Genomic DNA, 127234 nt, shown 5'->3' with positions numbered 1-127234 from the left:
AAGCATGTGTTACACAGACATACATGTATGAAAAACACCCATACTCATTAAATATAAATAAAATTTAAGAGCAATAAATCTGAGTGCTTTATACAACAGTAGTTATGAGTGGTCAGGTAAGTTATCACAAGTAAGTGTGTCTACCTCTGAGATAAACTAAGAAAACAATTCATGGTAGCCATGGCAGTGCCCAGGATGAGGCAGGCTATTACTGTGAATGCAGAAGTTCAGGACCAGCTTGACCAACACAGTGTGACTCCGTGTCAAAGTAAGTAGGGCTGAGGATGTAGTTCTCTTGGTAGTGTGTTTACCTGGTATGCATAAAGCCCCGGGGTTCAATCCCCAGCACTGTATAAACAGGGTGTAGCAGTCTGCACCTATAATCCCAGCAGCTACAGGCAAGAAAATCTGAAGTTCAAGGTCATCATCAGATACACCCAGAGACTGTGTTCCAGACCTCATGGGGTTGGGTGTGGGAGAAGAGAAGTAGAAGGGCTGGATATCGTTCTAAAAAACTCCATGTAACTGTTCTCGAAGGTCATTGTCTTTTTGTTGCTACTGTTAGAAGGAAGTTTCTGTGTTACTTGGATCAAATATGGATGTCTCTATACGTAAATGTATAGAGTACGTATGTATTCCAATCTGAAAGCTTTATTTTCTATTCTCTTTTGCTTTTAGAACTATCTTAGCTAAGATGAGAAAAATTAAGATTCTTTAAAGATATATTTATTTTATGTGTCCCAGTGTTTTATCTACATGTATGTAAATGTGATTGCCCTCAGAAGCCAAAAAAAAAAAGTGGTGGCACTGGTCCACAAGAATAAGAAAAAGTGAAAGGGTCTTTTTTAAGCAGTGAGAAACAGTTTTGTGTATTTATAGTTCTGTTTGCTGAGCTCTTTGCCCAAACAATATTTTTAATACTGTTGGTCACAGTGACACGTGCGTGTCTATCTGTAGTCCTAAATTCTCTAAAGACTGAAGCAATAGATGACCACAGCCCAAGAGTTTGATGTCTGTCTTGGCAATAGAGCAAGGCCCAGAGGGTAGAGAGAGGGAGAGGGAAGAAGAGGGAAGGAGGGAGGGAAGAGAGAGATAAAGAGAGAAATCAAACATAGCATGTAAACGTCATTCTGGACATGTGTGGGGTTTTCTCATTTCAACCAATTCTTCCAACTCTCTGGAGATAACAGTGTCCTACAGCTCAATCAAAAGTGACACTGTGACACCAGTTACCAAGAGATATCATCAGACCCCACAGGTTTAGTGGCTCAGTCCCACAAGACAACCCTCATTTTTGGTGCTAGTCCCAAGCATCAGGTCCTCAGGTTACCCCTACTTCCTTCCCCCGGGGCCAAAGTCAGGTTGTCCTACAACCTCCAGTTTGATGATTTGCTAGAACTGATTATACAAACAGCAACACTCCTGGTTTATTACAGAGTCTATCTAACCCTGGAACAGCCAAATGGAAGAGCAAGATGGCCAGGACACTGTGGAGGAACTGGAGAGGCACAGGGTTTCAGTGGCCTCTCTGGACACATCACCCTCTGAGCTCCAATGTGTGTTCTCCATCCTGGAAGCTTCCATACCCTGGCATGTGGGATACTAATGGTCAGGCACGTAGACATGCTTAATTATTAACTCCATCTCCTGCCCCTCTTCCTTCCCTGGGGCCATGGGGAAAGCAAAGTTTTCAGGCCTCGGATCAAGGTTTGGTTTTTCTGGTCTTCACTTATTTCTGAGCTGTTTGGGAGCAGGTCAAGAGTCACTCATTAGAAAGATACTCTTTTGACCCAGGAATTCCAAGAGCTTTCAGAACTCTGTGGACCAGGGACAATGGACAAACATCAGCACAGGAGGCACACATGTCTGTCATCTGGAAGTTATGCGGGCTTAGAGGCTTTGTAGGACAAAGAGCATGTATATGTATGTTTCTTATACAATACATACACACTAACTGTTTATTTTGAAACAAAGCAGTCATCTAGCACTGGGGCTGGAGAGCTGGCTCAGTGCTTAAGAGTCTAGGCTCAGTTCCCAACACCGTGTAGAGGCTCAGTCTGTAACCCTAGCTCCAGAGGCTCTGAGGTCTTCTGATCTCTGAGGGTAGAGGGACCTGGGGGGGGGGGGGGGACACAGGAAACACGATGACATTCTTACACATAATAGACTAGTAAATATTTTTTTAAAAATCCTTTACAAATGTATTAATTGCCCTAATTTTCACTTTGGGATTATGCTTATTAACATGTACCCTGATTAGTCTATACTATTGTATCCCAACAGATGAACCAGGCTGTCTCTGCCTCCCAAGTGCTGAGGGGGACCCTGTCATGCCCAGCATATGCTGTCTTTTGAAGCATACCAACTCTTCCCAAATCAAACTACCCTGCTGAGCAGAGCAGCTGTGTCTCCATAATCCCAGCCTTTGGCAAGCAGAGGCAGGAGGATGAGTTCACGGTCATCTTCAGCACAATACGGAGTTTACAGCCAGCCTGAGCAACACGACACAAAACAAAACAAAACAGATGGACACAGGAAGGAGAAGAACTAAGCTGTGGAAATGAAAATAGGACATTAACACACACACTTAAGCAATAGGACAATGTCTCAAATATTTTTTCAATTTTACTTTTATTTTTATGTGTGTGTATTTACTTGGGCCATGGCACTGGATGTGGAGGTCAGAGGGCAACTTTAAAGAGTCATTCTTTTCCACCACATGGGGACCACAGTCAGGTCGTGAGGTGCTTCCCCCCACCCCCACCCCCAACTATCTCACCAGCTGTCAGCTAAGAATGTCTCAGCACACTACAAATGCTTTTGTTTTAAGAAGGAAATTCTTTTACTGGGCCTAGTGGCATACACTTTTAATCACAGCTCAGAGGCAGAGGCAGGTGGATCTCTGTGAGTTTGAGGCCAGCCTGGACTACTTAGTGGACTTCCATGCTAGTCAAGGCTACAAAAAACAACAACAAAAAAATACTTTCTTTTTAATTACGGATAATGGGTATGTGCAGGTGAGTGCAGGTACCCTCAAGGATCAGAATCCCCTGGACCTGAAGTTACAGATGATTGGGAGCTGCCCTATGTGGGTACTGGAACCAAATGAGTCCTCTGCAAGTGCAGGAAGTACTCTTAACCACTGAGCCATCTCCCCCCAGCCCCAATAAACAACTTAACAACTGAAAGGACCAGCAAGATGGCTCAGCAGGTAAAGACACCTGCTACCAAGCCTGACAAGCTGAGTTTAATCCCCTGAATCCACATGGCAGAAAGAAAACCAACTCCTGAAAATTGTCATCTGATCTCTACTTGTGTGTCACAATGTACACGTACACACACACACACACACAGAGAGAGAGAGAGAGAGAGAGAGAGAGAGAGAGAGAGAGAGAGAGAGAGAGAATGAGAATTTAAAAGTAATAAAATAACTGGAAGATAAACATTTCTAGCAGGTGGATTGTTTAGTTACATTGCCTCTCCCAACACTAGAAGATATAAGTGGTGTGTTGCTGTATTTTGTTAACAGTCTACTCTGAGAGCTCTTCAGTTTCACATTCTTTCCTGTTCCAGTTACTCAGTCCTTCCTGTCTTTCCTGACCTCATGACTCTGGAAGAATACTGCTCTTAATTTGGTAGAATGTCTCTTACTTTAGTTTTTTTCCAGTGGTGTTTGTTTGTTTGTTGGTTGGTTGGTTTTCATCATTAGATGAAGGTTGGTATATTTTTTGCAAGAATCTCAGATGTAATGACCTGTAGGTGATGTCATTGTGTTATTAATAATTATGTCATTTTCTATTGCCTATGTAACAAGTTACCACAGATTTAGCGTCTGAAAGCAACACCCATTTATTATCTCAGCTTCTGGTGGTCAGAACTAAGAGTAACTTCTGCATCTCCCTAGAAACTACAATGCTAAAGTCCGTCTGTGGGTTGGACAGCCTTCTCATCCAGGTTAGGTACCAGTCAATTCCTTGAGGTTATATGCTGAATCATTGTCTTGTTGGCTGGCAAGTGAGACTCCCTCTAAGCTACTAGAAGACATTCCCATGCAATTGTCACATGACTCCCATCTACAAAGGCAGCAGATGTCCCTGCAAACAGTCCTCACACTTTCTCTGCTTCTAGACTCAAGTTTGAAATGTTGCAGAATGATGGGGATGTGGCACATTCCTGTAACCCCACCACCTGGAAGGAAGCCTGAAGTTAAGGACTGATGCAAACTTGAGTCCAGCGCAGAGTACAAACTGAGACCACAATGTGAGACCCTATTTCAAAGAAAGGAAGAGGATGGGGAAAGAAAGGGGGAGGGAGAGAGGGATCAAGGGAGGGAGGGAGGGAAGGAAAATGGTTCTCTCCTCTAGAGTTGTTTCCACTGGTGGTGGTAAGCCATCCAGCGTCAGTGCTGGGAACTGAACTTGAGTCCCTACAAGAGCAGTACAAGCTCTCAACCCCTGAGCCGTCTCTGCCCCAAGGTTTTATTTATTTATTTATTTTAAAGAAATAAACCTGTTAGTCATAAAATGAAAAAAAAAAACAAAAACAAAAAAAAAAAAAAAAAACAAGTTTGTAGTGGAAAAATCCAGAAAGCAACATTTCAATGAATGGTCAATGTTATTATCATCATTATCGAGGTTGGTAAAAGTCTGGTTGCCCACTCCTTCCCACCTTGTATAAGGATGGTGGGTGGCTCACAACCATCTGTAATCCCAATTCAATTAGATCTGACATCCTTGGGCACCAGGCATGTACATGATACATATATAATATACATTCAGGCAAACATGCACATTAAACAAAATCACTTTATTCTAATTAAATCACAAAAACATCACACAGCTGGTTGGAAGAAGCCACTTAAAGCACCTGCCCGGTCCCAAACTATCCACCTCAGTGAACTTCAGTCTAATTATAATGGCCATTCTGAAGAGAAGGGGCTTTGCTTAGGCCTTTACACTTTTTAAAAAAGATGTATTTATTATATATATATGAGTACACTGTAGCTGTATACAGTTACAGTACTGTATGTCCTCAGACATACCAGAAGCGGGACATCAGATCCTATTACAGATGGTTATGAGCCACCATGTGGTTGCTGGGAATTGAACTGAGGACCCCTAGAAGAGCAGTCGGTGCTCTTAACTGCTGAGCCAGTACTCTAGCTCGGGGCTTTACACTTTACTACTTGTAGCTGCCCGCAGCCACAAGTCAACTGGGTTCACCTGAAAGGGGGGGCTGGGAATGAAAGGGGACGGAGGTCGAGAAGAGATGAAGCCAAGACAAAGTGCTCTGATCAAGGCTCAAAGCTTTAAGGTTCAGCTCTCAATTTAAAGGGGAAGACCCAACCCACAACCCCTCCTGGTTTCAGCCGGAGATGGGTGGGATAATCCATAATCCGTTCCAGGTCACGGCCAGAGATGTCTCAAGGCAAGCCCAGGGGCAGTTCTGCTTCTGTGTTCTGGGCAGCCAGGGTGGGTAACTCCACCTAGATCCTATCACTTGGTCTTGTGGTAAACAAGGTCTCTCAGGCCTGCCCTTGGTGGGGGGAAGGGCACAACTACTAACTACATTTTTTTTTTATTTAATCTTGCATAATTAAGTTTTTTGAGGGAGATATTTATGTCTATGCAAATGTTCTGTTTCTCTACAATATGTCTCTTTTCTTGCATGATCTCACTGTATGTTTGTTTTTCTATGTGCTAATTGTATGTTCTGCTCTGTCTTGGAGTCTTGCTGTATCTCGGGCTTGCCTTTCGTCTGTCGTCTGCCTCCCAAATGCTGAGATTACAAGTATGTGTCTCTACACCTGGCTTAAATTACCACAAGCTTAATTAATGGCCCAAGCCAACACAAATGTATTATCTTGTCATTCTGGAAACAAAACTCCAAAATAGTATTTACTTGGCTAAAATTACCATGTTAGTAAGAGGTTTACGGTGACCTCCAGCCTCTGTGCATGCTCTACTAACAGAGTTTATCCTGGCGCCTGGCAGGAGGCTATCTTAGTCTACACAACAGCTAGTCCTAGCCAGAGAGATAGTCAGACTCCATCTCAAACCGAGCAAACAATAACAAAAGATCTTAGGAAGGCCCCGCTGTTCCCAGAGACATCGAGGATAATCCTTTCTTCAGCAGCCTTCCTATCTGCATCTTGACGGGCCGCAGCAGCAGGTGCTCCTGTCTCTCTGACTCTGATCTACATAGCTTGCTCTAAAGCTCTAGTAGGCCCACCTGGATAATAACAGAGTCAACTCCCCATTTTAAGAAATTTAATGTATTAACACGTACAAAATGTCCTATGCAAGCCTGTTTTCGAGACAGGGTTTCTCTGTGTAGCCCTGGCTGTCCTGGAACTCACTCTGTAGACTAGGCTGGCCTCGAACTCAGAAATCCCCCTGCCTCTGCCTCTGCCTCTGCCTCCCAAGTGCTGGGATTAAAGGCGTGCGCCGCCACCGCCCGGCCGATCTGGCTTTTCTTAATCAGCCGCCATGTTCCCGGCTAGCCTAGGCCTGCGGCCACGAGCGGAAGTGGCGTATCACCGCTGCTTAGCCCAGGCCGTCTGCTCAGGTGGCCAGAGACACTGCCCTGCCACCCACGAGAATTAATTCAGTAAAACCTGTAGTCCTCAGACACCGACCCTGCCACCCACGAGACGCCAGCGTGGGAGATGGCTCTGCCAATCTTCCACGCTCTCTCACAAAGCTGGGCTGTGCCCAGACCATCCCGCCATCCATACGGGCCTTGTAGGAAATGAGACTCTAATGCTTAAATATTAATCAAAGGCTTTATATATTTGGTAATGCTCAATAACAATATGCCCACATAATTATAGATGTTTCCCAATTAAATAACCTAGATATAAGTTGTTACCCAGGACTGTACATGAGTGGTCATCCATGGTGCCTCTCTCTCTCTCTCTCTCTCTCTCTCTCTCTCTCTCTCTCTCTCTCTCTCTCTCTCTCTCTCTCTCTCTTCCTCCTCATCTTCCTCTCCTTACTCCTCCCACCTTAGCGCCTCTTACAACTGATGACTCCAACATGAAGCTATTTTGTTCTGTTTTAAGATGGAGTCCCTGCTACGCAGCCCAAGCTTGCAATGTGTCTTCATGCCCTGTATAGAAAACGATGTGGTTGGTGGTGTAGATTAAACTAGGGATTCCTACGTGGTAAGCTAGTACTCTACTCTGAGAATAAGCTCCAGGCTCTTTTCCTTGTTTTTCTTTAAATAGGGTCTCTAGCCCTAGTAGGGATGACCTTGACTTTCTAGTCATCTGTTTTCACCTTCCAAGTGCTCGGATACTAGGCATGTGCCAGCATGCCCCGTGTATGTGGTGCTGGGGACCAGACTCTGGGCTTCATACACACAAGGCAAATGCAACTCTACCATGTTTGGTGTATTTTGTTTGGAGACAGGTTCTCACTCTAGTCCAATCTACACTGGAACTCACGATGGCCCCGATCAAATTCACAGTAACCCTCCTGCCTTGTACACTAGCCATGACCATGCCTGGTGCTTTTTAAAAAAACTGTATTTGTACATTTATCTAAATCCTTAATAAAAGTAAATGTCATTAATTCCCCCTGGCAGGACACTGGTTTCAATTCTGTCCTCCAGCAACAGAGAAAACTGTCGACCCATCTGTCAGTTCCTCTCTCCTTCATGTTTGTAGCAGAGGCACAGATTTTTACCCAACTGTAAAAGCAATGATTCTAATCCACCCCACTGTGCTCCTCTGCTGCATAAAGAGTGGTGGTTTATAAACCCCTACACACACCCCTGGCTGGGAATTACATCTTTAGAGCCACATAAAAAAAGTGAAACAATCTAAGCCAGGCATAGTCACGCATGCAGGTGGCTGGATTGACCCGGGGAGCTAGCACAAGAGGTTCACGTAAACTGAAGATCTTGAAGTCAGACTAGGTAACATAATAAGATCCTATCTCAAAAGAAAACTATTTAAAAAAAAAATAAATGTTTTCACCATACTCTTAGCTATAATACATTTTTATTTTTTTATTCACTTATTCATTAAGTAAGAGTTTATTGAATACCTGACTTTGGAAAGCACTGTCGTAAATATTGGTGACAAACAGTAAGATGTGATTAAATCATAATTTAAAATACAGAAAAGCTGCTTTCAGTAGCTTAATCTCAGGATCATCGGAGTAGCTAAAGTAACTTTTCTATGAACAATTTTAAAAGAGAAGTTTTCCCCCTGATGTTTCAACTGACTAGAAATAAGGTACTTTGGTGTAAAGCACTGTATGCAGACAGGTGATGGACAGTGGGAGTCAAGGACCAGGAGGACCCAAGGCCAGCCTAGAGCACAGGAGACCCTGTCTCAAAAACAACAGGAGCGGCTTCCTGCTTTCCTTCTGTTCCTTTGCCCCTTCCCCCCCCCTTTCCCATCCCCCTCCCCTGTCTCTCCACGTGCTCATGTCTGGCCTCTACTTCTCTACTCCTCTCTCTCTCTCTCTCTCTCTCTCTCTCTCTCTCTCTCTCTCTCTGTCTCTCTCTCTGTCTGTCTCTCTGTCTCTGTCTCTCTCTGTCTGTGTCTCTGTCTCTCTCTCTCTCTCTCTCTCTCTCTCTCTCTCTCTCTCTCTGCCTCTACTACCCTCTTAACTCCCTTCCCCATGCCCTGAATAAACTTTATTCTATACTAAAAAACAAAAAACCTAATAGGGGTTAATGAGATGTATCAGTAGGTAACGGGGCTTGCTGTGCAGGCCTGGATACCTGAAACCAATAGCTAGAAGTTCACAAATGTAGGAGAGAAAAATAAAATAAATCAATCTTTTAAAAAAGTGTTCAAAGATAGCCTGGACTATGTAGTGTGTTCCTGCACACACAAAAGGAAGTTATTTAATGCTTTCTATTTTAGTACTGAACCTTACACTGGCTGCATTAGAAATCACTCTGGGACTAGAGAGATGGCTCAGCCCTTGCTGTTGTTGCAGAGGACCCAGTTCAATCCCCATCACCCACATGGCAGCTTACAACTCACACAACTCCAGTTCTGTGAACCAGTACTGTCTTCTGAACTCAGAAAGCATTAGGTATGTACACATACATGCAGACAAAACACATAAAATAAACTTTTTAAAGTCATAGGATTCTCAATGTCCACTTTCATTCTTTGAAACTTGTTTTAAATTTTATGAGTATAGGTATTTTGCCTGCATGTACGGATGGATGTGTACCAGATGAATGTCTGGTATCCTTGGAGGCTCAAGTGTCAGATCTGCCAGAATGGGAGTTACAAACAGTTGTGAGCTGTTATGTGGGTACTGGGAACGGAACCCGAGTCCTCAGCTCCACTGAGCAACTCTCCAGCCCCAGCTCTCATTCTTTTTGAAAGATCAGACTCTTGTGGGTGAATTTGTGGTTTGGTTCTGTAATCCAAGGTTCTCAGGAAATGAGGCAAGGAGGTTCTAAATGCCAGGCCAGGCTTGGCGAGACCTGTTAGAGAAAAGTCAATCTAGAAGGGCTGGCAATATAGCTCAGAGGTAGAACACTCTGGGTGTTCCCTCACGTGGATGTGGATGAGGCACTAAAATACCCCAAAAGAGGACCAAAGGAGAAGGGAAACTAAAGTGGAGTTCCTCCTGCCTGTGTCACGTCTGCACTCAGGTGGGTGAGAAAGAAGTGTCACAACTTCAAGGAAAGCATGGGCTACATCGTGAGGCCCTGTCTCAAAGGCAGCCAACAGGTTCATAAATGTGGAATTCCTAGAACTGCTTAATGCTGAACGCGATACTAGGGGTATCGCTATACTTGGTGGGTCATGCCTCTGCTACCAGCATCTTGAAGGCAGAGGCAACAGTATTGCTGCAGTTCTCTTGGCCACACAGTGGCTTTCAGGTCTCAAAAGACTGTCTCAAAAATAAAAAGGAGCAATGGCTACTAACTCTATAGATGTTATCCCAGCATTCGTATTTCACAGGTAGTAGCAATCGAGTGCCATGACAGTTAACCTTCTTTTGGAGACAGGTTTTCTTGTATCCCAGACTGGCCTTGAACTTGCTATGTAGCCAAGGATGACCTTGAACATTTTTTAAAAGCATTTTATTTATTTTTTTGTTTGTTTGGTTTTTTTTTTTTTTGTTTTTTGTTTTTTAAGACAGTGTTTCTCTGTGTAGCCCTGGCTGTCCTGGAACTCACTCTGTAGACCAGGCTGGCCTCAAACTCAGAAATCCGCCTGCCTCTGCCTCCCGAGCGCTGGGATTAAAGGCGCGCGCCACCACCGCCCGGCCATTTTAGTTATTTTGTTATGAGTGTTCTGCCTGCATTTATGTCTGTAGGCCATGTGTATGCCTAGTGCACATGGAGGTCAGAAAAGGGCACTTGGATCCCTGGGATTGAAGTTACAGATGGTTATGAGCCACCATGGCATGCTGGGAATCAAACTTAGGCCCTCTGGAAGAGTAGCCCATGCTCTTAACCATTGGGCCATCTCTTCAGCCAGACCTTGACCTTCTGATCCTCCTGCCTCTGACTCTGAGGACCTGGAATTATAGGTGCTGTACTACCATGCCTGGATGATGCTTACTTAAGATTAAGGATGGATTCCAGAGCCTTGCCCATGCTCAGTAAACACAATGCCGACTGGACTGAATTACCTCTCTAGACCCTACTTGGTTACATTAGATGTGCTTAGATTTGTAAAGCACACTTTCATGAGGACACTTCCAAAGGAGCACCAGCTAAGGTGTGTGTATGGAGGGGGACCCTCCTTCAATGTGGATGGCTCCACCAAGTGTCTGAGGGCCAGAGGAATAAAGGAGAGGAGCAGAGAAGCCATTCCCAGATGTAGGACTGGAAAAGAAATCAAAACTGAATTTTCCTAACAAAATGATAGTAGCTTATCAACGATAGAGCTGGCCTTCCCATTTAGAGAACATCCTGCAGCTTTCTCCGCAAGCACAAGAATGATGGATCTATCAGTGTTGCCGCACAGTAAGCAGTGCTAGATCTCACCATGTCTTCAGAGTAGTCACAGCTTAGTGATTTCCCCCAACTTTGTCAGAGTTGAAAAACTGTAATTTTGCCGGGCAGTTGGTGGCGCACGCCTTTAATCCCAGGACTCAAGAGGCAGAGGCAGGCGGGTTTCTGAGTTCGAGGCCAGCCTGGTCTACAGAGTGAGTTCCAGGACAGCCAGGACTACACAGAGAGACCCTGTCTCAAAAAAAAAAAAAAAAAAAAAAAAAAAAAAAAAAAAAAAGAAAAACATTTATTTTAACAGACAGAAAATACATGGGGTGAGCATCTCAGAAATAGACTAAATGCTGCACAGACTTAGATTTACGTCAAAATCCTGCTGATATGCAAAGGCGGTTTTTGAGAAGGTGTCAAGTGTCCTAGGCAGGCCTCAAGCTTGCTATGGACTTTAGGAAAGTTGGGAATATGTACCACCATGCCCAGTTTTAAGCAGTGCTAGAGTTTAAACCCAGGGTTTCCTACCTGCTAACAAGCACCCCATTAGCTGAGCTACATTTTGGACCTTAGAACAGTTTTCACATTTGCTTTATTTCTACACAGAACATGTTTCATATATGGAAATGTGTTTTCCTACTTTAGGATCTCAAGAGTATAATGTTTTTCTATTCTTTCTTACCTCTTTTTAATTGTTTTTCCCTTTGAGACAGGGTTTCTCTGCGTAACCCTGGATGTCCTGGAACTTGCTCTGTAGAACAGGGTGGCTTTGAACTCACAGACATCCTTCTACCTCTGAAGAACTGAGACTAGAGGTATGAGCTACCACACCCCTTGTGATCTTAAAACAAGTCTCCCAGTCCTACATGTAATTTTTCTTTTAATGTGCTTGCATTTGGTACACATGTGTATACACATGTGTGCAGGTGTTCGGGAGTACATGTGTGTATAAGCATGCATATAGAGGCCTGAGGTTGATGTCAGGGTTCTTTTGCCTTTTTCAGTAAGGCCAGTTTCTCAATGAAACCCATACCTGGCTGATATGGCTAGTCTTGCTAGGTAGTTTGCCCTTGGGATCCTGTCTCTAGCCTTCCAAGGCTGGTTACAGGTGGCTACCATACTTACCCAGCATTTATGTGGATTCTGGAGATCTGAACTGGGGTCCTCATCCTTTTGTGGAAGTCTTAGTCATCTTTCAGTCTCAATCCTACATTTTTTAAAAAACTGAATGAATAGGGTGTGGAGGCACTTGTCTATAATCTGAGTATACAGGAGCTGAGGCAGGAGAATTGCTAAGAACTCAAGGTTAGCTTGAGCTACATGTGAACCTTCTTCAAAAATAGAACAGGAGAAAAGACTAAAGGAGAAAGAGGAGGAAGAAGAGGGGAAGGAGGAGGGAGGCAAAAGGAGAAAAAGAGGAGAGAGAGAGCACACAGAAAAGAAAGAGGAGGAGGAGGAAGAGGAGGAGAAGGAGAAGGAGGAGAAAAAGAAGAAGAAGAAGAAGAAGGAGGAGGAGGAGGAGGAGGAGGAGGAGGAGGAGGAGGAGGAGGAGGAGGAGGAGGAGGAGGAGGAGGAGAAATAATAACAATCTTGCCAAGCAGTGGTGGTGCACGCCTTTAATCCCAGCACTTGGGAGGCAGAGGCAGGTGGATTTCTGAGTTCGAAGCCAGCCTGGTCTACAGAGGAGTGAGTTCCAGGACAGCCAGGGCTATATAGAGAAACCCTGTCTCAAAAAGCAAAATAAATGAATTAATAAATAAAATAAAAAAAGAAAGAAGGAAGGGAGGGAAGGAGGGAAGAAGGGAGGGAGGGAGGGAGGGAGGGAGGGAGAAAGGAAGGAAGGAAGGAAGAATCCTAACCAGGTGTGCTGTGTGATACGCCTGTTATCCTAGCATTTGTAAAATGGAAATAGTAGAGTCAGAAGTTCAAGGTTGTCTTTGGCTACAGAGCAAGTTCAAAGCCAGTCTGGGCTATATGAAGCCCTGTCTCAAAACAACAACAACAAAAAACCCAATAACCAAAACAAAACTAAAGCCAGACCAAGTTCAGTATGGAATGTCTTTAATCCCAGAACTCCAGGCAAAGGCAAGCAAGTTTCTTATGAGTTTAAGGCCAGCCTGGTCTGATCTCTATGTCACACAAACAAACAAACAGACATAGCAAAATAACAACAGCCGGCAGTGGTGGTGCACGCCTTTAGTCCCAGCACTTGGGAGGCAGAGGCAGGTGGATTTCTGAGTTCAAGGCCAGCCTGGTCTACAGAGGAGCGAGTTCCAGGACAGCCAGGGCTACACAGAGAAACCCTGTCTCAAAAAAAAAAAAAAAAAAAAAAAACCAAAAAAACAAAAACAAAACAAAAACAACAACAACAACAACAAAAACAAAAAACAAAAAAACCAAGAAAAACAAAAAGCAAAATAACAAAACAAAACCCCAAAAATGTGTAAAGAAAAAAATTTTAATCCACACTGTAGAAATCTTTGAAATTTGAAACATAGTAAGAAGGAATATTACTCAATATAATTAAAAGTTTTAGAATAGAAAACCTGCAAAAATATAACTTACAAGTCAAAATATTCATAATCTAAAAATGTATTAAAATTTTGTGTGTGTGTGTGTGCATATGTGTACATGGTGTTCAAATTCAGGTTCTCATGCTTACTCAGCAAGTGTTCCTTCCCACTGAGTCACCAACCCAGCCCTTCAAAACAAGTTTGTAGGGTTTTTACTTGTTTGCATTTTAGTCAAGGTCTTGCAATATAATAGCCTCCTGCCTGATCTGAGTGTTGAGATTACAGACCTGTTTCTCCCATAATTCCTGGCCAATGTTATAATTTGAGGGGGTTTTTTTGTTTGTTTGTTTTGTTTTTCTGTTTTGTTTTGAATTCTGATTTTTAAGATGGGTTTCTCTGTGTAGCCCTGGCTGTTCCTAGAACTCACTCTGTAGGCCAGGCTGGCCTTGAACTCACAGAAATCCACCTGCCTCTGCCTCCCCAGTGCTGGGATTAAAGGTGTGCACCACCACTACTTAGCAAAAGTATTTTGTTTTTATGACTTATATTTATGTGTTTTGGTATTTTGCCTGCATATACTCTGTGTGAAAGTGTTAGACACCCTAGAATTGGAGTTACAGACAGTTATGAGCTGTTATGTGGGTACTAAGAATTGAACCTGGGTCCTTTGGAAGAGCAGCCAGTGCTCTTAACTGCTTAGTCATCAATCCAGCTCCTTGAAAGTATTTTTATGAGCATATATAACTACACATAATTTACTCTGGATTGCTAATGCTTACAATTTTCTATCAATTTTGGTTATCTATAAATTTAAAGAAATCAAAGATAGTGTCCAAATGAACCAAGAAATTGTGTGGTATGACAAAATTGCATTGTGTAACTTACTAGTTAATACTGCAACAACTGGCAGTGGTGGTGCATGCCTTTAATCCCAGCACTTGGGAGGCAGAGGCAGGTGGATTTCTGAGTTCGAGGCCAGCCTGGTCTACAGAGTGAGTTCCAGGACAGCCAGGACTACACAGAGAAACCCTGTCTCAAAAAAACAAAAAAAAACAAAAAAACAAACAAACAAACAAAAACAAAAACCCACAACAACTATATGAGAGTCACTGAGCAGCTGGCAAGCTGAAGTGAGTCATCAGATTGGTATTACAGTGATTGAATGGGGAAAGTTAATATGGTATGGTAACTGGTCCAGAAGACAAACATGTCTGTTTTGTTTTGTTTTTCTGGAGCTAGGAATTGAACCCAGAGCCTTGACTGTCAAGACAAGTGCTTTACCAGGAAAAAAAAATATATATATAAAGTGCAACATAGTTAATCAAAATTAAGAACATCACTGATTTAGTCAAACCTACTTAGCAACCAAGAAATTGTAATGATAATGACTTTATCATTTGGATTGGAAAGAAAAGGGTGACCAACATCTTTGTGTGGTAGTTTGATGAGGAATCAGGAGGGGTCTAAGGACTAACCATGGGCCTTAGATAATGAAGGATAGGGAGCGGATGTGTGCATCCTTTTGCCAGCTCTGTGTACACAAACTAGCCTGTATCAGACTAGCAGAGGCCACTTAATTTTGTGTAACCATGTTGAATCAGAAGGCATGAAGAGCTCTCAATGAGGGAGGAATGACCTCTTCCCAGACAGAAGAGCCTATTTAATAAAATTTCTTGCCCAGTCCCTTATCCAGCAATTTAATGCCTAGGAGAAATTACCTTATTCTGGGGGTAAGCATTTTGCTCGTTCTATTCAACACAGCACCAGGCATGAAGAGCAAAGTTAACATCACTGGTCCCATTTAAGAACACACCAGATACTTCCTGGAATATAACTCGGGGTAGGCACAGTCCTTATCTAGTGGCCTTAATTTAAAATTTAAGCTATTAGTGATAACAGCAGGCTGTTGTGTTAGAAGCAGTAAAAGCTTCTAGGGATCTTTTCATGGTTCTAGCACAAAAGTTTTCTACCACATTACAGATGTTTCTCCTTTTGTCTCTTAGGATGGCTTCTTTTGCACATGTACTTACAAGGTTACAACAGAAACATGAGTGGAAGAATGAAGTCCAGTCAGAAAGTTTACAGTGGGATAAGATATGGACTCTTAGCTGTGTGGGTGGTTTTGCTGCTTTTTGAGATAGTTTCGTTACATATCCCGGGCTAGCTGTGAACTTATTACGTAGCTCGTGCAGGCCTCCAACTCCTACACTCCTCCTTCATGTCTTAACCTCCTGAGTGCTGGCATTACAAGAGTGTGCTCTGACACCTGGCACCAAATAATTAGAGGGCACTAGAGATGCATCAGAAGTTAAGAGTGGTTGCTCTTCCAGAGGGCCCGGGTTCAATTCCAACATCCACAACAACCTGTAACTCCAGTCGCAGGGGATTTGAGGCCCTTTTCTGGCTGCCTTGGGCATTTTACGAACATGGCACATATACATATACACACAGGCAAAAAACTCATATACATAACATTTAAAAAAAAAGATTAGATATCTCCTTTGGCACCCAATGATTTACACATAATGTCAGATTCCCTAAAATCATGCTGTCATGCTGTCTGTCCTACTATCTGATTATGCCATGGGACTCATTCTATTTTTACCAAAGAGTAATGTATTTTGTAAGCCAAACCTAAGTTAAGCACATATGTAGAAAAGGCATATTTTAGACAGATGCTGTATGTATGTATGTATGCATGTATGCATGCATGTATGTATGTATGTATATTTTAGACAGATGCTGTATGTATGTATGCATGCATGTATGTATGTATGTATGTATGCATGTATGTATGTATGTATGTATATTTTAGACAGATGCTGTATGTATGCATGTATGTATGTATGTATGTATGCATGCATGCATGTATATATGTATGTATGTATGTATGCATGTATGCATGTATGCATGTATGTATGTATGCATGCATGTATGTATGTATGCATGTATGTATGTATGTATGCATGTATGTATGCATGTATGCATGTATGTATGTATGTATGTATGCATGCATGTATGTATGGCATGTATGTATGTATGCATGTATGTATGTATGTATGCATGCATGTATGTATGTATGTATGTATGCATGCATGTATGTATGCATGCATGTATGTATGCATGTATGTATGCATGTATGCATGTATGTATGCATGTATGTATGTATGTATGCATGTATGTATGTATGTATGTATGCATGTATGTATGTATGGCATGTATGTATGTATGCATGCATGTATGTATGTATGTATGCATGTATGCATGTATGTATGTATGCATGCATGCATGTATGTATGTATGGCATGTATGTATGTATGCATGTATGCATGTATGTATGTATGTATGGATGTATGTATGTATGCATGTATGTATGCATGTATGTATGTATGTATGCATGTATGTATGTATGTATGCATGCATGCATGTATGTATGCATGCATGTATGTATGTATGCATGTATGTATGCATGCATGTATGTATGTATGTATGTATGCATGCATGCATGCATGTATGTATGTATGCATGCACGCATGCAGAAGCTCACCTCAATCTCTCAAGTGTTGTGATTACAGATGTGTACCACCACTACTGGGCCATGATCATTTAAATAATATATGAGACGGCAACGTGAGTGGAAAATATGAGGTAAGCACATTAGAGGGAAGTGACCAGAGACACTGCTGGTGAGCCCAGTAAGACGCCTCTCCCATCCACAGAGAACAAAGGCTTGAAAAGACGCCTCTCCCATCCACAGAGAACAAAGGCTTGAAAAGAGATGGTCCAAATATAATAAGTACAAATACCTGGCCAATAATGAAGGGTGTGGATCACAGAGGACACACTCTAGTCACCGAAAATAATAAACCCAATTCCCAAGGAAACAATCCTGTCCAGGGATACTTATCAATTAACTGACCATTCTCTTAGATTTGCAGATGCAAAACAAGTCCTACCCCATAAAAAGGCGTGGCTATGTACTTCTTGCTAAGCAAACAAAAAATGTCCACTTTCTGCTTTATGGGCATTATAGCTTGGGAAGCTATAGGAAATGACTTGCTCTATTATTACTTATCTATGCAATGACACACCTCAGATAAACAACTTTCTCCTAGCATTGGGGGGGGGGGCGGGGCGGGGCGGGGAAAGGCTTAAAATTAATTTTATTATTAGCCAGACATGGTGGTGCACCATGTCACAGCACTAGGGTGATAGAGGGAGGCAGATCTCTGAGTTCAAGACCAACTTGATCTATACAATGAGTTCTATGTCAGCCAGGGTTACACAGAGCCCTGGCTAAAAAAACAAACCCAAAACAAAACATATTTATTTGAGTATGTGTGTACAGGTGTCATGGTCTGCACATGGAGGTCAGGACAACTTTCAGAAGTCAGTTCTCTCCTTCCACCATGAGTCTCAGTCTCTCTCTCTCTCTCTTTCCTCTCTCTCTCTCTCTTTCTCTCTCTCTCTCATATACACACACAGAGAGAAAGAGAGAGAGAGAGAGAGAGAGAGAGAGAGAGAGAGAGAGAGAGACAGACAGACAGACAGACAGACAGACAGACAGACGGTGCGCACGGGAAGGTGCTTTTCCCTTTGGCAAAAAGTAGATTGATGAAAGTAGTCAGACCTGTTCCTTTTAGGTTTCAACACTATCCCAGAACTTCAGAAACAGATGCTTCTGCTCTTTAGCAGTGAGGTAAGTTCACTCTGCCAGTAGGATCACAGGGCAGCTCTAAAGTCTTGGAAAAGTCTCACCAGGCTCAGTAGCTCTAACTTGTCCCCATGACATCCGGCTTTACTTTTATTGTTCACAGAATAATATTCATCTCAGCATTAAGGTAACTTTCCATCTTCTGGCAGGGGGCTTATTTTGCTAAATAGTACAAGAGGGGCTAGGGAAAGTTCAATCACTGAAGTGCTTGCTTTACAAATATGAGGAACTGAGTCCAAGCCTCAGAACTCACATAAAAAAGCTAGTAGCAACACACACACACACACACACACTGCAGTTACGCCCAATAAAATGGTAATAGAGCAGCTTCACTCTTATATACAAACTATAGTGTTCTTCACTCTTATATACAAACTATAGTGTTAAGCATTTTTTTGAGGAGTGTCACTTCAATTGAAATTCATGTTGACCTATAGTATCCCAGATCACATAAGACATCTACCAGAGAACCTTCTAAAAAGCAGCTGACTTGAGCCAGGTGTGGTATATGGTTCCAGCATTTGGGAGGCAAAATTGGAAAGACTGGACCTTTGAGGGCAGCCTGGGCTACAAAGGAAGACTTTGGGGGGGGGAAAAAATCAAAACAAACAAAATTTTTTTCTTTAGATGTATTTAAAAGATTAAGACTGGAGAGATGGCTCAGTGTTAAGAGTGTTTTCTATACAATCATGGGACCCTGAATGTCCATAAGCTAAGCGCTGTGGAGGTGGAGACAAAGGACTGATGGGACTTGCTGGATGGCAGCCTTGATACTCTTCTGCTTTGGGAAGAGACTCTGCCACAAAGGAACAAGGTAAAGTGTATTAGAGGATGCCTTGTAGTGTGTATTTTTAAAAAATGAACCCATGCTAAATCCAGCTATGTTCCATCATCGGTGGTCTCTGTCTAATCTTAGCCCAGTGCATAGCTGGAGACAGTGACCAGGTGTTTCTCCTAGCCAATGCCTCTCCCACAAACACTGGCTCTGCTTCTCCAGAGATCCAAGCTAGCTCTCTTGCCAGCCCACCACACTGCGGCCAGCTATGGGCGTGTTCTCCCCAGCCTGTGTTCCTCTGTGGTTACCTCTCCCCTGGAGCTGTCCTTTGCCCAATCTTCCTGTTCCAAAGCCTGGCCGAATTCCACCCCAGCTATGTTCTTTCCCTCCTGCCCACCTAAGTTGCCGCAAATGAAAAATACCAGACAATCTTAGTTTAAAACTAACAGAAGACACAACTGCTGCGCGGGGAATCTATCGTCCTAGACTCATCAACTATTCTATGTTGAAAATCTTCCCGTAGTGAAGTCACCACCCTGTCTAACCGATCTCATATACATCCTGCCTCAATGTAAAAAGAGGCATTTGTGGGAGAGGCATTGGCTGGGCCAGGAACAGACAGAGACCACTGATGATGGCACATAGCCAGATTTATTGTGGGTTCATTTTTTAAAACTACACACTACAATGCCTGATGTCTCCTCTGGCCTCTTTGAACAAAGGTGTGCATACATCCCCCAAACACACACGTGTGTGTGTGTGTGTGTGTGTGTGTGTGTATGCTAGTATCATAAAAGTAGAAGAGGAAGTAGTTTGGGGGGGGGTCAATAGGAGTGTAAGAGGACAACACAAGGTAATAGGAAGTATGATCAAAGGACATTATATACAGTATGAAAACATCACAGTGAAACTCATTATATATAACTAATACATGCTAACAAAATACTTTTTAAAAGCCAAGAGTGGCCTCAACCTTATCCTATACTTGTCTAGGGATTTGCAGGTTTTATACTGGACACAAGAGCAATGAATTTAGTATATAGTAAGAAAATATTTATAGGAGCTAAATTGCAAAGATTTCATTTTATAATCTATATTGCTTTCATCTACTTAAGTACCTGCTAAGTGTGGTACATGTTAAATGCCTATGGGAAGAACTAACTGTCCACAGTGACTATTCTTCCTTTCCTTATAGTGGTGTTCCAGGATGGCGCTGAACACAGGACTGTCCCACCTTTTCCTTAAGTGTCAGATGTTTGCCACACCTGCTCCAAGTTGACATCTTACACTTTTTAAAGTTAATGTATCTGTGTACTTATGTGTGTATAAGCACATGCCTTGTCATGTGTGTAGAGGGCAGAGGACAATTTATAGGAGTCAGTTCTCTTCTTCCAAAATGTGGATTGCAGAACTTGGTGGCAGGCACCTACTAGCTCAGTTGTATCACTGGCCCATTTTAACCTTTACAAAAAAATGATTGGAAAAGAATTATGTATGTGTTTGCCTGTGTTGTACAGCTATGTACCATGTGCGTGGCTGGTGCATGAGGCCAGAAGAAGGCATCAGATGTCCTGGAACTGGAGTTATAGAATTTTAATCTGCCACATGGGTGCTGGTAACCAAACTCAGGTCCTCGAAAGGAGCAGGAAGTGCTATTAAACACTGAGACATTTCTCCAGATTTCCTCTATGCCTACTCCCATGTAAACATTTAAAAAACACACAGTAGTGCTTTGGTTGTTAAACTTGCTATAGTTTTTTAATTGACAGCTTAACTGGTAGTGAGGTGATTCTGGCTCTAACAGGCTAACAATCTGTTATCAAATGCTGGTATTGACATAAATACATATATACTTAGCAGTTTCATCTACTTCAATACCTAGTATATGGTTTTCTTGTTCTGAAGGCCCTGTTTAGTTTTGCTCTCAGGAACTGATGGCACAAACCTGTAATCCCAGCACTTAAGAGAAAGAGGAAGAAGAATCAATAGCTAAGTTCATCCTTGGCTTCATAGTGACTTTGAAGCCACTCCAAGATACATGAGATCTTGTCACAAAATAAAACAAATAGGAGCCAGGCAGTGGTGGCGCACGCCTTTGATCCCAGCACTTGGGAGGCAGAGGCAGGTGAATTTCTGAGTTCAAGGCCAGCCTGGTCTACAGAGTGAGTTTCAGGACAGCCAGGGCTATACAGAGAAACTGTCTTGAAAAACCAAAAACCAAAACCAAACAAACAAAAAACAAACAACCCAAAGCAAAACAAACAAAACAAAAAAACCAAAGAGGAAAAATACACATACACACATACACACACACACACACACACACACACACACACACACACACCAAGTAAATTATACAACTGTTAAAATTTTCATCAAAATAACAAAGAATATCTATGTAATAAATTAATTTTCATAGACTGTGATAGTAGCATTATTGATTGGATTACCACAGGAGAATTCATTAAATTTCTTAGCACCTGGGAGAGGAAGGCATTTTTTTTTTTTTTTAGGACAATATAAACAAAGTAGAAGTCATATACAGCATGATTATCACTCAGCCTAGGAACTAAGTCCCTGACACATTTAGATGGTGACTTTCCATTCAGGATCAAGGACTCACATTAGCAGGCTTTCACTGAAGCCTCCCGAAGCAGCCAATAACATATGAGTCTGCTTTTACAATGGAGCCATCAGTTACTGAGCAGACTGAACACCAGCTCTCTGGAACTAGCCAAAAGTTTTACAAACTTTCTGATTTAACTGTGGGGTTATTATAAGGTGGCAGTTATTAAATTTTCTATCCTCAGCTTACAAATGAAGAAACAATGTTTAAAAAGGTCACTTGTCTCTATTTACATACTTCCCAGAGTCCTCTATGGAGCACAGCATGCAGTTTCCCTCTTCTGATGGAGATTTTATTTTACTCTTAGAAGCAAAACTCCGGAAATCTGACTTAAGTTCGGGTAGCATAGCCAGACCCTTTACACCACTACACTGTTGCCATTAGTATTCAGTGTATTCTTAGTTCCTGGAGGACATTCCAAAGATGCTGGATCAGCTTAGCCATATCCAGGTCCTTTCTACTGAGTATCTACTGCACTGAAGACTACTGTGTGAAACACAGAGCTGGGAGTTCTGTCCTCTCAAGGCCAGCAGTGCTGAGTGCTGAAGCATACTGGAGGCACAGGAACTCTGTACTGAACTCAAACCCTTAAGGTAAAGAATTTATACTTTCTGGCAGCTAGGAGTTTTAGGCAAAGTACTTTTATGTATGCTGTGGTTTGAACCTAAGGCCACATATATGTTCTATCACTGAGCTACGCCCTTAGCCCTTAGCCAAGTACTTTAAAATACATATCTTCAAGACATATCACTAAAGACAAGTATTTCTGGAAAAGTTAAGATGACAAACTTTGTACAATTGTTTTGGGTGTGGGGAATGGAACCTGGGGCCTCACACACACTAAATACACTGTCCACCACTCAGCCAGTCCTGTACCACTTCTAAAGTACTGATGGCACACTATTACTCAAACCATATTTTTTTTTATGTCAGGAAAATGGCATCCTATAGTCAGGGCTTCTAGTGCAAAGAGAAAGAAATGAGAATTACAAAAGAAAAGAATTTTGGAGAAAGTAAAACAAAACCCAGTGCTGAGGCTGTGATGCCATGGCGAGCATGTGCCCGGCCTGTTTAGGCCCGGGTTCAATCCTCAAAACTGCAGGTAAAACAAAACACAAATCTTTAGCCTACTTTTGGATCATCTCCTAAGTTAATAATAAAATGTTTAATTTTTTCTTAAGTTTTATGTACATGGGTACTCTGCCTGCACGTACCACTTGTATGCCTGGTACCCAGAGACCAGAAGATCCCCTGGAACTGAAGTCACAGGCAGTTGTGAGCCACTATGCTGGTGGTAGGAATCAAACCCAGATTCTCTGGAAGAGCAACCAAAGCTCTTAACAGCTGAGCCGTCTTTCCAGTACTATATTTCTATTAACTTACTTTAATAGAAAACTTAAAATTCTTTTTTTTTTTTTTTGAGACTTCCCTCTACCCTCACACTCCAGACAAGGCTTCCCTGTGTAGCCCTGGCTGTCCTGGAACTCACTCTGTAGACCAGACTGGCTTCAAACTCACAGGGATCCACCTACCTCCACCTCCAGAGTGCTGGGATTAAAGGGACATTCTACCACACCCATCTTGTGTCAGGGTCTTAACTCTGTAGCCCAGGCCGGCTAGATTTCTATGTGTAGAATTTGTAGAATTCAGTTTCCTCCTTCTACCATGTAGGTTCCAGGGCTCAAACTCAAGTTAGTTAGAGTTGGCAGCAAGCACCTTTACCCATTTTGAGCCATCCTGCTGGTCCATAAATCTTCAACATAAACTTGGGACTGAATGGAAGATCTGTGTTGTTTCCTTAAGCTTCAGAAGTTGAATCTTTAGCCTCACATATGCTTGGCAACTACTCTACCAATGAGCTATGTCCCTAGCCCTGAATGATCTATGAAAAAAAATTCCCACATTAAGGATCAGTGTCTTTAACATGAAAGAACAAATGATAGTTTTATTAAACTACTTAATGCTTGCACACAATTACATAAATTTTAAACTGCCAAGATATTTGATAAGTGCAATACCATTTTCAAATAAGCATAGTATAACTTTAAATATTACATCATTCAGACTCATGTTGGAAAACATTAATTTATAAGGGGTTACATCATTGTCCATTTACTGTTTGCAGCAAAACAAGGACCCTGGTAGATGTCTTAGCATATGGATGGCTCCTCTACTGCCTGAGCGCCCTCTGTGACCGCTTTGACACACTTGGCCATTGTCTGCGAGGCTCTGCTAATTGAATCTGTAAGACATTAAGAACATGCATTTTGTTAGTACAACTTCCTTTGTTGTTTCTGAAACAATGTCTCAGACTTCAGGCCAGACCAGAAGTCAATAGTATACCAAGTTAGCCTCAAACTTGGGGTGATCCTCTTACCTCAGAGTCCCAATTGTTGAGATTACATGGAGGAGCCACTAATGCCAACTTTTTGTTAATATGACTTTAGAACACACACTGAAAATCTTAATGTACACATTCAAAAACAAAAGACTGCAAGGTTGTAATGCAATTGTAGGTAAGCAATAAATTTTGAACAGAAGCTCTTCAAAAAAATTTATTTATTTTATGCATATGAGTATACTGTCATTTCTCTCTTCAAACACACCAGAGGAGGGCACCAGATCCTGCTACAGATGGCTGTGAACCACCATGTGGTTGCTGGGAATTGAACTCGACCTCTGGAAGAGCAGACAGTGCTTTTAACTGCTGGGCCATCTCTCCAGCCCTGAACATAAGCTCTTTACTGGCCAAGTTTTTTAGTTAGGGTCTTATGTATCTTGTGTCTATGAAGCTAAGGATGACCTTGAACTTTGACCCGTCTGCCTCAACCTCCTATTTACCACCACTACTTTCTGGTTATATGCTTTTAATCTCTAGAAGTAATTAAATAATCATATGATATGATACTAGATAACATGCCAGCATGAAAAATTAAATGATAGGAAATGCTTAAAAATCTAAGAAAAACATAGACAGCACAGTCAGTTTATCAGCTAGATGGTGTAGCTCGCACTCATAATCCTCCAGCACTTCAGAAGCTGAGGCAGGCTTGCTGTGTGTCTGAGGTCAACCTGGGCTACAAGAGATGGAAGCATTTTCAAAACAAACAAACAAACAAACAAACAAACAAACAACCCATCAGAGGCTGGCAAGATGGTATGGCTGGTATGGGCCAGATAAGCTGAGTTTGATCTGTATCCCAATATAAAAGCTTAATGTATAGGCACACATTAGTATTCGAAACCCTCTATAGGACGGGCACCGGGAACTAAGAGAATCACTTTGTAGCTTGGGTTAGCTAGCCTGGAATACAATACATCCAAGAGTAGTAGTAGGGCTTTTCTGCATCTGTAGCCCTCAGGAAGCTGAGGCAGAAGGTAGTTAAATTGGAGGCCATTGTGGGCTACATAAGAAAACCTTCTCTTAAAAAAAGAGCCAGACAACGAATGGTGCCACATGCCTTTTTTTGATCCCAGCATTGCTAGCACAGAAGCAGAGGCATGCAGATCTCTGAGTTTAAGGTCAGCCTGGTCTACAAAGTTAGTTCCAGGATAGCCAGGGCTTCATAGAGAAACCTTGTCTCAAAAAGAGAAAACAAAATAAAAAGCTAAATTTTTTTTTGTATGTGCTGCGTATTCAAGACAGGGTCTTGCTCTGTGGCAGTTTAGCTTTGAACTCCTAATCCCCTGTCACCCAAATACTGAGACTTCAGGATTAACCCCACCATGACCAGAAAAAACTGCCCATCTTTGACTACATAGAAATCTTCCTGCCTCTACCACTCAAAAGCTAGAAGTCACAGCAATGTTTCACTGTGATGTTGTGCTTGGTTGTATATTGTACAATGATCCCAACTTGCATTTATTTTAAAAACTGCTTAGAAATATATCATTGGTGTGTGTGTGTGTGGGGGGGGGTATGCACATGTCCAGTGTTTGTGTGGAGGTCAGAGGACAACTTTTGGGAGTTGGTTCAGGTTTACATGACAAGCTCCTTTACATAATAAGCCATCCTGCTGGATCTGATCCTAACACTTCTATCATCTCACTGAAATAATCTACTAGTGTATACTAACTTAAAGATGTATAAAACAGAGTCTGAGAGATGGCTCAAAAGTTAAAGATTATTTGCTGCTCTTAAAGGACTTGGATCAAGTTCCCAACACCTACACAGAGGCTACAACTGTCTAGAACTCTAGTCTGGGGGATCCAAAACCCTCTTCTCATCTCCTCAGGCATTAGATACACAAATGGTACAGAGACATGCAAGTAGGCAAAAACCTATACACATTTTTAAAAAGGTACGATTAAACATAATTCTAGGACTATGAGAATGCTGCACTATCGTGCAGGAAGCCCGAGGTTGGGTCTCCAGTACCATACAAATTTTGGTGGTTCAGGTTTGTAGTCTCAGCACTTGTCAGTGTGAGAAGGAAGATTACAAATTCAAGGTCATCCTCTGCTTTGATACAATGAGTTTAAGGTTACCTTGGCTACATGAAACCCAGTTTGAAAATAAACAAACAAGGTAGGGGGCTAAAGAGATGGCTCAGAGGTTAAGAGCATTGACTGCTCTTCCAGACGTCCTGAGTTCAATTCCCAGCAACCACATGGTGGCTCACAACCATCTGTAATGGGATCCGAGTCCCTCTTCTGGTCTACTCTGGTGTACTCACATACATAAAATAAACAAAATCTTTAAAACAATAAAAAATAGAAAAATAAATCTATGCTCCTATGTACTTTTAGGTAAGAAATTATTTGCATATCAACTGTCTCATATCTTTATCAACTGTTGTCAAAGCTATAGAAAATGAATGGTGGTCCACATTTCTTAAAAGCTTTCCAACAATTTATACCAGAAGCACCGTTTAGTATATTAAAACATATTCAAATATTTTGAATATTCTATCAATAATTTTCAAAAGACCTTGAGTTTTTTTAAGTACTTTAAATTTCTATTCAGTGATTTTTCCATATAATATTAAATATTTTACGTTTAAAATCTGTTAAACCTTTTGGGTATTCAAACTTTGCTTCCATGTCAGAAACACAAAACGCTAGAGAACTAAGGGTACAGTGCCCATGCTTAACATGTACAAAATGAGCCTTGAGACCCAGATCTACCCCTACATTACATTAGTTTTGATGTTTAATTTCAGATCAGAGGCTACTGAGGTGGTGGCTCAGTGGATAAAGGTGTTTGTCACCAAGCTTTGATTGACTTTGATTTCCACAAACTGTCCTGACCTCCACACTCTTCATGGTGAGTGTATGCCTGCCCACGCACAAATAAATAAAACATCAAGTTCTTTAGGTTAATAGCAAATATTTCCAACCAAAAAAAGGTATAAAGCTAAAGGGCATCGTTGTCTGACTCTGTGACTAGGTGGCCGTCTAACTTACCTGTCATATAGAAGTCTTTTATAGTTAGCTGAGGCGGGACAAGTGGGTCAGCAAGAAGTTCCTGGTTTACTAGCTGAAAAAAAGAGAGACCAGAATCATACTGAAAACCAGTACTATCGTGCCAAGATATATCGCATTAGGAAAACTGCACACAGGCAAGTCTTTACCTTGGCAAGCTCACTTGCTTGCTGAAAGTAATTAGTTTCTTCAACATCATCATATCGAACCAGATTAGGAGAGACCTCTTCAAGACGGTTCCTCACTTGATCCAGAGTATCATATGGAAGAGTGATACCTGCAATCTACAACAGATCAGATCCACCATGACAAACAACTTTACTACTTAAGAAGTTTCAGAATTGGGGCAGGCCAGAATGACTCAACACATCAAGCATCAAGCCTGAAGATCTGGGTCAATCGCTGGGACCCACACAGTGCAGAGAGAGAATAGATTCCCTCCGAGCCCTTTAAACCTCCAAATATTGCTGTAGCATGCATAACCCACGACCTAATATAATATAATAAATGTTATTTAGCAGACTGAGATGGTCTGGCCTTTAATCTTAGCACTTGGAAGACAGAGGTAAGCAGATCTCTGAATTTGAGGCCAGCTTGGTCTATAGAAAAAGTTCTAGGCTACAAAGAGAAACCTTGTCTTGAGGAAAAAATACCAGGGCTGGGTTCTAGGAGATACATCAGACTGTGCTCAATCTCCAGCACCAAAAAAGGTAACAAGACAGTTCATAATGGCAACTATGATGGAATGACGCAGTAGTGCTACAAAGGAAAAAGACTCTTAGCATCTGTTAGCAGGCATTGCTTTTTCCATTTTCCTTTCTTCTTAGAAATTATTTGTGGCCAGGCAGTGGTGGTGCACGCCTTTAATCCCAGCACTCGGGAGGCAGAGGCAGGTGGATGTCTGAGTTCGAGGCCAGCCTGGTCTACAGAGTGAGTTCCAGGACAGCCAGGACTACACAAAGAAACCCTGTCTCGAAAAACCAAAAAAAAAAAAAAAAAAAAAAAAAAAAAAAAAAAAAAAAAAAAAACAACCAACAAAAAAAAAAAAAAAGAAGGAAAAAACAAAACAAAAAAATATTTGTGTATATGTTTTGCCTGTGTGCATAATTATATACCATGTGCATGCTATATCTCAAAGAAGTCCAGAGACGTGTGTCGAATCTCTTAAAACTGGAATTACAGAAAATTGCAAGCCACTATGTGCATACTGGGAATTGAACCCAGGTCCTCTGGAAGAGCAGTCTGTTCTCTTAACTACTGAGTCATCTCTCCAATCCAGACAGATTTCTCAAGGAAGCATCATGCATGGAATATAAATGTCAAAAATTTTACATTAGAGATGTCACCATATTAATAATTTATCATACAGAGCAGTATGTCACTCTGTAGTCGAGAGAACACTTAGCAAGTACAAGACTGTAGAGACGATGCTAGGCTAACTACCAATGCTCTAGCTTGTTCATCTACAATAAAAGCACCAACTTCAATTCTTCATTTTCTAAAAACTTTATCTCCTACACAACCAGGTTATGCAAACTCTCCCTCATTTTAGAGAAAAGTTTTCCTTGATTTTGAAAATCACTTTAAGCAGCTAACATGCCCATTACCCCTTAAGCAGCATCACTAATGCCTTCATGAATGAAAATGTAGCTCAGCAGTACAGCCCCTGCCTAGTACCTGCCGCGGCCCTGGGTTCTGTCTCCAGCACTATAAGCTGTAGACAGGAATGTACTGAACTCAGGACTTCATGCATGCTAAGCAAGCCCTCTCCCAACTGAGTCACATCCCCAGCTGCTTAATGAATATTAAGCAACGAAAAAAAAAAAAAAAGACTTCAAAGAAATGCTTCAAAAATGATACCTCAGAGAGAGCTCTTATGATTTTCCAGTCTTCTCTTGCCAAGCCAGGAGGCGTCACTGCTACTTTGGTTTGTTGAGCTCTGCCCTCAGTATTGACATAAGTAGCAGACTTTTCTGTGTAAGCAGCCCCTGGGAGAATAACATCAGCTATGGGAGCACCAACATCACCATGATGTCCTGAGGAAAAACGTCAACCACATTTTAGTAAAAACTGGACTAATAAATCCAAAGTAGTGGTACACATATGAAATCACGGTGTGTGGGGTCAAGGCAGGAGAACCTTGAGGTCAGTATGAGTTACAGTTAAGACTCTGTCTCAAAAACTACCACCACTATATCAACAAACCAACCCAACATACACTAGTACTATTATATGTGAAGACAGTATACCTCCTGTTAATTGCCATTTTATCTTTATTTACCTTTTTATGTATTGATAACTTCATGCAACCTATGCAATTTACACTGAACTACCTCTTTTTTTTTTTTTTTGAAACAGGATTTCTTCATGTAGTCCTGGCTGTCCTGGAACTCACTCTGTAGACTTGGCTGGCCTGAACTCAGAGATCTACCTGCTTCTGCCTCCTGAGAGTTTGGGGTTAAAGGTGTGTGCCACCTCTGTGCTACCACTGCACAGCCTGAACCCACACTCTTAGTCTCACTTTATAAACTATGAAAGTGGCTGGGCATGGTAGTGTATGCCTTTTCATAGAAACCCCGTCTTGACAAACCAAATGAAGGCAAAACCTATTAAGACAATAAATTATACTAGCTGGATGTGGTGGTGCATGCCTGTAATGTCACTCAGGAGGTAGGAGCAGGAAGATCAGAAGTTCAGGTCATATTGGCTCCACAGTGAAGTTTAAGGTCAGACTAGACTATAAGAGATTCTGCCTCAAGAGATTAAAAAAAAAAAAAAAAAAAAAAGGATAATATGCACATCAAACTGACTACCCTAGAAAGCACTAAAACAGGAGTTTAGTTCACCCATTTTTTTTCTGTTTCAACTAACAATATAAACTAAATCTGACTGTCTCCAATCCTGTGTACTCGGATTAAAGGTGTATGCCACCAACACCCAGCATAAAATCTTATATAATGATTTTATTTTTATTTGTCCTAGGTTTCTTTGGGACTTGACAGGTTTTTCTTCTGCAAGATAGGCTACATTTTAAAGAAAATTGATTTATAGTCAAAACATACACTGATTTCAGCTGTTTTTATTTATTCTATTTAGGACTACACTGTAACTGTCTTCATACACACCAGAAGAGGGCATCAGATCCCATTACAGATGGTTGTGAGCCACCATGTAGTTGCTAGGAATTGAACTCAGGACCTCTGGAAGAGTAGTCAGTGCTCTTAACTGCTGAGCCATCTCTGTACCCCGTGATTTTATTTTAAAAAATTATTTTATGTGCATGTCTGTTTGCCTGCATGTATGTTTGTGCACCACATGTGTGCTGGTGCCTACAGAGGCCAGAAGAAATCGTTAGATCCCCTGGATCTGGAATTATAGAAGATTGTGAGCTACCATGTAGATGCTGAGATTCAAACCTGGGTCCTATGAAATAGTATTAAGTGTTCTTAACTGCTGCACCATCTCTCTAGTCCTTGTATAACAATTTTAATGGCAATAAAACATCTATTATAAATTAATTATAACCATGTATACAATAAAATGAAAGCTTGTGTTGCAGTTTTAATTATCTAGGAATATATAATGTACTATTTACTCTAGGGAAATTGAATTACATTTACAAGAGGGAGTTCAAAAGAATGAATCAAATACAAAAATTCAGAGTGTTACGCTACCTGTAACCTACTCATTTGTTTCTTCATCTTTTGACTAAGGTCTAGTATAATATAACTTAGTTAAGCCAGACATGGTGTACAGCTGGAGTCCCCAGGACAAGAAGGCAGAACACAAGGATAATGAGTTCAGGTTCAGCCTAGGCTACATATTAAGATCTTTCTCTCAACAACCAAGGGCTGGAGATATAGCTTAGCTTAGATATAGCATGTGTGAAAACACACATGCACAAGCCCTGTGTTAAAGCCTCTATACAAAACCAGGAACATGGTGGTGGCACATGTCTTTAATCCCAGCATTTGGGAGGCAGGAGTGGGAGGCAGAAACAGGAAAATCTCCGAGCTCAGGCCAGATGGTCTACAGAGTAAGTTCCTGAACAGCCAGAGCTACACAGAGAAACCATGTCTAGAAAAGGCAAACAAAAACAAGCCTCTATACAGCAGCAAGAACATGTCCCGTCCTATAATTCAGAATCCAAGTGATTACACTTTACAGTTTAGTCAGACATGATGGAAGGTGGAGGCAGGAGGATGAGTAGTTCAAGGTCATCCTCAGCTATGTATTCAATTAGCACTCAATCTGAGCTCCATGAGACCTTACTTAAAAAACAAATTACAAAGCCTATCTTGCAGGATTCAGGTTCTTCTAACAACAGCATCCTTAGTGTTGTCACCATCATAATAACACTTTCCTGAGTCATCATGCTGAGTATTTTGACAGAGGCTCAGCTTGTTCTGGATGGCCTCAAACCTGCATTCCTCCTACTTCAGCTTCCCAGGACAGGACTGACAAGTGTGCATCAGACTCCCCACTCAGACGGAAAGTGACTATTGTTCACCTATAATAGGTTTTAACAACTGCCTCAAACTCCTGTTTTCCTGTTTCATCCTCATCCTAATCCTAATCCTGGGCTAGGATCATAGGTATATGCTAGTCCTCTGGTTAACAAACAGATTTTGTTTGTTTTGATTTTTAAAATAAGGTTTATTATTTAAAAAATTGCAAATAGAAAAAGTCATATTTAAGTTGCAGACCCAAAGTATATACACTTCAGTGAACTTCTATACAGTCAGAACAGTTATTCAAAACAGAAGCTAAGTGTATCAAATAGCTTTTAGTATACACCATGTATGAGTCTCTTTTGTCTTTAGTGCCAAAGTGCTACCTACCTTGATAAACAATGAAACAATCCTTTGGCAAGTCCTGTCGTGTAATACAACCTCCATCTGCTCCCAGAAGAAACAGCACTTTGGGAGGGTTCTTCCTAATTGCTTCTACTCCAGGTTTATAGCCAAGGTCCAAAGCAGCTACCTGACTTGCAATCCTGTAAAACAATGATAAATTTTCAAATACATAACAGCATTTAGGTATAAGCAATTTGAGTAATTACATAGGAATAATTTGTAGCTTCTTTTATATTCAACTCTTACCACTGAAATATAGGATGCATAGCATAGCATAGTCTGTCTGTCTGTCTGTCTGTCTGTCTTTCTTTCTTTCTTTCTTTCTCTCTTTCTCTCTCTCTTTCTTTCTTTTTTTGAGACAGGGTTTCTCTGTGTAGCCCTGGCTGTCCTAGAACTCACTTTGTAGACCAGCCTGGCTTCAAACTCACAGAGATCCTCCTGCTTTCTGATGGCTGGAATTGAAGTCCTGAGCTACCATGCCTGGCTTTCTTTTTCTTTTCCTGTGGTTTTGAAGACTGAACTCGACCATTATGGGTGCTAGGCAAGCACTGTGACAGTGAGCTGCTCCTCCTCCTCCTCCTGAGACTGTTTTTCATGAATTAATAAGCAATGAAGTAATTATGAAAACCAACTGCAAATGGCTTAAATTCACAGAATTTAAGACATAAAACGTACAGTAAATCAAACATGTGTTTTAGAACAAAGCCACAGGAGCTAGGGATGGTAGCACACTACCATAATCCCAGCAAAGGCAGGAGGACCATCAGGGTGATGTTCAGGCTGAGGCCAGTCTGACCTACGGAGTGCATTCAAAATAAGTCATGGAACATAGCAAGATCCTATATTTAAAAAGGAAATCAAAGTAAAAGGGGGGACTGAAGAGATAGCTCAGTGGTTAAGAGCACTGACTGCTCTTCTAGAGGTCCTGAGTTCAGTTCCCAGTGACCACATGGTGGGTCACAACCATCTATAATGGGATCTGATGCCCTCTTTCTGGTGTGTGTCTAAAGACAGCTATGGTGTACTTGTATATATAAAATAAATCTTAAAAAAAAAAAAAGTGGGCTGGAGAGATGGCTCAGCGGTTAAGAACACCAACTGCTCTTCCAGAGGTCCTGAGTTCAATTCCCAGCAAACACATGGTGGCTCACAGCCATCTGTAACGGGGTCTGGTGCCCTCTTCTGGTGTGTCTGAAGACAGCAATGGTGGTGTACTCACATGCATTTAAAAAAAAAAAGAATAAACCTCATTAAAAAGAAAAAAGTAAAAGGGAAAAATTAAAAACTATTGTTAAAACAGTAATTCAAGGAGGAAATGATGCTTGTAATTCCAGCTATATAAGGGTTAGAGCTAGGAGAAAGGCTGCAAGTATGAGGTCAGCTGGCAGGGCAACATAGCAAGTTCAAAGCTTCCCAAAAACAGGGACCTGCCTCAAAAAAAACAAAAAACAAAAACAAAAAACAAAAAAAAAACCCAACACCCCCCCCCCAAATAAAACAACAACGAAAGAAAGAAAGAAAGAAAGACAGAAAGAAAGAGAGAAAGAAAGAAAGAGAGAAAGGAAGGAAGGAAGGAAGGAAGAAAAAAGAGGGAGGAAGGGAGAAAGACAGAGAGGAGGAAGGAAAAGCCTGGAAGGGAAAACCATTACTAAACAGACTAGCGTATACCCTTATGGAATTGTTTCCTACAACTGTTCCATGTTACAGTAAAGATAATCTAAGGATGAAGTTCAAAATAACAACCCTCCTAAAACTAGCAGCAGAAACACGCAGAACAGCTCTTGAAATATCTGCCTTGTTTAGCCCAGCCGTTCTACTTTTATAACCTAAGGACAAGGTAACCTAAAGTTCAGTTATCTGGGTTATCACTGCTTGCTTACTTAGCTTAATTTTGGAGCTAAGAATGGATGCCAGAGTCTTGCACCTGGATAGGTACGTACTCTACACCACCAAGCTGCACCCGAGTTACTCACAGAAGTATTTTAAAGTCATCAAAAACTACCATCAGTGTACATGTTAAAAATGAAACATTATAAATTTTTTTTTATAAAGGACAACATTTAATTAGGACTGGGCTTACAGTCTTAGAGATTCAGTTCATTATCATCATGGTGGCAAGCATGCCGGCACACAGGCAGACATGGTGTAGAGAAGGAGCTAAGAGTTCCACATCTGGATCAGCAGTTAGCAGAAAGAGAGAGGGGTGGGGAGACAGAAGAGGAGAGAGGGAGGGAAACTGGGCCTGACTTGAGTGTTTGAAATTCCTCTCCCTCCACTATAAATTTTTTTAAAAAGATTTTATTTATTTTATATATATGACAAGTACACTGTAGCTGTCTTCAGACATGCCAGAAAAGGGCATCAGATCCCATTACAAATGGTTGTGAGCTACCATGTGGTTGCTGGGAATTGAATTCAGGACCTTTGGAAGAGCAGTCAGAAATTATTATAGTAAATAACTACTAATGTCTTTTGGTTTTTCTTTTTCTTATTGGTTTTTATTCATTTGTCCTTATTTTCAAGTTTTTCTTCAGTTTTTTTTTTTTTTTTTTTTTGGGTCTGTTTTTTGTTTTTGTGAGAAAACATGAAGTTGGGTGAACAGGGAGGTGGAGGTAGGGAGAGAACTCGTAGGGTGTGGTGAGGGAAGATAATATGATCAAAATATACTGTATGAAAAAAATTTTTAAGGAAAGAAGTTCATGAAAGATTTCCAGTTATAGCTGAAAATTCTTATCTGGCAATTACTCACAGTATATTAACCATAGAACTAGAAACAATTACACAGGGAAGAACGCCTAGAAGAAAAGGAACTAATAAAATAGCAATAGCAATTATCTTCAGATCATGAAATAACCACTCATTTTCATACTTTGTTCTCTTTTCAGTTTTCCTAAAATAAATTAGCATAATTGGAATGTTTACACAAAAATCTCTTAAGCTAAATTCCCATTTAATCAAAGCCAGGGAACACACTGTAATTTTTAAATTGAGGACAAAAAATATGATACAGAGTTTTTTTAATACAAAGTATCACATATCCCATGCTGGTCAACTTCACTGTGCAGTGGAAAATGACTTTAACTTCTGACCCCCTCCTCTCCCCCAGCCTCTACCCCAGCTGGAACTATGTCCAGTTTTATGTGGTACTGGGGAACAAATCCAGGACTTCATGCATGCCAGGCAAATCTCTAGAAAATAAGTCTAAATCACCTTTTGATTACCATATATATAAATAAGTGCCATTTTGTTCACTGTCCACTCTGCCCTCATCTATCCCTGCTCCATACTTTTTGTTTGTTTGTTTGTTTTTTGAGACAAGGTTTCTCTGTATAGCCTTGGCTGTCCTGGAACTCACTCTGTAGACCAGGCTGGCCTCGAACTCAGAAATCCGCCTGCCTCTGCTTCCCAAGTGCTGGGATTAAAGGGCTCCATACATTTTTACTGTTACTTAAAACATTTTACATATGCCTTCAATGGGAATGTTTCTAAATGCTGTTTGTACGCATAAACATGACAAGTCAGGAATGAACACACACACACACACACACACACACACACACACACACACACACACTTACTTGAATTTTCTAGTACATAAAACGAGTAACAAACCTGTGCAGAATATTCATAACTTTCCACTCTGCAACAACACCATTTGTTACCCGAATCTTTTGTACAATGTTGGATACAGCTGCAAGAATTGCTGCTCCATCATCTCTCTGGAGTGCAGAACTGCCTAAAACCACCATTGGTTTTTTAGCTTCCTTTAAGACCTATTTAAAAAAAAAAAAAGACTGTTGATCTTAAAGCACTGCATGATATTTGCATCTATTGACATGCAAGCTTGGGAATCTAACATGAAGAATCATTAATTTACTTAACAGCATCTTAATTAATAAAAACATCTTGCAAATGTTACTGTGAAAAAGCTTAATATCACATAAAACAGATTTTATACAAGTAAGCATTGGGGATGAATAACCTAGCCAAGTATTCTTTGGCTGGAATAAGTATGGGCAGTTCTCACACAACCTGGGAAATGTCCCTAGAGATACTCAAATGTTACTGAAGATCCAGGTGTGGTGATACATGCCTGTAATCCTAGCACATGGAAAGAAGTAAATGATTAGGTTTCAGGCCAGCCTGATCTACATAATGACTTCTAAACCATCTAGGGCTAGCAAGACACTATCTCCAAACAAACAAAAAGAATAAAAAATTTAAAACATGACAAAAAAAACCGTGTTGAAGTGTCATCGCCTACTACTTCCTATATTCAGAGACCCAGAGAGAAGAGAAAGCAGGGAGAGCAGCAGAGCATTCCTAAAGCAGTAAAGAATTTGTTTTATGACACAATAAGGGAGTGAGTCTCAAGTACATAGGAAACTATAGGCTTGGTGGAAGACTGGAAAGTAAAACTGAAAAACAAACAACTCACACCCTCGTATAAAAACAACAAATTAAAAGAGCTAGAGAGATGGCTTAGAGGCTCTTGTAGAGCAGGAATTCAGGTCCCTTACCCACGTGGCAGCTCACAACCATCTATTAACTCTAATTCCAGGGTACACAATGCCCTCTTCTGACTTCTACAGACATCAGGACTGGTAAGTGATAGATATACATGCAGGCAGGCAAAAAAACCTCATACATACAAAATAAAAATAAATCTAAAAGAAAGAGTAACAATTAAAAATTGGAGCTGGAGAGATGGCTCAGCAGTTAAGAGCACTGGCTGCTTTTCCAGAGGTCCTGGGGTCAATTCCCAGCAACCACATGGTGGCTCACAACTGTCTTTAACTCTAGTTCCCTCACACAGACACACACCCAGGCAAAACACCAATGCACATAAAAATAAATAAATCTTTAAAATAATAGTAACAGTTTAAAACCAGCAACAGTAGATATGTGTAACTTAAAAGCACCTTGCAGAATGAATGCCTCCCTGAAGCAATGTCTTGCAGAGTTTTAGGAGAGTCTCCTAGATGGTCGTATCTGTACGTGAGGTCCACTGGACTACCTATGAGGGCCACTTTTAAGTCATTATGAAGCCAGCTGAAACAAAAACAATTTTAGAGCCAAATAAGTTAAGCATAGCCTTTGGTCTTAACAATTCTAAGTCCTACCTCTATTTATAATCACAAAATGTCAAAAGCACAAAAGCATTCACAGACTATTTAATGTTAACACACATAATTAAATGTGTACCTTTCAAAATAAGAGTGTTGTAAAAATGTATAAATAATTCAGAGAATAAATTTGTTGTGTGGCAATCCTAAGTACAATTGTAATGTAAACAAAATTTATTTTAGAACAATTGACCTGTAGTCTCAATATCCACAAAAATAAACTGCCATTTACTTATTCTTTATAGCAGAGTACTATGGAGCTACCTCCTTCAAAATCTCTATTGGAGATGTGTGTGTGTGTGTGTGTGTGTGTGTGTGTGTGTGTGTGTGTGTGTGTGTTTTTCAAGACAGGGTTTCTCTGTGTAGTCCTGCCTGTCCTGGAACTCACTCTGTAGACCAGGCTGGCCTTGAACTCAGAGATTTGCCTGCCGCTAGAGTGCTGGAATTAAAAGTGTGCACTATTACCGCCTTGCTATCCTTCAAAACTATTTGTGAGTGTGGTAACTGTGAATCTGAAGCAGTGCTAATTTTACCTGTCATCCTGAAGTAGTAACTCCCTTTCACTCTCAACCATTTTTCAGATGAATAATAATCTAGATAGACAATACAGCTGCTCTATTGGAAATGTCTACAACACAAATGAAAAAGATCGTAGATGTGGGACGTGTTCTACAAAATGACTAGCCTGTGCTCTATAAAAAAAAAAAAAAAGTAAATTGGGGTGGGGATGTGTACATCTTTAGGGCCAACCAAAGACCTGGGATGAAGGAGGCTCCAGGAGTCTATGGAGTGACTCTAGCTGAGACTCCTAGCAGCAGGGGATATGAAGCATGAAGTAGCCACCTCCTGTAGCCAGGCAGGAACCCTAGGGAAATGATGAGAACACCAACCTATTCACAAAACTTTCTACCCAAATTTTATCCTGTCTACAAGAAATGCAGAGAAGGGGCTGGAGAGATGGCTCAGTGGTTAAGAGCACTGACTGCTTTCCAGAGGTCCTGAGTTCAATTCCCAGCAACCACATGGTGGCTCACAACCATCTATAATGAGATTTGGTGTCCCTTTCTGGTATATAGGCATAAATGCAGACAGAATATTATATACATAATAAATCTTTTTTTCATAATAAATAAATCTTTAAAAAAATTAAGATTGTTTCCTGAGTTTAAAAAGTAGGTGGCCAGTTTTTTTTTTTTTTTTTTTTTTTTTTTTAAAAAGGAAAGAAAAGAAATGCAGAGAAAGGGGATGAAGGAGAAACTGAGGGAATGGCTTGCAGACAGGAGTATGTTGTCCTCTGAGAGGCTCCAATCAGCAGCTGACACAGACAGATGAAGAAACCCATAGCCAAACACTGGATGGAGCTTGGGGACTCTTATGGAAGAACAGGAGGAATGATTTTCTGCAAGGAATGGAATTGGAACTTCCCACAGGAAGACCAGGAGAGTCAACTAACCTGGACCCTTGGGGCTCTCAGGGTCTAAGCCACCAACCAAATAACGTACACAGGCTGGACATAGGCATCCTGGCTCATATGTAGCAGATATGCAGTTTGGCCTTCATGTGGGTCCTGAACAGCTGGAACAGGGTCTATCCCAAAAGCCGTTGTCTGTACATGGGATACGTTCTATTAGCTGGGCTGCCTTGTCTGGCCTCAGTGAGAGAGGAAGTGCCTAGCCTCAAAGAGACTTGAAGTGCCAGAAAAGGGGGTGGGAGAGTAGGGAGAAGGGAGATACCCATGCAAGCCCCCACCGGCTCAGAGGAGAAGGGGAGGGGAGTATGGAAGAAGGACTGTGGGAGGGGATGATCGGGAGGAAGCAGTGAGAAGGATGTAAAGTAAGTAAAAAAAGAAAGGTAAAAATGGGGCCTGAAATGTTGTGACATTAATTGTAATGTGACTGTAAATAGATGCTGGACAAGAACAAAACTGTTATAAAAGATGGGATAAGGATACAACTCAGTTGGAGGGGCTTATGTTGAATGCAAGAAAAGTTCTGAATTTAATCCCTAGTATCAAAAACCAAACAAAACACAGGGGGTAGGACTGGCAAAACTGCTCTGCAGGTTAAGGCACTTGCTACCACGCCTAACAAGCTTGGTTCCATTCCTGAGACTCAAAGGTGAAAGGAGGGAAGCAGCTCCTAAAAGCTGTCCTCTGACTAGCAGATGCACACTGTGCTATAGCACACTCATGCACATAGACATACATAAACAATCACGCCCATAATTCATGAAGAGAGGTGGAAGCTGAAGGACCAGTTTGAAAGTTCAAGGGCAGTGGTGACTATATCATAAGATCTTGTTTTTACAAAAGTACAGGACAAGGTGCCACAGCCTGTAATGCCTATATAATGCCTATGATGCCAGCAGCGGAGATAAAGGCAGGAAGATCAGGAGCCCAAGGTGTACCCTGACTATGTGGTGAGGCTAGAGACTAGCCTGGTCACGTGAGACCCGCACTCATTAACAAGGAAGCCAAGTGGGGTGGTACATGCCTTTAGTCTCAGCTTTCAAGACGCAGAGGCAGACTGATCTCTTGTCAGTTCTAGACCAGCCTGGTCTACACAGTGAGTTTCAGGCCAGCCAAGGCTATGTAATGAGACCAACTCAAAAATAAAATAAAATAAAATAAAATAAAATAAAATATATAAACAAAGTACATTGATAGAGAGGTAGGGTAGGGTAGAATGAATCTGTTAGGAATTTTCCTCTCCTCTAGTCACTACAACTAGCACTTATTAGGAATTAGTTGAAATATCACTTCCATATATAAAACAAAAACAATCACATATTTTTAAGGTCTTATTAAATAAGGATTAAATTAAATTACCTCTTTCTAATTCTAGCATTAAACAGCGGTGCCTCAAAACGTGGATTTGTACCAACTAGAAGAACAACATCTGCTTCTTCCACACCGGCAATTGTGGTATTGAGAAGATAATTGGAACGTAAATCTGTGCTAAAAATATAAAATATAACTCAAGTTTAAGAAGAAAAACAATAACATAAAACCCTGCAAGTAAACTTAATACATGCTATAATACATACATAAAGTTAACACATGCAAGAGTCCACAGACTAGTATCTGATCATAAATCCCAGTGCACTTTCATGAACAAGTTTTTTTGTTTTTTATTTTTTGTTTGTTTGTTTGTTTTCGAGACAGGGTTTCTCTGTGCAGCCCTGGCTGTCCTGGAACTCACTCTGTAGACCAGGCTGGCCTCCAATTGAGAAATCCGCCTGCCTCTGCCTCCCAAGTGCTGGGATTAAAGGCGTGCGCCACCACCACCCGGCACGAACAAGTTTTTATAGTGTGTCTAACTGCTGCCCTGTTTACTGCACAAGTTAGCCTTGAACTTGAGCAGTCGTCCTTGCGATTACCACACACACCACAATGCCAGGCAAGTGTGTCCAACCGAAACTAAACTTACAACATGTATTAAGGACTATATTCTTCTGTAAGTTTTAGTTTTTGGTTTCATTTACTGAAGTCTTTTATTAGCATGTGTTAATCACACATGTTGGGCTAGAATCCCACTTTCATCCGTGTATAATTTGATCATGTTCACCTCTCATTACCCTCGGATCTCCCCTTCCGCCCCTGCTAACCTACCTCTGCTCAGACAGGCTCTTTCTACTTTCATGCTGTTTGGTTTGATTTAGATGTGAAAGTGCACTGGTATATTAGAGAACCCAGTGTATCAAGAAACTGAACAGTGATGACACAGATGTGGCTGTTTTCTGTAAAAAACAATAGCTGAGAACAGTAGCATCATCTTCAATCCAAGCACTTACGAGGTAAAGACCAGATTTTCTGCTACACAGAATTCAAGGCCAGCCTGGGCTACGTGAGACTCAAAAATCAAAATGAAATCCAAAACAGCAGCCTGGAACACAGCTTAGGTTTCTCACCCAGCTCCTTCAGTGGGGAAGATCTCTTCAGTGCATAAATTGTCAGAGTCAACTTTATTAAGCAAATCTTTCAGCGCTACTAAGGCTTCAGCATCCACCAAGCCACCTGCAATTGCTGCCACAGCCTTGCCTTCAAAACTCTGTAACTGGAAACAGAGAAAAGGGCATTACTAAGACACCTACAGTCAGCAAAGATCATGATTGTTCAGAAAATATAACACGTCATTCTCAAGTACCAAAAATATCAGGATGCATAGGCATCTTTCCTGGATTAGTACAGCTACCACTCCACATCAAAGAAGGTTTTTATAGCAAATAGAAAACACACACACACACACACACACACACACACACACACACACACACACACACACAGGAAACAAGGCAGAGATCAACAAATTGTGGGGACCCCAGCCACAACAGACAAACAGACACATCTATCTATACCATGGTTCTTGCATCTATAGCTCAAGGAAAACCATGGAAAAACAGAAAGATTCTAAGACCAGAGTATAGACGCCTGTTGTGAAACAGCATCTCCTAGAAAGGCCGTATAAACAAGGTCAGAATATCAATACCAACTGGCATTTTAACATGGAAGGGAGAAAACTTCACAGGGTCTCACCTCTAGACAAAGAACTACAGACAACTGACTGCTGGGAGAAAAAGAATTAGCTTCTTTCAGGAATGAACCCCCTTATAGGTTGTCCAGTACAGAGCAGTCAGCCTTGAAATCAATATATACACAAACAACAAAAATGGACTCAGTAGGTTCTATTTGTGTGTGAACACAAATATATATATGTATATGTACATATATATATATATATATATATATATATATTCATTTTTTTAGTGAAACAGTTTTTTTAATTAAAAAAAAAAAGAGAGGCTATCAACTTGAGACTGTGAAGGGAATGAGAGGAATTCAGGGATGGGTAACTAGGAGGGCCTAGAGGAAGAAGTGATTTAATTCCATTTCAATTAAAAAATGAAAAAAATATAAAACATGAATTTAAAAAGACATTGTTGTCAAAAATATTAGCAAGTAACAAAATTTTAACCTCTTCTTTTTCTGGTGAATTAATTAGCAGATGATTATTGAAATAACTTATGCACTCTCAAATACTCATACAATCAAGGAATTTAATATATTTTGGGTTTGAATGCAATGAACCACTTAATTATATTTCCTTCTAATAATTGATTCTTAGTAGATTATGTGCTTTATATGCTTTTCCTTGACAAACTCTTTTTTTTTTAATTAATTTATTTATGCATATAAGTACACTGTAGCTGTCTTCAGACACACCAGAAGAAGGCATCAGATCCATTACAGATGGTTGTGAGCCACCATGTGGTTGCTGGGAATTGATCTCAGGACCTCTGGAAGAGCAGACAGTGCTATAAACCACTGAGCCATCTCTCCAGCCCCCTTGACAAACTCTTATATTTTTGGTTGTGAGCCTAGCCTTTAACGGCTGAGCCATCTCTCCAGCCCCCTTGACAAACTCTTATATTTTTGGTTGTGAGCCTAGCCTTTAACGGCTGAGCCATCTCTCCAGCCCTGACAAACTCTTAAAGCCAAACTATACATATTCCAAATTTTTCCTATACTTTAAGAATAACTATATACTTGATCAAATTTATCAATAAAACATATCAAGCAATATGCAAAGCAGAAAAAAAGTAATGCGCACCTGACTAAAGAGCTTAACATTGCTCATTCAGCCTAACCATGAGATGCAGCAGTGGTGCATGGGGCCAAGGAGAGTGACTCCAGCTTGGCCTGAAGCTGTGTATTTTACTTTAGGGACAAAGCAGCTTCGATATAACCTCTGGAGATGAAAATCATGGAGTTATAGTTTCTTTAAATTTGACCTCTTCTAAAGTATCTCCCATTCCCTCTAGGCTTTCGCTCTTGTTTTTTGTTTTGTTTTGCTTTTCGAGACAAGGTTTCTCTGTGTAGTCCTGGAACTCACTCTGTAGACCAGGCTGGCCTGGAACTCAGAAATCCACCTGCCTCTGCCTCCCAAGTGCTGGGATCAAAGGCGTGCGCCACCACTGCCTGGCAGGCTTTTGCTCTTTGTTTACAGTGTCTTTCATCAGGGACCTTTACTCTATTCTTTTCCCTTTTATTGGCTACTGGTAATTAAACCCAGGGCTTTGCACATGCCAAGCACACTCAATACAAGTGAGTTACACCCTGGCCCCTCCACCTTTGTTCTGGCAAGCTCATATTTACTCTTAGGCTTTGCTCCAGAATCACTGTCTTTACGAAAGCATCCTAATACCATAATTTTGGTTAGGTGTCCAACACCCCTATGTGTTTTCTCTCATATCAGTCTTGATAGAACAATAATTATGCCTCTTTCTCTCACATAACAAGGTGGAAGCCAGAGCTCACGTGTCAGTAATTTATGGTTAAATTCTAGGATGTATCTAGCATATCTGAGATACAGCTCTCAAAAATATCAAACAGAGGGTTGGGGAGATAATGGCTCAGTAGATAAGAGCACAGTGGTCCTGAGTTCAATTCCCAGCAACCACATGATGGCTTACAACCATCTATAATGGAATCTGATGCCCTCTTCTTGTCATGCAGGCATACCAGCAAATAAAGCACTCACATACATAAATAGATTTTAAAAATGTCAAATAGAGACAAATTATAATCTTGGCAAGAAAGGAGAAAAGAATGAGTAAAGTGGCACATGCCTTTAATCCCAGCATTCAGAGGCAGATCTCTGTGAGTTTAAGGCCAGCCTGGTTTACATGACAAGTTCTAGGTCAGCCAGGGCTACACAGATAAACCCTGTTTAAAACAAACAAACCAAGCAAACAAAAAACGAAGAAAGAAAGAGAGAGAGAGATGCCTCTCTTCATGGCAAAGCTGTTTTGTGAAAACTACACAGTTTAATCTACATATCAATTTTTACCATTCCAGCCACACGAGAGAGTGCATCTTCCCAGGAGGTATAAGTTAAAAGCCCCTTTTCATTTCTGACCATTGGTTCAGTAAGTCTTTGACGTTTTAGTCCATCGTAGGCAAATCTAGACAAAAGAAATCATACGATATATAGAATATTGCTAAGGAGTAACTATAATTTTCAAGTTTAAAAACTGTAACAAATGTTATTTAAACAGAAGATTACTTTAAGTGTCAAAATTATAAATACCTAACACAGGGATGGTGGCAATAGATAGATCTGCCTTACTATACACCTTTAATCCCACTACTCAGGAGGCAGAGGCAGGAGGATTTCTGAATTTAAGGCTAGTCTACAGAGTGAGTTCCAGAACAGCCAGGCCTACACAGGAAGATGTTGTCTTGAAAAAAAAATTTTCCCTTTTCTCCCCAAGTACTGGAGATGAAAACCAGGGCCTGGAACATAGTAGGCAAGCACTACAGCTTAGCTCTATGTCCAGCCCCTTTACATTTTTATTCTGAGACAAGGTCTAAGTCTCCCAGGTTGTTCGTAAATTTCGGATCCTCCTGTTTCGGCCTCCAAGTAGCTTAGATCATAAGCTTGTGACACCATGCCCTACATTTATAACTACTCAAATTGATTTTTTTCTCATTGTCTTTGTAAAAACTCAGATTTTTCAATAGTTTATATCACTTTGCAACATAAAAATGTCCATTAAAAATGACCATGAGCGCTAGAGAGATGGAGCACTTGTCTTGCAGAAGAAACGAGTTCAGTTCCCAGCACCCACATGTCGGCTCACAACCATTTATAACACTGTAGCACACACAGATATCTATAAAAGCAAAACATTCATATACATAAAATAAATCTCAAGAAATGATCACAGATTTTTTAAATCAATTGGAAAAAATTAAAGACAATACCTGGTTTTATCAGAGATCCATTCTTCATTAATATCTTCATGCATTCGTGGCAAAATCCTCATTACCTCTCCAGTTCTTGTGCTAACTACAATGTTACTTCCCACTGCATCCATTACATCAATGGACTCTGTCTTTCTGAGAAAATAAACATACATTTAGTATGCTGATTCTGAGAGTAAGAAGAGTTTCTGTTGCTTAGTTACTTCCATAGCAATTTTTCTTTTTTTCTTTTTTCTTTCTTTTTTTTTTTTTTTTTGGTTTTTTCGAGACAGGGTTTCTCCGTATAGCCCTGGCTGTCCTGGAACTCACTCTGTAGACCAGGCTGGCCTCGAACTCAGAAATCCACCTGCCTCTGCCTCCCAAGTGCTGGGATTAAAGGCGTGAGCCACCACCGCCCGGCGCAATTTTTCTTTTTTGGTATTTTGAGGTAAGTCTCATAAGATCATGCTTGCCTCAGACCCTCTAGGAAACATATGACTTTGAAAAGATCCTCCAACTTCTGTATCCCAAGTGTTGGGATTACAAATACTACCAGATTTGCCTTTCCTTCTAAATCTCTAAAAATAGTGGAAGTCAGAATAGCAATAAATATAAGTACCTCCATATTTTAATCACATTACTCGATAGGTCAATTAGAAGGGAATACAATTAATTAGTCCTGGGATGCTGGTAGTCAGATACTGACAAATCAACCATTCCAGAAAGCAGAAACAAAGCCTAACAAAACTGACAAAAATAAAAATAGAAATCTTCCCAAATACCTTTTTATCACTTATACACTAAAATGTAAGAAGCTTTAATATATTAAAAACTACTCTGTGAGGCAGGAGAGATGGTTCAGTGGTTAAGAACACTTGTTACTCCTACAGAGAACCTGCATTTGGTTCCCAGCACCCACATGGTGGCTCACCACTATCCAACTCTAATTTCAAAGGATTCAATGCCCTCTTCTGGCTTCTTCAGGCACCTGCATACACATAGAGTTTATACATAACTTAGACCCATATATATATGTATATGTATACACACACACACACATATACACATAAAATAAAATAAATCTAAACAACTGTTTTGTGGGACTGGAGAGATGGTTTAGAAGATAAAGTACAAGCATGAAGACCAGAATTCAGATTCCTAGCACCCACCTAGAAATCAGGAGTACATGACAGTCTAGCATTCTAGAGGCAGAGAAAGGGGTTGAGAGTGGAGGATGCATGGTTACATAGGGACCTATGCTGGCTAGTCAGAGTATGAGATAGCAATTGGCAAGCTTCAGGCTCAGCAGGAATACATTCTGAGTCAACTGAGTGAAGGGAGAGTTAGGCGGTCTCCACGCATATGCACACACACAAACACACCTGGCTACCCTAAAAATCCGTAATGCTTGGGTATGGGTGGCACACAATGTAATCCCAACACTTGGAAGGCAGAGGCAGATGGATTTCTGTAAGTTCAAAGCTACCCTGGTCCAGATAACAAGTTCCAGGACACAGCCTCAGAAAACAAAAAAAGTCTGTAATGGTTTGGCTTGATGCTGCTCCTGTTTCTCCTCATTAAAGACTAAAGACTATTAAAGTATGTATGCACATACTCAAAATCTTAGAAAGAAACTATAATTTATAGAGGTTTGTCCTACCTTTCAACTTAAGTACTTATTTTCCATTAAAACATTTTATGGGGCTGGGTCAAATCACTCAGTCAGTCCATACAGGCTACACAAGCATAAGGATCCAATGCCTAGAACCCACATAAAAAGCTGCATGTGGCAGTGATGCCTGCAACCTCAGCATCACAGAGTCAGGGACTGGAGGATCACTAGGGCTCCCTGGCTACCCAAATCAGTGAGGTCCAGGTTCAGTAAAAGAAGCTGTCTCAAACAAATGAGGTGATAAGAAATTAAAACCACTTAATATCCATATCTGAAACACCCCCCCCCAAGCAAGCATAAAAATGTAGATCAAAACCAATTAAAATTTAGGAAGAAAATGACACAGAGATTGTATTTTTTTTTTTTTTTTAAAAAGGAGTGAACTAAAATTTAAAAACAAGGCCAGGAGGGTGGCTCAGAGGGTAAAAGCCTTGCTGAGCAAGGCTGATGACCTGAGTTTGATCTTTGAAAGCCATATCAAGAGCCAGATGAAGTGCAAATTTCTAATCCCAGCACTCCTACAGTGTAATGGCAGGCAGAAACAGAACAAGAGGTTGTGGGCTGGCCAGTCTGGGGTATACATATAATGAAGAAGTAAGAAACCTGCCTTAACAAGGTAAAAGGTAAAAACCGATTCCCAAAAGTTGTTCTTCACATGTGCACACTGACATGCACCCACTTGTGTATGAACACACAACCACAGGCACACACCAAATAAAAATTAAAAACAAATAGTCAGGGATGGGAGCATGGCTCAATCTGTAAAGCCCTGGCCTACTAAGTACAAAAACCTGAGTTCTAGCCTCATCAAGATGTAAAAATGCTTGTACTCCCAGTGCTGGAGAAGCAAAGGATCAAAAGCCAGCCAGTCTAACCTAACTGGTAAGTTATGGACCAATAAGAGACTGTGCTTCAAAGAAAGTAGCCAGTGATCCAGGGGACGACACTAAAGGTTGTTTTCTGGCCTCCAAATATACCTGCATACACATTCAGGGGCACCTGCACCACACTGTCATATACACACAAAATAAAATCTTTTAAAAACAAGTTGATCAAAACCACAGAGATAAATACCTTGTTTCCCAGGGCCGGGCAGTAAAAGCATAAGGCTTAGAGGTTAGAGCCCCTACAGGACAGATATCAATGACATTCCCAGACAGTTCAGACATGAACATTTTTTCAATGTATGTGCCAACTTGCATGTCATTTCCCCTGCCCGTTGTTCCCAAGTCATCTACTCCTGCAATCTCACTTGCAAACCTAAAAAAATAAAATTTGTTATCAAATAGATGAGCTCAGCAAAAAGTATTTCTTTCCTTTTCATAATCACAAAAACAATGACTATCAAAACATTAAAGAGGCATTAGTATATTTTCAATGATTAGTCAGCAAATAAAAATGAACTTTTCTCTGAAACTGAAGTGTAACACACAAATGGAAAATCATACAAATCACATGTATACAATTCAATAAATGATCACACAATTGATACCTTACTAAAAGTTTTAAATTCAACTAAAATTGGCATTAACTGAAAGCAAATAGAAGTCACGTTATCAGAACATATGAAAAAAAACAAAAAACAAAAAACAACCCATAAAACAAAAAAACCCATAAAACCAAGCAAACAAAATCTACCTTTTTTCTCACTAAATAATGGCTAGCATTTCCAGTGTTGTTATTCGATTAAACTATATGAATATTAAGTTAGCACTGTTAGGTTTCAAACCCAGGACAAATGGCTAACTGAGGAGCCTATTTAACATATCAAAATGGACCTGGCCACCAGGTTCTGCCTGCATCTCTCAGGCACACCCAACACACCAGGCCCCTTCCCCTAAACATCTTTAGCCAAGAGGCTGGGATGCCCTTCAGGCATTTTGCTATGTGGGTCCTTTGGGGCTCTTTTCATCTGCCATTTACCCTTGTGGCCTCTTGGTCAGAATCTCCCTTTCCCAACCCTCTCACAGCCCTGGTTCATGGTCACTTTCACTCTGCACTCTCCCAGGTATGTCTGCCTCTGACTGTGCATCCTTTTCATCTAAAGTAAACTTTCTCTTCCATCATTCCAGGGACTAGTTATGTCTTCCTTTTTTATTTCTTTTTTCATTCAAGTACCCAGTGGTATTCCAAAAGGGAAACATTACCTGATGCACCGGGTACACTGTATGCATCTAGTCATGATGGTCTTTACCAGGGGCCCAATGTTCTTGTCCTCCACTGCACGCTTCCCCTCTAGAAATCGGCTCCTATCACTTCCAAACATCATGGACTGGTCCTTAAGTAGATTACGAGACAGTCAATCTAATGCTGCTAATGAAATTAAAATGAGTCAATCAAAACATTTACAGAATTATTACTCTAGATACCTGCAGATCACATTCACCTCCCTGGTCACAAATAGGACAATCCAATGGGTGATTTGCTAATAAGAACTCCATCACACCTTCTCTGTATGAAAAATCAAATATATAAAGTGACATAAGAAGCTACCACTAAAAATGGTGACCTATAGACTAACTCAATAACCTTCATAGATACTTTTTCACTGTTAGCATAACTCTTGCATTTACTTCCAGATATGCTTTCATATTAGTATTCAGGTAGTAGTAAACAGTTTGAATTTGTTCATAAGGCTTTAAATATTGATCCTAGGAAATTATGACTTTCATGGATTGTTTATTCACTTACATTTATTTTGAGACAGGGTCTCATGAAGCCCAGCTGATATTCAACTCGAAATGTGGCCAAGGATTCTATGTCCTTGTATTCTTATTTTCTACTCTACACCTTGCAAGTGATTAGGTCACAAGCATATGCCATCACAGTCAACTTTTTTTTTTTTTTTTTTTTTTTTAAAGCAACCACTCAATTCCTGAAATTATAGGCATGTGTTATTATGTTACTCTTTTTAAAATCATAACTTTTGGGCTGGAGAGTTGACTCAGTGGTTATAGAGCACTAGAGACCTGGTTTTATTCCCAGCACCTGTACGGCAGCTCACTACTGTCTGTAACTCCTGTGCCCGGAGATCCAAAACCCTCACAAAGACTTACATTCAGGAAAAACACCAACACATATAAAATAAAAATAAGTTAAATCATTTTTAATTTGAAATGAAAACAGGGCTGGAATTATATAGCACTATGGCAAGTTTAATCCACAAGACTCAAACACACACTGAGCACTAGAGCAAACACTAATATGCCATCCACAAACGCTCAGCTCAACACTGTTCTCAACACTGCTGACACTCCAGGCAGTACCTCAGCACCTGAGCTGACCTCCTCTACTGCGCACTCATTTCTGCTGCTCGTAACAAGTGTGATGGGAACTGAACTCTCTCCAATGTGGGTGACATAATCACCTCCTGACAAATCTGCAGCCGTAACAACAAAGTACCTGGCTTTCTTAGACTTTTCCGAGTTTGTCAGGATATTCCAGCCCTTCATAACAGGCATAGCACAAGCAGCAACGACCTAGAATTTCAAAGGAGAAATCCATACTTATATTTATTTGTAGTTATAAGCATCCCTACACATAAAATATTGAATAAACCATTAAAAAACAAACCAGGACCATGGGATAGACAATGATTTGCAGAACAGCCTGAGACCTGAGTCAAAGATTAAAAAAACAAAACAGAGCAAAGCAAAACAAAAACAAATATTATCTTTAAAATCAATTTTTGTTTTCAGATAGGTATAGTGGTACGCGCCTGTAATCTCAGCACTCAGAAGGCAGAGGCTGTAAATCTGAGGCCAACCTAGTCTAGCCAGGGTTTTATTTATAGTACGACCTTTTCTAAAAACAACCACCAAAATTTTTTTTCATATTTTTAAAAACTATTAATAGGATAATTGACCATTCATATTAATCTTAAAAACAAATAAAACATTACTGTGGTTTGTCCCTCAAAAGGTCATGTACTAGAAGGTTGCTCCCTAATCTACAGAGGTTTGTGAAGTAGTGCCTAATTGGAGGCACCTGGGATATGTGAGAGTGGCACTGGCCTCTCAGTGACTAGGTCTTGGAGATTAATTCCCACAAGAAGTAGGTTACTGCCAAAAAAGAAAAAAAGAAAAAGAAAAAGGTGGCTCTAACCAGGCTCTTGCTTTTCCTTTTCTCATATAACAATCAGCTGCTTACCATGGTTGCTTGATTTTGGGACTCCAAAACTGTAAGCTACATAAACCTCTTTACTTCATAAAGTATCCAGACTTGGGTATTTTGTTATAGCATCCCCAAAGAAGCTAAGATTTATTAGCCCTTAAGGACTGTCTATTATATTAGTTAAAGCGATTTTTTTTTTATTCTGCTCTGAATTTTTTTTTTTTTTTTTTTTTTTTTTTGACAGGGTTTCTCTACTTGGCTGTTCTGGAGCTCTCTGTGTAGACGAGGCTAGCCTCAAACTCCCGCAAACCCAAGAGATTCACCTACCTCTGTTTCCTAAGAGCTAGGATTAAAAGTATACACCACTATGCCTGGGTTTTACTTTAAAACTTTAAGACAAGGTCTCACTACATAGTCCTGGCTGACCTGGAACTTGCTCTGTAGACCAGGCCAATCACTGACTCAGAGGTCTGCCTCCATCTGCTCCTGTATGTTGGTATTAGAGGTGTGTGCTACTACATCCAACCTTATCACCATTTTTGTGCTTTCAAAAACCAGGAATGGGCAGACAAAATGGTTCAGTATGTAAAGGTACTTACCAAGTCAACCCTGGAGCCTACATAAAGGAGGAGAGAAGTGATCTCACGAAGTTGTCCTCTGATCGCCACATGTTTTATGACACATGCATACACATCATGCACACACACATGATAAAAAATAAAAAAATAAAAAGGTACAGTGGTCAATGCCTATATTAGCACTCAGGAGGCTAGTGGGTAAAGGCTAGATCTGATACCAAGCTTAGATCTGAGTTTGCTATCCCGGACCAACTGGGTGGAAGAAGAGAAACTCACTTCTCTGACCTCCACACATGCAGTTACTAGTATATATGTAAATGCTGTGTGCACCAGTGTTCACATATACACATGAATGTATACAGACAAGCACATAAATACATACACTCTGTATGCCTCCCAAGTGCTGGGATTAAAGGCATATGCCACCACCTAGCTTTTTTTTTTTTTTAATTTAAAATTTTTTAGAGTTTAAATATCTAGCCAGTGCTATATAGTAAATGCTACATTTAAGGTCAGCCCAGAATAAAATGAAGTCAAGGGCCACAGAGATGGCTCAGTGAGCTGAACCTCATGATCTGAGAGTTCAATCCCCAGGACTTACATGGAAGAAAGAAAGAACCACACCCCTGTAAACTATCACTCTAACCTCCACATGTGCACAATGGCACATACACCTCATCTCCTAGTAATAAAATAAATATACATCATTTAAATTAAGAATTTTAAAACCAGCTGGGCAGTGGTGGCGCACGCCTTTAATCCCAGTACTTGGGAGGCAGATGCAGGGGGATTTCTGAGTTCAAGGCCAGCCTGGTCTACAGAGTGAGTTCCAGGACAGCCAGGCTTACACAGAGAAACCCTGTCTCGAAAACAAATAAACAAACAAACAAAACAAAAACAAAAAACAAAAACAAAAACAAAACAAAACAAAAGTTGATCCCCAAAACCCATATCAAAGAGCTGGGCATGAGGCTGGAGAGATGGCTCAGTGGTTAAGAGCACTGACTACTCTTCCAGAGGTCCCAGCAACCACATGGTAGCTCACAACCATCTGTAATAGGATCCTATGCCTTCTTCTGGTGTGTCTGAAGAGAAGGACCGTGACTCATATATATAAAATACATCTTTAAAAAGGGGGAAAAAAAATCTGGGCATGGTGGTACATGCTTATAATCTCAGCACTGGAGAGGCAAAGACAGAGGTGAATATCCCTAGTTTGCCCAGCCTAGCATAAGCAGAAAGACCTGTCTCTAAAAAACAAAATGGAGAATCCCTGAGGAATGATGCTTGAGGTTGTTCTCTGCCCTCCACAAACAGGAGCATGTACACACTCATACAGAAACCTTTGTTCATTTGTAGGCATTGCTGAGCTACAGCTAGATACACTAAAATGCAATTACATAACCTAAAGTGAACTTCTTCTCTACAATTCTTTGTTAAGTGAAAACGGTACAGCATAAGCACTTTTAGTATACATTACACACTCACCATGCATCTTACGATTGTATCTTAAGACGCTGAAAGCTTAAGAAACCATCTTGAATTCCTAGACTAGCTCAGACTCCACCCAGTGCAGAAGAAACCCTCCTGCAGACTGCCTATAGGAGACAATCTTCTCTCAGCTGCTTTCAGATCAGGAACTCCTGGCTCTTCCAGCACCAAATCTGCCTGCATGATGCAAGGCTTCCCACCATGATGGTAATGAACTAAACCTCTGAAACTGTAAGCCAGCCCAGTTAAGTTTTTGCCTTTATAATAGTTGCCTTGGTTATGGTATCTCTTAATAGCAATAAAACCCAAACTAAGACAACCTACATACAAAAAATATTGGATTTAAGCAGTACTGATTTTAGATAAAGTTTGCTGCAAGGTTTAAAGTCTTCTCCTTCCCACAGCATGATATGGAATTCCAGGTATCACGTACCTTTGGAGCTTTCTCAATCTCTACCAGGCACATCCTGCAATTTCCAGCAACAGACAATCTTTCATGGTAACAGAATCGAGGAATTTGCATGCCAACCTTCTCACAAGCCTAGAAGACAAAGATTTTGCTTTAGAATAATTTCCCTTGGATCTTGTTCTTACTGAAACACAATGGATGGAGACATCTTTTATTATTTTATCACCAATACCCACTTGTCTTAACCCACTCCTATCTAAGTTCCTCAAGAACTCTTGCTCCATTCCAAAGCTGGCTGCTCTGAAGCTGCTATAACAAATTAGGTAAGTCCTCACAGTCTGTGGTGAAGTCTTTCCCCAGTATCTGCTTTGTCCACAGTCCACAAAAGCTTCCCTGTCAACCTGTGCCAGTGGCTTCATTCCTGAACTTCTTTCTCTTTTGAGTCACAGACTCACCTCACATCTTATAGCTGGCTATGATTTAGTTTTACCTCTGACATCTTTACCACTCTCTAGCTATCCAAAATACTTTCCATTATACCTTGAATTTTTTTTTTCTAACATTCAGTGCTTTAATGTCTACCACAATCTAGAAATGAAAAAACAAACAAAAAACCATTTAGGTCTGTGATAACCCATAGTCAGAATAAAGTATCATCTGTCTATGACCAAATTTGTTATTTCTGGAGAAACTTAGAGAGATGATATACTACCCTTCGCTTACCTGCCTTGCAGGACACATTTCTACATTTAAACTAAACAGTATGAAGGAAATAATTTTTTAAAATAAAAATCAGAGAACACACAGAGAGTTATAAAAGTAATTACCTGCAGGACAGTGGTTCCTGGTTCCACCATGACAGACTGACCATCAACAAATACTTCAATCAAGTTACTTGCTGCTGTGCCAGTTGTTCGAACTGGTCATCAAAACAATAAGGTGAAAAATAAATTAACTGAGTTGAATTCATTGCAGCAAAGCCTAATGAATTAACTAAATATAAAAATTATCATTTTTTACTAGTCTTCTCTTTCTAGATGCAAATTTTGATTTTCGTTTTTGTTTGTTTTTTCCAGTCAGGGTTTCTCTCTGTAGACCTGGCTGTCCTGAAAAGACCAGACTAGGCTGGCCTTTAACTATAATCCACCTGTCACTGCATTCTGAGTGCTGAGATTAAAGGCGTGGGCCATCACAGCCTGGCTAAGATATGAATTTTTCAAGCACTAAATAAGCATCTAAGCTTTTTAAACTCAATTATATCAAACATTTTGTCAGGTTTGGTTTGGGGTTTATAAAGACACTCAAAAATACTCATGGAGCTGGAGATGACTCAGCAGTTAAGAGCACTGACTGCTCTTCCAGAGGTCCTGAGTTCAATTCCCAGCATGGTGGCTCACAACGATCTGTAATAGGATCTGATGCCCTCTTCTGGTGTGTCTGAAAACAACTACAATGTATTCTAATATACATAAAATAAATAAATCTTAAAAAATAAACATACAACAAAAACTTACCATATCCTTTAGGCGACTTAGAAAGGCCTATCAAGGCCCTTTTTACAGGTATCCTTAACATGATGGCTAAAAAAAAAATTAAAAAAAGATTAATTTTGTAGAAGGGAAAGAACTACCTACATATAAAATTTCTAGTACTGTCTTATGGTTTCACATACATTATTCTAAGAGAATATTCAGAAGTCCCACTGTTTTCCCTCAAGTTGTACACATAATATGCAGACCCCTGAGACACTAGTTTATACAACATCAAATAGCTAAGAAGTAGTTAGTATGTGGTAGACTTTGGGTCCTTGCATAGGTAAGGACCATCTGAGCTATGTCTCCAGCACTAAGCTTGGGCTCTGTACTACAAAGTAAAGGGCAGTTTTGATATAGCCAGAAGAAAGCGGTAAGAGCTTGGAATACAGCTCAGCTGGTACAAGAGTGCTTGCCTAGCATTGAGGAAGTCCTGGGTTCTAACACCAGCACAGCATAACACAGATTTTATGCGTGGAATCCCTGAATTTGAGAGGTATAGGCAGAAGGATCAGAAGTTTAAGGACATCTGCTACATCAAGTTTGAAGTCAGACAGAGATACAGGAAACATTATCTCAAAAGAAAAAGAATTAAGAATAAAGTAAAATAAGTTGCAAGAATAACTCTTTGTCATTACTAGCTATCTAAAATAAATAAAATATCTTTCTGCTTTCATTTCCTACCAGTACATTGGGGATTTTATTCTGTTGAGACAAGGTCTTATTAGTAATCTTGGCTAGTCTTAAAGCAATTCTCCTGCCTCTGCTTCCTGGGTGCTACCACAACTATTTCCAGTATGCACTCTCTCATGATATATATTTTATATATGACCCTAAGATATTCTGAGGTAGCTCAGAAGTCAAAAGCCTTTGATGCATCTTGAGGAGCTTCGTTCTCTCACAGTCCCACAATCTGCTTGTATTATGCTTCTATCCTAAATGTACTATGAACTCTTGGCATCTTCCTACTGTCAGTACCAATTCCCAAAACCTAGTGAAAACAGGCTTTAAAACAATGGTCCTACCTTGCTTTAGGTGATTTAGAGGCCTAATCTCAGTTACCTGGGACACCAAAGCAGCAGGATCCCATGTGCACAGACTGCCCAGACCTTGAGTGAACTCAATACTAACCTGAATAACGTGGTGAGACCCTGACTCAAAAATGGAAAGGTAACTGGAAAGGCTCAGCAGTCTAAGAGCACTTGTTGTTCTTGTGCAGAAAACCTGGGTTCAGTTCCCAGGGCCCAAATGATGGCTCACAACCATCCATAATTGCAGTTACTGATGTCCTCTTTTGATGTCTGCAAGTACCAACTCACACACACAGCACACACACATACAGGCAGTCAAAACACTTATATACAAAAAGAGAATAAGCTGGGCACGATGGAACACACCTTTAATCACAGTGCCTGTGAAGCAGAGGTAGGCAGATCTCTGAGTTTAAGGCCAGCTTGGTCTACAGAGTAAGTTCTAGCAGCCAGAGCTACTTGGAGAAACCCTGTCTCAAAACAAACAAACAAACAAACACCCAAAAACGAGAAAATAAAATATATTATTTTAAAGTTTTTTTTTTTAATTGAAAGAAAGCGAGGGATGGAAATGTGCTCAATGGTAACAAGTGTGAGACAGATTCAATAACCAAGACTGAAAAGAAAATGTAAATGAAGGGCTGGAGAGATGGCTCAGAGGTTAAGAGTAATGTATTAGCTCCAAGCTGTCTGTAACTCTAGTTCTAGGGTATCTGACATCCTCTTCTGGCCTCTGTGGATACCAGGCACATATATTATACATAGACATGCGTACAAGTAATAAATAAATAAATAGGTATAAAAATTAAAAAATAAAACAGTGATTCTCATTTGTCCCCCAGGGACCCAGGAAGATTACTAGTTATTAATGTCATCACATCACAATGGGATGGGTATGCTAGCATGTAGTGGGTAGAGAACAGGGTGCTATTAAATACCCTACAATGTATAGGACAGTTCTTTATAATAAAGAATTAGCCAAACAAAGTATTAACAGTGTTAAAACTGAGAAACCTTAGTTTTGTACCTGTAACCCTAGCAGGTTAGAGGATAAGTTCTAGGTCAGCCAGACTATATACCAAGATTCTATCTCAAAAATAAACAAATAAGTAAATAAATAAGGAAAGAAAGAAAGAAAGAAAGAAAGAAAGAAAGAAAGAAAGAAAGAAAGGCTGGATAATTTACACAAATATGATTACTTAAGCCACTGAGAACTTAAAGGTTCTCAACTTTCCTAATTCTGCAACCCTTTAATATAGTTTCTCACGTTGTGGTAAATCCCACAACCATAAAATTATTTTCATTGCTACTCCATAACTATTTTTGTTACTGTTATGAATCATAATGCAAGTATTTTGGAGATAAAGCTTGCCAATGGGTTTTCCTCCCGAATGTTGTGAACCACTAAATTTTAAGTACTGGACTTTCTGTTTGCTCAGTTAATAATATGCACTAAGAGGCTGGATGGTAGTGGTATACTCCTTTAATCTTGGCACTTGGGAGGCAGAGGCAGGAGTATCTCTTGTGAGTTAAAGGTCAGCCTGATCTACAGACTGAGTTCCAGGGCAGAGAAACTGTTTCAAAAAAAAACAAAGAGTAATAGTAATAACAACAACAACAACAACGAGAAGCGTCTGTCTTAGTAAAGGATTCTATTGCTTTGATAAAACACCACAACAAAAGCAAGCTGAGGAAAAAGGGTAATTTGGCTTACACTTCTGCATTGTCATCTATCACTGAAGGAAGTCAGGGCTGAAACCAATTGAGACAGGAACCTGGAGGCTGCCAGGCTGATCCAAAAGCCATGGAGGGTTGCTGCTTACTGGCTTGCTCCCCACGACTTGCTTATTAGCCTGCTTTCTTATAGAACCTGGGACCACCAGCTCCACCCACAATGGGCTGGCCCTCTTAAATCAATTGCTAATTAAGAAAATGCCTATAGGCTTGCCTGCAGCCTTATTTAATGGACGAATTTTCTTAATTCAGGTTCCCTCCTCTCAGATGATTTTAGCTGGTGTTAAATTGACATAAAACCATGCAGCACAGTCTCTAAAATTATAATCCTTTTCCACAAATTGCTGTTATTACAAATATGAAATTTTTCTGTTTGTTTTTACCTTTTAAAAATAGTAAAAAAAAAAAAAAACATGTAATAAGAATGTATCAACATTAAAAAAACAGTACAAATGTTTCAATAGCGGTAGCAGTACTAATAGAAAATGGTCCAAAAAACAGATTTTTTTTTCCTTTTTAATTAAAAAAAAAAAAAAAAAAAAGAGGTTGGGGTTGGAGAGATGGCTCAGTGGTTAAGAGGACTGACTCTTAACCACTACTTCTACTCTTCTAGAGTAAAGAGTTCAATTCCCAGCAACCACATGGTGGCTTACAACCATCTATAATGGGATTTGATACCCTCCTCTGGTGTGTCTGAGGAGAGCAACAGTGTACTCACATATATAAAATAAATAAACCTTAAAAAAAATGTGTTTGTTATGTGTTTTGTCTGCATGTATGTCTATTCACCATGTGCATGCCTGATACCCAAGGAAGCCAGGAGAGGTTATCAGATCCCTTGGAACTGGAGTCACAGACAGTTGCTGAGCTGTCATGTAATTTTAGGGAATCAGATCTGAGTCCTCTGAAAGAACAGTCCTTAACCACCCAGCCATTTTTCCAGCCCCAAAGGTATAGACTAGGCTGGTCTTGAATTCATGATCTTCCTGCCTGTACTTCTTGAACATATCCTACTGGCATGTGCTACTACAACTGGCTTTTAGCTATGTAAAGACCAAGCTGGTCTGAAACTCAACAAGAGATCCACCTACAGGCCTCTACCTCTCAAGTGCTGAAATTAAAGGCACGAACTACTACTACTTCAGAATCCTAAACATTAAAGTCTGAAGTTATTATAGATGATATATAATTAAAGATTTCATTAAATCACAATTTATTTTACTTAATGAATTCTTTAATAATGGTAATCTACAATTTACAATACTGAATTTGCAGTTATCAATCTGTTATCTACTAGGTATTGGTTCTTTACCTATAGAGCAAATCTACACTGTTTCCTAGGGTGTTATTATTAGGTCAATAATTGCCAATAATAAAAACAAAGAAAACATTTTCAATAAAAACTAACGTCAACTTAATTAGTAATGGCTACTGACAATCAGTTGTAGAGTGTTTTTCGTTTGTGGCCCTTTTCCTTACTAAAAACACACCATGAATATATTTTATTATTCTACTTACTAAACTTGGGCTGAGCAGGTAGCTTTAGTGCCAGACCACTTCCTTTAGGCTGCACTGGGCTGTATCCATAGTACAAACAACAAACACAAACAAGCCCACAATACTAAGTCGAAGGTCAATTATCAATTTTGGTGCCTACTAGACTCTAAGTTCCTTGACAAATTTTGGTTATTTCTCTTTTCTGAAGACTAGCAAGTCCCCAAATAGTTTTGCCACCAAATTCCAGAATAAATGAATTTGAGCAGTACCTACCCACTTTTAAAAAGTACTGATGAGGCTAAGCACAGCAGCCCATGTCTGTGGTTCTGGCACTGGGGAACCTAAAGAATGAGAATCATGAATTTGAGGCCAGCCTGAGCTACATACATGAGACTTCATCCCATTAAGAACAGCCTGCACTACATAAAGAATTTGAGGATAGCCTGGCTTTGTTAGTGTTTGTTTGTTTGTTTACTTTGTTTTGTTTTTTTGAGATGGATCTCATTTACCTCGGACTGGCCTCAAACTTGCTATGAAGTCAAGGATCAACTTGGACTCCTAAACTTCAGGCTTCCACTTCCCAAGCAAGGAGCAGAATGATCAACATGCACCACCATGACCAGACTGGTGTCTGTTTTGTTGTTGTTGCTATTACTCCTTGAGTGTCACCGTACTCATACAAGGGGTGGGGCAGGTGAATGTGGAAGTCAGTTCTCTCTTTCCATCAATGTGGGTCCTGGAGATCTAACTCAGGATGTCAGGATTGGCAAGCATCAGTACCAACTAAGCTATCTCACGAGCTCTAATATTTATTTCAGAGACAGCATCTATCAAATAGGAACAAAAATAACCAGTCAAGACAGGGATGTAGCTCAGTTAGTAGGATCCTTACCTAAGTACGCACAAAGTCCTCGGTTCAATCCTCCTGTCTCAGCCTCCCCAGTCTGGGATTATAGACAAATACCATCACATCCTGGCATATCTCTAATATCTTAGCTGTGTCTTATAAAAATAACTTTCTAAAAGGTGCTGACGCTCTCTGGATTAGAATACTAGCTTTAATGACGAAAAACTCAGAGGGGGGTGGGAATTCCCAAAAATTTGTTTTATCTTAAAGACAAGAATCTCTAAAACTTGAAAACACCACAGCTTCCTGATTTGCAGTGGGACTCCGAGCTAACTTTTTAAGATTCATTTTTAGCTTATGTGTGAATGTGCTTGTCTGTGTGTGGATATGTGCACTTATAAGTGCCGGTGCTTACAGTCCAAAAGGGAGTGGAGAATTCCCTGTTAAAGTTACATGGCAGTTGGGACTCTTCTGACTGGAATGGTGGGAACCGAACTCGGATGCTCTCTGCAAGGCTCTCTTAACAGCTTGGGTATCTCTCCAGCTCCGACTGAGCTAACTTTTAGTTTTGGTCAGTTCTCCCCGTCAGTGGAATAAATAAAATACTATCCAACATGATCAACGAACTAGACAAAACAAACAGTAGTGTGGACAGTTTCAAGACAGTAACTAAACACTGGGAGATGAACCAGTCTCCTCCTGACAGGGCCATCTCCTGTTTTCCCCTGCAGAGAGAGTAGCTCGCGAGCCCGAACTCCCGAAGGTCTCCCGATCATCTTGCTTAAGCTCCATCAGACCAAAAACTAAGGCTAGTAACTCTCACCTGCCGGTTCTCCCTGGTTCCGGAGATGGCGGGGCAAGAGGTGGTACCCAGTCAAGGACAAGAGGAGAATGACTTGTCTGACCTAAAGGATGCAGTTCTGCCAAGAAAGAAAACACCACTCGAAGCACTTCAACTTTCCCACTTAAACGCGTCCTCACCTTTCCTCTGGAGCTCACCAAGCTGTTCCGCTTACTTGTCCGGGTCTCTTTGACCCCTCAAAACCCGGCCGCTAAGTCAATATGGCGGCCACGGCTAATTCCGTCAGCCCGACCTGACGGACGGAAACCCAAGAGGGACTATAAACCCAGAATCGACAACTTTCCCTCTTTGGACCTGTTCGGCAATTTCCGTCAGCCCGAGAGCGAGCCGGGAGGAAACGGAGAGGACGACTTGGACCTGCAGTTCCGCCGGAAGTAGCCGAGGCCTTGCGACTGAGCGCTTTCGTTCAACTCCGGCTCCTCAAGGGGCGTTTCCCTTAACTTTGGGATCCTTGAAGGTAGGCATTTTAAAATGCCTCTTTTATTAATTTCCTTCCAAACACAAGGAAAGGCCCGCGGACGACCTGTGGGCCGTTTAATTCACAAGTCGCAGTTTTACGTGGAGGAACGAGACTAGGAACGTACTTTGACCTTTAACCTCTAGCCGGTGCAGTGGAGGGAAACGCCTCCGTCTCTATATAAGGACTTTTCCGGCCGGCTCGGGCCCTTTTTTCCCTCAGCGCTGGCCGCGTGCTTCTGGCGCTCTAGTCCTCCTCTCTTGCTCGGCTCCCGGTTACAGCCGACTCCATGGGTTTCGGAGACCTGAAAACCCCTGCCGGCCTCCAGGTGCTCAACGATTACCTGGCGGACAAGAGCTACATTGAGGGGTGAGCCGGGGGCCCGGGGCCACGTGGCGCGGGCTCGGCGGGAGGGGAGCGTGTCGCCGGAAACTAGGGGAAGCCCAGTCAGGTCTCCCGAGGCTCGGATGCCTCTGGAGCAGGACCTCCCGGGAGGAGCTGCAAGCGCAATAATTGAAATAATGCTTGCTCTCCGTGTGGCTACGTTCAGCCGATCCTTCCGTGTCTTTTGACTAGTTAGTGAATTTAAACCCGTGGCAACCCTGGTGGGATGATGGTAGCCTCTGAGTTATCCTAAGATGATTCCTAACTTGCACAGATTCAAACATATTCTGTGCACTTTCCGATTAGAAGCAACTTAGGTTAGCCCTGTAATAGTTTACTACTAGTTTGAGGGATATGGGCTCGGTCATTTACCAGCTAGTGTTTGTGTCTTTTCTTTTAAAGGTGTGTGCACTTGTTTTTGTGTCACTGGCAGGTATGTGCCATCACAAGCAGATGTGGCAGTATTTGAAGCAGTCTCTGGGCCACCACCCGCTGACCTGTGTCATGCCCTGCGTTGGTATAATCACATCAAGTCTTACGAAAAAGAAAAGGCCAGGTAAAGGTATCTTTATGCTACCTGGATTTTTACATGAAAAAGTAGGACCTGGGTTACAGTTGCTTTAGCTTTGTTGCCCTAGTATAAGCAAAAAAAATTTTTTGTGACCTTAAAAGGCTGAGAGACTGAAGTCCTCCATTTTCTCACAGAACAGGTAGAGCATGGACAACTGCAGTTCAACTTTTTCCCACACCTCCCTGATAAATGTGCTTCGGCCTGGGGGGGTGTCCACCGCTGGGGTGTGAGGGTAGCTTGCACATTTGGTCCCTATCCATTCTTCTGAAACTACCAGCGATGGTGGAAGTTTGTGGAAGTGGATTCCAGTTCACTAAGAATGGAAGTGAGCATACTTAATGAAATCTCAAACAGATGTTCATTCTGAAAGCATAAACTGGAGTGGGTACTGACGTCTCTGTCTCCCGTGGTTGAAGAGGAAGGTTGTTTACCTGGGGTTGTGCTGAAGGTTAAATAACCAGATGAGATTGGGAGTTGCTGGGAAAGGAAGAGTGTGTTTTGCACAGAAAGGGCTTTGACACCGACCTAATGTGGTAGAATGTTTGTTTTCAAGCCTGCCGGGAGTGAAGAAATCTTTGGGCAAGTATGGCCCTACCAGTGTGGAAGACACCACAGGAAGTGGAGCTGCAGATGCTAAAGATGATGATGACATTGATCTCTTTGGATCTGACGACGAGGAGGTATGACTTCATCTTTATATGAGCATATTGATAAGGCAGTATGTCTTTACAGCGTGAATACAGATGCTGTAGCCACTGCCTGATGTGGATTCTGGCGTGGCTTTATTGTCTGCCTTTAAAAATTTATCACTGGGTACATGATGAATAAAATCAAATCACCATCTTTCGGCTGAGCTCCTGATGGATTTGCTTTTTTCTGATAAATCTGGTCGTTTCTGTGATGACCTTGTCACTATATTTAAGCAGAAGATGACCAACTTTGTGAAATGTTTTTTTTCTCTGTACAGGAAAGTGAAGAAGCAAAGAGGCTACGAGAAGAACGCCTTGCACAATATGAATCAAAGAAAGCTAAAAGTGGGTAATTTTCTGGTGGTTTATCTTCATTGTTAGTAATGACATGAGTGGTCTTGTCCAGCACTTGGCCCTAAAGTTGTTTTCCTCCAGTTAAATTGAATGGGTTAATATTTTTAAAACTTCCACAGCTACTGGTCTGCAGCTGTTCTATGGTAGCAGTTGTAGCATTCCTCTGTGGGAAAGAAACTGTTTCACAATTTAATGCCTCTTTCTTAGCCACATAGAAAGAGGAATATGCGTGACAGACACAAGGTGAATTGTGTATGTTTTTGGGAAGAAGATGGCCTGTTTTGAAACAAATTGAGATTTGACTTATGGTGTTTAGGTGTAATGCATTTCTTAATCTTTTTTAGAGCCTGCAGTTGTTGCAAAGTCTTCCATCTTACTAGACGTGAAGCCTTGGGACGATGAGACAGACATGACAAAACTAGAGGAGTGTGTCCGAAGCATTCAAGCAGACGGCTTGGTGTGGGGCTCCTGTAAGTGTTTTGGGGTTTGTGTGTTTTCAATGTTTTCCCATCAGTAAGAATTTCCTAACTCATTTACCTCTTGACATTCTTTTTTAGCTAAATTGGTTCCAGTGGGATATGGGATTAAAAAGCTTCAGATACAGTGTGTGGTTGAAGATGATAAGGTCGGGACAGATATGCTGGAGGAGCAGATCACTGCTTTCGAGGACTACGTGCAGTCCATGGACGTGGCTGCTTTCAACAAGATTTAAGGCATCCTCGAGTCAGTGCCCTTGAATAAAAGCTGGAAAGATACCCTTGGCTCTTCATTTTGCTATGAAAAGTGGTTTGGTTTTGTTTTGAAGGAAAGGATTCAGTGGCTATGTAACTTATTTGTGGTGAAAACTTGGGCTGGAAAGATAAATAGCTCAGCATTTCAAACCACTCAGGCCAAGGTTGATGGCCAGACCAACCTGAAGTTGTCTTCACTGAAGTAGCCAATACTGTGTCATGTCATAGATATAATTAAAAAGGAAATAAAACACTGATGTGTTACTAAAGATTTAGCAGTTACAGTATAATTTTGTGCCCATTAGTGATAGAATTCTGTGGCTGTTAGCCATACATAATACTGTTGGAGCTTGGGCCACTAGGATGACTCTTATGGCCACTGAGGGTGCTTATCGTTTGGTTCAGTCCCTAGAGCCTAGGTTGCAAGTTGAGTGAAACTCTGGAAGGAAGGTGCTTCTGACCACCACATGTGTACCACCTGTACATGAAATGTTTTTGGAAATATAATCTGAAGTTAGCTCTGTCCTGAGAGGAACAGTGTAGGTTCATAATGTGGTTAAGTGTGGAGTTTTTTTTTCCTTTGAATCTGGAGCTAGAGCTGCAGGAAAGTTCTGAGATAGGCAGTATGCTAAAAGCTACTCTGGAAACTTGTGGAGACTATACTGCTCCAGAAGTACACCATAGGATACATTACAGCAGTGTCAGCTTTGTATACATAGAATATCTAAATATATTTACCATGATTTTTACAGCTTGGGCATTTCATCTTTAAAGCTTTATTGTGTTTTGTGAGAGGTGGTGATGGTGTATACTTTTAATCTCAGCATTCAGGAGGTAGAAGCCTGCAGACCTTAGAGTTCGAGGCCGACCTGCCTACAAGAGAGTCCTGGATAGTCTATACAAAGAGACCTTGTCTTAAAAACAAAGCTTTCTGTATTTTATAGATAGGAATCTAGAAGATTAACCCAGTTACTTCAGGCTCTCAGTACTCTTGCTCAGTCTGGTTGAGTACCATCCGTGAGAGAAGGTTTACATTGTAAATACGTATTTAATCAGATACATATGCTCAATAAAACATGTTTTATTGAGAATGTACTTCAACAGACTCAGCCTAACATAGTGAAGATTTTTTTTTTTCAGCTATGTTAGGATCATGAGGGCCAGCAGAGGGCAGTGTCAGAAGCATGAGGGCTGCGGTGGAACGGTGAGAGCCTGCTGAAGAGCATGTCAGAACCATGAGAGCCAGCAGAGAAAGGGCCCTGTCAGAACCATGAGGGCCAGCAGAGAAAGGGCCCTGTCAGAACCATGAGAGCCAGCAGAGAAAGGGCCCTGTCAGAACCATGAGGGCCAGCAGAGAAAGGGCCCTGTCAGAACCATGAGGGCCAGCAGAGAAAGGGCCCTGTCAGAACCATGAGGGCCAGCAGAGAAAGGGCCCTGTCAGAACCATGAGGGCCAGCAGAGAAAGGGCCCTGTCAGAACCATGAGGGCCAGCAGAGAAAGGGCCCTGTCAGAACCCTGAGGGCCAGCAGAGAAAGGGCCCTGTCAGAACCATGAGAGCCTGCTGGGGGTCCTGACAGAAGCATGAGAGCCAGCAGAGAAAGGGCCCTGTCAGAACCGTGAGAGCCAGCAGAGAAAGGGCCCTGTCAGAACCATGAGAGCCAGCAGAGAAAGGGCCCTGTCAGAACCATGAGAGCCAGCAGAGAAAGGGCCCTGTCAGAACCATGAGAGCCAGCAGAGAAAGGGCCCTGTCAGAACCATGAGAGCCAGCAGAGAAAGGGCCCTGTCAGAACCATGAGGGCCAGCAGAGAAAGGGCCCTGTCAGAACCATGAGGGCCAGCAGAGAAAGGGCCCTGTCAGAACCATGAGGGCCAGCAGAGAAAGGGCCCTGTCAGAACCATGAGGGCCAGCAGAGAAAGGGCCCTGTCAGAACCATGAGGGCCAGCAGAGAAAGGGCCCTGTCAGAACCATGAGGGCCAGCAGAGAAAGGGCCCTGTCAGAACCATGAGGGCCAGCAGAGAAAGGGCCCTGTCAGAACCATGAGGGCCAGCAGAGAAAGGGCCCTGTCAGAACCATGAGAGCCAGCAGAGAAAGGGCCCTGTCAGAACCATGAGTGCCTGCAAAGAAAGCCCTGTCAGAACCATGAGAGCCAGCAGAGAAAGGGCCCTGTCAGAACCATGAGAGCCAGCAGAGAAAGGGCCCTGTCAGAACCATGAGGGCCAGCAGAGAAAGGGCCCTGTCAGAACCATGAGGGCCAGCAGAGAAAGGGCCCTGTCAGAACCATGAGGGCCAGCAGAGAAAGGGCCCTGTCAGAACCATGAGGGCCAGCAGAGAAAGGGCCCTGTCAGAACCATGAGGGCCAGCAGAGAAAGGGCCCTGTCAGAACCATGAGGGCCAGCAGAGAAAGGGCCCTGTCAGAACCATGAGAGCCTGCTGGGGGTCCTGACAGAAGCATGAGAGCCAGCAGAGAAAGGGCCCTGTCAGAACCGTGAGAGCCAGCAGAGAAAGGGCCCTGTCAGAACCATGAGAGCCAGCAGAGAAAGCCCTGTCAGAACCATGAGAGCCAGCAGAGAAAGGGCCCTGTCAGAACCATGAGAGCCAGCAGAGAAAGGGCCCTGTCAGAACCATGAGAGCCAGCAGAGAAAGGGCCCTGTCAGAACCATGAGAGCCAGCAGAGAAAGGGCCCTGTCAGAACCATGAGAGCCAGCAGAGAAAGGGCCCTGTCAGAACCATGAGAGCCAGCAGAGAAAGGGCCCTGTCAGAACCATGAGAGCCAGCAGAGAAAGGGCCCTGTCAGAACCATGAGTGCCTGCAAAGAAAGCCCTGTCAGAACCATGAGAGCCAGCAGAGAAAGGGCCCTGTCAGAACCATGAGAGCCAGCAGAGAAAGGGCCCTGTCAGAACCATGAGGGCCAGCAGAGAAAGGGCCCTGTCAGAACCATGAGGGCCAGCAGAGAAAGGGCCCTGTCAGAACCATGAGGGCCAGCAGAGAAAGGGCCCTGTCAGAACCATGAGGGCCAGCAGAGAAAGGGCCCTGTCAGAACCATGAGGGCCAGCAGAGAAAGGGCCCTGTCAGAACCATGAGGGCCAGCAGAGAAAGGGCCCTGTCAGAACCATGAGGGCCAGCAGAGAAAGGGCCCTGTCAGAACCATGAGGGCCAGCAGAGAAAGGGCCCTGTCAGAACCATGAGGGCCAGCAGAGAAAGGGCCCTGTCAGAACCATGAGGGCCAGCAGAGAAAGGGCCCTGTCAGAACCATGAGTGCCTGCAAAGAAAGCCCTGTCAGAACCATGAGAGCCAGCAGAGAAAGGGCCCTGTCAGAACCATGAGAGCCAGCAGAGAAAGGGCCCTGTCAGAACCATGAGGGCCAGCAGAGAAAGGGCCCTGTCAGAACCATGAGGGCCAGCAGAGAAAGGGCCCTGTCAGAACCATGAGGGCCAGCAGAGAAAGGGCCCTGTCAGAACCATGAGAGCCAGCAGAGAAAGGGCCCTGTCAGAACCATGAGCGCCTGCTGGGGGTCCTGACAGAAGCATGAGAGCCAGCAGAGAAAGGGCCCTGTCAGAACCGTGAGAGCCAGCAGAGAAAGGGCCCTGTCAGAACCATGAGTGCCTGCAAAGAAAGCCCTGTCAGAACCATGAGAGCCAGCAGAGAAAGGGCCCTGTCAGAACCATGAGAGCCAGCAGAGAAAGGGCCCTGTCAGAACCATGAGAGCCAGCAGAGAAAGGGCCCTGTCAGAACCATGAGAGCCAGCAGAGAAAGGGCCCTGTCAGAACCATGAGAGCCAGCAGAGAAAGGGCCCTGTCAGAACCATGAGAGCCAACAGAGAAAGGGCCCTGTCAGAACCATGAGAGCCAGCAGAGAAAGGGCCCTGTCAGAACCATGAGAGCCTGCAAAGAAAGCCCTGTCAGAACCATGAGAGCCAGCAGAGAAAGGGCCCTGTCAGAACCATGAGGGCCAGCAGAGAAAGGGCCCTGTCAGAACCATGAGAGCCAGCAGAGAAAGGGCCCTGTCAGAACCATGAGAGCCAGCAGAGAAAGGGCCCTGTCAGAACCATGAGAGCCAGCAGAGAAAGGGCCCTGTCAGAACCATGAGGGCCAGCAGAGAAAGGGCCCTGTCAGAACCATGAGGGCCAGCAGAGAAAGGGCCCTGTCAGAACCATGAGAGCCAGCAGAGGGCAGCACTTGGTATTCTAGGGCTCCATAGTGCTTGGGGATTCTGTAGAACACTGACAAAAGTACATTTTATTCATGTTATACTGGTGTTCCTGTAAATGAACAGAAGATAGAATTATGCTGGCAATGCATGCTCCCTGAGGAGCATCTATACCATCTGGGAATATGTTTATAGTAATCTACACACTTGTACTTAGGCAGACTTTTCCATAACCATGATGTTCTAGAGGACTAAAAACAAACAAAATGTTAGACATGTTTTATAAAGGGGCAAGAGGTCTGGCCCCTCCATTTGATTCTGAGCCAGACTAGTCTTGTTTTGACCCATACAGTGGAAGCAATGCTGTGTGTGTGCGGGACACTCATAACCTGTAAGGGAACGGTGGATGTGACTTGGGCAGAGCGCGTGCTGCTTGCAATCTGATGACCCTGGACAGGGTCGCAGAACAATTATGAGAGGAAGGACATTAAGATCTAATGATTAACTAGTCCAAGTATTGTAAGCTGAGGCCATTTGCATCGTTATCTACCTGAAGCTCCATGAATAGGAAACAGGATCAAGTCACCCCTGCCTTGTTTATATTCCAGAAACTCAGAAGTGAGCTATACTAACAGTAAATGCTGTTTTAAGCAATTTATTAAACAGTTAAAAGGAATGGAAGCTTTCAATCCATATCCAACTAATACTTTATAAATTATTAAAATTTTGAATATACATGTATTTATGCGGTTAAAATACATGTATATTCAATTTGTTTATGGAGGCTTGAGGCCAGCTTAGGCTATATAGTGAGACCCTACCCCTAACAAAAGGACTTTTTGGTTTGGGGAATTTTTTTGGGGGGGGGTGTTGTTTTTTCTGTTTTTGTTCGTTTTGTAACTGAAAAGGTGATAAGGGAGCTGGGAAGCTAGTCCAGCTTAGCCAAAGTGCATTCAAGGAAAACCTGAGTTCAGCTCCTGGAACACACGATAGAAAAAGCCTGGCATGCTGCCCTGCACTGGCAATCTCAGTGTTGAGGTGGAGCTAGGCAGATCTCTAGTGCTTGCTGGCTAGCTATTTTAGCCTTATTGGTGAGCTCTAGGCAACTGAAAGACCAGGTCTCAAAAAAAAAAAAAAAAAAAAAAAAAAAAAAAAAAAAAAAAAAAAAAAAAAAAAAAAAGTAGATGTCTCCAAGAGAAACACGGGTTTTAGTTACAGTTTTCATACATGTTCACCTACAAAACACATGAACATGCATGCACACACACACAAAATGACTGAAAAGCAAACCAAAAAGAAACCAGCCTGCTATTTTTTAATAGAGATAATTAATATAATGTGGTATACACTATAAAAATTACTTAATCTGATACATACATTGCAGTACATTAATAGACACAGGCTAAAACAGCAGGAGAAACCTTTAGGCTGTAAGTATCAGAACCGCCACCAGAGGGCAGCCAGTAAGATACATGATTTAAATTGCAAGGAAGAAATCCTACCTTTTATACCCACGCAAAAATGTAACTGAACAAAAACCATGATCAGTTTAGACCAGAACAAAACCTAATCTGAAAGGATTTGTTATGAGGCTCAAATGAAAACTTTGCACTGATTTTTTGGGAACACAATACTCATTGGGCGGTTTCTAGGAGAGACAGACTCTTGGTTTCACCGCTCCTGAATTGTTCGCTGACTGTACCAGAGCAGCTGGCTTCCCACAGTGAACGCTTTAGTACCTCGGCAACAGAGGCCCTGAAGCGAGCTTGGAACTTCTTGCTTATTAGAACGTAAAGGATGGGGTTCAAGCAGCTATTGAGGAAGGCCAAGCCAGTAGAGAGAGGGATGCCACCCTGCAGCACGTTCTGGAAAGAGCTGTTGTGATGGATACTCAGTTCCCAAATGCTGAACAGGTGAAACGGAGTCCAGCAAACCATGAAGGCAATGACCACAGACAGGATCATCCAGAGATGCTTACTGGATATCAGAATGTTTCGCTTCTTCATCTTGAAGATGAGGCACAGGTAGCAGGAGCTCATTGTCAGTAAAGGGAAGAGGTAGCCAAAGAGGAACTTCACCCAGGTCAGAACATGGTGTCTCATCAAGGTGAGCTCATGCTCCTGGAAATTGTTATAACAAATAATGTGGTTGTTGACCTCCACGGTGTCCCGGAAGTACAAGGTAGGACCTCCAAGCAGAGAAGCCAACAGCCAGACAAATAGAACAACAACCAGTGAGCTCTTTAGGGTCCGGTACCGATGAGACAAGCCAGGGTGGATCAAGTGGATGTAGCGGTCCAGGCTAATTACTGTCAAGAAGAAAACACTGGAAAACATGTTCAGTTGGGCAATGAAGGAGTTAACCTTGCAGAGCCATAGGCCAAAGGGCCAGTGGAAACTCAAGGCCACATAGGAAATGTACAGGGGCAGGAAAAGAACAAAGATAAAGTCAGCGATGGCCAGATTAAGGAACCAAAGAGTGGTAACTGTCTTTTTCCACTTGAATCCCATGAACCAAATGACAATGGCATTTCCTGGAATTCCCAGAACAAATGCTAGGGCATATAAGAGCAAGGAGATCCAGTGGACAAGTCCCAAGTACTCCTTCTCCTCCATTTCAGACTCCGGGGAGTAATATTCTAAGGCATAGGAATAGTTGTCCAATTCTTCAAATAACATTTCCTTTGAGACTTCCATGATGATCTCTCAGGGGAAGAATAAGGAAATCTGTAAAAGCAAATTTTAAAGGAAAAAGAAAAGCTCAAGAATTACGCTTGGTGAGTAAGGAACATAAATTCAGAAGTACTACATTTTATGGCTTTTGGGGAAGGGTTTGTGTTTATACTACAGATGTCCAAGTCCCAGGTCCACAGATTATACTCACTCAAAGCTTTTGAGTGCTCGTTTGTGATTCAGTAATTGTTCAGTGAAGAATGGTCTGCTCTACCAGTCACGCCCCCCTGTCCTTACTACTTATGGTCCATGACGGTGCAATAAAAGAACCCTGACATTCAGCAAGCGTTTATTAGGCTCCTGGTATGCGTTCTTTTACATCAGATGCAAAGGGAAACAGATTGATACTTGCACAGTGGTGAGTTCCAGATTTGTGATCGTAGCCCTGGCTTCTTAAGTTCTAGCTTGAGAACAACTACTTCCTGGATCCTTCTTTTTCCAAGACATGAGTAGGCACTGGAGATTTTGACCAACGCTTTTAGGCCCATAATGTACCTTTTTTTTTAGGTGCTGTTGGGAATTAAGTTAGGGGCCTTGACAATGCCAAGCATATTCTTACTCTAATAGCCCTAAGGATGATGGGAATGCTAATCCAGCATTCAGTTATAGCCATGTAGATAAATGGCTTTTCATTTAGAAGCCACCTTTACTTTTGTTGTATTTTTTGACTTTGAGTTTCTGTGTTTGTCTTTATTCTACTTTATTCTACTTGGGATAGCCTATCACTAAGTAGGGCTTGTAGACGGCTTGTTTCTCACTCTATAGTCTAGGCTGCCTTACACCTCACAGCAATCCCCTTGCTTCAGCCTTCCAAATTGTCTGACAAATTTTGTCTGACAAAAATTAATTAGTTTTACACTGGATCAAATTTCTGTGTTAAGTGTTCAATCTCAGGTTTTTATGGGGGTGTTGGTTTGTTTGCTTGGATACCTTAGAGGCTGGTCTTCAACTCACTATGTAGCCTAGGCTGACTTCAAAAGCAGCAATCCTCTTATCTCAGCATCCTTAGTGGTGGGATTAGGGGCATGCTCCATCAGGTCTGGCTTCTGTAGATCCAGGGATGGACCCTGGAGCCTTGTGAATGTTAGGCAAGTGCCCTTCCTATCTTCTCCTTCCTCTCCAGTCCTTCCCTCTTCTTCTCCTTCTTGTTCCTTCCTAAGCTGTGTTTGTGTTTTGCCAGGCTTCCTTCATCCTGAAGATCCTTCTTTCTCACCTCACATGTTAGCAACCAGTCATTACTAAATGAGACTCTCTCTCTCTCTCTCTCTCTCTCTCTCTCTCTCTCTCTCTCTCTCTCTGTCCCTCTCTCTCAAATGTTAGATTCTAGCAGACAAAGATGTAGTTAAAAAAAAAATAACTGTAAATTACATTTTCTTAGTGTGTTTGTCTGCATGCCACGGCATGAATACAGAGGTCACATGACAACTTTGAGGAGGAGGAGATCTCTCCTTCCACCATGTGAGTCCCAGGGATCAAACTCAATTCACCAGGCTTGGCAGTAGATTGCTTTACCTGCTGAGCCATCTTAATGAACCTTTTCAGGGTTGTTTTTGGCTTTTTTTTGTTGTTGTTGTTAAGTAAAAAAATTAACTTTAACAAAATTACATATTGTGTTAAACGATGGTGAGGACTGTAGGAGCCAAGGGAGGGGGACACAGGAGGGGCTGGAAGTGGTGGTAATGTTCTTTGTGTTTATTTGGTTTAGTTTTTGTTTGTTTTATTTTGTTTTGTTTATTTTTTGTTTTTACAAGATAGGGTTTCTTTATGTAACAGTCCTGGCTATACTGGAACTCAATTTGTAAACCAGGCAGGCTGGCCTGGAACTCACAGCGATCCACCTGCCTCTGCCTCCCAAGAGCTGGTATTAAAAGTCATGCTTAAATTTTAATAATTGAGACAGGGAGGGACTGTTGAAAAATTAACTGGAGATAGAAGCAGTTCAAAGGGATGACGGCAAACACAAACACTAAGACTCTCAGCCTGTCAAGAACAAGTTGAAGGTGGGCTGGCAAGATGCCTCTTGTTTGCTAATGCACTTGCTGCCATGCCTAAGGACCTGAAATCGAATTCCAGCACCCACATGGTAGAAGGAGAGAATCTTCCAAAAGTTGTCCTTAAATCCTCAAGTGTTCCATGGTGCATGCTCTCATGTAGGTAGGTAGGTAGATAGATAGATAGATAGATAGATAGATAGATAGATAGATGTAATTAAAAAATTTTAAGGCTATGATTTTAAAAGCTGGGCAATACTAATAGAGGAAAAGGAGCTAGCAAGATACATCAGTGGGAGGATGAAGACATTGCTCAGTGGTTAAGATCACTGGCTGTTCTAAAGGATTCCAATTCCATTCTAGTACCCACATCATGGCTCTCAAGCGTGTGTACTTTTAGCCTCATGGTATCTGCTGCCCTCTTCTGGCCTCTGCGGGTACTGCATGCATGTGGTGCTGAGCTAATACTTGCAAGCAAAACAATAATGCACATAAAAAATATTTTTAAAAAACGTATTTAAAAAAAATGGATCAATGGGTAAAGGTGATTGGTGCCAAGCCTGAAGAAAGCCCTGAGTCCGAGGCCAGAACCTAGTAGTAGAAGGAGAGAAGAAAACCGATTTCTGAAATTGTCCTATATATACATGCCATACAAGCCAAATAAAATAGAAATAAAATAAAAATAAATAAAAATAGAAATAAAATAAAAATAAAAATAAATAAATAAAATAAAAATAAAATAAAAATAAATAAAATAAATAAAATAAAATAAATAAATAAATAAAATAAAAATAAATAAAATAAAAATAAAATAAAAATAAAAATAAATAAATAAAAATAAATAAATAAAAATAAAAATAAAAATAGAAATGCTTTTTTAAAAAAGAAAGAATGAAGTTCAATGAGGTCATAAGCATGACATTAGATTGTGTAGGCAGTTGAAGAATTATTTCACATATATATATGTATATATATATATATATATATATATATATATATATATATATATATGGATATTTTGCCTGCATGTGTACCATGTATGTGCCTGCAGAGGGCAAAAGGGAGCACTGGATCCCCCTGGGACTGGAGTTACATACAGCTATGAACCACCATATGAGGTGCTAGGAATCCAACCCAGGTTCTCTGGAAGAAAAGCCAGTGTTTTTAATCGCTGAGCTGTATCTGCAGCCCCACTGAGGAAGGATTTTTAAGCAAAAATTTTCTGATTTATAATACACAAAAATCCCTGTTTCTGCAATGGCAAAAGCCTACTGGTAGAAGCAAGGAAATGACAACAATGATCCTGGGTGAAGGCAGCCGGCAATTTCAGTTGTGTGCATGGGTCACGGCACGTTAGGCAGAATTATGACTTTGGCCCTGTTTGGAAGTTAGGTGTGGTGTAGGGTGATTCGATTGAGTGTCAGGTTGAGGATGGTTGTGATGATGAATCATGGCTGTCAACCTGCCCGGATCTGGAATCAGTAAACAGCTACTGCTGTGTGCTACTCTAAGGGGCTCTCTTTCCTTCCTTTTATTTATTTATTTATTTATTTTTACCAGACAGGGTCTCATTTATGTATCTTTGGCTGTCCTAGAATGCACTGTGTAGACCAGCCTGGCATCAAGCTCACAAGGTGCTGGGATTAAAGGCATGTGCCACTCTGCCTGGCATTTTCCTAATAGATTATATGAAGTGAGAGGAGCCACCTAAATGTGGGTAGCAAATCCCAGTGGCAAGCTAGATAAGAGGAGATGATATGGTGGAAGAAGGAAGTGTCACTTTTGCCTGAGTATCTTGGCTCTCTAGGGCAAGTTCATCTGCCCTGTTACTGAGGGGTATTACCATTGTTTGCTGATATTAGAACCAGCATTCTCAAGCTTCCAACATGGACAGGACCAGAGGGCTCCAGGAGTCCTCCCAGCCTTTGGTTCCAGGCTGGGTCTGTTGAGGTACTCAGGCTCCTGGTCAGAACAAGTATTGCTGATTTCTCACCCTCTCCCGCAAAAGAAAGTCATTGTTGGGTTCCTCTGACTGCACTGAGCAAACTAACCTGATAAAGTGCTTTAATATGTATTAATTCTCTTGGTTCTGTTTCTCTAGGGAGTCTCAATACATCTGTCCTTCCTCTATTTGGTCCTCTGTTCTCCTAAATAGTTTCATGCTTCCCTTTTTAAAAAAAAAAAAAAGATTTATTTTATTTTGCCTTCAAGCATAAATATGTGTGCCACATATATGCCTGGTGCCACAGATCTCCGGGAACAAGACACTTGTGAGCTGCCATATGGGTTCTTCTAGAGGATCGTCCAGTGCTCTCAGTAGCTGAGACATTTCTCTAGTCCCTCATGCCTATTTATTTTGAAACAAGGTCTCACTCTGTAGCCCTGGATGTCCTGAAACTCACTCCATAGACCAGGCTGATGTGAACTCACAAAGATCCTCCTGCCTCTGTGGTCTAAGTGCTGGGATTAAAGGCATGTGCTACCATTCCCAGCACATACATGATTTTAAACATTGTTAAAGGTGTTTTTATTGTATGTGTGTGGGTGTTTTACCTGCATGTACATGTTATGAACCATATGTGTTCCTCATGCCCTGGAGGTCAGAAGAGGGAGTTAGATTTCCTGGAACTGAAGCCACAAATGGTTGTGAGCTATCCTGTGGGTGCTGGGGACCCAGGTTGGTTTGTTTGTTTGTTTGTTTTTGTTTTGTTTTTTTTTTTTTTTTTTACAAGAGCTACAAGTGCCCTTAAATACTGAACCATCTCTCCAGCCCAGTCCCACAGACATTTTTTATCTGTTTTGTTCTTTTTTTTTTTTTTTCAAGACAGGGTTTCTCTGTATAGCCCAGGCTATCCTGGAACTTACTCTGTAGACCAGGCTGGCCTTGAACTCAGAAATCTGCCTGCCTCTGCCTCCCAAGTGCTGGGATCAAAGGTGTGTGCCACCACCGCCCATCCTGTTTTGTTCTGTTAAGACAGAATTTCTCTTTATAGCCCCTGGAACATACTTTGTAGACCAGGGCTAACCTTGAACTCACATACCTAAAATTCTTATACTATATGTACCGGTACACACCTTTAAACCCAGCACTCTGGAGGCAGAGGCAGGCAGATCTCTATGAGTTCAAGGCCAGTCCATAAAACTTAACAAGACACACACAACACACACACACACACACACCCATGTTCTAAGAAATAAAACAAAAAAACTTATGTCATACATTCCACTACGCTGAGTAATACTTATCTACACATTTTTGTTAAGTAAAAGAAAAAAAGAGAAATCATATGAAAGAAGACATAAAAATGTCCCTTAGTCTAAGTAGAGCTATATCAAGACAAATATAAACACAAATATGCGCATAGGCACATGCCTGTATTTACGCACGTATACGCATGTGTGTACTTTTTGAGAGGCGAAGGGAGGTATGAATGAGTCTCGGGGTGAATGAGGCAGTAAAAAAAGTTACACTGGGCAGGAACAGGAAAAGAAGATGGGTGGGTGGTAAGCAGATGTTAGGTCTTCAAACTCACACTTGAAGGAAATGTTATCATTTATTAAGCAGGCAGGTCAAGCGTCTAAGCTTGCGTCTTAGCTTTGCACTGAGATGTAGGTTTTCCCAATTTGGAAGAGTATAATAATGCCAAAATGAGGTTGTCAGGCCTGACTGAAAATAGGAAATAGCTACTCTTTTAGTCTAAAACCATTTGTGCTGCTGGAAGGTCAGTAAATAATTCTGACTGTAATAAAAGCTAATAAAGATATTTATAATCATAGAACATTTGACTTGACACTAAAATAGCTGCCAAGCTGCAGCACAGACAGGGATAGGGCCACTGGAATCTGTTAGAAACGTGTGGAAAATGCTTGGGACAGAGCCAAGCTGCAGAAACGGTCTTTGACAGCCGCGGTTTGGTTGCCTGAGAATGTGAAGGGGCATATTCAGGGATCCAGTTGCCGTGAGGGCCCAAGCGATCACATTCCTTGATTACATTTATTCACACACTTAAACATCTGTCCAGTTCTGGAGCAGACAGGAATTTACTGAATTAAACACCCTGGCTTCTGATCTAGTCAGGATTGAGTAGATAGTAAAGCTTGAAACTCTTTTTCTGAATAAACTATAGGGTTTTTGTCAGAAAGTCTAGTGACAAGTAGTCTATAAAACCCAGAGGCCTTCAGGGAGAGGACATCTGTTCAGAATGTGGCAGTAGACAAAGCGACAAAGCATGGTCACAGACGGAGGGAAACGTTGGCTTTAGTGGCCACATCTCAGCACTCAGGAGGATCAGGACTTCGAGAGTTTGAGGACAGCCTATGCTACCATGAGACCTTGTGTTATCTCAAAAAACAATGCTGCCTTCTAGCAGAATCGAGGGGTTGAGTTCAAGTTTTGTAACACTGAGGAACATGGGTTTTCCCAAACCATGGAAGAGATGTATTCTTAACAGACCTTGAAGGGAACGTGGACTGTAACCTACTTTGACAAGAGAAGATTCAACACTGTTGACTTTTGTGCATACTGACTGGAGAAAAAGAAGATCAACATCAGACTGTTCATTCTATTAAAACCAAGGGCCTTCAGCCAGGCATGGAAATGCATGCACGTAATCCCCGCACTCAGGAGGCAAGTGGATCTCTGTGAGTTAGATGAAGGCCAACCTGGTCTATGTAGATAAAGAGATCTAGGCCAGCCAAGGTGACATAGTTAGGCTCTACCTTTAAGAGAAAAGAAAGGAAAGAGGAGAGGAGAGGAGAGGAGAGGAGAGGAGAGGAGAGGAGAGGAGAGGAGAGGAGAGAAAAGAATAGAAAAAAAAGAAAAAGAGGGCTGGAGAGATGGCTCAGCAGTTAAGAGCACTGTCTGCTCTTCCAGAGGTCCTGAGTTCAATTCTCAGCAACCACATGGTGGCTCACAACCATCTGTAAAGGGATCCAATGCACTCTTCTGGTGTGTCTGAAGACATTGACAGTGTACTCATATATATGAAAGCAAGAAAGCAAGAAAGCAAGAAAGCAAGAAAGCAAGAAAGCAAGAAAGCAAGAAAGCAAGAAAGCAAGAAAGAAAGAAAGAAAGAAAGAAAAAAGAGAGAAAAGCAAAAAAAGGCATTTAAAACCATGGGCCTTTGAAAGAATGTGTGTCTTGCCTATGATTGAATAATAGGAAGAAACGGAAAGAGAAACAATAAACAATCTATTAACAGGACAGAAAGTTGGATGAAAGCCATAGATCCATGACCCAAGAGTCAATCATCAACAAACGTTTGTTGCCATAAAGATAAGACCTTGTTTCCTGTAATCTAGGCTGACCTCAAACTCTGAATTCCTGATCTTCCTCCACCTTCTCAGTGCTGGGATTGCACACATGAGCTACTACACTCAGAAAGAGCACTATTTTCATGGGATTTCTTTTTAGTTAAAGAAAGCATTTGGAGAAAGTGAGCATGTGTGTATGTGCTCAGTTGTGCTCATGTGGCTACACGTGTGTGTGTGTGTGTGTGTGTGTGTGTGTGTGTTCAGGGTGGGGGTGGGGGTGACTTATGTCATTGCTCAGTGTTCTCCACTAATTATCAGACGTGAACTATATACCACACCCAGAATGTACTCAAGATGTTTGGCACCAGTAGAGTATTCTGCTGCCCTTTGCATGAACAGTCTCTTGGAAGGGTCAAGGCATACCAAGGTTTTACGAAATACCCTGTTTATTTACCCAAGGGAAACAAAAGACACATTTGTGTTTTTACCAGTGCTTAGGATAGAATCTAGGGCCTCCATCATGGGACGGGAGCTTAAAATGAAGCTGAAGAATATGTATACTATAATCCTGAAGCTCCAGAGGTTGGGGTTAGAGGGGTGGGGATCTCAATGAGTTCAAGGCCTACCTGGGTATATAGTGAATTCCAGGCCAGGTAGGCTTAGTAAATCTTGACATTGTTAAATCTTGACAAAGGAAGGGAGGGAGGAAGGGAAGAGAGAGAAAGAGAGAGAAAACAAGAAAAAGAATGGAAGATGGACGTTGGTATTAGACTGATAGCCCCTGTTGGTCTGTACCTTTTCAATTATAGTCTTTCTGTAATTACATACCTTCTCCTTTAATAGAGAAGTGTCTGGCTTTCTTCACACTTATCATGTCATTTATTGCCTAATGCCAGGCACATAAGATAAACGAAAATACTCTTTGGTGTATTCCAAGGAGTGGACTTGTTTTGGTCTGGCTGGAAACAGGACAGAAGCTAAGGGAGTGTTCAGGGAAGGTCTTTGAATGTTCCGCTTAAGGGTTTGGATTTTCCTCCACTGCCGGTTGGGAGCAAGTAAAAATGTTTTCAGCAGGGAATGACATACCAAATCTTTGTTTTTGTCAGAAATCATCTGGTAGTAGTTTGGGAAATGAGTTAGGGGAAAAACAAATATTTGAATGAAAGTAGGGAGACAGAAACCACACTTGACATCTGAAAGTGGAATAGGCCTTAGCAGGCCTTAGAGTCTGGCTGAGGAAGACACACCTGAAAGATGTGAGCTCAGTAACTCAAGAGCTGAGCTGAACAAAACAAAACCTTCACAATAATATTTCTATTGAGCTGGCTCTGAGAAAAATCTATCTTGGATTGAAGTGCTAGATAGTTTGAGGAATTTAAATGTTATTTAGTTTTTGAGGCAGTGACACTGGGAGAATTAAAAAGGTTTTCTTTTTTCATTAAAATGAACAAACAAAAAACCAAACCAACCAAACAGACAAACAAACAAACAAACAAACAAAAAAAAAAAAACCCGGAAACAAACAAAAAAGCAAAGGAAATCAAACAGAAATGAAATGATATCTGCTCTCTCTGTGCTGAGATCAGAGTCTGCTCATGAAAGGACGTGCAAACTGATCCTCCTGTTTGTCTCCCATACTTCTCTAGGACAGTTTGGGAAAGAGAAGGCGGCACACATTCAAGAATGTCACCAGCTACTTATGGACCAGTTGCTTTTGAGCCCCACCCAGAAATTAGTCCCCTCACTTGTAAGTCTTGTGACTTTGTTCAGTGTTGGGTCGGGGGGGGGGGGGGCAATTTCTCAGGCTTCATTTCTTTGTGGGCATTAAATCAACTAGCACACGGGTGTACTTTAAACAGCAGGGGGTACAGTAGGCTCAGGACTCCCTCTGCACTTCAAACCCCAGTCCCGCTGCTTCCTGACTGGGACATGTTGAATAAACCACCTGCTTCTCTGTGAAGCCAGCTTTCTTCCCCTTCGTAGCCTGAAGCATAAAGTAGCTGTGATGGGGTCAGAGAGAAGGCTGAGCAGTTAGAAGCACTGATGGCCTTCATGAGCAACACCCCCCCCCCCCAATCCTTAAGATGTGTGTATGCATAAACACAGAAATAAAATAATACAGACTCATCAAAGTTGCTGTGGAGAAATCTTCAAAAAGTGACTCCTTCAGTTCTTGATTCAAAGCATGCTCAGTAATTGCAAAGACAAATCCTCACAAGCTTAGGACAAAGCAACAGAAATATAGTGAAGTGTGTGGGGGTTCTTTTATTGTTGTTTTTGAGACAGGGCCTCACTATATAGTTGTGGCTGGTCTCGAACTCGTTATGTACACCAGTCTAGCCTTGACCTCACAGAAATCCACCTATGTCTGCCTCCCCAGTGCCAGAATTAAAGATAAAGATGTACACCCCCACAGCCAGTTACAGTGGAAATTTATTTGATCTAAAAAGGTTTTACATATTCCATGTTTTTCTCTGCTTTCTATTTTCCTCATGGGGGCAGGAGGAAGGCCAAGGGACAAGCCCTGGCTAAGGCAGGTCTCAAACTTGCAGACTTCTTTCTGGTTTCATAGTTTGAAAATGTTGACTTGGTATGGAGCTTAAAGTGTTATCTTTTACAGCCTAAGTTGGGGAGTTCTGTGTTTAGCCCCAAAATGTCAATATTTAGTTTCACAAAGAATGGTAAGAAGACAGACTCTGGGCAGTGTCCTCTTGCTTTTTAAGAGATCTTTTTTTTTTTTTTTTTTTTTCTTTTTCAGATTTATTTTATTTTATGTGCATGAATCAGGTGAGCAAGGCCCTGGGTTTGATTCCAATCCAAAAAAGTCAGGGAAGGGGAGAGAGAGAGAGAAAAAAAAAAAAAAAGAAAACAAAATTTAAAAAGGAAAAAATGCTAAACAGAACTAGCTTGTCTAGGTCTGGAATCTTACACTGTGATTTGAAATCTGCAGATCAAGACAGGAGGCTTCCAAGAAGCTGGGGCACAAAATGAGAATGTGTCTGTGTGTGCTACTATAGCCCCACTTTTTATTTCAACATTACTTGGCATGTTTTGATTATCAGCCACGCACTGTCAGTGATATCTATAGCAGTCCAGGGGAAATGCCAGATTTTGGGTGGAAACGGAATTGGCAGCCCCTATATTCTTTTCTTTTAATTTACACCAAGACACTTCCTGTCTTAAAGCAAGCCAGGACTGGTCTCTTAAAGGAAGAGAAACAATAACAAGGGAATCTGCAGAACAGACTGAGACAGAAGTCATTCACCCTGCAGGGTAGTAAAAAAGTGATCTTGATAAAGCCTGTAGAAGAAAAGAATGTTTTGGTAGCAACAACAATTCTGTCCCACCCAGCCATGGACAATGCAGGAGGAGAGCTGATGGCAGTTTAGACTCCTTCTCCCATTCATACAAAATTATATCTAGACATATCTTTGGTTTTTTTTTTTTTTTTTTCCCCATCCTACTAAATAGTAGGTATAAAAGAAAAAGCACAAACTGAAGAAATCTGTCCATTGTTTACAACCAACCTGTGGTAGTGTAGAGACACACCATCATTAAACATCTTTTTGTTTTGTTTTGTTTTGTTTTGAGACAGGGTTTCTCTGTGTAGTCCTGGCTGTCCTGGAACTCTGTAGACCAGGCTGGCCTCGAACTCAGAAATCCACCTGCCTCTGCCTCCCAAGTGCTGGGACTAAAGGCGTGCGCCACCACCGCCCGGTTCATCAAACATCTTTAATAAACATCAATATGAATAGTCCATGGTAATGAAAAGAAAGGTAGCCACCGAGATTCCTTTTTTGAAAACAGGTCTTGGGCTGGAGAGATGGCTCAGTGGTTAAGAGCACTGACTGTTCTTCCAGAGGTCCTGAGTTCAAATCCCAGCAACCACATGGTGGCTCACAACCGTCTGTAATGGGATTTGATGCCCTCTTCTGGTGTATCTGAAGACAGGGAAGGTGGTACATTAAATAAATAAATAAATAAATAAATCTTAAAGAAAAGGAAAGAGAAGAAAAGAGGTCTTGGGCCAGGCGGTGGAGATACAAGGGCTTTAATCCCACCACACAGGAGGCAGAGACAGAGGCAGGTGGATCTCTCTGAGTTTGTGAGTTGACCCTGTAAGTTACGACACTTGACACTACTTCTGACAACCTGAGTTCAATCCCAGGATCCACATGGTGGGAGAACTAACATCTGTAAAACTAGGATAATTTGGGTTTTCAGGGCAAGAAGTCTGCTCAAAATTGAAACAGTTAAGAGCCTACCAACCAACAAACCAATCAGTACTGCACTGATCAAGCTCTCCAAAAGTTCAGACAGCTCAGTGCTACTAAACTGGACATTCTAGAAGGCACTAGTAAATGCACTAAAGGGACGCTCACCCCCTTTTTTCAAGGCAAGAATCTGTGATAAGAAATAACAATTTGGAGCTTTTCTTCTCTCTTTCATAGTAGGAAAGTGAAGATTGGAAAAATTAAAGAATTTACAAGAAACAGAGCTGGTAAGCTGACGTAGCTAAAACTGTTCTGCATGTTGAAAACAGCCTTTGTTTTAACCTCTAGGCTTCTGGGCTTACAAGGATTTGCCACGCACCCAGTTTCTTCAGAGCTGAGGCTCCAGCTAATTCTGAACTTTTATGATTCTGCTCATTGGCTTTCTTTCCCAGCTAGCTGAGAAGTAAAATGATGGATGAGCTTTGAGAACAGTACACTGGGCTCTCATGATATTGCTTTAGTAAAAGATGAATCACGAGGAGTCAATAATTCTGTTTTGTAAAAGTTTCCATAAACAAGCCATCTTTCAAAAAAGACCTCCTTCGTGTTATAAATAATGTAAGGACAGCACACCTTGTCTGTCTTGCAGAAAGAATCCTGTATGTTTGTTTGTAGACAGGACCTCTCCATAGAGCTCAGACTGGCCTCACATTCTTTTGCCAGCTTAGTCTTCCTAGTGCTGTGATTATAGGCATGAATGCCATATCCAGACCCAGAAAGGCTGTGATTTACAATACATTCTTTCTCTTGACTTTTTTTTTTTTTTTTTTTTTTTGCCTTTGCATAACTGAGTATTTTCAACACATTGAACCCATCAGTTGTCAGGCCCTCTCCCCCCCACCTGTCTCAACACACTCACTGCATTTTTTCACAGATTAAAACATTCTAAATGTCAAAATTTGAATAACAATTCCCTGTTTTCTGAACTGAATTTTGTAGTTTAATGTTATTAGGCACCTTTGAATTTGTCTTTGTAAAGAGGGGAAGTTTCTGGAAGCTGAAAAGTTTTACCCAATCATGGTAAAATAGTCTGCATAATGTCAAGTGTGCAAAATTGGTATTCGGTTTTTCATTTTAGTGAATTATGCTGATGGTGTTGTTATCTCCTAAAATTGTGTTCTACTTGGTCATTTTGTAGGGGGAGTAAATTCTTATTTATTAAAAAACACTGGTGCCGGGCGGTGGTGGCGCACGCCTTTAATCCCAGCACTTGGGAGGCAGAGGCAGGCGGATTTCTGAGTTCGAGGCCAGCCTGGTCTACAGAGTGAGTTCCAGGACAGCCAGGGCTACACAGAGAAACCCTGTCTCAAAAAACAAAACAAAACAAAAAAACAAAAATCAAACAAACAAACAAACAAACAAACAAACAAAAAAAACCACACTGGTACTTGTTTTTTTTTTGTTTTGAGTTTGATCCCTGGAGCCACAACAGTGGAAGCAGAAACGTTACTACTGCAAGCTAAACATCATGGCACCCAATCCATGGGTGTACACAAAAAAGGAACAAACTAAAAACAAACGTGAAACCCTTGGTCTTTCTGCTTTGTTCAAGCATAGAAATATCAGGTTGCCTTTTTTTTTTTTTTTTTTTCTTTTTGCCTCCCAAGAATATTTTGTTCAAATATTTCAGGTTGTAAGTGAAGCTGACTTACGCAACGATTTCAACCCTCTGGGATTTTAGTCCCATTTGAAGCTATGCAGTACCACCCAAATGAGTCACGTTTCATAAAATGTAACATCTGTGAAAGAATGTTAAAAACATGACAGTGCCCAAAACAGCTGTGGAACTCTGGAAGAAATAAAATGAATCTCTCCACTTACAGCTAGTTCTCCATCGCTCAGTTTGTAAGGGACCACCACACACTTGTACATGCAATTTATGTACATTTTTCTTAATCGGATTTTTAGTTTGTTTTGTTTCTTTGTTTGTTTTAATCTGGAAAAAAAAGACCGGTGATACAGCCCAGTGGGTAGTGTTTTTTTTTTTTTTTTTTTGGTATGCACAGAGCTGGCCAGGATCTCAGAGATGCTTGTCGCGGAGAGGGCTTTACGACAATCATATGTGACATTTGTTCACGTATGTCTCTACACTGAGGAGAACCAAAGTGTAGTAGTGCACGCCTTTATCCCAGCAATTCGGGAAACAGAAACAGGCCGATCTCTGAGTTCTAGGCCAGCCTGGTCTACCGAGTAAGTTCCAGGAAATCCAGGGCTACACAGAGAGAAACCCTGTGTCGGAAAACCAAACCATACCACACATACCACACCACACCACACCACACCACACCACACCACACCACACCACACCACACCACACCACACCACACCACACCACACCACACCACACCACACCACACCACACCACACCACACCACACCAAACCAATCACAACACACCAAACCCACCTGACATCCAACTGTGCTCGGCTAGGGCAGCCCCACCCAACTGCTTTGCTGCAGCCAAAGCGCTATGTTGCCGCTTTGCGGCCAAAGCGCCACTTTGCGGCTTTTCTGCTTTCTCAGACACCTGACCTCACTGCTGTACGGCTTTGTCTTCTGCCACCAGCAAAAAAAAAAAAAAAAAAAAAGGTGCCTTTCAAACTCAATACAAACTTTTATTTTCAATGCTAGAGATGGAATCCAGAGCCCAATCCAACATCCAACTCGAATGCTTTCCAAACCCACCTCCTCTTCGTTACATCTTTTAAAGCCAGTCTTGGTTTGAAGAAGGAGCTGACTAGACCAGGCTAGCCTGGAATTCCCGTATTCCAACTGTGTTGCACCTCACGCTATGGTGAACAGCTGAAACTAAAAACTGAACTATTTGATAACCAATGCTTCAGTCATCCAGCCAGCCAGAAAACCTTGGTGCTTCCGGGTCACACATACAGGCTCCATCCGTCGAGGTGTGGCGGCATCTTGGAACTTGTCTTAACGCCGCGTGCATTACTTGCAGCCTTAAAGATAAATCCGTAATCCTGTAAGTAAGGTTTTCTCTGATCACTGTTTAACCATGGGACTCACTGTAGACAGTCTGCACTGTGTGTGTGTATTTGCGTGTGTGCGCGTGCGCGCGCGCGCGCGCGCGCGCGGGTGTGTGTGTGTGTGTGTGCACGCGCGCGGTGTATATGTGGTTATGTGTTTATCCATGATTCTATGTGTGGTCCATGACATAGTTTTTTTCCTTCTATCATCTGGAACTTGAAGATAGACAGAAGTCATCAGGCTTGGTCTGATACCTCTTGAATAATTTTGTCTGGGCCCTTGACTTTATTTTGTTCGAGAAAATACTGGCATATCAAATTACAGGGGGAAAGTTGACTTATAAGTTTCAGGACTTCTCTACCATTCTCTGAGCTGTGTGCGGAGAACTGGTAGTGGATTTTATATCCCATCCTACAAAGCTGTTGTCTTAGTCAGGGTTTCTATTCCTGCACAAACATCATGGGGAGGAAAGGGTTTATTCAGCTTACACTTCCACACTGCTGTTTATCACCAAAGTAAGTCAGGACTGGAACTCAAGCAGGTCAGGAAGCAGGAGCTGATGCTGAAGCTGGAGATGAAGCTTCTTTCTCTGTGATAACTCCAGCTTGTGTCAAGTTGACACACAAAGCAGCCAGTACAATTGACCCCTTGTCCACTTGACACGCAAACACATTACTGTTAAGCCTCAACCCTTACTTCCTTATTCATCCCCAAGATCTAAATATCTTTAAAAGTCCCACAGTCTTTGCATATTCTTACATATTAAAATTTCAATCTCTTTAAAATATCCAATCTCTTTTAAAATTCAAAGTCTTTTTTATAATTAAAAGTCTCTTAACTGTGGGCTCCACTAAAGTACTTTCTTCCTTCAAGAGGGAAAAATAACAGGGCACAGTCACAATCAAAAACAAAATCAAACTCCAACCATCCAATGTCTGGGATCCACTCACACTCTACTGGGCTCTGTCAAGGGATTGGGTCATTTCTCCATTCCTGCCCATTGTAGCACACAGCTCATGTACTTCAAGGCCCCAGCTGCTTGTACTCCACTGCTGCTACTGTTCTTGGTGGTTATCTCAAGGTATCGGCATCTCCAAAACTCTGCTGTCTTCCATTGCAACTAGACTTCACCAATAGCCTTTCATAGGTTCTCTTCATGGTGCCAAGCCTCAACTCCTTTGCATGACCCCTTTAGTCTTGGGCCATCAATTGCAACTGGCTTTCAAAAAACACTTCCCAGAAGATTTCACCTCAATGATGCTGGTCTCTTCTTAATCACCACTAATTTCTTAGTTCTAGCTAACCAGCATCAATTTTCCCAGTAACACAAAGGATTTGCTTTAGTAATTCTGGAATCTTGTTAATCACATCTGATTCTTCAGCCCCAGCTAACCAAAACCACAGAATCTTCACAATCAAAACAACATGGCCCTGATAAGAGTCTTTAATCTTCCCTTTGAAATTTTACAAGCCAGGCCTCTATCTTCTGCACTGTTCTCAACATTATCTTCCAAACTCCTATAAAACATCTCACAGAGCTCTTAACACCCAATGGCTCTTTTAGCCTAAAGTTCTACAGTCCTTCTACAGTCCTCCCCAAAACATGGTCAGGTTGTCACAGTAATACCCCACTCCTGGTACCAATCTGTCTTAGTCAGAGTTTCTATTCCTGCACAAGCATCATGACCAAGAAGCAAGTTGGGGAGGAAAGGGTTTATTCAGCTTACACTTCCACACTGCTGTTCATCACCAAAGGAAGTCAGGACTGGAACTCAAGCAGGTCAGGAAGCAGGAGCTTATGCAGAGGCCATGGAGGGATGCTGCTTACTGGCTTGCTTCTCCTGCTTTGCTCAGCTTGCTTTCTTATAGAACCCAGGACTACCAGCCCAGGGATGACACCACCCACAATGGTCCCTCCCCCTTGATCACTAATTGAGAAAAATGCCTTACAGCTGGATCTCATGGAGGCATTTCCTCAACTGAAGCTTCTTTCTCCGTGATAACTCTAGGTTGTGTCAAGTTGACACACAAAACCAGCAAAAGTACAGCTGTAATGGACTGTTACTTTCACCTAGTCTCAGCTGAACCTTCGTGCAGTTGCCAGATGTCCCAGCCCCTCAAGGTGACAGATGAGTCCACTGCCTTATGCAGCCTCATTCTGGTGCCACCTCCCTAGGAGACAGCTGGATACAACCTACCTGACTTACCAACTGACCCCCAAGTCCCTTATAGAGTGCAGACTCCCCATTCTCTGTCAGGGAACCTCAAAGGCACTCATGCTGCCAGCCCTAAGCCCCCAAGTAGAACTCCCCATGGAACCCTGCTGGGCTAACACCCTGTGCCCCTCAACCTGTAGGTCCACGGACCCCTACCCTGCTCTCCTTGTTTCCCTACCACTGTGTGTGCCTTTGGTCTCGGCATTTTCCCCTTCGAATTGGCTTCGGAGGCCCCGTGTTCTCTGGGATTTGTAATTACCCCGTGATCTGTTGTCCCTTGTGCTTTGTTCTCCAGCCTCCTCCCTTCTCACCTGACCCCACACACTTAGACCTCACTCTCTTTCTCTTTAGAAATAAACTGGATAAAAGACAAACATAACCAGATGTAGGTGATCAGCTTTAAATAATATTTTAAAGCTAAAATGCTTTAGTTTGTGAGGGAGGAAGCCATACGTATTTAGTAGAAATTGTACCTCATATTTTAGATTCTGGCCTTTTTCTAAGCTAGCAATGTGACACAAACACTTCAGATCCTGGGCAGCGCAAGCTGCAGCTCTTAGTCAGCCATGCAATCATGAGGAAAAAAAAAGCGGTACTCTGCGCACACAGTGTTGCTAAGCAACCGTGTTCAGTAAGTGAGGTGTATTCAATTTGTTTTCAATTAAGATATTTTCAGTTTACAATGTGTTTATTGAGGTGTAATTCCATCATAAATCAAGGATTATCTGCATAAACAAGTTCCTTCTGTGAAGGACACACAGTCACAGGTTGGACACTTTACCGTCAGGCCAAGCTACAGCAAGCAAGGTCCAGAGAAAGGCTCACTGAAACATCTAAGACCACCTCCCTAGGAGGCCTATCAGAGCAGAACAGGGGCCTCTCTCCCTGAAACAACCAAATCAGAGGAAGATATGCAGCAGGCAGGATGTGACCATGAGTGCTCACCCTCCCCCACCCTTGACCTCCTCGGTGCCCCACAGTGGGGGAGGGGGCTCTTCAGCTAAGGTTCTGTCCCTCTGCCTTTAGAGGCTACCCAGAGCCTCAGCTGCTGTTGCCAGCCCTGTCCACCCCCAAGTGTCGCTGTTGCCATTATCAAAGTAAATCCTCCCAAAGGAAGCAAGGCAACCCCCTCCACTGGATGCCAAAGAGGCCCTAGACTTACAAAGGAAAGAAACAGGGGCCTTACAGCTTATGCTGGGAAAGCCAGTGAACTACATTAGATTTCCAGGTTTTAATCCCAGCCGCGGTGAAGCTAAGGGTTAAGGATGTGCAGAAAATGATTCTCGTAGCAAGGACACAAAAAGACGTTGTCCTCTGTGACCACTGAGCAGGGAGGCCTATTGGGAGTAGACAGGATCTTGCTATGTAGCCCAGGTTAGTCTCAGATTTTGGCCATTCCCCCTTTTCTCTGCCTCCTGGGTGTCTGGTGTATAGGTTTGAGCTACTATGCTCACCAAATGGATACTCACTTCCCACCTTCTTTTCAGTAGAGGGGACTGAACCCGGGCTTCACGTATCCTAGGACTACATCTTAACCAGCACGAGCATAACCTCGCAACAGGAAGCCAAACAATCACCATAGAAGAAACAGCTGAAGCAGCTTTCCTTAGCTTCTGCAGCCCTTTGCATCCCTTAGGCTAATAAGGGCACCTTACAGAGGGAGGCAGCTGGCTGAGAGCAGGGACAATAGGAACTCAAAATGGAGGCTGCGGTTGACAACAGGACTTTTTTTTTTTTATTTTTATTTTTTTTTTATTTTTTTTTTTAAATCACCTTAAGTATAGGAGGCAACCAATCAAAGCAAGGGCAAAAAACTTTAACCATCTAGAAAGACAAGTCATTCTAAGGATTTTACTCAGAAACAAAACAAAACACACACAAAAAAGGATTTTACTCAGAGACAAAAAAGAAAGAAAGAAAGAAAGAAAAATAAAAGGAAAAAAGGAAAAACAAAAGGATACAGTTCTCTCTAGTTCCTAGTATGTACACAGTTCTGGGTTTGACCCTCAACAGACCAAAACAAGGTCTCTCTCTCTCTCTCTCTCTCTCTCTCTCTCTCTCTCTCTCTCTGTCTCTGTCTCTGTCTGTGTGTGTGTGTGTGTGTGTGTTGGGACAGTGGGACAACACCTCTTAGAAAGAACCTATGAGCTTTGGGTATTAGCTCTGTTGCCCCATTTCCTGCTACAGGCCAAAGACCAAATCCAAGAACTGTGGCTTCAGGTGGATTAAACAGTCTAAATGAAAGCAAAGCCTATTAAAGTGTATGTGGGACTGGTAGAGGTGGGGGTCAGGTGACTTCAAAATCAAATTGGAAAGAATTCATATTTACAAAAGAATGGCATTCTTAAATGCCACCTTGGAATCACAGCCCTGTAATTAAAATGTTTTGAACATTTTAAATTGTACTTCCATACTGTTTTTTTTTTTTTTTAAAGGAGAATTGTTTTCTTGCTCTTGGATCCCGCTGTCACAATTCCCTGTGCTCTGTCACATCTTGGGGTGTGGGCGTCCAATTTTCCTAATAGGCTTATGGTAATGTACTGTGAACAAACGAAAATCTAGCATGTCGTGAAGATGGCATTAAATTGTAAATTAACAGCTTACTGACATTTGAAGGTACTAATACTTGATATCATCTTTAAAAAAAAATCTTCAGTTTTTACATTGGAAAGTTACTGTTATTTCAAAAAGAATCACAGCTACATGGTTTACATTTTCAGCACAGAAACTGGGAATGGCTCACAGGAGGTAGAGGCGGGTGTAGCTCTGTGAGTTCCAGGCCTGCCAGGGCTACACAGTGAGACCCTGCCTCAAAATAAATTAATACATCAATTTAAATTTTTAAAATTAATTCAATAAAATTTTAAAATTCGTTGCAGTATAATAAGAATTTGGGCGGTGGTAGCAGGGGGATCTCTTAAGTTCGAGGCCAGCCTGGTCCACAAAGCAAGTTCTAGGACAGCCAGGGCTACACAGAGAAACCTTGTCTCAAAAATCCAGAACCAAAGAATTGTGGAGTTTAACCAGGTATGGTGGTGCACACCTTTAATCCCAACACTGGGGAAGCAGAGGAGGAAGGTCTTTGAGGTCAGCCTGGTCAAAATAGGGAGTTCCACGACAGACAGCCAGGGCTACATATAGAGACTTTCTCTCAAAAAACAAACAAAACAACAACAACAACAACAACAACAAAAAACCCAACAACAACAATAACAACAACAACAAAAAGAATTATGGAGCTAACAAGGAAGTATTTGTCACGGAAACCTGAAGGCCTGAATTTGATCTCTGAAACCCTGTGGGAGGAAGGAAGCAGTCTTCTAAAAGCTACCCTTTGACTTCCTTAGTCATAATAATAAAAATAATTATAATCAAATTTTCAAAAAGAATTATGTACAAATTGAAATGTAGATTTCTATCACATTTGGTAAAATCTTAGCAGAAAACTGGTATAAAAGAATTAGCACAGGAGGGCTCCATGTTTAGACCCATGCACACTAAGTAGGCCATTGCCCATCATGAAATCCTGTACAGAGGTCTGTCTAAAGGAAGAACCCTCACAGCAGGTCAGATGCAGTCTGACTCGACCCTTATGAAGGACAGAGGATTGAAAACGTGTGTGGGTGCATGTGTGTAAGACGTGCATATGTATGTGCGCCATGAGGCTTGTGTGGCAGTGAGACAACTTTCCACGATGTTTCAGGGCTCAAACACAGGTCAGGCATGATAGTCATTGACTTTAATGTATTTTTAGCTATAATTTTTAAAAGTCTTGGAAGAAGGGGGGGGCAAAAAAATATGAAGAATAATTCTAATTTTGGTATGCTTGGATTCTACCCTGTTTTGTTCCTTTAGATCCAAGAAGATTCAGTGGTGGTTTCCTGATCACTCCCTGTTGCACCTTGAGAAAGGCTAAGCCTCCTGGTTCCAGGAAACTGAGTCACCATCAACCTTCTTCCGGTAGCCACTTCTATTTTTAATCCTTCAGTACTAATTCAATTGAGTCCAGGGACACAAGGACTTTAACGTAGGGAGTGGGGTGCTTGGGAGCAAACTGATGTGTTAATTCATTATTTCAGGGTTTAATACTGGCTGGGCTGTAGCTTAGCCTGAGGGAGGTCAGCTGGGCCCTCCTACTGCTGAGCCTTCAAATGGGAACTGAGCCTGACCTTTGCACACACTGCTGAGTGCCTCTCGGTATACAGCATGCAGGAGCATATACGGGTCTCTTGTGTGGCAGAAAAAGGCATGGCAGAGCATAACCCATAAATAACAAGGCCCACGGTACACTCTTATTCCAAGAGAAGACCCAGGCAAACAGAACCAGACAGGGACATACCATTCTTCAGCTTCTGAACTCTGTTCTTTAGAGAATGAAGGGACCAATTGATTTAAGAGGTAATTGTAATTGATAATGAAATTTCAGAAACACAGGGAGAAGAAAGAAATCAACAGAAGCTGTTAAAAATTACTTTGAGAAATCACCTCGCTCCAGTCAAAATAGCTATCATTAACCATCTAACAACAAATGTTGGAGAGAAAGCAGAGAGAAAGGACAACTTACTTATTCACCAAATTCACTGTTGGTGGGGATGCAAATTAATACAGACATTATGGAAATCAGTTTGGAGATTGCTCATATAGGTGGATGGATGATAGGTAGGTAGGTAGGTAGGTAGGTAGATAAAACCACTGTATGAGCCTGCTATTTTTCTCCTGGGCATATACCCAGAGAACTCCATACCTTATTATAGAAATATTTGAATAACCATGTTTATTGCTGCTTTATTGACAAAGAATTGGAAGCAACATGGTTGTCTATCAACAAAAGAATGGACAATTTCATATTCAGCTCTAAAGAAAATTGAAATTACAAAATTTGCAGAAAATGGTTGGACTTAGAATGTCTGATATTACATATATATTATAAGCATGCATGTATGTATGTAAGTATGTATGTATGTATAATATGCAGAAAAGAGAACAAGGAAGGCTAAATATTAGGGGATGAGGAAGGGCTAAATGCTGGTAATGGATTGTGTCATGAAAAAGGATATGAAGGTAATTTGTTTCCAGTTCTGACTCTGTCATGGAAGTTTTTGGTTTTGGTGGTCTATAAGTACATGAAATATATTTGATAATAAAAGTATAAAGTCCTTAGCTGGGCCATGGTGCGCACGCCTTTAATCTCAGCACCTGGGTTGCAGAGGCAGGCAGATCTCTGAGGTCAAGGCCAGCCTGGTCTATAGAGTGGGTTCTAGGACAGCCAAGGCTGCATAGAGAAACCCTGAAAGATGAAGAAAGAAAGGAAGGAAGGAAAGAAGGAAGGAAGGAAGGGAGGGAGGGAGGAAGGAGGGAGGGATAAAACAATTCCATGTGATGTGCTATAACATCTGTTCTGAGTCCTTGTTCTCACTGTATAGAACTTCATTGAGTCATACAGACTTTATATCTGGCTAAATTTGCTGTGAGATGTTTTTATTTATTTAAAAGTGTCTTTTTTTTTTTAAATAATTGCACTGTTTGTTTTCAGAAGGGATAAACAGTAGGAATGTGGCAAACACATCAAATTGATGCAGGAAAAATTTTCTGCCCTTTAATCTTAAAAAAACAAAACAAAACAAACAAACAAAAAAAACCCAACAGCTGGTTTTTAGTTCTGAGTTCCATCCACTTCTGCTTCCTCTTCAGTGAACTTTTCACAGCAGTATATGGCCTGCTGGGTTTACTAGTACTTAAAAATCCATATTTGAGTTGCTAACTACATCGATGCTGAGAAAATTGTCCCCAAACACTTAACGAGACCAGAAATATGAAGTATGAGGAGTCTCTCTTATTTGCCAGCTGGTCTAAAAGCTGCCTTGTAAATAAATCTTCTGTAGGTTGAGGAAAGCAAACACCCAAAGTGCTTACCTGTTAATGTTCTGTGTGGAGCCAAGCTGTCGTGATGTTTGAATATAACCTTCAACTCCAGACTGAAGTGAAGGGGGTTTCCAGTCACTTAAGCTGCACACTCTTTTCTATCCACCTCAAACCACTTTCCTTTGACTTTTGAAATGATGCTGTGGAAAAAAAAATGGACTTTGAGGGTAGTTTTTTTTTTTTTTTTTCCCAAGATTTACTTATTTTATGTGCATGGCCATTTGTCTTCATGTCTGTCTGTGCAATGCATGTATTGCAGTGCTTACAGAGGCTAGACGAAGGGGTTGGATCTCCCAGAACAGATGGTTGTGAGCCCTCATGTGGATGCTGGGCATCAAACCCTGGTCCTCTGGAAGAATATCCAGTTCTTAACTCCTAGCCATCTTTCCAGCCCCGAGTGTGGTTTTTTTTTCTTTCTTTTTTCTTTTCCTAAAAGACAGATCCTCATGTATTCCAGAAAGGGAACCAGCAGTGAGTCTAGGGAATGCATTGGTTATTTCCCGGAGCCACCTTTGTAGCATTGCCTGCCTTGTTGTTGTTTAGTTGGGAATCGCCACTGCTTGCTGCCCTACTGCTATCAGGAAACCCAGGGACTTGAAGCATCCTCTCTTTTATCGGGAGAGGTTTTTGCTTATGAAAAGTCAGGTAATAGTGGCAGCAATGGAATAAAAGCCAGAAAATGTCAAAGGGGAGTTGTTTAATGCACCAGAAACTGTAGGGTTGATTAGGAGAGATTTTTCAAAATTACATTTGGAGGTAGAGGGTCTCTCCTTCCACCTTGTAGACTATGGGATTGAACTCAAGTTGTTAAGCTTGGTGGTGAATGCCGTTACCCTCCAAACTATCTCACCAGACTGAGATTTTTTTTTTTAAATTGAGGGTTAGTCTATTCTGTTAGTGAAGAGATGGATGGAATCCTATTCATGTATGTTAAATTTTCTTTTACATGTGGAGTGAGAGAACTTCATTTACTCCAAGGAAATTAGAAAATTGATTTTGAGCCCTTATCACCCATTGTCTGTAGCCCTGGTCATATGTACTTTTGCTAGAGCAGGCCTCAGTTCAGAAGCTTAAGAGATAAGTACTGTGGAGACTGAAAGAAAGCAAACTTGAATGCTATTGGCTTCCTGGTGAAGACCTACCTTGACTTTTGTATGTTCCATGAACCCAACCACGTGATATTTGAAATTGAGCGTCATTAAGCTATTAAAAGGTCAGCTTTAAAGCCGGGCGGTGGTGGCGCACGCCTTTAGTCCCAGCACTTGGGAGGCAGAGGCAGGCAGATTTCTGAGTTTGAGGCCAGCCTGGTCTACAGAGTGAGTTCCAGGACAGCCAGGACTACACAGAGAAACCCTGTCTCGAAAAACCAAACCAAACCAAACCAAACCAAACCAAACCAAACCAAACCAAACCAAACCAAACCAAACCAAACCAAACCAAAACAAAACAAAACAAAAAAAGAGGTCAGCTTTAGGGGCTGGAAAGATGGCTCAGTGGTTAAGAGCACTGACTGCTCCTCCAGAAGTCCTGAGTTCAATTCCCAGCAACCACATGGTGGTTCACAACCATCTGTAATGGGATCTGATGCCCTCTTCTGGTGTGTCTGAAGAGAGCAATGGTGTGTGTACTCATATACATAAAATGAATAAATAAATATTTTTTTTTTTTTTAAAAATGGTCACAAGCAGGGCATGACAGTCAGGCAGAGATGAGTAGATGTATATGAGTTCAAGGCCAGCCTGGTCTACATACCAAGTTCTGGCCAGCCATGGCTACATATCAAGACCCTATCTCAAAACAAAAAAATAAAATAAAAAGTCAGAAGCTCACGATTTTGTATTTGTTGTTTAGAACCAAACCTAGAAAAATTACAAGATGTCATTTTTATGATGGGAGTTAGGTGGAGGGTAGAGGCACTTTTCAGACCTTTTCCCTTTGTCCTAGATTCTAGAGTCTTCTAGGGCCTAGAAGGCGGTGTACTCTCGGCTTGCCCCAAGGAGTCTCCTGATTGTGCAGTGATAAGCATGCACAACAGTCTTGGCATATTTCTCTTCTGATTTGATGGATTCATGTGTTGCTGGGGGGTGGGGTGGGGGGGTAATTGTTAGTGCTGTAGGCTATTCAGTGTCTCTTCCTGGGAATACCTGTATTGTGTCATCACACAGAAGCTCAGTTTTATCCATAAAAGGAGATTTTTAAGGAGAATTTCAAGAAGTTTCGGTTACTTAACACAGTTTTTGTTTTGCGACAGAACAGGAAGCAACCAGTAGCTAAGACTGAAAAAAGCAGTAAGAGAAAAGACATGGATTAAGGATTATACTGTATGTCAAGCATAATTTACATACAATACGCAGTGAAACCCAGGATGTATATTTTATCTCTATGTACTAGTTACCACCTAAAACAAGAGTGTTGAGATATGCTTGTGTAGTTTTTAAATTAGCACAAGATACAATGAATTAAATTGCTATGATAAATAACAAAATGAAACAAAACAACAACAAAATCTTATTTCTTTTATTTATTTATTTTGGTTTTTCGAGACAGTGTTTCTTTGTGTAGCCCTGGCTGTTCTGGAACTCACCCTGTAGACCAGGCTGGCCTTGAACTCAGAAATCCACCTGCCTCTGCCTCCCAAGTGCTGGGACTAAAGGCGTGCGCCACCACTGCCTGGCAACAAAAAATGTATCTTTAATAAGCTCTATAGTTAGTTATGTTTGAAGTGCGCCTTTTATGTTTTCTCTGTCTACTATCTAGGCTGGCCTCAAATGATTGTCTTGATCTCTCATGCTACTATATCCTGCTTTGAATATCCCCTTTGACTTGTTTAACTGTACTAGAGAACTCTCTTCTTTGAATATTGATCATGCAGTGGCCATCCTATAGGCTGTGTGGGACACTGGTTAGGTTGGTAAGTCTGTATACTGGAGATCTGTTAGGGAGAAACTTTTAGGGGCCATTGAGATGGCTTAGCAAGTAGTTAAGGGTGTTTGTCTCTAAGCTCATGACCAGAGTTTTATTCTCTGAATCGAGGTGGTGGAGAGAGAGAACTGAATCCAGAGTTGTCCTCTGCCATCTACGTGTACACTGTGACACACACACACACACACACACACACACACACACCAAATGGATAAATGTGTTTGTAAATAGAAAGAAAGCTTCTTCTAAAGACTTACCTGTCAGGGTGTAGACATCTCCTTGCTGGAAGAGATGCTTACAGAACTGATTGAATAGGAGGGAGGAAGGAGCAGCAATAGTTTCTACCAGACAGAAGGGTTTCAGAGCAGTTTCACTACTTTCAAAATCTGCTAGAATATGTTAAAGGAACTTCTTAAGGGAATAGGTGTATGCTTTCATTCCTTTAGGGACAACTGGGCTCAGGGACAATATAACACCTCTATCATATTATTTTCTGAGGATCCCCCACACCATAAAAGTAATTTCTTTTCCATTGATGCTTGAAAGTTTACTTTTAGATAATTAGAATATATTATATTTTTTTAAAATGTGTATTTGGGGGCTGGAGAGATGGCTTAGTGGTTAAGATGGCTCAGCTCATTGATTGCTTTTCCTAAGGTCCTGAGTTCAATTCCCAGTAACCATACAGTGAGTCACAACCATCCAAAATGTGAGCTGATGCCCTCTTTTGGCATGCAGGTGTACATGCGATAGAACACTCGTATACAATAAATAAATAAATAAATAAATAAATAAATAAATAAATAAATATTTTTTTTAAAAGTGCATTTGTAGTAATATAATGCAATGATTTTAAGTGGGATTTTCTTCTTCCTACCCCATGTCCTACTAGGAAAAAATGGGGTTAGCAACTTGGTTTGCATCTTTTTTATATGATCAAGGATGTCCTTACTTTTTCCTTTTCTTGCCTGATGTTAAAACGGCAGCATACTTGTTCTAAATTCCTAAGTACTGATGATAGTTTCACAAATAGGGTTTTGGGAGAATATAGGTGGTGGTCATGTTAATTTTTTGTTTGTGATCAAACCAAATCATGTTGTAGTTGTTTGCAAAAAAAAAAAAAAAAAAAAAAGAAAAAGAAAAAAGAAAAAAAAAGAAAAAAGAAAAACAGTCTAAGGGGCATTTTCTCACAAAGAATTTGATTGTGAATAGGGGACTGATCTTGTAATTCTTTCCCGTTATTCAGGGTGCTACCTACTTCATATGTAAGGACCCTTTCTTGGGCCCCCTGCTTCATGGTAGGCACAGCTAGACATGAGATTTCAGGTCTTTTATTTGATTGCACTGTGAGGCTGGAAGCATACAATGCTTCCCATGATGGAAATGGATTCACAGACACAGATTTAGGCCCTAGGGGTTTGCATGGAGAAGCCAAGCAGCCCTGCCTTACAGGGTCATTTTTATTCCAGTCAAACCAAGAATTCTTCAAGGCCAGCTAGGACAAAGCCTTGTCTAAATTCTTGCTTTTAATTTTTATTATTCCCTAGAGTAGGAACTGAGCCTGGAGGATGGCAGGGGGTGGGGGTGGGGATGGGGGGGGGTGCGGCTAGAAGACAGCCTCTACATCTTTCTCTCTAAGACACACAAGGCTCTAATTCCCTTCGGAAATGTGGGGAGCAGCTTCTATTTTCTCTCTAATTTGAATAAGCCTTCACAATAAGCCAAATGCCAATTCAAATGAGATCTAGATAAAAGGATTTAAATTGATTTTCTTACCTACTGTCTGTCTGACTCTCTTGCCTGGGGAGTGGTAGGAAGGGAGGGTGAAGTTTTGGCGTGGAGGTGGGGGGGGGGGGGACCGGCAAACAAACACTTACCCCTGAAAAGTGCCGGTGTTGGATCAGGGTGGGAAGCTGGAAGGCGAGCCGGCGAGCCCACGTCTTCTGGGCTCTGTGCTCAGTCAGGATCCTTCAGGTTTAATGATTTCTCTGGAAGAACTGGTTGCAGCTGCCCTGAGTAGAGGAAGAAGTATTTCCTCTCTTCGTAAGCAAGGGAGGCAAATCTTCTAACTCAACTGCCTTGGGAAAGAAAATGTGTTTTGCCTGAAGCTAAATAAATCTGTTAGACTCCAGTTAGGTGACAGTATCCTTGGCCTTGTTTCAAAGTCAGGCCCTTCCCAACTACCTACTCAAATGATGCTACTTTTCTCATTAAACACTCATAATTATAAATATGATGTCAGTGTATCTGGATTTTTCCAAAACATAACGTTTTAGGAAAGTAAAAGGACTCAAATGCAGCACATCTCAGCCTCTGCTGTAGCTGGTTTCGCTGGTTTAGCATTTCTCATTGGGAAAATTGGCAGCCTGGGGACATGTCACAGCCGCTGCATTCTGTTTACCCTGTAGTTTTTACAATTTGAATTTACTCCCAACATTAAAAAAAAATCAAGACAGCTTTAATGGCCACTTAGATTATTGATTCCTCATGAAACGAATTAGCTTGTCTGGGTACACCAGGATAGAGTCCCTGGAGGATGCAGTAGGTGGCGGCTAAGTTGTGACAGCTCTCATTTTAGACAAGACATTGCCCTCCGGCACGTCTCACTCCTACCCTGCTCACTCTTAGATAGCAGTTAGCGGTCTCCACCCTGCATCCTTCCCTGACACTCTTCCTGTTGAATTCTTCAGAGTAAGAAAACAACGGAGTTTAGCACAAACAAGCCTGTAATTTCAGTTCTTGAGGCAAGATGATCCGGAATTGGAGGCCCATCTTGACTTATAAAAACAGGAAAGGCATATCCCTTACGTTACCCTCGTAAAACCTGAATACATTGTAAAGAATGATGAAGTTCACAAAACCAACCTAAGGAGCTTAGCTACGGAGCAATCACGTGTCAGAGAAGTGTCGGAAGCAGTCCACCTAGATACCCTGGGTGCATTGTACTGAAAGCATTGACTAGATACATAAAGCCCTTCTGCTCTTGTCACATGTCAGCACTCTTATTGTTTAAATTCTACACTATTGATGTGATCACTATGAGCTTTAATTTTACATCTATCTATCTATCTATCTATCTATCTATCTATCTATCTATCTTGGTGAAGTTTTGTTGAAACCGCCTGTGTAGCCCAGGCTGGCTTTGAGTTTGCAGTGATCCTCCTGTGCATGGCCCTGTGTATTCGTGTTTGCATGTGGGGGTGCATATGTGCATGAGAGTGCATGTGAGGCCCAGGGTTGATGTCAGGTGCTTTTCTTGATTGCCTTTTCCCTTTTATTTTGAGGCAAGGTCTCTATGCCTCCTTGGCTACTCTGGCTAGCTAGCTGCTTGCTCCAGGAATCAGCATTCTCTGGCTCTGGTACATGATGGGCACAGATGGTCTCCCACACCCTCCTGGCTTAATGTGGGTGCTGCGTCCTACTATGTGCCCAGCAAATGCTTGACTCACTGAGCTATTTATTTATTAATTTTGGTTTTTGAGACAGGGTCTCTCTATATAGTAGCCTTGGCTGGCTTGGAGCTCACTCTGTAGACAAGGGTGGCTTGAACTCATAGATTAGTTGACCTCTGCCTACCAACTGCTGGGATTAAAGGTTTGCAGCACCATGCCCAGCCTCCATTTTATTTTAAAATCAGGTCTCTCCCTGAATCTGGAGTTTACACAGATTCAGCTAGTTATAGGGATTCTCTCTGTCTTCCCAGTGCTGGTGATATGGAAAGGTAAGGTGTCGTTAAGTTTGATAGAGGGCTTTCAACTCAGGTGGGCTTTAGTTCAGGAGCCAGAGTGGTTTATTATAGATTCATAGGGGGAAGATTAAGAAAAGGCAGAGCTCACCATAGCAGGGGCAGGTCCCTGGGAATGGGAAACCATTTGGGCTTAGTCTGCGGCTTTTAAAAGGACTTAGGCCAGTAATGGTTGAGTGAGGTGTGGAGAGGGGTCGGGCTAGTCTGTCCAGCTGGCCTACTGGACCAGTGGACTCCTCAGAATCCCTCACAGGCTCACACGGAGCCTCACTTGGAGAAACAAGGGACCAGAACTCTCCTCTGGCTTCCTTGGTTTCCTATAAAGACATTTTCAGAACTGGCATTTTGGGGTCCTGCTTCTGCCAGGCTAATTTTATACTGCTCCCATTGTTACTGGTTATAGATGCTCTATGCTGGATCTGGCTGCTTACTGGGTGTCAGGGTTCCAAACTGAGGTCCTCATACCTGGACACAAGTATTTTACTGACTGAGCCATCTCTCTAGCTCTGATTTTTTTTGTTTGTTCGTTTTTAAATTTAAAATAGCAAGAAGAGGCAGGGGTGCAGGTTGAGTTCAGGACTGGGGGCAGGAGCTACTAATTTTTCTTTGTTAATTATCAATTTTGGTCCATAGATAAACATTTTATTTTCTCTTAATTTGGACTTTTGTTTGTTTATTTGATTTTTCCAGACAGGGTTTCTCCGTGTAGCCTGGCTGTCCTGGAACTCACTCTGTAGACCAGGCCAGCCTTGAACTCAGAAATCCACCTGTCTCTGCCTGTAGAGTGGCAGGATTAAAGGCGTGTGCTACCACTGCCCAGTTATTTGGACTTTTTTCTAGGAGTAAAAACTAAAGTCTAAATTAAAACATAAAATAGGACCAGCAAGATGGCTCAGGGGTTAAGGCACCTCCTGTTAAACATGATGATAACCACTAGCCCTGGAGTGTTGTCCTCTGATCTCCCCCACACACCATAAAGAAATAAGTGTAATTTTTTAAATTAAAAAACAAAAACCAAAAAACTAGTGGCCAATTGCCAGCACTGAATTACAACAAAACAAAACAACAAAGTAATAATAGCAATTCATGATTTAGTGGTTGCCTAAACTGTACCTTTTGCAGATATTTCAGTTTTCTTAAAATCTAGTTATTGATTTCAGGAAAATTATTTGCATAAAATATTACTGTGATGCTGTAACCAAGGGATTCATGGGTAAATCATTAGTTAGAAAGTAGGGTGGATGAATTCAGTGGCAGAGCGATTGCCTAGCATATTCACCCTGCAGCAGTAGAAGAAAAGGAAAACTTGATACATAGAAACATTTTTAAAGAGCCAGAAGAATCAAAAGGTTGAGGCCAGCCGGCACTGCATTGTGAAACACTGTTTCAAAAAAAAAAAAAGAAAAAAGAAAAGAAAAAAAAGAAAAGAAAAAAAAAAAGAAAAGAAAAGAAACAAAAAGACAAAAAATAAACAAGCCAGGCATGATAGCACACACCTGACTCTTATTCTAGCCCTTGGGAGGCTAAGGTAGGTGGCTCTCTGCAAGTGTGTGGCCAGCTTGGTCTGCATACTTAGTTCTATGTCTGCGAAGACCACAGAATTAGACAAAACTAAACAACAACAACAGCAAATTTCTTAAGAAATACTAGGTTCTTCTCCCTTTCTCTTTGTACTAAAGGTGTATGTTATTTGTTTTAATTTTTTTCCTATCATAATCACATATATCTGAAGTTATTTTACATGTGGGAGTGTTTTGCCTACATGCATGTGTGTGACCACATGTGAGCCTGCAGAGGACAGAAGGAGGCATCGGACCCTCTGGAACTGAGTGAGAGATGGTTGTGAGTCACTGTGAGGGTGCTGGCAATCGAGTCTGGGTTTTCCACAAGAGTGATAAAGGTTCTTAACCACTAAACCAACTCTCAAGCGCCCCCCCCCCCCATTGTGTTTTATTCTAAGAAGTGATAATAAATGACTTGCTCCAGTTGTCAGTGGGACACACGGACTATCAAAGTGACACAAGGAATGAGACTTGGCCTTTGCTGTCCAAAAGTGTTGCTTACAGTCGGGATGTAGCTCCGGTTGGGGAATGCCTGCCTGGCATAGAGGAGTCCCCTGGGTCTGTTCCCTATCACCACATAAGGTACATGTGCCTGTCAGCCCCAATACTTGGCAATAGGCTCTTTCTCCGCTGGAGAAATGAGCCAATTCAAGCCAGATTAGATTATATTAAATACAGGTTTATTGGAAAGCTGCTCTCCGGTGAGTTCACTGGCCCTGAGGAAGGAGATGGGAAGGGAGACAGAGGGGAGGGGGAAGAGAAAGAACTCTAGCAGAGAGAGAAGGAGTGAGCAGTGAGCGGGGAGACCAAACTGTCAGGATTATATAGGGAAGACCCTTTAGGGGAAAGGGCAGTCCAGCTTCCATCTGGAAAGTTCAGGGTTGGGAGCAGGGTATGCCAGGTAGGGACAGAGGGATGCTGGGAGAACCTGGAGGCCAGATCTGCTTTAGTATGTAAAATACTCACCTCAGTTCTTTGTCTTGGGCTCTGAAACCAAAGCCTTGGGACACAGAGGCAGGAGGATCAAAAGTTCAATAATAGGGTCTAGGGAGATGGCTCAGAGGTTAAGAACAAGTGCTGCTCTTTCAGAGGACCAGCATTTGGTTCCCAGCAATCACCTGTAACTCCAGGGGAGCAGATGCCCTCTACTGGCCTTCAAGGACACATGCAGGTGTGGTCTCTTGAAGAGGTGAGGTGCACATTCACATAAACAACAAAATAACCCCTTTTCCAAAAAGAAGTTCAAGGTTATCCCATGCTATGTAAACAATTTAAGGCCATGCTGGGAGCATCCCAGAACTTGGAGGTAGAGGCAGGTGGATCTCTATGAATTCAAGCCCCGCCTGGTCTTTTACAGTGAGTTCTAGGCCAACTAGAGCTACATAGTGGACCCTGTCTCAAAACACAAGAACAAAACAGCCCCTATCCCCAATGAACAAAGAACTAAAAAATAAAAAATGAAAAAAAAAATAGATTAGCAGGAAAAGAAGATCTATGTCCAGCACACACAAACTTAACAGAAAAGAATTGAAAATTCATACTTCACTGTAACAATGGACAATGGATGGCAGAGAAGTGAGGGCTGAGGAAGGGAGTGCGGGATCTGGGGGCTGTTACCCTAGTGACTATGAAACACATGGTACATAAGGCTTATTAAGTAAAGTTTGCTTTAAAGATGCAGTGTGGTCTTCAGACTCTGCCAATGAGGTGCCAATTAAGAGTGGTTCATCTTCTCTGAGTTTGAGGCCCGTCTGTTCTACAAACTGAGTTTCAGGACAGCCAGGACTACACAGAAACTTTGTTTTGATAAATAAACCCACAAAGTGGCTCACCCAGCACCTATGAGGCAGAGACGGGTGGAACTCTTGTGAGTTCAAGGCCAGCCTAGCTCCAGGACAGCCAGAACTACACAGAGACCTATCTCAAAAACAAAACAAAACAAAAAACCCACAAAACAAAACCAACATCTCTACCTATACCTATACCTATACCTATACCTATACCTATACCTATACCTATACCTATACCTATATATGTATGTCCTGGAGGGAAAGAAGGGAGAGGCCTTGACAAAAGGAAGCATGAGTTACCTTTGCAAAGGGAAATTTTATGCCTTGTGTTTAGAGAGAGAATGAAGAATTCTCATGTTTGCTCTGTCTTATCATAAACTAAAAAACAAAAATAAAAACAAAAAGTGCACAAAAAGTGCACTCCCCCCACCCCCACAACTAATATATTCTAATACCCTTTGTGATCTCAGCAAGATGTATCCAGGTCTGCTGCCCTTATTTTATTGTGCTGAAACTCTCTGTAATGATTTCAATTGTTCTCTCTCTCTCTCTCTCTCTCTCTCTCTCTCTCTCTCTCTCTCTCACACACACACACACACGATGTTGTGGAGGCCAGGAATCTGTATGACAACGAGAACCTAGATTGAATCATCACACTGCAAAGAGACAACTACAGACATCGTACTAAACAATCAAAACAATCAAAACAACTCCAAGCTTATCCACTTAACCTTTTTGTTTGTTTATTTGTTTTGTTTTGGTTGCTGTGGGTTCATAGCTCAGGCTAACCTGGAACTTATCCTACAGCTGAACTCAGGGTACCCTCCGACTTCAGCCTCCCAAGTGATGGGACTACAGTTGTGAGCTTTCATGCCCGTTGTCTTAAGGCATTTACAAATGTATAATTGGTAGTTGCGTGGTCGCATTGTTGGGAAATAGCTGTGCAGAACTGTTTGACCTTGTAGACCTGAGACTCTAGGTGCAGCCAGAGCAGTTTTCCAGATCAAAAAACTGTATTGGTGTGTGTGAGGGGTGGGCAGTGCAGAAGGACAGGGAGAACATTCATCATGCAACAGCCTGTGTGTTGAAGTCACAGGAAGTCTTAAAGGAGTCGACTCCCTTCTTCCCTGTAGGTTCCAGGGATCAGACTCCAGCCATCAGTCCTGTGCAGCAAGAACTTTTCCCTGCTGAGCCATCTTGCTAGCCCTCCCACCTGCTGCCACCTGATTTTGAGACTGGCTTGCACTATGTAGCACTGGAATCAAAGCACCTCACACCCGGTACTAGTGTCTTTCAGGGCCATGCACACCCCTTTTCTCCACTGAAAGCAGCTTGAAAACATCCAAGAGTGGTTGGTAGCACTTTTCTGTGTCGCCAGCACTCAGGAAGCTGAAAAAAGGTGGTAAGTTGGAGGCCATTGTGAGCTACATAAGAAAACCTGAGAGAGAGAGAGAGAGAGAGAGAGAGAGAGAGAGAGAGAGAGAGAGAGCGCGCCAGCCAGCCAGGGAGTGGTGAAATGCTTTTGATTCCAGCACTGGGAAGGCAGAGACAGGTGAATCTCTGAGTTTGAGGCCAGCCTAGTTTACAGAGAGAGTTCCAGGATAACCAAAGCTACACAGAGAAACCCTGCCAGGAAGGAAGAAGGAAGAAGGAAGGAAGGAAGGAAGGAAGGAAGGAAGGAAGGAAGGAAGGAAGGAAAAGGGGAGAGAGCTGGGCCAAGTTTGCTATTCAACACAGGGAATTTGATGAGTTCTGTAAAACAAGAAGAATTTCTAATCTGTAGTAGAGGTGCATGCCCTTAATCCCCGCACCTGACACCTTCTATCTCAGCACTCAGGAGGCAGAGGCAGGAAAATATCTGTGAATTTAAGGCCAGCCTGGTCTACAGAGTGAGTTCCAGGACAGCCAGGGCTATTGCAGAGATGAAAAAAAGAAAAGGAGATGGAGGAGGAGGAAGAGGAAGAAGAAAGAAAAAATAGTTGAAAAGATGGTTCAGTGGGTAAGAGAGCTTGCTATGTAAATATGAGAGGACCTGAGTTCAGATCCCAGTACCCAGGTAAAAAGCCTAGCACAGCCTTGCGCACCTGTATCTTCAGCTCTGAGACAGAGTCAAGAGCAGCCATGGAGTTTACTGGCTACCAATCCAGCTCCAGGTTCAATGAGAGACCATGACTCTTGGGAATAGGTAGTGAATGAGAGAGGACACCTGCTGTCTTCTGTTGTCTAAAAGTGTGCACACAGGAGTACATACCTGTGTATACAACACAAACCCAGAAAACACACACACACACACACACACACACACACACACGAAAGAAAAAAAGAAAGGATAAAATAAAAAGTTACTTATTACTTTAGGCTGGCTTGCACTCACTGTATAGTGAACTCAGGCAGTCATCTTACCTCAGCCTTCCAGGTCCTGGGGTTATAAGCTTGAGCTACTGTGCTTGTGAGACTTAGTCTTTTTGGTGAACCAGGCTGGCCTCTCAAAGTTAGCACTTTTCTGCCTTAGCCTCCTGACTCAATTTTCAACGTTGTCTGCTGGGGTGGAGAGAGAGAGCACAGTGATTAGGATTGTATGCTGCTCTTGTAGGGCTCATGTCCAGTTCCCAGCACCAATGACAGTAAGTAGCTCCAGGGGGACCTGACACCTCTGACTGCCATGGGCACCTGCACTTATGTGTCTGTAGGCACACACAGACATATGCATAAATAAAAACAAAAGTAAACCTACACTTTTTTTTTCATGCTCACTGTAGAATACTTAGATTGAAAAAAATAATAAAATGAAGATTCAAATCATTCTTACCCCTCACTCTACCATTTAAGAGAACCCCATCTTGACATTCTGACATAATACTATGTTTTTAAAATATCTGTGTGAGATTTTTATTTGTTTGTTTGTTTGGTTTTTTTTTTTTGTTTGTTTGTTTTCAGAGACAGGGTTTCTCTGTGTAGTCCTGGCTGTCCTGGAACTCACTCTGTAGACCAGGCTGGCCTTGAACTCAGAAATCCACCTGCCTCTGCCTCCCAAGTGCTGGGATTAAAGGTGTGCGCCACCACTGCCTGGCTTGGTGTGAGATTAATGTGACCGTGGAGTAGAGCTAGTCATCTCACTTACACCATGAACGTTTTTTTTCAGTGTCATTACCTATTATTAAAAAATATGCTTTTTTGCCGGGAGTTGTGGTTTAGTGAAAAAAAAAAAAAAAAAAAAAAAGGCTTTTTAATGACTACATAATACCACGCTCTACTGATGTTATTCAAGGGGTTTTTAAAAGTGGCAACTTTATTGCCACCCCTGTAACACAAAAGTTTCATGCTGTCAGACTACTTTTCAAGCAATTACTGGTCCATCTTCTACAGAAATAAAGTACTACCGAGCTGTATCCTAAAAGATAAAGCACACTTTAAGAAATATTAAAGTAAAATACAAAATCCTAGCACAGGCTACAATTTAGGCAAAAATGGAAACAGAATCTGATATTATCTGTCAACAAACAACTTTAGAAAGCTTTTCCATGAAATTCAATAATGATACGATGTGGTACCTACTGCACTTGCAGCTCTGTAATTACAGTAACGAGACACTTAATACAATAAGACTATATTTTTAAAATGTGATTTGGTGTTACCTTGCCATTGAACTGTTTATTACTTCCATTTCAGTTTTATGAGATCCAGAAAGCACAGGGAGAAGGAGAAACTTTGTTGACTTACACAGTGCATGGGAATGCAAAGAGAAAACTTTTTTTTTGAATTCTCTAGAGGTTAGCAGCAGAATTACATGTTGATGGCTTCAGCTGGGGTCCGAGAGCCCTCAATGATCCATGCAAATTTATAGCATTTAGAGCATTAAAAAAAAAAAAAAAAAAAAAAAAAAAAAAAAGAGCAGACTTGATGTTTGATTTCCTCTCCTGACATCCTATCTTTCAGAAAGCTGTAGTAAGACTCACCAGGGAAATACAAATCAAAACCACAATGAGATATTACCTTACTTCGTCAGGAACGACCCAGTCCAGCCAGCACTCCTCTAGTCTCAGTCAGAGTGCTTCAGTGCACATGCCAACACACACACACATGCATGCACACACACAACCTCCAAAAAGACCAAGGCTAGTAGAACAGGAAGAAAAGGGAAGGAATTGTTACATACTATTGGTAGAAATGTAAACATACAGTCATTGAAAACTGTGTGGAGGTTCTGCTGAAAATTAAAAAACAAAAATGGAATTACCATATAACCCAACAACCCCACCACTGGCTGTACATCCGAAGGAGAGGCGGTCTATGTGTCAGAGAGACATCTACATTGTTCTGTTGCAGCAGTGTTCCCTAGGCAAGCGATGCAAACAGCAGATGTGTTTACCCACTGATAAAGATAAGAAACTGTGGTACGTGCACAGAGTAGATACCATTCAGTCATAAGAAAAGATGAAACCTTGTTGTTTGTGACAATACAGATGGACCTGGAGATGGATATGTCAAGTGAGATAAACCAGGCGCAGAAACTTGAGCACTAAGTCATCTCAGGCGTATGTGGAATCTAAGAAAGTGGGTGTTGTAGCGACTGAGTGAGCGTAGAATGGAGGCTGGGAGAGCCTCAGGGAGGGAGGCATGGGGGGGAGATTCATCAGCTGGTGCTAAGTTATAGTTGTGTAACTTGAGAGTTCTGGTGGGCTACTGTCAAAGAACAGGACCATCTAAAATGCTGGTGGCAACATAACTATGAAAAAGCTAGAAGAAAGGATTTCGAGTGTGTTTTTACCATAAGGAAATGATAAATGTTTGGGGATATGGTTGTGTTTAGATCTCATTTTAAACATTACCCAGCATTGAGATGACATACAGTACCTTATAAATATGTGCATTTTTGTGTCTTGGTTTAAAAGCTTTTACAAAGAAAAGATTGTTAGTGATTGTTCATATAGATCAGATTTGGGGGAGGATAAAGGTAGTTGTTTATGGGCTTTTAGAGTTTCTCCTCCCAAATAAAAGTAAACACAAATCAGAATTTTAAATTAAAAAAAAATTAGAAGTTAATTATATATCGCTATTGGAAATTTACCTGAAATGAAACAAAACAACCCTCCCCAACCCTAATTATGGCACTAGTGCGTGCAAGGATGACAGATGCAAAGAGTGTGGTACACTTGGCCACAAATGGAAAAGCCTCCTGAGAGAGGCAGAGTCAGATTTCTTGTCACATTGCACTGTGATAAAGGGCACAGCCCTAGAGAAGGCGCCAGCCACATTCCAGGAGAGGCCTTCCCTCTCCAGACCAGATGCTCAACTTTCCACTTGTGATATGATCAGAGCCCCAGGGGAAGCCTCATGGAGGTGCTGAGAAACAGGGCTCTCGGTGACCCGGGTTCTAAGCTAGCTTTCTTATGTGCAATGGCTGAGTGACCTGAAGCATTTTTCTGAAACTCTTCAACTCTGGTTTCCATTGTTGTTGTTGTTATTTCAGGGTTCATGTAGCCTCGTCTGGCCTATGTAGCTGAGGATTGCTTTCAAGTCCTGTAGCAAGGATGCCAAGGAGGCACCTTCCGCCTAATTTTCAGCTTTGCTCTATTTGTCCATCTGTTTGTTCGATGTGGCGGATGGGTATGATGATATTAGTTACGCAGCACACTGTGTACAGCAGTGGTGCTGTGAGGTTTTCTCCATGTGTAGAAAGCACACAGAGTAAGGGCCTAGGCAGTGTCCAAGCTGTAACCATTACTTTCCAAGTTAACCACTCCGATCCTCATTATTCTTCCCATTGATGAGGTGCTGCTATACCCATTCATCTTGTGGCAGGGACTTCATTTTCCATTACAGAAATCCATTCCCACCTTCCTTGCTATTAAGTCCCACATTTTTGTTTAGTGCAGAAATGTAACTAGAGAAGACATCATATTCCTAAGCTTCCACGAGAGCTCAAAATGGCCACTAAGGTGTACGTAGAAAATACTAGCTGGGGCTTCCAGAAAAACTGCCTCAGCTTTGGAGATCTGCCTTAAAAGATGATGACAAAGCTGTAGCCTAGAGAACATAAGGGAAGGTTGGGACAAGTGGGGTTGAGGAGAAGTTATTTTTAAAAAATACAGAATCTTAAGTATCCAACCTTGAAGTTCTTTGTCGTTGAGACAGAGTTTCATGATATAGAGTAGGCTGGCCTTGAACTCACTGCTGTCCTGCTCAGCCTCCTACGTGCTGAGATTTATAGGCATATATCATTATGTCTGAGCTCAGACCTGAAATTCTTGAGGCAACGAAGTGCAGCGCCAGCAGCAGCTTTTCCCCTGGGAGCTCCTTGTCTGCCGAGAGCTATAGCCCTCATGTGCTTAGGTCACTCTTATTTTGAGTTTGTTGTTCTGTGTTGTCAAACCAAAGAGAAACTTGATACACTGCACTTCTTTAAGTTCCTTGAAAATAGCTAACACTTAATCATGCGCGATGACACGGCAATGGAGTCTCACTGGGTAATGTGGGCTTGGTTTTGAAAGTACAAACAAACAGACAAAAAAATTGGCTGGAAAACTCTACCTTATAGAGCTGCTGTAAAGATGGCGTGGAAAGAAAGCAATAGGTTGGTACCACAGTGATTTAGTTCGTAGCCTCTGATATTGCACAGCCATCCCAAAGGGAAGCAAGGTGGAGGAAATGATGTTTGTTCTTGGACTAGAAAGCGGGCAATCTCTTTTAGAGTTCATCAGAATGAGCTTGTTTGAGGAATCTGTCACTTAGATGTCAGCTTGACAGTGATGGAGAAGCCCAGGCATAAAGGAAAGCCCATGGATATCACAAAGCTAGCTAGAAGCTCAGAAGTAGCCTTCTTAAGTAGAGTGAGAGGTAATGTTTGCAAACTCTTGATTCTCTTTCTGGAATTGAAGGTAGTCGTGCACTTGTGCTCTGTACCACCCAGGGGCATGATGTCCAGTCCAGTCAGTGAAGTGCACCCATGCTTGCTGCTCAGAGTGTGGTCCCCCCCCCCCACCGGTCTCCTGGGAGGTGGTGGTGTGGATCCAGCCAGCACATCACAGCAGAGTAGGCACGAACTCACCAGCTCTGTGTAAATGTGAATGTTTTTGAATGTGGAAACTTCTGCAAGGACTTTTCCCTTAACCAAATAACGATGGATAACTGCACCTTTAAGATAGACCCAGGAAGGACCACAATGAACCTAGGGTCACTATGTAGTTACTGAGAATTTTTTTTTTTTTTATTAACCTACTGTTTTATCATCACATTATTTTTAGTCAAGCCCATAAAGAACATTACAAGGGAAGGGATGGTTCTTCAGCAATGTATACTTGTCTCATTTTAAGTTTATTCTCTCTTGACTGAGGAGATGACCCTCTGAACATTACTGGCACCATCCCAAAAGTGCCACTGTCACAGTACCTCGCTGTCACGGCACCTCGCTGTGTAGCCTCAGTGATCTCATTGATGTGTAAGACATACAAAGAAGAGTGATCACTTTGTTCCATAATTCTCCCTACTTGGCCAACCCTTGCCTTAATTTATCTGGAATGACAGTCATTCATAGATATATCATGTATTTGAAATATGTTGTTGGCAACTATATTCTAAAAATAGAGTTCTTTGTGTGTGTGTGTATGTGTGTATGTGGCAGTAAAGAACATGGTAATACAACTCTGTTCTGTGTGTAAGAGACACACCTATATCAGGAGATTCTGACACACGTGTACAGTGGCGTCTCTGCAGATGACAAAGGAATGTATGCACTACTAGGATTCACTAAGATATATTTTGAAAAAAAAAAAAGTGGATTCAGGACTGTGTTAAAAGTGAGTTCCAAGCCGGGCGGTGGTGGCACACACCTTTAATCCCAGCACTTGGGAGGCAGAGGCAGGCGGATTTCTGAGTTCGAGGCCAGCCTAGTCTACAGAGTGAGCTCCAGGACAGCCAGAGCTACACAGAGAAACCCTGTCTCGAAAAAACCAAAAAAAAAAAAAAAAAAAAAAAAAAAAAAAAGGTGAGTTCCAGGCCATCCATACTGTCTCAAAACAAAGAGCTCTCTCTCTCTCTCTCTCTCTCTCTCTCTCTCTCTCTCTCTCTCTCTCTCTCTGTGTGTGTGTGTGTGTGTGTGTGTGTGTGTGTGTGTGTACATAAAAAGGAATTAAAAGGAAGGGCTTAATTCTTGCTTGAGTTTAATCCTCAGAACCCATTATTTGAAAATCAACAAGACAAAGCATGGTGGTGGATCTAAAACAGGAAGGTGGGGACGGTGTCTGTGGAGTAGTTGACTACCAGTCCAGCCTAATTGGTGAACTCCAGGTCAAAGAGAGACCCTGTGCCAAGGGATGTGGTTAATATTCCTGAGGATGACACCCAAGGTTGTCCTCTGACCTCTACTGCACCTACATCATGTATGTGCAGGCAATACACATATGTAAGTAACAGATTAGAACAGCTGGGGGTCAGTGGAGTTTAAGACCACCCTCAGCTCCATAGGGAATTTAGGGATATCCTGGGATACATGAGATCCTCTCTCTCAAAAAAAAAGTGTCTATAGATAACAAAAAGATACAGGAAAAGAAAAAAGATGTACATTAATATGTAATTTTTGATTTTGTACCTTAGTTGTTTTGCATTACTAAAAAAAATGATTGAATCAAATGAAAAGAATAATCTTTAGAAACTGAAAGCAAATTGAAGCCAATGAGCCTAACAATATACCATGTTTGTAGCCTTACTTTAAAATACATTATTTTGCCTACATATCCTATGGGACAAGAAGAATTGTGAAGAAATTTAAAACTGCAGCTGGTAGTTACTGTTAGCAAGAATATCAGCATTCTTATTTTGAAGCTTATTATAACTCTATTGAAAACTAAAATGAAATCTAAGTTCACACCAGTATGAATGTGAATGAAGATATTATGTTCCATGTAAGAGCAAAAAGATAATGTAGAAAAATCAAGGAAGTTAATCCAACACATCGTAATCTTAAATTTGAATTAGAAAAACAAAATGAACTCAGAATTACTTTTCTTTCTTAAAAATATATCTTCCAGCTTTCTTGTGCAAGGCACTGGGAAGCAACAAAGAGCCAGCAGTGGTAGGCATCAGTAACACCCAGATGCCCAGGTCATCCAGCAATGGAGACTTATGACTATCCCTGATTTTATGAAGCTAAGGCAGGTGGGTTTCTGGGATTTCTAGCTCAACCTGAGCTGTGTAGTGATTTACTGACCAACCAGGACAACAAAGAAGCCACCCCCCCCCCAAACAATAACAACAACATAGAAAGAGGGAGAAGGGGGTGGGGGGGTTGAAGGAGAAAGAAGTTATCCTGTCATCCTGCCAAGCCTCTTTCTGGGTGGCCTGTGAAGAGGTGTTCTGGTCGGGGATCAAGATAGATAATGACTATACTCTTATTGTTTTTTGAGACAGGGTTTCTCTGTGTAGCCCTGGCTGTCCTGGAACTCACTCTGTAGACCAGGCTGGCCTCGAACTCAGAAATCCACCTGTCTCTGCCTCCCAAGTGCTGGGATTAAAGGCGTGCTCCACCACCGCCTGGCCTATACTCTTAAGCATATTGAAAATCTATGAGTTTATGGTGATGTTTAAGGACAAACTCATGGACCACCATTTAGGGGTGCCAGAGTGTCATTATTCATTTATTCTCATCACCCTGAGAATTAGGAAAGAATTATGTCTTTTTTTTTCCTTGTCGTTTTTTATTTTTCCATGTACGCCCTGTGTTGTAAGATGGCCAAATAATTGCTTTACATTAAAAAAAAAAATACAAATCTGCCCAAATAATTGTAGAAAAAGTGATAGTGAGTGAGGGCATGCAGTCCTGAGGGCATGTGGAGCCAGCTGGTGTGGAGCAGCGACATGAGGGGGACTTCCTAGTCAGGCTGGTAACCGCTCGCCTGTCTTAGACTCAGAAGTGGACAGTATCAATCTCAAAGCATCAACTCTGATCAAGTCATTAACATTTTCTGTGGGGTGCAGGGGATGGAGGAAATTGGGAGAGACAATGAGCTGTGTACAAAATGTGGAACCTTCCAGAAGAAAAATGCTTCTCCAACACATCTAGGGAATGAGCCTGAGACTAGTAAAAAGTACGATAAACTGAGTGATGGTGGCACATGCCTTTAATCCCAGCACTCAGTGGGCTGAGACTGGCAGATCTCTGAGTTCAAGGCCAGCCTGGTCTATAGAATAAGTTCTGGGACAGACAGCGGTACACAGAGAATTCCACCTCTCTCCACCAATAAATAAACAAATAGACAAATAAATAAATAGAAAATAGATTGTTTTCTCATATAATGTATCCTGATTATAGTCTCCCTTTCCCTTCCCAGTTTCTCACATCTCCTCTCCTCTGCATCCACTCCCTTTCTGTGTCTCATTAGAAAAGAACAGGCTTCTGAGAGATAACAACCAAATATGACGAAGTAAAATATAAAAAGATGAAGCAAAAACTATCATAACCAAGTTGAACATGGCAACCCAGCAGGAGGAAAAGAGTCCCAAGAGCAGATACAAGAGTCAGACACCCACCCATCTCACAGTCAAGAGTCCTGTTAACATATTAAACTAATAGCTGTAACACATACACAGAGGACCTAGTACAGTCTCATGTAAACTCCGTGCTTGCTGCTTCAGTCTCTGTGAACGCACATGTGCCTTGCTTAGCCAGAGGGGGGAGAGGACCTTGGGAGGACAGGGAGAACTTTCACAGGCTGGAGAGTAACCCTGGTAGTAACTGGAGGGCACTTTAGGCCAGATGGCTCAGTGGATAAAGCAAAGCCCAACAGCCTGGGTTCAGTCCCCAGAAACTGCACTGAGGAGAAAACCAACTCCCACAAGTTGTCCTTTGCCCTCCGCACTCAATCTGCGGCATGTGTGCACATACAAAACCATATACCCACAAAATAAATATGTGCATAAAAATTTAGAAGTGGAGGGGTTAAGAAAACGTAGCTTGTTGGCTTTTTTTTTTTTTTTTTTTTTTTTAATTGAAAGCGATTCTTAAGAGAGGGAAAATAGATGCCTTTACCCCTCCCCCCCCTTTTAAAAAATTCAGTATTTATTCAGAAGTGCTGTAATCTCTCTTTCCTTCTGGAAAGACAGGCAGCATTTCTGAGACTCTTTGCTTCTTCTTTCCAGGCCCTAGGATGAGTAAACTCCATTCCAGTATCTAGTCAGGGTACAGTGAATGTTTGGTGAGTATAGATAAACTATGGCCGGTTTTGCCTATTGACATGAAGGCAAAGTTTGTTACCACAACAGATTTTGGCCGATCTGATTTAGGGATAGCTTTAATACAGGATGAAAATAGTAGATTTTTTGGGGGAGGTTGTTTTTTAAAATATTTTGTTTACTTTATGTATATGAGCACATTGTAGTTGTCCTCAGAAACACCAGAAAGAGGGCATAGGATCCCATTACAGATGATTGTGAGCCACCATGTGGTTTCTGGGAATTGAACTCAGGACCTCTGGAAGAACAATCAGTGCTCTTAACTACTGAGAAACCTTTCCAGCCCAAAAATAGTAGATTCTTTTTATTTTTATTTATTTATTTATTTTGGTTTTTTAGACAGGGTTTCTCTGAGTAGCCCTGGCTGTCCTGGAACTCACTCTGTAGACCAGGCTGGCCTCGAACTCAGAAATCCACATGCCTCTGCCTCCCAAGTGCTGGGATTAAAGGCGTTTGCCACCAGTGCCCGGCAAAATAGTAGATTCTTAAAGTAGTTTTCAGTCAGCAAGACAATATAGCAACACCTGTCCTGGACCAGAGTGAAGTTCACGTGGCAGTGTGTGTGAGTCCTCCCATGAGCCACAGATATGCTGGTTTCTCTGTTTCCCTTCCCATTTTCTCAGGAAGGACAGTGAAAAGCAGATACCTAGGTATCCTAGGTATCGTAATGATACCCAGCTCTTCCCTTCTAGTCCCAATGATTTTCCCTCTGTCAAAAGGTCCTAAAATCAGAGCAGAAGGAGCCACCATGGAAGTGCTTGCAGCATGAAGCATGTGGAACTTTTTAGTGCTGGGCGTGCAGTGGAGGAGAGTGGCTGGCTGGTAGCTTTGACCTAAGCCCTGGGAAAGCCAGTTGCCAGCTTGATAAAATTTAAGGACTCCTTCCCCATCTTCAGGCAGGATCTGGAACTTTTTTCTCTGATTAAACTTGGAGTGTTTGGCACCCCAGCTTCCCACTTAGCAGCTCTCCCTGTTCCCTCTGTGGGACCCCTACTGTGCAGGAATGTGATTAATTTGTCCAGTGCTGAAACTAGCTAATGCTTCTTAGAGCCGGGATTTGTCTTATAGCTACATTCCTAGGAATGGAAAAACAAAGCTTTCTGGCTCCTGCACTGCAGGTGCTGTGGTGTATGTTACCCAGGTAGCAATAAGCTGTCCACCCTTCCAGCGGGTTATAGCAGGGATCCCTGCCTGATGGTCTGAGTTTGGTTCAACCTGGGGTTTGAGATTGCTCGAATATGACTTGGAAGGATGGTGGGTGCCAGGGGTTGGACTTCTCCAATAAGAGCCCCTAGGAAGAAAATCTTTTTTTTTCTTCCTAATTTTACTATTTTATACACATATATTTTAAACAGGATCCCATATTACCTAGGCTGGCCTCAAGCTCACTATGTAGCCAGGGATGGCCACGAACTTCTGAGCTTCCTGTATGTTCTCTGCAGTGGCAGGGATCGCAAGGTGTCGGCCTCTATACCTAGTGTATTCAGGGTGTGGAATTCAGTGTAGGAATGAACTGAGGGTTTTGTGAATGCTAGCCAAACACTCTATCATTGAGCTACATCCCCCCCCCGTCCTATTATTTTTATGTTTGCTATTCACTTTTAAAATTGATATATAGGGCAATAGGTTTCTTTTGTCTATTTTATGTGTATGAGTGTAATGCCTGTAAATCGGTGCACCATATGCTTGCTTGGTGTTCGGAGATGTCAGAAAAAGACCTAGGGCTGGAGTCACCAACCGCTGTGAGCCATCTTCTGGGAGCTGGGGACTGAATCCAAATCCTTTGCAGAGTAGCAAATGTTCTTGGCTGCTGAGCCATCTCTCCAGCCCCCTCTTTTTGGCATTTTAATAGCGTTTACTTTTGGTCTGTTTCTCTCTTCCCATCTCCCGGTCCCCTTTCCTTCACCTTCATTCTGTCACCCTCCCTCCCCCACTCAATTAAAGCCTTTCTCCTCTCCTGGGGCCCTTGCTAGCTTTCTGACCTTTACCCACACTCACTCCCACACAAATACACATATATAATAATTAGAAGCTAAGATTCTCATATTGGAAAGGATGTGTGGCATTTGTCTTTCTGAGTCACTGTTACCACACTTAATTAACATCTCCCAACTCCATACGTTTTCTTGTACAGTTCATAGTTTTGTTTTCTTTATGGCTGAATAAAATTCCACTGTATATATGCACCAGGTTTTTTTATTACCTATTTTTCTGATGATGGACATCTGGGTGGATTCCTTGCTGCTGTGAACAGACCAGCAGTACACACAGATATGCAAGTGTCTGTGTGGTAGAAAGTAGCCATTTTAAAGATTCTTATGGGCTCGGCTGAAGGCAGTGGGATGGCAAGTGTCAGATGAGAGTGGGCGAGTGCTGAGGACACACGGATGGATGGTGAGGACACACGGACATGTTACTCAACTGGCTCTTCCTGCTGGCACCCTGGCTGCACTGAGGAGGAGAAGGGGCTGCAGTAAATGTAACATTAAAAACAGACTTGTTCCATCGTTAACCTCCCTGAGATGAGAAGAGGATTCAGAATCACTGCGGAAGCATCCAGGTCTTTCACCCCTGACTGTCTAGCTCCTCAGCAGCCTCTTGGTTCCTCAGTTCCTCAGTGACTGTGATTTGGGATGTAGGCACTTTTGTAGCATTATTTTGCTGCCATCTTCCAAAGATGTAGGGAGCTGATACATGTGGCAGATTTGGATGAATATTTAGAGCCTGGAATTGGTGTCTTATAACCAATATTTCATAACCTTCCCCAAAGAGTCTTTCTGTCTTATACAAAACTGCCTCCCATTCTAAGGTCACCTGCCTCTTCTGAAGCTAGTCATCTTGGCCAGCCTTGCCTCAGCCTTGCTTTGATAGGGGCTTAAAGTCTCAGTGCCATTTATCAACCCATGATCACAAATAGGCAGCTATATGTCCTAGCCTCCCAGGCTCCCCGAGGGATATTTTGAAGCAGGTTCTATCCGATTGTCAGATGGTCCCCAGCAGGACTGAGCCATCTTCCCTCCCAGCAGTAATCCCCTCAGCAACACAGCGTTTATGAACTTCTCTTCCCTGGCTCTTACTTCACCCACCCCCTCGCTTTGGTTTCCTGGCAACGCCTGTGCCTCTCATACTACCTGCCTGCATGCACAGTTCCCCAGGGGCTGCTTTTCAAACACACCTAAACCTCGACCCCTAATCTCTGCCTTTCCCGTGTTGCTGCTAATTTCAACAGTCTGTACCTTCATCAGTCCTCTCAAGGCACAGTTGAAGTCTCGTTAATATCTCTGAAAAACAATGGACTGTTTACTCTGCAGGGCAGTTTAGGGAAACAAAGAAATGGTGTTTCAAATTCTGAGTTGAAACTCATCTCCCCCAACCCCTCCTCACCAGCATCTTTTTTTCCGTGGCAATAGTGAAGAAACTCGCTGTTCTTTGATGTGACTCGTGCCCCTATCCTGCTCAGGAGCTCTCGGAATGCACAGGTGACTACACTGCCCTTGGTTTTCAGTATGTTTACGCGCATCCAGACGCATATTTTTCTGCTTTGATGTTGTTGGAATGGGGAATGGACAGGGCGCCTTAGGGAGAAAAAGCAGAAAGGGTATCAGGCTATACTCAGCGCTGGCTTCTGAGACTCTGACACTAAATGCATCTGCTGTTAGGCACATAGAAATTTGCTTCAAGGATGCGTTGGAGGCTCTGACCAGAGGAATTGAGGAAAGGTTGGATTTCCCACTCCAGGAATGAGAATGAAAGCTAGGTCATCCTTTTAGGTGACATCTACTTTGCTGATCTTTAGCCTCTGGGCTTATGTGGCTTAATAATGTGAATTTGCCATGTCTATAGTTACTACCCACATTCCCTACTGTATGGGCCTTTGGACTAGCATGTATTCATAGGTTAATGCCACAGAAAGAGGCATTTCCCCTGGAAAACAAACATGCTGTCAGACCCTGGGTGAGACTGAGGGCTCCATTCATTAGATGCTGAGAGTGGTCGATGCTTGAAAGTGAGAACAGCGCAGAGAAAAGGTGTTTCTCACTCACTCAGGATGATTCAAAGAGGTAACGCTTCTAAGACAAGCCCATTGGGGAGATTTGGGGACTCAGTTCTTTAGGAAAACAAAACTTGATAGTTGCTTTATGATCCTGTAGTCTTTTAAGAACCTTAAGTTTCGATGGTGTGGTGGCACACACCTTGAATCCCAGTGCTTGGGAAGCAGAGGCAGAGGAATCTCTGTGTTCAAAGCCAGCCTGGTCTACAGAGTGAGTTCCAGGGCAGCCAGGCCTATACAGAGAAAACCTGTCTAGAAGAAAACAAAACAAAACAAAGCAAAAGATTCCGTGACACTCAGAGGAATCATGCTTGTTGATTATGTTCACTAACTCCCAGGGTCTGAACTGAGGGTCTCGGACACGCAGGGCAACCCCAGTGACACTCACTCCTCTCTCAAGTCCTTTACTGAATATGCATCAACTCCTTAAAGCAGAATGTGCAATTCTTCTTTTCCATTTGCTTGGTTTTTAGTTACAGCGTTTTACTTTATGGTCGAGCTTAGAGTATTCTAAGCTCACTATGTGCCCCAGGCTGGTTTGGAATTCACTGTCCTCTTGCCTCAGTCTCTCAAGTGCTGGGTTTATAGGTGTGTACCACTGAACCTGGCTACAGTAGTGTGAACGTTTCTGGAGAAAGATATGTAGTCTTACCAGATTCTCAGTGGGGGTTGTGATTTTTACCTAAGGTTTAAAATCTATCACGTATTTGAAGTACAGCCCTGCCTCTGTAGCCAGCCCGAGGGTCCTGGCGGCCACGTTGGCATACAATACTTTACTGGGTTTGTCTTCACTTGGGCTGGGCTCCAGTTCTAGCTCTGCTGGAAAGAAGCCTCAGGACCCTGACCTAGGACTCCATCTCAGCCCATTTCCCCTCCCAGAAATTGAGCTCTTAGCTCACCTGTTCTGGGAGGGTTAGAAAGAATGTTGATGACCTTGGAGTTCTCTTTAACTTCACAATGATGTATCCATCTGGAGAATGAATACTCAAGCTGGCTTGGTTACAGAAGCAGCGCTAACTTGGAGACTGAAGAAACAGATTCAAGGCTGAGTGCTCAAACGCGAACTTGAGAACCGGGCTGTGGGATCAGGACACCGAGAGAGCTGTGCACGGACTTCTATTTTCAGGAGGCCATTTGCTGAATTGGGTAGCTGCCACAGCAGTTGTTAGCCTCGCTCATTCCCACCACCAATTCTGTCAGGAAGCCATGGAGAGTAGAAACGGGGCCTCCTCTGCCATCAGTTTCCAAACCATTCACAGCTGTCATGGCCTGCCCTGCCTCTTGGCTGAGGGACAAGTGCCTGAGCGCTGCTGGTGCCTCTATATAAAACTCCTGCGAATGCCTTCCTATTTATTTATTTGTTTATTTATTTCTATATAAAACTCTTGTGAATGCCTTCTTATTTATTTATTTATTTCTATATAAAACTCTTGTGAGTGCCTTCCTATTTATTTATTTATTTATTTATTGGAAATAGGTTTTCACACTATAGTCTGGTGTGATCTGGAATACACTACGTAGTCCAATCTGACCTTGTGGTAATCTCCTGTTTCTTGTCTCCTGAATGTTTGGATACAGGTATTGATGTGTTTATAAAAAGATAAAAAGATATAGAATATGTTCTATAGATGTGGTGAGGTATGGGGGAAGGGGATGTGTCAGCGGGTCCATGGGGAGGCATCCCTTTCCCCTGAGGGACCGGCCACACACCGGTATGGTATAGTATAGAATAGAGTTTATTCAGGGAATGGGGAGGGGAGTTAAGAGGGTAGTAGAGGCAGAGAAAGGCAGAGAGTAAAGAAGCCAGCCATGAACATGTGAAGGGGGGAGGGGAGAAGAGGGAGGGGACAGAGGGATCAAGAGAGCAAGAGAGAAAGAAGGGGGCAAGCAACCCCCTTTATAGTGGGCCAGGCCTACCTGGCTGTTGCCAGATAACTGTGGGGGTGGAGTTTAGACAAAATACTAACAGGTATGAGATACCATGCCTAAATTTTGTGACCATTTTTAAAGCTGAAACACTGAAGAAGGGAAGGGGAGGGGAAAACAGAGCTTCTGTCTCATTATCTGATGTCAGAAACCATCACATCCAGAGTGTAAGAGAGATAACCTGTAAGATTCTAAGAATGTATTTTTTTCTTCCTCTCTAATAAAGAGGGCAAACCAAGAAGAGATTAAGAGGGTTTCTATTGCTTGGCGGTGGTGGCACACACCTTTAATCCCAGCACTTGGGAGGCAGAGGCAGGCGGATTTCTGAGTTCGAGGCCAGCCTGGTCTACAGAGTGAGTTCCAGGACAGCCAGGGCTACACAGAGAAACCCTGTCTCGAAAAACAAAACAAAACAAAACAAAACAACAACAACAACAAAAAGAGGGTTTCTATTTGTCTACTGTAGTTGCTAGAGTAATTTTTGTCATGTTATTACTAATTTCTATCCTTTCTTTCTTTTCTTTTCTTTCTTTCTTTTTTTTTTTTTTTTTGACAGGGCTTCTCTGTATAGCCCTGGCTGTCCCGCAACTCACTCTGTAGCCCAGGCTGCCCTCGAACTCGTGATCCTCCTGTCTCTGCCTGCTTCAGCAAATCCTACCAGTATGCGTATCATTTTCAGATGATAAAAGTAATGCATGAAGCCAAGGGTAGGAGGTGGATACATCCCAGCACACAGGAAGACAATAAGATTGCTGCAAGTTCAATACTGGCCTGGACTAGATAGTGACTAGTAGGCTAACCAGGGTTAGTTACATAGACCTCATATATATGAATGTAAATATTTTTAATTTAAATATATATAACATATTTTATATGTATATTCTATTTATATATAAACACGAGCGCGCGTGTGTGTGTGTGTGTGTGTGTATTAGAAGACAGCTCCTAACTTCAGAAAAAAAAAAAAACTACAAAAAAGTCTGTAGAGTAAAATTGAAAGTAGTGACAGCTATCAATTTTCTGGGTACTTGTGTTTGTTCAGTCTTTAGTTTGGGCAAGTGAGGTTTTGTGAGTGTGTATGTGTGTGCACACGTGTGTGTATACACACCATCCTTTCCTGGCCTGGAACTTTTCTGTAGACCAGGCTGACCTCAAACTCAGAAATTCACCTGCCTCTGCCTCCTGGGTGCTGGGACTATAAGGTGTGTACACTGCAGGCACCCAGTTATTTTTTAACTTTTGTTTTGTTCTGTTTTGATTGTTTTTTGAGATTCGTTTTCTCTGTGTAGCCTTGGTTATCCTGGAACTTGCTTTGTAAACCAGACTGGACTTGAACTCAAAGATCCTCCTGTCCCTGTCTCTGCTGTTATTAAAGGTGTGAACCACCACAGCCTGGCCCTTAATTTTTAAATACGTGTATGCATATTACATTCGTTTGTAATCACAACACCTGCCTGAAGTCAGGCAGAATGGTACAGGATGAAATTTGGGGCAAGCACAAGGTCTTCAGGCTTACTGATTTCTAAGATGTAGTAACTTCACAGAGGTTAGTGAATGGAAGCTATGAAAATACTGTCTTTTAAAGCCCTGAAGTCCTCAACAGTGTGTTTTAGAACTCCAGGGAGGGGCTGTTTTAGAATCACAATATAGTATTAGTATAAGACATCTCTAATCTCAGTTTCCAAATAAGGTGTGATGTATTTATTAGTTACATCCAATAGGCAGTTCTGAACAATGGGGATACCACGATGAATACCAAGATGAATCTCCCAGCGCTGCCCAGTCATGGAGCAGGTAAGTTTTTAGGATACAACAAAACTTTACATTTATCATGGTGCTGTTCTCAGCAACACAACCACTCTCTTTCCTCTACAAAATATACAGTAAAAAATATTTATTTTCAGGGAAGGGGGATCTGGAGAAATAGCTCAGTGGTTAAGAGCACTAGCTGCTCTTCCAGAGGACCTGGGTTCAGTTCCCAGCACCCACATGGCAGCTTACAACTCTCTAAGTCCTATTCCAGAAGAGGATCCAACACCCTCAAACAGACATACATGCAGTCAAACACCAGGGTACACTAGAAAAAAAATTATGTGTGTGTGTGTATGTGTGTGTGTATGTTTTGCCTTTGTGTATGTCTATACAGGCAATGCTGTAGAGGCCAGAAGAAGGCATCAGGTCCCCTGGGACTTGGGTTAGAGGCAGTTGTGACCCATCATGTCGATGCTGGGAATGGAACCTAGGTTGTCTGGAAGAGCAACCCGTGTTTTCAATCTCTTATCCATCTCCCCAGCCTCTATAAAATCCACATTTAACTTAAATCAGCAATGGAGATTTTCTAATAAATTTTCCAAACCTGTGCTTGCAGTGTGTGTCTTCTCTGCAGAGCATACAATTTATTATTAATGTTTAATTTTATATGTATTTGTGTATGCATGAATTGGTGTGCATGCCCAAGACTGCAGAGGCCAAAAGAGGGCATTGGATCTGGTTCTGAGCCACCAGACAGGTTCTGGGAGCCACACTTGGGTGTTCTGCAAGAGTAGTAAGCACTCTTAACCAGTTAGCCATCTTTTAAACCTCCACATTTCAGAATTTAAAGATATACTTCTTGGGGCTGGAGAGATGGCTTAGTGGTTAAGAGCACTGACTGCTCTTCCAGAGGTCCTGAGTTCAATTCCCAGCAACCATGTGGTTGGGATGTAATGGAATCCTATACCCACTTCTGGTGTGTCTAAAGACAGTTACAGTGAACTCATATACAAAAAATAAATCTTAAAAGAGATATAGTTCTCCCCCTCCTCCTCTTTTTTCTCTTCCTCCTCCTTCCAAGACAGGGTTTCTCTGTGTAACCTTGGCCATCCTGGAACTCTCTCTGTAGTAGATCAGGCTGGCTTCAGACTCAGAGATCTATCTTCTTCTGCCTCCCGATGTTGGGGTTAAAGGCATGCACCACCACTGCCTGGCTAGTTTTTATTATTTCTAACTATGTGTCTGTACCTGTGTGCCTGTGCATGCATTTTTCAGGTGCATGTGCTGGCCAGAGGCCGAGGCATTGGGTCTCCTAGTGGGTTGGAGTTATAGGCAGTTTTGAGCCACCTCATGTTAATGTGCTGGGAACCAAACTTGGGTCCTATGAATATAAATGCTCTTAACCAAGGAGCCATCTGCCTAGCACTTCAGAATTTGACCAGGCCAGAGAATTCAGAGGGTCCAAAGCTAAGCTAATGGAACTAGGCTGAAGGTTGATTGCTGTGAGTAGTAACTCTCCTCTTGGGCTTACCAGGGGGTTAGGTTGACACTCTGACAACAACAAAACCATAGTGCCTTGCTGCCACAGAAAAAGAAAATTCCTAGGTTCCAAGCAGGATGAAGTTTAGCTTACTGTAGATACAGCAAGTAGAAATCACGCAAAAAAAAAAAAAAAAAAAAGCAATGCCACTCTCACGTGGCCTTGAATGACGTCCAGAATTACTCTCCCGAGTGCTACTATGAAATATTTCAATGCAAAACAAAAAAATTACTAAGAATTCAGAGTCAGTCAATCACTTGGTATAATAAAGAGTTGAGGATAGCGCCTCCATTACAAATGATTTACATAATCAGATCAAATTAAAATATGAGTTGCCCATCCTCTTCTAGCTGATTAGAAGGTACCTCCCACCATTGTGAGAATTAGCCCTGAAAGTGCAGTGAAGTTGCTTATAGCAGTGTATCACACTTACCAAGTACTCAGGAAACATCAGGTATCCTTGATGTGTTAAATGCCATTTTGGCATTAGGCTTGGTTGGTACTTCCTTCTTTTCCTGGAGTAAGGGATGGGATTAGGCTTGCCATAAACCTTTAGCACGGGATTGTTATAAGCACTTCATGATTGGATAGCCATACTGCTTTGTAGTGGTTGCTAGCTCTCCATGATACTTTGTGGGGTGTGGTGGGGAATTTTATCTCTTCCCCTGCAAGTGTAAGCTGTTGCCAAACAAAAGTCAAACAGAGTGGTTGAACAGATGAAACACACTTCTCAGGAGGGAGCTAGCTTTGCCAGGTGAATATAGAAACAAACGAATTTGCTGAGAACTACACACCCTGGTTCCCTCTCAACCCGTTCTTGTTCTCAGATATGCAAAGTTGCCCATGAATTAAATGAGAAGATGCCCATGAATTAATATGCGAAGAAGGTCCATGAATTAAAAACTGCCTGGTGGTGGTGGCACATGCCTTTCATTCCTTGGGAGTAAGAGGCAGGAGCATCTTTTCAAGTTTGAGGCTAGCCTAGTCTATAGAGTGAGTTCTAGAACAATCAGGACTACACAGAAAAACACCGTAAAAAAAATTATCTGCCTTTGAAGTGACTTTTTTTGTTATTAACTGCCCCCCATGCCTGATTAAGTATAATTCCTTATATTCACTTACTGAGAAGCTTAGTAAATTTTAGAATATATTAAAAACAACCTGGGTCCAAATTTTTTGTTCCTTTTCTAGGAAGTTCCCTTTACTTTCTAAATGTCATTTCATCTCTTGATATAGAGTTTTTTTTCCTCTTGCCCTTTGCTTTGGGGCATTTAAATAGCAAAGGATGAATTTTGTACGTATTTAAACTATGTTTGTCTTGTAGGGAAAAATGTAATATATCAAACACTACATACAACTGTTTCTTCAGATTTCCTTAAAATTGTATTTCCCAATATACAGAAAGAAAGGAAAAATTATAGAGAATATATATATTTAACTTTTTATTAGAAACCCTAGAACGTTCTCACAGAGACTGGGGATGGACTTCAGTAATAGAGTGATTGCCTAGCATACACAGCCCGGGTTCAGTCCTCATCACCACTGTTAATCCCAGACCTCAGAAGGTCTGAAGATTTCACATTCAGGATCATTCTTTGCTGCATTGTAACTGGAAGAATAGCTTGGGACACATGGGACTCTTTCCTTTTTTATTTGTTTATTTTATTTTATTTTTTAAAGAAAGTATGGTGCTCGCTTCGGCAGCACATATACTAAAATTGGAACGATACAGAGAAGGTTAGCGTGGCCCCCGAGCAAGGATGCTACGCAAATTCGTGAAGCGTTCCATGTTTTTTTTTTTTTTTTTAAAAGAAAGTATTACATACTTTTTCTTTAAACTTAAAAAAGCTTCATTAAAAAAAGAAAGACTGAAGACTATTCTTTGGGTTTTGTAAGTGAAACCTGCTCGCACTGATTGGGTGCTCTTCAGCAATTTCTTACAAAATGACCATTTCCTGCTTTTTATTTTTTTTTCCAAGCAATTAGTGCATAATGTATTCATCAAACTTAAGAGATTGCCCAGACAGAATCTCTCTCTTGCTGCAGCAGATAATTGATCAGTCTGAAGGCAGCAGGATAACAAAGGGTGGGTGAACAGCTCGGTTTGTTGTGCTGATATTCTTCAGGAGAAATGAACTCCTGTATAGAATCGTGTGGTTCAAAACGGACCCCTTTGTCAGGGTGTTATCTTACGGTTGAAATATCTTACTTTGGGGAGAAAGAAGCAACATAGTGTAGCTTCCCCATGACACCGGGACACCCTTACCTTGCTCATAGCACTAGATTTCAGTTGATGTACATTTTCTTTTAGGATTAAAAATCAACACAAAACGTTATCGATGATAACCACAGTGGGGTGGGGTTGTTGGTTGGTGGATTTCATAACTAACACATGGAACTCTCTTGGTTCGATCCTACAAAAGTGACTAAAGCCACAAATTAGTCAGGAATATGGCTCAATGGTAGCACTCTTGTATATACCCAGTACAGGAGAAAGAAACAAAAAAGCCATGTGGACAAATTAGCCACAGATAATTTGATCAGAGCCATTGATCATTAAATTAGCTGGAATTGGACATTTTAACAAGTCATGTGCTAGTCAACTGAATTATTCCATAATACACCCTAATGAAAGAACTGATTATGGCCATAAGAATAATGTCAGACCTCTGGTCTTGCTGTCAGCTAGGGCACTTGTATAATTTTTACAGCAAATACATAATGGTATATTCATATGCTTTATCTCCAGATCACAGTGTGCAGAATAGTGATAACCATTGTATTTAGTTTGATATTTATGCTAGTTTTAGGGGCGGGGGGGGGAAGGGTATAGTTATATCTACAAATAAGAAAACAGAAATACAAAGATACTATTTATAAATAGAAGAAATTAGGAAACTGGGGGGAAGTGGAAATAGATAAAAACTATAGTAATAGGTTGATCGCAGCGTCAGACCCTACGAGTGTAATACGAACTAGTCTCTGCTGGCTGTTCAGAGAAAGCCCATGTCTGAGGGGACAATTTCTCTAAAAGGGTTTAATTCAAGAGTCAGGCAGGCAGGGGAGGGGGTGGGGGAGCTCAGGACTAAACCCGCCTCCTGGAGATAGGGTCTAATCGGTGGTCTGAGGTGTGGGGAAAGGTGATTGGAGGGAAGGAAAGCTGAAGTAATTGGTGGTCCGTGCCTGCGGTGGTCTGTGTGTGCGTAGGCAAACTTCAGGGCTCTTCATAGGTCGCCTGTTCAGAAAATGGCTGCATTAGCATGACCTGAGGGTGGGTTTTGGGTCCTCTGACGTCAAAAGGACGCTCATGCCCATTAGACATTTTCTGCTGCTCCTGGGTAAGGGGAGGGGGTGTGCGGTTTCAACCGGTTTGAGCCAGACAAGGCTTCTTCCTCAAAATTCTTTAAAAAAAAAAAAAAAAAAGGGGTAAAAAAAAAAAAAAACTTAAAACAATCGTTGCCAAGGTGACCAAGCATCAGAGGCCCCTTTTCCCCCCTCTCTCTCTGTAAGGCTAGCAGGGGTCCATTCAGGTTTTCGCTT

At 41.8% G+C, this 127234-nt stretch overlaps 3 protein-coding genes and 3 non-coding genes across 9 annotated transcripts; 4 read left to right on the top strand and 2 right to left on the bottom strand.

Moving 5' to 3' along the window:
* Positions 1–23485: 23485 nt before the first annotated feature.
* Ndufs1 (NADH:ubiquinone oxidoreductase core subunit S1) lies at positions 23486–60814 on the bottom strand. Of its 4 annotated transcripts, none has more exons than XM_034497278.2 (20): positions 60596–60737; positions 59041–59108; positions 54488–54553; positions 53801–53892; positions 52998–53105; positions 49785–49861; positions 48752–48833; positions 48530–48660; positions 47457–47642; positions 44732–44866; positions 43815–43929; positions 40876–41021; positions 39794–39922; positions 36763–36892; positions 35453–35613; positions 31826–31980; positions 28845–29020; positions 27134–27268; positions 26967–27039; positions 23486–23802 (listed from the first exon to the last, which is right to left on the bottom strand). In XM_034497278.2, the coding sequence occupies exons 3-20, from the start codon at positions 54546–54548 to the stop codon at positions 23711–23713; spliced, it is 2184 nt and encodes a 727-aa protein (XP_034353169.1). In that variant the 5' UTR covers positions 54549–54553; positions 59041–59108; positions 60596–60737; the 3' UTR covers positions 23486–23710. The 4 variants fall into 4 exon arrangements, with proteins under 4 accessions (XP_034353169.1, XP_034353170.1, XP_034353167.1 ...); XM_034497279.2 differs by lacking the exon at positions 60596–60737 and adding an exon at positions 60438–60579; XM_034497276.2 differs by lacking the exon at positions 59041–59108 and having other exon boundaries at positions 60596–60814.
* A 285-nt stretch (positions 60815–61099) lies between these two features.
* Eef1b2 (eukaryotic translation elongation factor 1 beta 2) lies at positions 61100–63686 on the top strand. The gene is made up of 6 exons (XM_034497281.2): positions 61100–61302; positions 61751–61873; positions 62442–62568; positions 62856–62922; positions 63276–63401; positions 63489–63686. Exons 1-6 carry the CDS (start codon positions 61223–61225, stop codon positions 63641–63643), a joined length of 678 nt encoding a protein of 225 aa, XP_034353172.1. The 5' UTR covers positions 61100–61222; the 3' UTR covers positions 63644–63686.
* LOC117706384 (small nucleolar RNA SNORD51) lies at positions 62698–62776 on the top strand. Its single transcript, XR_004606494.1, has one exon. It is a non-coding gene; the product is annotated as a small nucleolar RNA SNORD51 (small nucleolar RNA).
* Positions 63043–63173, top strand: LOC117706390 (small nucleolar RNA SNORA41). Its single transcript, XR_004606500.1, has one exon. It is a non-coding gene; the product is annotated as a small nucleolar RNA SNORA41 (small nucleolar RNA).
* A 5432-nt stretch (positions 63687–69118) lies between the features above and the next one.
* Positions 69119–98176, bottom strand: Cmklr2 (chemerin chemokine-like receptor 2). Its single transcript, XM_034498986.2, has 3 exons — positions 97980–98176; positions 93172–93320; positions 69119–70534 (listed from the first exon to the last, which is right to left on the bottom strand). Exon 3 carries the CDS (start codon positions 70502–70504, stop codon positions 69443–69445), a length of 1062 nt encoding a protein of 353 aa, XP_034354877.1. The 5' UTR covers positions 70505–70534; positions 93172–93320; positions 97980–98176; the 3' UTR covers positions 69119–69442.
* A 27206-nt stretch (positions 98177–125382) lies between these two features.
* LOC117706488 (U6 spliceosomal RNA) lies at positions 125383–125489 on the top strand. The gene has a single exon (XR_004606572.1). It is a non-coding gene; the product is annotated as a U6 spliceosomal RNA (small nuclear RNA).
* The last annotated feature ends 1745 nt before the right edge of the window (positions 125490–127234 follow it).

The sequence above is a fragment of the Arvicanthis niloticus genome, chromosome 3 (assembly GCF_011762505.2).
Source record: "Arvicanthis niloticus isolate mArvNil1 chromosome 3, mArvNil1.pat.X, whole genome shotgun sequence".
NCBI classification, from domain to species: domain Eukaryota; kingdom Metazoa; phylum Chordata; class Mammalia; order Rodentia; family Muridae; genus Arvicanthis; species Arvicanthis niloticus.
This window is presented reverse-complemented; position numbering and strand designations above follow the sequence as displayed.

Excerpts from the sequence above, each read along its gene's own strand:
- Ndufs1 (XM_034497276.2), bottom strand. The coding sequence starts at position 54,548 with ATGTTAAGGATACCTGTAAAAAGGGCCTTGATAGGCCTTTCTAAGTCG. Across the intron at positions 35,614-36,762 it reads GGAGGCATTCATTCTGCAAG|GTCTTAAAGGAAGCTAAAAA; the intron begins GTGCTTTTAAGT and ends TTTTTTAAATAG. Across the intron at positions 31,981-35,452 it reads GTTATGAATATTCTGCACAG|GATTGCAAGTCAGGTAGCTG; the intron begins GTTTGTTACTCG and ends ATTGTTTTACAG.
- Eef1b2 (XM_034497281.2), top strand. The coding sequence starts at position 61,223 with ATGGGTTTCGGAGACCTGAAAACCCCTGCCGGCCTCCAGGTGCTCAAC. Across the intron at positions 62,569-62,855 it reads TTGGATCTGACGACGAGGAG|GAAAGTGAAGAAGCAAAGAG; the intron begins GTATGACTTCAT and ends TTCTCTGTACAG. Across the intron at positions 62,923-63,275 it reads TGAATCAAAGAAAGCTAAAA|AGCCTGCAGTTGTTGCAAAG; the intron begins GTGGGTAATTTT and ends AATCTTTTTTAG.
- Cmklr2 (XM_034498986.2), bottom strand. The coding sequence starts at position 70,504 with ATGGAAGTCTCAAAGGAAATGTTATTTGAAGAATTGGACAACTATTCC.